The sequence below is a fragment of the Rosa rugosa genome, chromosome 4 (assembly GCF_958449725.1).
Source record: "Rosa rugosa chromosome 4, drRosRugo1.1, whole genome shotgun sequence".
Classification (NCBI taxonomy): Eukaryota; Viridiplantae; Streptophyta; class Magnoliopsida; order Rosales; family Rosaceae; genus Rosa; species Rosa rugosa.
Window position 1 is genome coordinate 9,171,394 of NC_084823.1, and position 137,004 is coordinate 9,308,397.

At 37.7% G+C, this 137,004-nt stretch overlaps 12 protein-coding genes, 4 long non-coding RNA genes and 1 pseudogene across 29 annotated transcripts; 8 read left to right on the forward strand and 9 right to left on the reverse strand.

Moving 5' to 3' along the window:
• Positions 1-19,878: 19,878 nt before the first annotated feature.
• On the forward strand, positions 19,879-22,730 carry LOC133707357 (uncharacterized). 3 transcript variants are annotated; one of them, XM_062132913.1, is made up of 4 exons: positions 19,879-20,018; positions 20,158-20,318; positions 22,233-22,292; positions 22,392-22,730. In XM_062132913.1, exons 2-4 carry the CDS (start codon positions 20,166-20,168, stop codon positions 22,728-22,730), a joined length of 552 nt encoding a protein of 183 aa, XP_061988897.1. In that variant the 5' UTR covers positions 19,879-20,018; positions 20,158-20,165. The 3 variants fall into 3 exon arrangements, with proteins under 3 accessions (XP_061988897.1, XP_061988896.1, XP_061988898.1); XM_062132912.1 differs by having other exon boundaries at positions 19,895-20,061; XM_062132914.1 differs by lacking the exon at positions 19,879-20,018 and having other exon boundaries at positions 20,069-20,318.
• A 717-nt stretch (positions 22,731-23,447) lies between these two features.
• Positions 23,448-28,202, reverse strand: LOC133707356 (sister chromatid cohesion 1 protein 1-like). 2 transcript variants are annotated; one of them, XM_062132911.1, is made up of 19 exons: positions 28,042-28,202; positions 27,740-27,808; positions 27,560-27,618; positions 27,397-27,441; positions 27,262-27,281; positions 27,083-27,162; positions 26,871-26,997; positions 26,180-26,258; positions 25,987-26,068; positions 25,413-25,740; positions 25,157-25,316; positions 24,996-25,069; positions 24,714-24,894; positions 24,532-24,610; positions 24,281-24,411; positions 24,118-24,202; positions 23,848-23,960; positions 23,679-23,766; positions 23,448-23,586 (listed from the first exon to the last, which is right to left on the reverse strand). In XM_062132911.1, exons 1-18 carry the CDS (start codon positions 28,092-28,094, stop codon positions 23,684-23,686), a joined length of 1,848 nt encoding a protein of 615 aa, XP_061988895.1. In that variant the 5' UTR covers positions 28,095-28,202; the 3' UTR covers positions 23,448-23,586; positions 23,679-23,683. The 2 variants fall into 2 exon arrangements, 1 of the variants encoding a protein (XP_061988895.1); XR_009845067.1 differs by lacking the exon at positions 23,448-23,586 and having other exon boundaries at positions 23,739-23,766; positions 24,313-24,411.
• Positions 28,203-37,172: 8,970 nt separating this feature from the next.
• On the forward strand, positions 37,173-37,862 carry LOC133745470 (uncharacterized). Its single transcript, XR_009863637.1, has 2 exons — positions 37,173-37,302; positions 37,382-37,862. It is a non-coding gene; the product is annotated as an uncharacterized LOC133745470 (long non-coding RNA).
• A 481-nt stretch (positions 37,863-38,343) lies between these two features.
• On the reverse strand, positions 38,344-40,055 carry LOC133745468 (uncharacterized). Of its 2 annotated transcripts, none has more exons than XR_009863635.1 (4): positions 39,807-40,055; positions 39,597-39,717; positions 38,853-38,964; positions 38,344-38,710 (listed from the first exon to the last, which is right to left on the reverse strand). It is a non-coding gene; the product is annotated as an uncharacterized LOC133745468 (long non-coding RNA). The 2 variants fall into 2 exon arrangements; XR_009863636.1 differs by having other exon boundaries at positions 39,597-39,727.
• Positions 40,056-42,725: 2,670 nt separating this feature from the next.
• On the forward strand, positions 42,726-46,078 carry LOC133707099 (uncharacterized; annotated as a pseudogene).
• Positions 46,079-53,731: 7,653 nt separating this feature from the next.
• Positions 53,732-57,696, reverse strand: LOC133742011 (uncharacterized). Its single transcript, XR_009862318.1, has 3 exons — positions 57,446-57,696; positions 57,225-57,345; positions 53,732-54,005 (listed from the first exon to the last, which is right to left on the reverse strand). It is a non-coding gene; the product is annotated as an uncharacterized LOC133742011 (long non-coding RNA).
• A 3,081-nt stretch (positions 57,697-60,777) lies between these two features.
• Positions 60,778-69,480, reverse strand: LOC133744280 (uncharacterized). Its single transcript, XM_062172415.1, has 14 exons — positions 69,210-69,480; positions 68,075-68,145; positions 65,777-66,177; positions 65,324-65,373; positions 63,931-64,047; positions 63,784-63,838; positions 63,168-63,276; positions 62,993-63,016; positions 62,712-62,906; positions 62,558-62,632; positions 62,331-62,468; positions 62,059-62,109; positions 61,225-61,976; positions 60,778-60,789 (listed from the first exon to the last, which is right to left on the reverse strand). The coding sequence occupies exons 7-14, from the start codon at positions 63,250-63,252 to the stop codon at positions 60,778-60,780; spliced, it is 1,332 nt and encodes a 443-aa protein (XP_062028399.1). The 5' UTR covers positions 63,253-63,276; positions 63,784-63,838; positions 63,931-64,047; positions 65,324-65,373; positions 65,777-66,177; positions 68,075-68,145; positions 69,210-69,480.
• Positions 69,481-69,833: 353 nt separating this feature from the next.
• On the forward strand, positions 69,834-70,757 carry LOC133744281 (NAC domain-containing protein 83-like). The gene has a single exon (XM_062172416.1). The coding sequence runs from the start codon at positions 69,834-69,836 to the stop codon at positions 70,755-70,757; it is 924 nt and encodes a 307-aa protein (XP_062028400.1).
• A 1,444-nt stretch (positions 70,758-72,201) lies between these two features.
• On the reverse strand, positions 72,202-74,529 carry LOC133746334 (kinesin-like protein KIN-4C). Of its 2 annotated transcripts, XM_062174519.1 has the most exons (4): positions 74,435-74,529; positions 74,183-74,236; positions 73,444-73,989; positions 72,203-73,338 (listed from the first exon to the last, which is right to left on the reverse strand). In XM_062174519.1, the coding sequence occupies exons 3-4, from the start codon at positions 73,957-73,959 to the stop codon at positions 72,961-72,963; spliced, it is 894 nt and encodes a 297-aa protein (XP_062030503.1). In that variant the 5' UTR covers positions 73,960-73,989; positions 74,183-74,236; positions 74,435-74,529; the 3' UTR covers positions 72,203-72,960. The 2 variants fall into 2 exon arrangements, with proteins under 2 accessions (XP_062030502.1, XP_062030503.1); XM_062174518.1 differs by lacking the exon at positions 74,435-74,529 and having other exon boundaries at positions 72,202-73,338; positions 74,183-74,323.
• Positions 74,530-74,553: 24 nt separating this feature from the next.
• Positions 74,554-79,059, reverse strand: LOC133746335 (kinesin-like protein KIN-4C). Its single transcript, XM_062174520.1, has 7 exons — positions 77,314-79,059; positions 77,151-77,231; positions 76,119-76,190; positions 75,932-76,048; positions 75,511-75,596; positions 74,907-74,963; positions 74,554-74,790 (listed from the first exon to the last, which is right to left on the reverse strand). The coding sequence occupies exons 3-7, from the start codon at positions 76,155-76,157 to the stop codon at positions 74,559-74,561; spliced, it is 531 nt and encodes a 176-aa protein (XP_062030504.1). The 5' UTR covers positions 76,158-76,190; positions 77,151-77,231; positions 77,314-79,059; the 3' UTR covers positions 74,554-74,558.
• Positions 77,808-78,317, reverse strand: LOC133744282 (pentatricopeptide repeat-containing protein At4g38150-like). Its single transcript, XM_062172418.1, has one exon. It carries the CDS (start codon positions 78,315-78,317, stop codon positions 77,808-77,810), a length of 510 nt encoding a protein of 169 aa, XP_062028402.1.
• A 901-nt stretch (positions 79,060-79,960) lies between the features above and the next one.
• LOC133741784 (uncharacterized) lies at positions 79,961-81,442 on the reverse strand. The gene is made up of 4 exons (XM_062169504.1): positions 81,047-81,442; positions 80,815-80,900; positions 80,489-80,694; positions 79,961-80,361 (listed from the first exon to the last, which is right to left on the reverse strand). The coding sequence occupies exons 1-4, from the start codon at positions 81,232-81,234 to the stop codon at positions 80,239-80,241; spliced, it is 603 nt and encodes a 200-aa protein (XP_062025488.1). The 5' UTR covers positions 81,235-81,442; the 3' UTR covers positions 79,961-80,238.
• Positions 81,443-84,341: 2,899 nt separating this feature from the next.
• Positions 84,342-84,680, reverse strand: LOC133744283 (pentatricopeptide repeat-containing protein At5g46100-like). The gene has a single exon (XM_062172419.1). It carries the CDS (start codon positions 84,678-84,680, stop codon positions 84,342-84,344), a length of 339 nt encoding a protein of 112 aa, XP_062028403.1.
• Positions 84,681-96,907: 12,227 nt separating this feature from the next.
• On the forward strand, positions 96,908-97,832 carry LOC133744284 (pentatricopeptide repeat-containing protein At4g38150-like). Its single transcript, XM_062172420.1, has 2 exons — positions 96,908-97,726; positions 97,812-97,832. The coding sequence occupies exons 1-2, from the start codon at positions 96,908-96,910 to the stop codon at positions 97,830-97,832; spliced, it is 840 nt and encodes a 279-aa protein (XP_062028404.1).
• Positions 97,833-97,835: 3 nt separating this feature from the next.
• LOC133706414 (uncharacterized) lies at positions 97,836-100,779 on the forward strand. Its single transcript, XR_009844518.1, has 3 exons — positions 97,836-98,737; positions 99,411-99,487; positions 100,514-100,779. It is a non-coding gene; the product is annotated as an uncharacterized LOC133706414 (long non-coding RNA).
• Positions 100,780-105,236: 4,457 nt separating this feature from the next.
• Positions 105,237-106,588, forward strand: LOC133744285 (pentatricopeptide repeat-containing protein At2g32630-like). The gene has a single exon (XM_062172421.1). The coding sequence runs from the start codon at positions 105,237-105,239 to the stop codon at positions 106,305-106,307; it is 1,071 nt and encodes a 356-aa protein (XP_062028405.1). The 3' UTR covers positions 106,308-106,588.
• Positions 106,589-125,625: 19,037 nt separating this feature from the next.
• LOC133707509 (pentatricopeptide repeat-containing protein At1g74850, chloroplastic-like) lies at positions 125,626-135,806 on the forward strand. 9 transcript variants are annotated; one of them, XR_009845143.1, is made up of 5 exons: positions 125,626-125,853; positions 126,098-126,807; positions 128,572-128,665; positions 131,266-131,373; positions 132,699-132,996. XR_009845143.1 is itself a non-coding variant. In XM_062133086.1 (4 exons), exons 2-4 carry the CDS (start codon positions 126,326-126,328, stop codon positions 131,266-131,268), a joined length of 579 nt encoding a protein of 192 aa, XP_061989070.1. In that variant the 5' UTR covers positions 125,626-125,853; positions 126,098-126,325; the 3' UTR covers positions 131,269-132,996. The 9 variants fall into 9 exon arrangements, 6 of the variants coding, with proteins under 6 accessions (XP_061989070.1, XP_061989065.1, XP_061989066.1 ...); XR_009845145.1 differs by lacking the exon at positions 128,572-128,665; XM_062133086.1 differs by having other exon boundaries at positions 131,266-132,996.
• Positions 135,807-137,004: the final 1,198 nt, after the last annotated feature.

Below are 137,004 nucleotides of genomic sequence, written 5' to 3' on the forward strand. Positions count from 1 at the left end.
CGTCCGCCAAATCAAACCGTCGATCACCTAATCAAACATGACCTTAACTTAGCCAATAACTCAAAAACATACTCAAACGACAATCCAACGGTCGGATCGAAATTAAACGATGATGTCAGATTCTCACGGATCGCCTTTAGGATCATCCTCCAACAATCATCACAAAGATCTGACGGTCAGATCTTCCTGTATCGTCCTTACTAACATCTCCGCTAATTTATACGAAAATCCAACGGTCGGATTCTCACGAATCACCTTCCGAATCATCTTTATACAATTATACGAAGATCGAACGGTCGGATCTTCGCCCATGACCACACAAGGTCACTGGGACAGTCATACTATCAACATAACAAAACTACAAGTCCATCGGACGGTCTGATCTTCACAGATCACAAATCGAACGATCGAAATCGATCGAAATTGTAAAATTCATAACTTAATCATACGATATCCAAAAATTGCGTATAATATATCGACAAGATCGTATTGAAATGTAGAATCTAAAAATGTACAGAAACCATATTTTTGACCCCCGGAGGTGGCCGGAAAGGGCCGCCGGAGTTAGGGGCAGAGCCGCCGCCGACCACCGCCAATGATGTCGGGGCCAGGCTGCTCCTCTTTATCTCAACAAGCCTAACCACTTTCCTAACTAGCATGAAGTCTGAAAACGAAAGGAAGTGGTCGGAAATTACCTAGAACAGTTGGGTTTGGTCGGAAAATTTCCAGCAACCGGCGAAGAATTGCAGAAACCGGCGAGGCTTGAATTCGACGTAAAAACTTCAACTATACGCTTCGATACCTTGTGGATAATTGTTCAAAACTTCAAGGCGAACTCACTGGTTCAAGAATCACAGAAAAAGGTTATCTGTAACTCGAGATATATCGATCGAAGGGTTGATTTTCGATCAAAAACCGATCGAGCTCCGACGAACGTGAAATCGATCTATCCAGGTCCGATCCTTCCTGGTGCTTGATCATCAAGTCGAGGCGAGTCCAATGAGACAAGAATAACGAGAATTGATGCCCTGTAGCGTGAGATATCTCTATTGGAACCAAAACGGGGTTTAAACAAACCGGCTCTCCGCCGCCGCTGCCGGCCGTTCCAGGGTGTAAGGCTGCCACTGGCAGCTGCGCAAGGAAGAGACGAAGATGTGGAATGTGGTCTGAGGCCTTGAGGTGACCTGAGGAGAGAAAAAGAGCTTGGAGAGCCTCTGCTCTGTTTTGAGTTCGTCTCGGTCGAGAGAGAGAGAAATAAAAACAAATTTTCTTTCTTTTCTTCTGGAGCTGGTACACCACCATCTATCAACATGTAGAGTATAAAACAACTAGTGTCGCACTACCTCTCTTAATGCTTGAAACACAAAGAGCACGCCTCAATTTTTTTTTTAAACAAAGTAATTGCCACTAAAAATTTGTGATAAAACCAGAAAATTCAATACTTAGTAAGTGGAAGATGAGGTTATTACAAAGTGATTTGGTGTTGATTGTTGACCGGTGGAGAGAGAGAGAGCTCGGACAACTTTGCTCTGTTTTGGTTTCGTTTCGGCCGAGAGAGAGAGAATGATTTCGGATGAGAGAGAAATGGTTTCGGACAAGAGAAAGTTATGTTCTGTTTCTTCAATTATGCTCTGGTGTGGTCAATGACAAAAGCCGGGGAACATCGAATTATGGGTAATCATGAAAGGTAAAGCATTGCAATCATGAAAAGTAAAACACTGCAATTATGTAAAGTAAAGCACCGGTAATCATGGATAATCATGTTTTGCTTTGATTAAAAATCGCGGTTATTACATTGCAATTACAAAGTCTGAGTTAAAAATGTAACATTACACTCAATATGATATAATAGCGTAAAATATGATTTCGCCTCTTAGTTTTGCCTGAAATAATAGTGTAATTACACATAGTGTAAAACTAAATATTGAGTGTAATTACACTGCATAGACCCATTGTTAAATATAGAGATTTATGGTATAATTGCCTTGATATTTTCCTCTCCAAACTGGAGGATATATATAGAGGTACAAATTTCCTAGAGCTAAGTGTGAATACAATAAGTCAAGAACTACGGCTACATTAATTACACAAGGTGTGCTGCTGCAGCCATAATCTTCATGTCAAGATTTGCTGCCGCCGCCTTAATCTGCATGTTCACATCAACAACATGACTTACAAGTTAACACTCCCCCTCAAGTTGGGGCATAAACATCACGAAGACCCAACTTGCCAAGTGAGTCATGGAACAACTTGCTAGATACAACTTTGGTAAGTATATCTGCTAATTGCTCCTCGGTTGGAACAAAAGGAAAGGAGATTAACTTTGCATCCAACTTTTCCTTAATGAAGTGTCGATCAACTTCCACATGTTTTGTTCGGTCATGTTGTATAGGATTATGTGAGATGTCAATAGCTACTTTGTTATCACAGAACAATTGCATTGCTGACTTAGGCTTAACACCCAAATCTCGTAGTAAATTTCGTAGCCACAGAAGTTCACACACTCCATGTGCCATACCTCTATATTCAGCTTCAGCACTTAATCTTGCAACGACCTTTTGCTTCTTACTTCTCCATGTAACAAGGTTTCCTCCCACAAAGGTGAAGTACCCAGATGTAGACTTTCTGTCTGTGATAGAACCAGCCCAATCTGCATCAGTATACCCACTAACATCTAGGTGTTGATATTTAGAAAACATTAAACCTTTTCCTGGTGCTGACTTCAAGTACCTCAAGATTCTTACTACTGCCTCCATATGCCTTTCACTTGGATTGTGCATAAATTGACTCACAACACTAACTGCATAAGCAACATCAGGTCTAGTGTGTGACAAATAAATCAGACGTCCCACTAACCTCTGGTATCTTGGTTTGTCAGTTGGAGGCTGATCAGGATATTCTGCTAGTTTGTGATTTTGCTCGATTGGAGTGTCAATCGGAGAACAATCCAACATGCCTGTCTCTGCCAAGAGATCTAACACATACTTTCTCTGACATAGGAAGATGCCATCTCTCCCCCTAGCTACTTCAATCTCCAAGAAGTACTTCAAGTCTCCCAAATTCTTCATCTCAAACTCAGAAGCCAACTTCTTCTGAAGACTTCCAATTTCTACCAAGTCATCCCCTGTTATTACCATATCATCCACATATATAATAAGCACAGTTACCTTCCCTTTCTGGTGCTTTAAGAATAAGGTGTGGTCTGAATTGCTCTGCTTGTATCTCTCATGGACTGAGTGAATCTGCCAAACCATGCCCGGGGTGACTGTTTAAGTCCATAAAGGGATTTCTTCAATCTGCAAACAACATCACCATGTGTATTTGATGTATACCCAGGAGGAAGACTCATGTACACTTCCTCAGTTAACTCCCCATGAAGAAATGCATTTTTTACATCAAATTGATGAAGTGGCCAATTCAGATTGGCAGCAAGGGACAACAATACCCGAACAATATTCATCTTGGCTACTGGAGCAAAAGTCTCATCATAGTCAATCCCATATGTTTGAGTGAATCCCTTAGCCACCAACCTAGCCTTATACCTACTTACTGTGCCATCTGCATTATGTTTCACAGTAAAAATCCATCTACACCCAACAATCTTTTTACCACGAGGAAGTGGTACAAGTTCCCAGGTGTGATTCTTTTCTAACGCCTCCATTTCTTCCTCCATTGCCTTGGCCCACATTGGATCTCCCAAAGCTTCCTGCACTTTGTTAGGAACAGATACAGAGGATATTTGATTCACAAATGATGCATAAGGTTTAGATCGATAACCTATGGTGTGACACAAAGTTAGATACTGGATATTTGGCTTTAGCAGTTATGGAAGGTTCATACCTTTTTGCTGGTTGACCACGGGTAGTTCTACTAGGTAATACATATGTAGAAGAGACTGACTCTACAGGGTTACTAGATGAAGATACTGGACATACCTGAGATGGAGCTTATTGACCAGAAAGTTCGGCATCAAGGGGTGAAGTATCAGATGAGGGGGAAGCCGGAATAGAGTTTTCTTCAGCTTCAGAAATCGGCTGGTCAAAAATATCCTTTGACTGGTCGAGTACATTTCTGTCTATTTCGCTGGTTTCCTCGTTCAACTGGTCGACTCCCCCTATCGACTGGTCGATTTGGGCAATGTGACTAGTTGATTCCGGGATGTCAATACTCTCTTCTTCTGCGTCTTTATTCTTCTTCAACTCTCCACCAACAAACATCTCTTCAAAAAACTTATTCTCCCCCTGAAGAGAGGTGTTGTTGGGGGAGAAATAACACATATCTTCATAAAATGACACGTCCATGGTAACATAGAACTTTCGTGTAGGTGGGTGATAGCACTTATAGCCTTTCTGATGAGAACCATAACCTACAAAGACGCATTTGAGAGCTCGGGCATCTAACTTTGACCTCTGATTTTTGGGAATGTGGACAAAGGCAACACAACCAAAGACACGAGCAGGAAGATTATGGAAGGAAGGAATAGAGACATGGGTTGACAGGATTGCAAAGGGAATGCGCCCCTGAAGAACACTGGAAGGAAGACGATTAATAAGATGTGAGGCAGTTTGAACTGCTTCACCCCAAAGATACTTGGGCATATGAGCACCAAATAGCAATGCTCTTGCTATGTCTAGGAGATGACGATTTTTACGCTCAGACACACCATTTTGTTCAGGTGTTTGGGGACAAGTGGTTTGATGGATTATACCTTTTTCTTGGAAATATTCCTGAAAATCATGATTAACAAACTCCCCTCCATTGTCAGAACGAAAAACTTTGATATGACCATTGAACTGTGTTTGAATCAATTTTTCAAAGGCTTGAAAAGCAGAAAACACAACATCCTTAGACTTAAGCAATGCTACCCATGATAATCGAGTGCAATCATCAATAAATAAGACAAAATAACGCATTCCAGAAACAGTGGGTTCTCGAGAAGGTCCCCACACATCAGAGTGAATAATCTCAAAAGGCTTAGAACTTTTATTAGAAAGACTTAATGGATAGTTGACTCTATGGCTTTTCGCCAAAACACAAGTTTCACAATGTAAGGTCGACTCATCAATGCCAACAAATAAAGAGGGCATAGTTTTACGCATTACACTGAATGAAGGATGCCCTAAGCGTCTGTGCCATAACCAGATTTCATTGAGCTCTTTAGAAGCCATTGTCAAAGCAACTGGGACATTCTTCCTTGGCCTCTCCCCGGCATAAGCTTGATCCAGATGAAACAGTCTTCACCTCATATACCCTTTGCCAATAACTTCCCTGGTCAGAAGATCCTGAAACACCACATACATGGGATAAAATGTCACAGAGCACAAGGATTGAGTATTCAGTTGGGGAACTGAGATTAGGTGGTGAGACAAGTCTGGCACATACAACACATCATGCAATACTAAGGTAGGTGTGACTCGTATGGACCCAATACCTAGGACTGGAAATGATTCACCATTGGCATTTGTAACATATGACACATTAGGGGTGGATAAGGTAAGGAAATACTTCCTATCATAGGTCATATGATCTGAAGCACCAGAATCAATAATCCAAGTATCTGAACCAACAAAGTTAGAAACTTTTAAAGCCATACCGATCTTACCAGTACGTCTAGCAACCATTGAGACTGAGGGAGGGCCATCACCGCTAGTGGTATGATCTTGCCCAACGACTCCAAAGGACTCTGAACTCTGAACAAGATGGACAACTGCCTTTCCTCTGCCTCGAGGTTCAGTTGGCTTGGGTTTGCTGAAGTATCTAGCAGGGTACCCAACCAACTTATAACAAGTCTCCTTGGTATGTCCAGGTAGTTTGCAATGTTGACATACAGACCTGCCTGGATATGAACCCTGAGTTATGGGTTGTAATCCTGATCGTGGTGTACTGAAGCCAATAGGTGGACCTTGAGCCCGTGGGGGCTTAGCTTGGATTGTCAGGCTGGAGATTTCAGAATGGACTGCCTTTGTGCTGTCTTGCTGAGACTCATCCTTACGGATGTAGGTAAAAGCCTCAGTAAGGGAAGGAGGCTCTTGCCGACGCAACAACTCTCCTTTGGCACTGTCATGTCTAGCATCTAATCCACTCAGAAACTGGTGCACACGCTCCAACTCCTTCTCTTTTTGGTACCAAGTAATATCCTCAGCATTCTTCAATTTGTTTGGTCATCGCTGATCAATCTCAGCCCAAACATTTTTCAGCTGAGTGTAGAACACTGAAACTGCTTGCCTATCTTGCTTCATCCTTGTTGCCTTGCACAACAACTCATAGATTTGAGAAAAATCAGATTCATTCAGATAGAGATCATTGAGTGTCTTCCAAACTTCTGCAGCATTGTCACACCCAATGATTAATTGGATCACCTCATCAGTCATGGCTTTGTACAAAATTGATAGTACAAGTCCATCAGCATCTTCCCACTTGACATATTCTTCACTTTCTTCATTCAGAGGTGCCTTAATGGTACCGACGACATGACCCATCTTATGGATTCCACGAAGGTGAGAGGAAATCATCTTCTTCCATGTCCTGTAATTCCCAGGTCCATTTAGTTTTGCTCTTCCGAATGAACTTGAAGAAGAATCTGGGTGTTGAACGGAAACTTCAATTTTCTGAATTCCAGAATTGCTGGTATTCCTTCCTTCTAAAAGTGGAGCATCAAGGCCAGCCATTGAAATACTGAATATAAAGGTGTGGGGAAGTGGGTCGGCTTTAATAAAAGGAGAAAAATAAAGAGAAGCAACTTTCTCTTCCAAAGATGTAATGTGATGACTCGGTTTTGGAGTAGCAACTGCTACTTTTCTTTTATTTAGTGCTTGGTGAGAGAAAGTGGACTTTGGTGAGAGAAAAAGAAAGGGAAAGAGGGATTAATTTATGATAATAGTGAGAGAATGGGATGATGCCGACAAGGTGAGAGAAAAAGAGAGGGAAAAGGTATTAATTTATGATAATGGTGAGAGAATGGGATGATGCCGACAAAGCATGCAAACAAAGTATGCACAATATTTTAACAGAGAGTGCAACTTGCTTGAAGAAAGAAAGAAAGAAAGAAAGGTACCGGCACCAACAAAGCCAATAGGCTAAAGATTGTGAGAAAGAGAGAGTGAGAGAAAGAGGTGATCGATAGATCAGAAGCTCTTTTCAGTCTGTCCTCTTCCAAGATACCACGGTGGATCGGTCGCCGGGTCTGATTCTGGGCAATAGTCTATCCTTGGCAAGGAAGGTAATCGATCTAAAGGTCCAGAGACATGCACAAAGAATGCCGGCAGACTTGCAGGCCTAGAAGTGCAAGACAAAAAAGGAAGAAATAAGCTTCCTGGGTATGATATTGGTGTGGATATATTTTCTGGGTAAAAAGATGAAGAACAGAGTCCTTCTCTTGGTATTTCTTGCAGCGGAATATGGGTATCGGTCTCAAGAGCTAAACTGCTTTGATACCATGTTAAATATAGAGATTTATGGTATAATTGCGTTGATATTTTCCTCTCCAAACTGGAGGATATATATAGAGGTACAAATTGCCTAGAGCTAAGTGTGAATACAATAAGTCAACAACTACGGCTACATTAATTACACAAGGTGTGCTGCTGCAGCCATAATCTTCATGTCAAGATTTGCTGCCGCCGCCTTAATCTGCATGTTCACATCAACAACATGACTCACAAGTTAACACCCATGACAAAGTCGATTTATGTATGTACAATTTTTTTTTTTTGTGAAATCCATCAAACATAAAAATACATTTTCTTATTGATTCTCTCCTCATATCTAGTGTAATAACCTCAATTTTCAATCAAAGCAAAAACTTGGTGGTCCACTAGAAGTGTTGAACAAGAAGACGAAAGAATATAGTTCGAGTGTTCAATTATGTGTGTGTGCAGCAGCATGCCGTACCAAGCGGAGAGCAAGGATTAATCAATTGCCACTTATTATAATTAAATTGTCGTATTTTTTCTAATTTTGGCACTATAGTAGTGGCGATTACTTTTAATAAAAATTGTGTGGCGTGTTCCGTGTTTTGAGCGATAGTGGGAAGTAGTGCTTCTGCTTTGTTTCTTTTATATTGTATGCGAATTGGTGGAAAGTGGTAGGCAAGCACAGAAAAGTCTCTCTCTCTCTCTCTCCCTTTCGCGCGTCCGAGCCCAGAAGAAAACAAAGGAAAGAAAACAGAGCAAGCTTTGCCGACCGAGCTCTCCCTCCTCCGGCCACCTCACGACCCCAGACGACTTCCCTCGTGCTCTCCTCGACCTTTCGCATCTTCCAGTGGCAGCCTTGAGCCGTGGAACGGCCGGCAGCGGCGGCGGAAAGCCTGTTCCGTTTTGAGGCCGATTTGAAGTCGATCCTAATATCTCGAGCTACCGGCCACCAAAACTCGAGATTCTTGGCTCATTAGACTCCCCTCAACTTTACGAACAAGCACCAAGAAGGACCGGACCTGGGTAGATCGATTTCACGTTCGTCGGAGCTTAACCCGTTTAGATCGAAAAACAACCTTTCGATCCCGATATCTCGAGTTACAGACCACCATTCCTTGTGATTCTTGTCCTGGTGAACTAGCCTTAAGTTTCTGAACAAGTCTACATAAGGGATAGAGGCGAGTGGTGGAGCTTTTTACGTCGAACTGGAGCTCGCCGATTTCTGGAAAAATTCCGGCCACCGTGACTGATTTCGGTAATTTTCGACCTCTTCTTGATGTTTTCTGATATCATGCCTTTAAAGTTTTTGGTTAAGCTTGATGAGATGAAGAAGAGCATCCCGGCCCCGACACCATTGGCGGTGGTCGGTGGCGGCTCTGCCACTAACTCCGGCGGCCCTTTCCGACCACCTCCGGGGGTCACAAGAGCAGTTTCTGTGCATTTTTAGATTCTATATTTCAATACAATCATTTCTATATATTATACGCAATTTTTGGATATCGTATGATTAAGTTATGAATTTTTACGTTTCGATTGATTTCGATCGTTCGATTTGTTGTCTGTGAAGATAGGACCGTCCGATGGACTTGTAGTTCTGATATGATGATCGTATGACTGTCCCAGTGACTTTGTGTGGTCATGGGTGAAGATCCGACTGTTGGATCTTTGTATATGTGTAAAAAGGTGATTCGGAAGGCGATTCGTGAGAATCCGACCGTCGGATTTTCGTATAAATTTGTGGAGATGTTAGTAAGGACGATTCAGGAAGTTCCGACCGTCGGATCTTCGTGATGATTTTTGGAGGATGATCCTAAAGGTGATCCGTGAGGATCCGACCGTTGGATCATCATTTAATTTCGATCCGACCGTTGGATTGTCGTTTGAGTATGTTTTTGAGTTATTGGCTAAGTTAAGGTCATGTTTGATTAGGTGATTGACGGTCTTACTTGGGTGAGCAAGTTCGGTTGTGAATTGTGTTAAATTGAAGACGCAGCGGGAATATCGAGGTGAGTAAATCGCACATGGTTCATTTACGAACCGAAATTTAGTGATTTATATTCAATTGTGAATTTGTGGAAATTGTTTTTAAGAAAATAAATATTTGTTTTAAATATGGACTTGTTCAACTACGGTCCATAGGTAAGTAAAATGTATTTAAACTATAAAATGAATTTCTTGATTTTTGTTGCTGTGAACTATAATTGGTATTAGTGGTCATTCCTGTGAGGGTGACTACGTATATATATATATTTACGTGAAAAATATATTGGATGGTGTCGCATTTGGGAAGTGTGGAATTGATTTGATTGATTTGCCGTTCCAAGCATTACTCTTTCAAAAATATAAATTATCGTATATTGTTGAGTTGATTTTGATGAAGAGTAATTGGGTAAAGTGTGATAATTGAGTCGTGTGGATTGATTAAATGATAGAGTCGAGTACTCTTATCACATTGATGATTGAGGCAGTTATTATCGTAGGATTGAATCTTGGCCGAGGTGACAGGTTACGATTCAGTTAGAGCTCTAGTCTGTCTGCCATTGTATTTATTGGGGGATAACTGCGAGTTATCGCGCCCTTGGGTGCAACGTACTGCTTGGGGGATGACTTTGTGTTATTGCGCCCTTGAGTACAATATACCTCTTGGGGGATACATAGTATTATTGCACCTATGGTATATTTTTAGTGTAAAAGAAAGTGCGGGGTTGTTCTTTCTTAGTCGTTCAGTGGAACATGAATTGATAAGAAAAGTTTTGTTGTTTTATTAGTGATCATTGTGAGATGTGAGTTGATTGATGCTTGAAGTGACGTTGTGCACTTCAATTACTTATGCTAAGAAATACTTTAGTTGAAATTGTTAACTTAATTTGTGCAATTCTTAAATTTACTCATACGGGCTTTCAAAAAGCTTACCGGGTTTTGTGTTGTTGCAATCCCGGTACACTATTCAAACGGTGTAGCGGATAATCCTACAGGTCAGGAGAACCAGGGCGGTGATCGTGCAGTCTAGAGTATTAGTATTTGATTTACAACATTTGTATTTGTGAGGTGAGTTATGCTCTTTTGAGCCTTACAATTTGATTTGGTGAGAGTGTGCTGTAATAAATAACTTGAGAATTTGGTTTATGTAATATTGAGTGGTGTGAGGTGTGTTTGTTTCTGAGAAAAAAATTCAGGACGTTATTTGTAATTGTTATTATTTATGTTTCAGATTTGAATTGGTTATTCAAAATTCGGGGCGTGACATCTAGTCTTGATATTGTCAAAAATAGTATCTTCATTCTTCAGATGCTGATCATTTTGGGTCATTAAGTAGCTTGTATCTTTTCAGAAAAAAAAAAAAAATCCCTAAACCAGAGTGTTCCACAGAATAAAGAGACCTCTTCACCAATTCACCACATGCATACAAGCTTTCACTATTAGGCCGGAGAATAACCATTATATATAAAACTCAAATCGACCCCAGTAGCAAATCCAATAGAAAGACTAAAATCAAGAAAATTTGGACTAGCTTCCACCAGGTTTCAATTGTCCTGTCTTCATGACTGAAATCAAGTAATAGCTTTTTGTTTTTCATCAGTAGGGAGGTGAAAAAAAAAGAAAGGTATAGCGAGAAATAAAAGGGTAAAATAGGAAGAAAAGAGGATAAAAATATAAAGAGGTCCAAATGCTAAATTAGGAGGTATGAATAGGATCACTCATCAAAGATCTCGAAAAATTGTGAATACTTTGTTTTTTTGTTTCTCTAAGTCATAGGTTAAAAGCAAAAGTATTAAATCTTAGGTCATATCACTGTCATGAATCATGACATCTTTCATAAGAACTAATTGTTTGGAATCATGTACCGAAACTCTCCCACAATTGGGACAAAGTTGGAGTACAAGTTAAGACAGTCATTTGGGATTAATTTGACATGCAATTCCATTAGAACAGTAATGAAGAGAGGCTAGCAAGACCTAGCAAGTAGCAACAATAAAATGACTTATTGCCAGTAAAAATAAATATTATTTAAAAAATATATCTATACTATTATTAAGAGAACATGTTTTGTTAGCCAAAATTAAAAATTTTGACAGATTTAACCCTGAAAAAATAAAAAACTTTGAGAATAAATTAAATAAGAAGGATAAATAAGACAATTATAAAATAGATTTTTATTAAGAAAATTAAAAGAAATGATTCCACAACTGTCACGCCCCGGATTTTGAGACTTCGCATTTGCTGTTAGAGGGTACTACTGATGATCACATTGACTATGCATTGGAGGTAGCAGAAGGGGAAACATTAGTCCCTGCCCTCTCAGAACAACACACATGTTCATCATTATTTGGGCAGCCAAGCCCTACCGAAGAAGATACATACACAGTACCCCACTTCGGATCAGAATTTCACCAACCAACAGATCAAAACGCGTTGGTAATTAGTGAGGCACAAAGCAGTATTTGTATTGGTTGTCACGCCCCGGATTTTGAATAACAAATTCAAATCCGAAACATGAATTAATACAACTCACATAAATACAACCTGGATTTTTTTCTCAAAACAACCACACCTCACATCGCTCGATATTACATAAAACAAATCTCAAATTTGTTTATTACAGCACACTCTCACCAAATTATATTGTAAGGCTCAAATGAGCATAACTCACCTCACAATTACAATTGCTGTAAAACTAAAACAAATTCTCTAACCCGCACGATCACCGTCCTGATTCTCCTGACCTGTAGGATTACCCGCTACACAATTTGAATAGTGTATCGGGTGTAATAACCTGTTTTTTTTTTTATTCAAATCAATTTGGTGGCAAACACCTTTAATCAAAGGTAGGGTGTTCCGTGATTAAGCATTAGTGGATCAATTCAGACCAATGCTTTAATTGCTTTTGTGTTTAGGCATAATTGAGAATCATTCAACAAAGGAAGCAGAAGAAAATCTCACTCTCTCTCTCACTGCCGAACCCAGCAAAAAAAGACAGAGCACAAATTCTTCGATCTCTCTCTCCCACCTCAGGCCACCTCAAGACGTCAGACCACCTCCATTACCTTCGCCTCTTCCTTGCGCAGCCGTCAGTGGTAACTTTTCGTCGTCTCGTGAGCCGTACACGGCGGTGGAGCACGAGGCCAGTTTAACTTCCTTTTGTTCCAAGCTTGATATCTCAGGCTACCGGTCACCACTCATCGTCAAACTTCATCCACGAGCTCACCTCAATCTCCAGAAGCGCCCAGAAGTGTCCTTTCACGGCGGCACTACGTGTGGTGGCGGTTGGAAACCAAACCCGATCAAAAAAAATCGAAACCGAGCTATCAACCCGGATATCTCGAGTTACAGACCACCTTTTCCTGTGACTCTTGGCCTGGTGAGTTCGCCTTGAGATTGTTAACAACTCTCTAGAAGGGATCGAGGCCTGAAGTTGAAGTTTTTACGTCGAAATTCAAGCTCGCCGGATTCTGGAAATTTTCCGGCCACCGAGACTTTTGATCGAGTTATCTCGAGCTATAGAGCTTTGTTTTGAGTAATTCTTGAACCAGTGAGTTCTTCTTTAAGTTATGAACAAGTCTCCTGAAGGAATCGAAGCCAAAGGAGGACATTTTTACGATGATCGGAGCTTCGCCGGTTTCTGCAAATTATCGCCGGATTCTGGAAATTTTCCGGCCACCGTGACTATTTTGGTACTTTTCGACCCCTTCCTGTTATTTTCTGATCTTGAGATAGTTATGAAAAATGATCAGCATGTTAAAATGAAGAAGTTTGTAGTTGACAACTTTTGCATCAGAGGTGGTTGACCTTCGTTGACCGCCGCGTTGACCACCGTCTGACCTCCGCTTGTGGCGGCGGGTCGGACCTTATTTTGAGTTTATATTATCTGGACGATGATCTACGCATCCATACGAGCGTTTTGATATATTACAAGGTTATTTTAGAAAATGTGGATAAATAATGGATTTACGTTTTGACGTTACTATTTAACGTTTTTACGTTTTATCTTCGGTTTACGATCTGCGAAGATCTGACCATCGGTTTTACTTCAAATTATAATATGTTGATCTTATGACTGTCCCAGTGGCTTTGTGTGGTCATGGGCGAAGATCCGACCGTTGGATCTTCGTATAATTGCTAAATAGTGATTAGGGAGGCGATTCGTGAGAATCCGTCCGTCGGATTTTCGTATAAATTTGTGAAGATGTTAGTAAGGATGATTCAGGAAGATCCGACCGTTGGATCTTCGTGATGATTTTTGGAGGATGATCCTAAGGCGATCTGTGAGGATCCGACCGTTGGATCATCATTTAATTTCGATCCGACCGTTGGATTGTCGTTTGAGTATGTTTTTGAGTTGTTGGCTAAGTTAAGGTCATGTTTGATTAGGTGATTGACGGTCTTCCTTGGGTGAGCGGTTTCGGTGTGTATTGTGTTGAATTGAAGACGCAGCGGGAATATCGAGGTGAGTAAATCGCACATGGTTCATTCACGAACCGAAATTCGGTGATTTTATTTAATTGGGAAATTGTGGAAATTGTTTTATGAAAATAAATATTTGTTTTAAATTATATGGACTTGATCGACTACGGTCCATAGGTAAGTAAAATGTATTTAAACTATAAAAATGAATTTCTAGATTTTATTGCATGTGAACTATAGTTGGTATTAGTGGTCACTCTTGTATGGGTGACTACGTATATATATATTTACGTGGAATATATATTGGATGGTGTGACATCGGGTGAAGTATTGATGTGATTTACTGAGTTATATTTTGAGCATTACCCTTTGGAATATGTGATTTATCTTAGATGTTGTGTTGTCTATGATAATGGGTAATGGAGTAAAGTGCGATAGTTGAGTCGTTGAGATGAATTAAATGAGGAGTCGAGTGAATTGAGGAAAGCAGTCATTCGTAAGGTGAACCTTGGCCCAGGTGACACTTTACGATACAGTTAGAGCTCTAGTCTGTCTGCTGTCATACTGCTTGGGGGATAAACGAGTTATCATATGCCCTTGGGTATGACATGACATACTGAATGGGGTGATTAATATAATTAATCATAAGCCTGTAAGTATGATATACTGAATGGGGTGATTAATCTAATTAATCATAAGCCTGTAAGTATAATATACTGCATGGGATGATTTATATGAATAAATCATAAGCCTGTGAGTATATATTGAGTGAGAAGTTGTTTATTTTTGAGTAGTCATGTTGAGATGTGAGTTGATTGATGCTTGAAGTGACGTTGTACACTTCAATTCTTATGCAAAACAAAATTAAAATGTGCTTGAGTTGATTGTGTTACTTTAAATCGTGCAATCCTTTCATTTACTCATACGAGCTTTGCAAAAAGCTTACCGGGTTTGTATTGTTGCAATCCCGGTACACTATTCAAACGGTGCAGCGGGTAATCCTGCAGGTCAGAAGAATCAGGGCGGTGATCGAGCGGGTTAGAGTATTTGTTATAGTTTTACAGCATTTGTAATAGTGAGGTGAGTTAAGCTCATTGAGCCTTACAATTTGATTTGGTGAGAGTGTGTTGTAATAAATAACTTGAGGATTTGATTTATTGTAATATTGAGAGGTGTGAAGTGTGGTTGTTTGTGAGAAAAAAATTCAGGACGTTAATTGTAATTGTTATTATTCATGTTTCGGATTTGAATTGATTATTCAAAATTCGGGGCGTGACACCGGGATTGCAACAACACAAACCCGGTAAGCTTTTGACAGCCCGTATGAGTAAACAAGGAATTGCACAATTTTAAAGTAACAATTCAATTTCAGTATCTCTTAGCATAATAATTGAAGTGCACAACGTCACTTCAAGCATCAATCAACACACGTCTCATCATGACTACTCAAAAACAAACAACTGTTTACTCAATATATACTCACAGGCTTATGATTAAATATATTAATCATCCCATACCGTATATTATACTCACGTCTCAACATAACTACGCAAAAACAAACAACTGTTTACTCAATATATACTCACAGGCTTATGATTTATTTATATAAATCATCCCATGCAGTATATTATACTTACAGGCTTATGATTAAATATATTAATCATCCCATACCGTATATTATACTCACGTCTCAACATAACTACGCAAAAACAAACAACTGTTTACTCAATATATACTCACAGACTTATGATTTATTTATATAAATCATCCCATGCAGTATATTATACTTACAGGCTTATGATTAATTATATTAATCACCCCATTCAGTATATCATACTTACAGGCTTATGATTAATTATATTAATCACCCCATTCAGTATGTCATACCCAAGGGCATATGATAACTCGTTTATCCCCCAAGCAGTATGATGTACTCAAGGGCATACGATAACTCAAGGTTATCCCCCTAGCAGTATAGTGTACTCAAGGGCATACGATAACTCAAGGTTATCCCCCAAGCAGTACAAAGGCAGACAGACTAGAGCTCTAACTGAATCGTAGAGTGTCACCTTGGCCAAGGTTCACCCTTACGAAAATATTTGCCTCAAATCACTCGACTCCTCATTTAACTCATCTCAACGACTCAACTATAGCACTTTACTCAATTACTCTTTATCACACTCAACTCAACCTATAAGATAAATTATATCTTCTAGAGAGTAATGCTCGAATTGTAAATCAATCGCATCAATTCCACACTTCACCAAATACCACACATCCAATATATATTCCACGTAAATATATATATACGTAGTCACCCACACAAGAATGACCACTAATACCAACTATAGTTCACATGCATTAAAATCAGGATATTCATTTTTATAGTTTAAATACATTTTACTTACCTATGGACCGTAGTCGATCAAGTCCATATAATTTAAAACAAATATTGATTTTCTTAAAACAGTTTTCACAAAATCACTATAGAATTCAATCACTGAATTTCGGTTCGTAAATGAACCATGTGCGATTTTACTCACCTCGATATTCCCGCTGCGTCTTCAATTCAACACAATACACACCGAAATCGCTCACCCAAGGGAGACCGTCAATCACCTAATCACACATGACCTTAACTTAGCCAATAACTCAAAAACATATTCAAACGACAATCCAACGGTCGGATCGAAATTAAATGATGATCCAACGGTCGGATCCTCACGGATCGCCCTTAGGATCACCCTCCAAAAATCATCACGAAAATCCAACGGTCAGATCTTCCTGAATCGTCCTTACTAACATCTTCACAAATTTATACGAAAATCCGACGGACGGATTCTCACGAATCGCCTCCCTAATCACTGTTTTGCATTTCTACGAAGATCCAACGGTCGGATCTTCGCCCATGACTACACAAAGCCACTGGGACAGTCATAAGATCATCATATCAAAACTACAAGTCCATCTGACGGTCCTAACTTCACAGATCACAAATCTAACGATCGAAATCGATCGAAACTTAAAAATTCATAACTTAATCATACGATATCCAAAAATTGCGTATAATATATCGAAATGATCGTATTGAAATATAGAATCTAAAAATGCACAGAAACTATATTTTTGACCCCCAGAGGTGGCCGGAAAAGGGCCGCCGGAATTAGGGCAGAGCCGCCGCCGACCACCGCCAATGGTGTCGGGGCCGGGCTGCTCCTCTTCCTCTCATCATGCTTAACAACTTTCATAACTATCATGTAAGCTGAAAATGACCGGAAGTGGTTGAAATTACCTAAAACAGTCGAGGTGGCCGGAAATTTTCCAGATCCGGCGAAATTTGCAGAATCCGGCAAGGCTTGATTTCGACGTCAAAACTTCAATTTCAGGCTTCGATCCCTTCTAGAGAGTTGTTAAGAACATCAAGGAGAACTCACTGGTTCAAGAATCAATCAAAACGATGCACTGCAGCTCGAGATATACCTATCAAAAGCTTCGGTGGTGGTGGAAAATTTCCAGAATCCGGCGAGCTCCGACGAACGTGAATCCGATCACTCCAGGTGCGATCCTTCTAGAATGATGATCAGAAGGTTGAGGCGAGTTCAGGGAGCTAAGGATCGTGAGTTTTGGTGGCCGGAGCTAGGAGAAAACCGGCGTTGACTACAATCGAACTCAAATCGGCTCAAGCTCCCCGCCGCCGCTACAGACTGCGCCGTCGTGCAAGGCTTCCACAGACGTGTGCGCAAGGACCATACGAAGCCAATGGAAGAAGTTTGGTGAGGATCGGTGGCCGGAGGAGGAAGATATGGCCAAACGAAAATCGGAGGCGATTTCCGGCGGGGACGAGGGCTGCAGCAGCTTTTTTCTATTTTTGTAAATTCTGAAACTATTTTCGGAAATTTCCGAAAATGGAAGCTTTATACTAAATTGGAAACTTTTTCAAAAAATCATAACTAATTCATACGAACTCCAATTTTTGCGTTCCGCATATGCCCGCGATCGTATCGACGAGCTCTACAATTTTCATGAAGGAAGTTTTCCCAAATTTGAACGTATAAAAAGTCAACTTTCGCGAGCCCCTAAATAACGTTCGTTTTCGAAAATTAATCGTTCGAACTAATTCCACAACTTCTCCAAGCCTCGTACTCGCTCCCACTATCGTGAAATCATTTCTAAAAATCCACGGAATTTAATTTAGATTTTTCGGGGTATTACAATCCACCCTCCTTAATTTAATTTAGATTTCATAGGTTAAAAGCAAAAGTATTAAATCTTAGGTCATATCACTGTCATGAATCATGACATCTTTCATAAGTACTAATTGTTTGGAATCATGTACCGAAACTCTCCCACAATTGGGACAAAGTTGGAGTACAAGTTAAGACAGTCATTTGGGATTAATTTGACATGCAATTCCATTAGAACAGTAATGAAGAGAGGCTAGCAAGACCTAGCAAGTAGCAACAATAAAATGACTTATTGCCAGTAAAAATAAATATTATTTAAAAAATATATCTATACTATTATTAAGAGAACATGTTTTGTTAGCCAAAATTAAAAATTTTGACAGATTTAACCCTGAAAAATTAAAAAACTTTGAGAATAAATTAAATCAAAAGGATAAATAAGACAATTATAAAATAGATTTTTATTAAGAAAATTAAAAGAAATGATTCCACAACCCCCACTTTTCTCTCCCACTATTTTCTCTCTGCAATAACTACTAGTGAATCTACTTCTTGTGCAATAACTACCCACTTTTTAAAAAAAAAAAAAAAATTTCGTACACATGCAGAGCATGTGATTGCAGACTAGTATTCATTAGTAAAAGTAAAAAAGTATCTCAACAAAAAAGTAAAACAAAGAAAGACTAATTTTAATTTTGTCCGTAAAGTCTCTTATAAAAAAAAAAAAAACAAAAAGGTCCTCAATTAAATGTAATGAAAGTATTTGTCAAATTTGGTTAAAGGAAGAAACGAAATTGTAATTAACGAGTCACATATATGTTGCATATTCATCAAATTCTTATTTGGCTAGAGAAACATCAACATTGAATCAATTATTGTGCAACAAAAATTTAAAATTAAAATGCAATTTACGAGTATGTTAGTCTGTTGCATAATGTAATTGATATAGAGTAACTTACGAATAAGTTTGAAAAACAGCTTAATGGGAGTAAGAAGATAACAAAGAAGTGAAAGTAGTTGAGTAGTTGGTTACTATTTAGATTGTTTTAGTTTTTCAGCTTTCATTAAGATTTTAATTTTATTTAGATTAAAGGTTTCCTAGTCTTATTGTTCTTAGTTGTAACCTGAATAGGCTTATTTTAAATTTTTAATGCAAATATAAGATATTGTAAATTTCATCGATAAGAAAAATAAGAATTAAGAAACTTGTGCCCGTGTTTGCTAGTGAGCTTGTTTATTAGCATCCAAAACCTTGTTTCTATGGTGAAATGCTTCCGCAATCATTTGGCATCAACACAAGATTTGCCTGTTTCATGGCGGACAATTGTCTATGGGAGAAGTTCAACATCGCCAACCTCAACGACACTAGTCAAAGAGTTTTTATCAAAAAAAAAAAAAATCATTTAAGAGAGACATTCTAAGAAATTTTCTCGTCTTCTGCCATGAAGTGAATGAATTGTGCTTTGATGCCAAATGATAGCGAAAACATTTCACAATAGAAACAAGGTTTTGTCAAGCATTGAAAATCTTAAAAAAAAAAAGGCTAGAACTAGCAAAAAACAGACACAATTGTAATCATAAAGAGAGTGATTTTTTTTTTTGACATGGGCGAAGGCACAAAACAAGAAAAGAAAAAAAATCTAGACAACTGTATGTCTTGGAATCTGTTACAAGAGACTTATTAAAAATCAATTGGTCTAGCACCATTTGGTTTAGTGGCATACATGCATAAGTCTCCTATTTATAAATGGTAGGTCGCGAGTTTATGAGCTAGTTGATGCATTTAATTAAGTTATTGATTTGATAAAACCCAAAAAAAAAAAGAAAAAAGAAAAAAAAACAAAAGAAGAAAAAGGCTCATCAATTTCTTCCAAAACTACTTGAACCTATCTTTGCCGGGACTCATTTCTAGCTTTCCTTGCACTCATATTACCCTCCTCTTCTTCACCATTGTTATATGTAGCCCTCTCTTCGTCGTCTACGATTTTCATCCGAAACCTAATTCTGTCGTCTGCAGTTGGTATGAATCCCTAATCACAAGCCATTTCTATCTTCTTCGTTAGGTTTTCTCGATAATTGCTCTCTTTTCTCAGAAAAATCCGGGTTTTTGGCGGGAAAATTGATTTCTATCTGGTGACGATGTGCTTGTTTTTGCGCAGAGTGAGTGATGGAACAGCACTTGCGAGGTTCTCAGTCGCCGATTGACGTCTTCAAGTACCGCCGTCGTCAACTATCGCCGCTCGCGCCTCTGCACAATCTGATCACGCCGCAGACGGAGGACGGCGTTTCGGTTGCCGAAAGCTACGGCTCCAAAGGCCAGGTCTCCATCTCTTTCTCTCTCGCTCTCTCTCTATCTGGTTCATCAATTTATATCTACTTAGATTCTATTGTTTGTGTTTGAAAGAAAAATGGTCCAAGTAATTATTGTCAATTTTCATTGCTTCTTTTAACAATTGGTGCAAGGTCATGAGTCTTTGTGTGAATTTTTGTTTTGTTTTGGTTGGGGATCTAGGATATTGCTTAGGTACACTTGGTGGTGTGAGACTTTTAGATCTGCAAGATGCAAACTTGAGTTAGTTTAGGGTTCTTGCACTTGAACTAGTATGGTTCACCACCTTGAGCTTAAAAGTTGCAACTTTCACATTTCCCTGAGATATCAGATGCAGCTATGGTCAGTTTCGACTTCTGAAATGAATGTACGAGAAACAACAACAGTTTAGGAAGAGCATACTTTTCAGTAGATGTTATGCTCAGTAAAAACATAGTCAAGCAGAAAAGGTTGTTACTTGCTGCCTCTAGAGGATCTCTATATACAAGTAAACAACATTGCAGCATGTAAAATTTGGTTCCTTCAGATGTCAGATGCTATGGTTAGTCAAACTGATGGTCCCTTAAGGACTCAAATTGACTTGTTAAATGAATTATTTATGAGATACAACTTTAGTTTTTACCACTCGTTTGTTAACAGTGAAGAACAGGATAGTTAGAAATAGGTTACCAGTGTTTCCATTGGACCTTTTATCTTGTGCATTTTGATTTCTGTAGTGTTCTTAAACTCTTGAAGCTTCTTAAGCTTGCACTTGAGAACTGCCATTTAAACTTTAAAACTAATCGAACAGTAATATTTGCATGATTGTACTGTTGCTCAAAGCTGTTACTTTGCTGCATCAAAGAGCATGACATACAAGCAATAAGATTGTGATACTTGAGACTCTGACAATACTGTGGTTAGTCAGGTTGGTGGGCCATAAGAGCTTGTTTTGACTTGTGATATGATGTATGAGAAAAATTTAGTTTCTTCCGCAGATCATTTACATAGAAGACGAATAGAGGATAGTTACAAATAGGTGGCTAAAGTTTCAGCTTGGTTTGGAAAAAGACTAGGTTCAAGTAAGAGACTTGTACTCATCAGGTTCAGCTAGTTTCTTCTTGCATACTGATTATCAGGGGATGTGTTTGAACTCTAAATACAACTGCTGTATTTTTCTTTGAATTTTTAAAAATGAACAAAGAATTGGTTGGGTCAGTTGCACTGTTATCACAATAGATGAGGCAGTACTGTAATTTATTCGTATGTTTAGTTAGGTTGCTAGCTGTAGAAAATGGTTTGCCACTTTTATCATCATATGATCTTGGGATTGACTGATTCGGCCTTTTAAGATTGAAAGAAAGCTAGTAGAAAATGAAAGCTCTTACTGCTGAAGTAATTTCTACTTGGTCACAACTTGGCATTAAGTTGTTGGCTGGTGCTCAAATTAGGAAATCATTTGTACCTTGACTAGAATTGATAAGGAAGTTAAGGAAAGTTAACCTGCTTTCACTGAAGTAAACAAATATTAGCTTATGTGCCATCATTATAGGAAAGAAACTACTAATGCACTGCCACTTTTATTTACTCATTAGGAGATTTAAGTGTCAGTCAATGAGGTAGTGTCATTGTATTTATTTTAGTAGTCAGTGCAGTTGTTAAACAATTTCTTTAGTTATAAAAGTCGGTTCTGTACACAAACATAATATTGACTCTGAAATTTTGGAGCCTTCTCTAAATGCTGAATATGTCGATGATTTTGTTTTTTGGTACCTTTGATGGTTTTGTGATTATGTTATATTACATGGGTTATGCTGCCTTTATACTTTCCTCTAATCTGATTGGTGTTTTGAGATGATTTGTTCAGTTGTGCAAGCAAATTGTTTGTTTTTTTAATGACTTGACCAAACATTAATTTTCTTGCAGTTTGTATATGGAAAAGAAAATCTGCATCCAACTTCTTTCCCTACCAAGAACAAATCCGAGGTTAGCGCGCAGTCGGATAAGCGCTAATTAGTTGCCAAATTTTGACATATTCAGCTACTTAAATTGCTACTGTGTGTTTGTTCTGTTATTGTTGCCCAGGCACAGATGTGCGAGGCTACAAGTAGCTCAGGATTATGCACCCCCAGCCTGAAGTCCCACTTTGCCTATCAGGTCATGGCATCCAGAGAAGCAGCAGCAGTAGCAGCATTAGCCTCATCGCCAAAGCTAAATAACACCATTGAGACCCCGATTACTGTCATCAGCTGCAAGGACTGGTCACCCCAAGATGATGGCATTGAGGTTATCTTGCCTTCAACTGAAATACCTTCATCGAAGGAAGATGTGGATGCATCTGGCACTGCTTTGCTGAGTCTTGTCTATGGTCCTTCTACTAGAAGAAGGAGATTGCCACTGTTTGCTGAAATTTGCCCAGAGTAGTGAATCTGATGTGTGTAGACTGTAGAGACTAGAGAACCTCCATTTCAGACAAAAGGTATACCGCACCATATATTCATCCTGTTAGATTCGGGTATATGCTTCGATTACGTACTTCAGACAAAAGGTATAACGTAGATTCATCTTGCTGCTCATATTCTAGTTTGTGTTTTTTTGTTTTTTTATTTATTTACTTTATTATTATTATTTTTTTTATCAACATATTCTAGTGTGTCGATTGGGATTAGATTGAGGAAAACTGGTTGCCAACTATACTTGTCGACGCTCTGGTGATGCTCTGTGAGGAAAACTCGTTGCCAACTATATTTGAAGAGGCTCTGGTGATGCTCTGTTATGGCGTATAATATCTGGACGAAAAAGCATACGATGGGACTTGAAAATTGAAAGGAAAATGAATTGTGGTGTATATACTCTTGTTGCAATTTCTATTTGATCATTTCTATCTGTAGCGATGTACTTTGCAAAAGGAAACTAGTATAGAGCTCAGGTGGCACCCAGCCCAAGCTTGTTTTAGACTTTCAGCTGTGCACCACCCATCGATCAATTATACAAAACTATATCAAACAAGACCATTAAAACTACTTCCGAATATCTAACGCATAAAACTGAATCACAATGGAGCTGCCGTAAGAACAGCAATCAGCCCATTGCAAGAAAGTAGCAGTGCTTAAATGCTGACTTCACCATAAATACGATAATTAGATCAGGTGTATCTAATCTTTCAAAATTAGAACTCAAAAAAGGATAATTAGACCAACACTAGCCTCAGCTTCCACATAGGGAGCAATGTCAACTTTCTTCAATAACTAGCATCACATTCCTCATTCCAGCACGAGCTCTGTTATAGAATTGTACATTTAGGTCATCATAGTGTCGTTAACATGTCAATGACTGAAGGCAGTAAGGATATACAAGTCTAGTTAATTTTACCTCTATCACATATTTGGTCCTCGAGTAATGAGAATATCCTCGTAAGGGGCATTTTGTTTAACTTTTACGAAATCACGAGTAGCAAGAACTGCAGATGACAGAACACAAGCAGTTTGTAAGAACAAGCGCATAACATAGGCAGGAAGGGAAAGATAGTATGGATTCCTACCACAAGTTTGATAGAAAAGCATAGCCGCTCCTCTTCGATTCATTCCAGCAGTCAGTTTGTTCAGGGATTCTACTTGAGGGCCCCCCGGTATTTCAAAATGGGATTTCAGTTCCCTGAAAGAATTCCAGTACAAGGAAAAATTGCAGTCAGATCAAAACTAATTAAGGACTGGGCAATCTAACAGATCTTTTAGAGAACAAGGACATAATGCAATCAGATCAAAGCTACTTATTGACCAGACAATCTAACAGAGGTGTGAGACAAACATACATTCGAATGGCATCAGTCACTCTTTCCAGTGGTTGATTGATGATAGGTTGTTGTGTCTGTGTCGGTCCAGTTTCCATCAATAATTCTGCAAAAATAGAGATTATAAAGATTATAAAGATTATAAAACCATAGCTAATATGCTGCATCAACAGGTAAATTTTACCATGCTCAGTTGTTGGGCCATTTCCAGAAAACCTTGTTACGTTGAAGTTTGGATCAGAGTGCTGACATCCATTATCCTCTAATACTGGTTCAAGTCCATCATTGCTATGTATAGATGAATAACGCCTCTTCCTGTTGGATCTATGACAATCAGTACTCCAATCACTAGTACACTGAAGCAACAAAACGAAAAAAAGAAAAGAAAAAGAAAAAAGAAAACTTCTTATAGATTTGGATAAAAAACATGCTAACCGTCCAGAATTGACTTCTGAACTGTTTCTGTTAACTCCCTTTCCAGATGAGGAGCTCAGGATGGATCTTCTCTCATCTCCTGTAAGAAAAAAATTAGTTGGCGATTAATGTACCATATGTGAAACATAAATACTTCAATATCTAGAGAAATGAGAGAGGAGAGACATAGAAATTATGTGTACCAGAATTTCTTGGTGTTGCCGGGTTGGTATCAACTCCTTTCATGCCATTAAGATTGGCTTTCAGTTCATCCATGAGTTCAGCTTGTAGTGTTATGTCATTGTTAACTAAATTTGTCCGTATCTGTTCTGTGGGGGTTACAAATGACTGGGAGCCACCTCCACTAAGAAAATCTTCAACAGGCTTCACATTTAACATATTGTAACTTTTCAGACATAAACTTAGTTATAATTTCCTGAAAAATAAGAAAACTAAAAGTAACTATATTGACTTAAATATCTCACCGGGTCTTGATAAGTTTCTCTTTCAGGTGGTGACCATGATGATGGTTCTGGAGGCAGAGGTGGCGAGGTTAATGCTGCAAACAAAACCATAATTAAGGCCCTCTTTCTGTTACTTGAATTATTCATGTAAAAGTTCTCGAATTATGAACTATGATACTGACCTGAAGGTGAGTCATGGGTATGTTTTTCCTTGAATAGCTCTAAGAGAGGAGCCGGATAATATGTTTCTCCACTTCCGGGTTTAAATAAACGACCCATGAGAACAATAGCTGGCTGCTCCATGAGTTTACCAATCTTCATAGTAGACATTATGTTCTTGGGCTGCAACAAAGAGAACATAATGAGGACAGTGCATGGAATGTACATGAGTATGCTTAACTCCTCCACTGAAGGATATACATGGAATTCAGGACAAACCTTTTGGTTTCTTCTTCTTCTTGAAACTATATCTGAAGTATCTTGAAGCCAAGATTGGTACACATGTCCAGGATGGATTGTTTGGTCATTATCCATTGCAGAGGCTGTTGTTTTTCTCTTTCTCCTCCTTATAGGCCTCTGCCTCTGTTGAGCATTCTCTTGAACATCTTGCATCTGCACCACTTCATCAAACACATTATTAGCCTGCTGTCCTTCCTGATGCTGGTCTTGACGAGGCGGAGAAGGTATTAGATAATTTGGAGAAGGTGGTCGAATATGTGTGGGCTCTCCTGATGTGAGGTCTATGTTATCTCCCTCGATTTCAAATCTGCCATATCATCCAAAGACAATAATAAATAAGAATACGATAATGATTCTTGCAACAGACTGATTAAGCAGTATCTGTTATAACAGGAATGGAAGGGCATAAAATTAGCTGGGCGCAGAGTTTGCAAACTCCAATGAAAATGGCACATGGAAACACAAAAGCATGAACACTTTGTTTTGCTCAACCTTCAGGAATGGGAATCAAAAATCAAAAGTTTATCTATACTGTATTGTGGTAATGATTCACCTCTCAAAGCGAGGGTTGAACAAATCTGCATGTGCATCTGATGGATCATAACATTTAGGCAATGTGATATCCTCAGGATCAGCTGAATGCGAGAGAGAGGGGTGGGTTAATTTAGCAGATGAACAGATTATGGATATGTGTGGCCACAATTAAAAGTAACTGAAGAAGGTAGACTAAATGAATATGAAAGGACCTTGATGTAAGTTCTGATGTTGATCTCCCTCCACTGCATTATCGTCAAGTGTTTCTCCCACATCTACGCTATCCAGTTGCTTCAAGCACAGAAAAAGATAGGGTAGAAAAGCTCCAGGAGATATTGAAAAGATTCCATCAAGTATGAGGTTTCTTTATGCATTTCATACAAGGCACAATAGTGGAAAAAAGTGTCATTTGTTCTTGCTGTGGTAACTAGATCAGCATAAGGGTGAGCCATGGTGCATCAAAACTGTAATAAAAGAACTAACGATGCTTCTATTCAACTACTTTTCTTCACTACAGAGTTTCAAAGTAATCTCTTATTAGGAGTAATCATGGAAAATTATTAAAAAAACAAACTACGAGGCGTTTTAAAGCCTAAATGCGCTCATTCAAGCATTTCATCAAACATCTTCGGTGCACCATTAACAAGTTAAAAAAATATAAACAGCTCCATTAGCAGGCTAATCTCACTGTAGCCGGCCAGAAAACTATCTCAGGCATTCATTACGACAAAACAAAATGGGGGTTAAAGAGGCGTTGGGGGATTGGTGGTGTGTTTCAGTTTAGTACTAAAAGCACACAAACACAATAACACATACTAGCCGTAGCTGCTACTGATTCACAAGAATACCCTTTACAGAACTAGAGGAATCTCCAGGAAAGTAGAGCCCATTAAGGTCATTTACCATGAGAAAATAGCCGGTTTGCTGCTGGAAAAGTGTGGCATGGTGAGAAAAATCAAGAGACTGCTCGATGTCACCAACAAGATCAGTATCTTGATGCTCAGCCTCAGGCAGAGTTATTGCTTCTTTCCTGCAAAAACCCACAGTGAAATTCAGGAATTGACAATTCTACCCCTCTCCTCCCTAAACACAAAGAAACGCAGCGTTGTACTGACTTGGCCTGAGCTCTCCGTTTGGGTAGGATAGTGGAGTCTGTGTTGGATTTCACCTTCTTCCATGCTTCGTTTAATTGATCCTTGGAACACAAAATTGGAATCGGTTAAATCAAGTTAACACAGAATAGTAAGGGAAACCAAAAAAATTGAGAAAAATGGTTAAGAAAAATTGAAATTACCAGAAGACGGTGCACATCATCTGTGTGGAAATTCAAAACAAACGTCAGAAATCGTTGGAACACAAGATTTGTTTTGTATAGATTTCAACCGAAAAAAAAAAAAAAAAAAAAGAAGGAGAAGAAGGGGAAGGGTACCGAATAGGAGCTTCACTTTACGTTCGTAGACGATGACGACTCCACCTGAAAACAGAGGTTGTTAAAGGATGATGGAGGTTCAGGTAATTAGAAGCAGAGAGAGGCAAATTAAGAAATTGAGATTAAAGAGAGTGAGTACTGTAAATAAGTGGAAGTTGTATACCCATGAGAATACTGGAGAGTCGGAGAGCCATAGGAGCTCTTGGATTCAGAATCTCTTCGCTGCAAAATCAAAATTGCATCAACACCAAATATGTACGGTCGAAATTGAAAAATGAAAACGAAAAGTAAAATGTAAAAGAAGAGTTAATGAGAGAGAGAGAGAGAGAGAGAGCTGTTATACCAGATTCTGATGAGGTCGATCTGGTTGAGATTCCTGCGGTTCATCTTGGCGTGCATGGTGGCGGCCATCCTCAATTAGCATACACAAAAACAGAGAGCGAGCGAGCGAGTTAACTCGGAACAGAGAATCTATGAAGAAATAATTGAAACAAAGAGAGAGAGAGAGCATTGCATTTTCCAAGAGTTTCGAGCCAAATTAATTATGCAGAAAGAAACAGAGAGAAGATGCAGAGTCTATATATAAAGAAAGAAAAATGAAGTTGCACGTAAACAGAGAAGAAGGCTAGGAGTAGGAGTTTATACCAGATTTGGCCGAGCGGCTCTTTGCGAGCAAGGAGGCTGTGAGAGTAGAACATTTTCCCAATTCAAGTCGGTGAGAGTGTGTACGGCACCACCACCGCTCACCGGAAAATGGAATCGAGGAGATCGAAGAAGGAAAAGGAAGAACAAGGAGTGAGGGAGAGTGTTGCTATATATAACCAACTTTATGAGCGCCACAGCAGAGGGAGAGAGTGAAAAAGGCGTGTGACCCTGTGGAGTGATACAATGACCGTGGGTGCTTGCAATATCTGCGTGCTACCAGCTCTTGTACGAGGCAGGTGTGCAGGTTGGGAGGTTTTATTTTGGGTGAAAATGGTTGGAGTAAAACTGTAACTACTGGTGATGTATTTAATTGCAATGGGACCCCACGGGAGCATCTGCTTCACTTTATTACCATCCTCCGTTTTGCACTTAATTGCCGGATGAAGCCTGTGAAGAGTGGAGACTTTTCGAGGCCTATAGGGCTAGGCTTAACCAGCACCTACCTAAACTTACTGTCTACATATACAAGTAAAACTTTTTTTTTTTTTTTTTTCTTACAGTGGATGCTAAGAGGTTAGGGTTGGAATTCAGATAAAAATGAGTCCAGCATGAGCTCAATAAAAATAACTGAGCAGAGCTAAACTATAATACATATAGCTCGTAAATTCTAGAAAAGTTTATGCTCGAGCTTGACATAAGCAGTTTTTAGTTTATTTTGTATTTATATGTTTAAAAAGATTACTCACCAAGTCACCAATATTGTTGCTATTAATATTTTTGGTATTTTTGTTCGAACTTTTGTTATTGCTCAACATTTTGTACGAGTTGAGCTGAAGTATATGAGGCAAAAACCAAAATGAGTCAAGCTTGAAGTTGTTAAAAAATTGAGCCAAGCTTGAGTTGAGGAAAAATTATTTGATCCAGGAGTCCGAGCTTTAGTCATTGAAACACATGCACTGAATATTCAGCAGCATCTCATAGTGATTGAAACACCCCATTGCAATCAGCTAGTTGTCTTTAATGAATTGAAGACTTTTGAGCAAGTTAGAATAATCACATAGTTTATCAACATTCTCTTAGTAATAATTATCAGCATTTATTCCTTCCTCACGAAGGACCAAAGTTTTACTCCATAAAAAGAAAATGCAAATCTGTGGAGAAGCAGTCTACACCAGTAGAAAAATAAGAAGAATCCCTACAATACATGAAGAAACCTCAACCAAAAGATAAAAGAAGAAACTAACATGAGATGAACTAACTGACAAAAAGATCAACTAACAACTACCTTCTGGTCTAAAAGGATACAATAAAATGAAAGACCTTTCCGGTGGAATAGGGGCCGGCCACAACCAAATAACATTGCCCACCGAAAAATATTAATTTGTATTTCTGTCACTCTAAATTATGAATCTAAGCTTCATCCCATTCAAGATATTTTTTTCCTCTTATCAACGCCTTTGTTTCTGTTTTGAAGATTATTTTGTTCTTTCTACAGGTGAAATTATTAGAGCATTTATAGACAAAAATAAATAAATAAATTAGTTGTGCATTTATAGACCAAATATATGAGGGATGCATTTCATAATTCTCCCAACTAGAATGCCTGAACTTTGGTAACCCTAAAGCGTCATGCTTCAATAGAAATGTGATACTTAAACACACATAATGGATGTAAAAACCATAGTCTTCAAAGTTAGTCAAAGTATTTTATAGAAAGATTCATTCCTCCGCTTGAACTATATATGAAATGGAATTATACCTACAGTGCAGACACAGAAGAGTAGGCTTAGGGTAATGACCCTCCTAGCCTTCGGAGAAAGACTAGCCGGAAAAGAACACAAGACATATGCAACAAAGCAGACATCTTACCCTTCTATCGAGGCACTTTAGCAGGATGACATATAACTAATAGAGTCCAATGTAGGTTGCCATTAAACAGCACAAAAACCACATATCAGCACATCAATTAATTGAACTCATTACAAGAGTAAGTAGCCTGGACATATGATCATACTGGCCGTATACAATGATGAAGATGTAATCCTGGCATCCACTATCATTATCCATTACAAACACTGTCTAGATGCATCTTTGTCCAGGTCGGCCAGCTTTTGGAGAGAAAAAAAAAAACTACTTAGATAAGTAGAGTCTATGCTTTTCCTCAGGTTGAATCCTATTCTTCAAATAACTATTATTTGGACAAAAAGTAACTAGATTGGAAAGTTATTGACAGAACTTGTGATCATAGTTTCGCCAAAAAGGAAACCGCACAGCCACGACAAAGTTTAACTTTGAAAGGGGTAGATGAACCTAGGTCGAGGTTGTAGAGATCTTCAACCTATCCCAGTTGCCTTTTTAGGGATGGCCTTGCAGCCCTTGCTGGAACTAAAGACACCCAGGTTCATACTTGCCTTTATGTATCAACCCAATTTCCTCTGTTCCAAAAACAAAATGGCCCATCACCACAGTCACTCCTCCTCAAGAAAGGAACCCCATGCCAGCTAGCTTAGCAGTTGCAGAAAGGCATTCACTGTTCCAATTTTATTTATTATTATTGTTGTCATGTTGCAATTCAAAGTGTGAACTCTCAGTCTTGTATACATAACAGAGAAACCTAGCTATAAATTGTAGATGTATGAAAGGTTAAGAGAAACGTCGAGAAAGCTTACCAACTAAACAGATTATGGTGAAACTAATCCTTGTAGCATTTTGACAAGTAAGAACATATATAAATAGCACAAGACTGGTGCATCAAGTGTTTTAAGTCCTAAGGACCCTCATAAACCCCATCCAGGTGGGCCCTAGGGTTAGCCAACCTGATCATTTTCTCTACCTCTTCACGTCTCACATATTCTGGGCCAGGGGGAGGAGGAATTATCATAGTTTGGCGAACCGTCTGCAACGGTACCGCTTGAGTAGCAGTTGTTGTTCCCTCTCCAAGGCGAACAGTACGGGGTATGGCGGACAGTTGAAGAGTAACCGCTGGCATATCTTTTGCTAAGGCTATTATTTTGATTGGGTTGCCAGCTTGAGCGATCCCGTAGTAGCTCCCGGGTAGCTCCTGGTAAACGTTTTCCGCCCCATCACTATCATATTGAATGAATGTGGCAGAGTCAGCTTTTGAAGTCTGATTCTTCTGTCTTACCGGGGAGGCGGACTGTCCGCTCGATGGAGTAGCTTTGTCCTTGCTACCGCCAATGACTAAAGCTTTTTCCTTATTCCTTACTAGTGTAGAAGTAGCGGCTGCTGGAGATGCCGCGGTGCTGCCGCTAGCCTTCTCCCATTGATTCGGTGGCACATATTTGCCAGAACCAGATGGCTGACCAAGCGATCCGAGGATGGCATTAGGGTCACCCAACGCCTTATTCAGAACTTCCTTAGCCTGGTCCAACTCTGCTCTTTGCATGGCAACCTTGGTTGCGAGATTGGACCCTTCTTTTCGCATGGCCGCGATATCGGCCGCAGTCTCCTTGCTCTGGCTGCTAGCTGTGTTAACAGCGCCCGCGTGCACTTTGGCCGCATTGGCGAGATTTTGAGCATGCGCTTTAGCCTCCAGGGCATTCTGAGTCATTCTCTGATCAAATTCACGAAGTTGCTGCTCCGTCTTCGCGATCGAAGCTGCCAGATACTTCCGATAATTCTCATTGTTGACTGTAAGGATGTGACGCCTCTCGTCCAGGCTAGCATTCTGTGGAATGGGGAGAGCCTCGAACTCGTCAGCTTCAGATGTCTCACCAATAGTGGCAGTTACGGTAGTCACAGGATCCTTGACTACCTCATTCGTCGACACAGGCGCTAACTTCTCACCCTCAGTAATGGGTGGCTGATCTCCTCCCTGTCCGGTTGACATCTCAGGTGATGCAGGATTGAGAGAAAACCTTTGAATAACTTGTTCTTCAGAAAGACCACGACAGTCTGCACGAGTATGCGGGCTGTAATTGGAGGTCTTGTGCTTCGAGCAGTTAGCGTAAACCTTTTGGTAAGGGTTTGCGCTTGATTTCCCAATGGTTGCGATTACGAAGAAACGCTATAGAGGTCCCACTAGGCGTGCCAAAATATTTGGCTCCAAAACCAGTCTGGTATAAACTGTCTCTTTTGAGTGCGCGAGCGTGCCAGCACCGTGGGGTGCAGTTGTCGGGGAGTCCCTTGACCTGACTTCTTGACCAAACGATGTGGATGAGGAGAGCACCAACCCCATCACAAGGTTCTTTTCTAGCCTTTCGGAAAAGGACTTCTTGCTTTACTAGTAAGGACTTTGGTTGTGATCTCTTGCATTCACCGAATCGATACTTAGTGTTGTAGACTAAGCAGAGCAATCACTGGGAAGTTGGGAGAAAGCACAGGGTTTGCTAAAGCGTGACTTTAGCTTTGCTGGGTTGCGAGGGTGTTACCCTTGCTTCGCTGGTTTGCAACTGGGTTGCAGGTAGGTTTGCTCCGGAGAGGCTTGATAATCTGTGCGATTAGTTGATTTGAGAGTTGTTGTGTCTTTTTTCCTTGAAACCTGGTATTTATACTTTAGGGTTTCGACTGTTCCTTACCTTAGAAGGATTATTGATTGAAGATTCTTAATCAATCTCTGCTACTTGACTCCAATAAGGGCTCGTTTTCCTTATGGATCGCGGAATGGGCGAAGCTGTAACCCAAACCCAGAGTTTAATCTTCAATTGAATAGCTTTTAAAATTTGGAAACAGTTTACAAATTTAGTCCTACAATGGACATAAAAGTATCGACTAAAAGATATTCAGAACTGGAAATTCAACGGAGTCAACTATAGTGAATTACACTATTAGAAATTTAGAATAAAAGAATTCTGAACAGGCTTCAATTCCAAAGAGAGAAACCTCTACCTTCTCAGAAGAAAGAGAAAAAAAATACATATGTGTGTGTGTGTGTGACCGTATAAATTCCAGTTAGATTAAAGACTGAAGCACAAAAAATCAGATTGCAAATGGAAATTTTATCGGTTTAAGTTCCTTCAATGAATAGTCTAATTGCTGCACAAAGTACATTCATTGAGGATGATGGTGAGTGCATCATTGTATCAATTGGATACTATTGAATCCTTGTTCTTAAGTTGGATAATATTTGATTTTTGCAAGCAATAGATCTTCTTTCTATTTGAAACTGTTCCTGGTAATAGCATCATAATAATGACATTTTTCAGCAGCAAATAAAATTTGAACACACCTCAAGTGCTTGCAAAGATACCTCCACGGTAGAATTTCTTTTGCGCACAGAATAAGGATATGCAGGTAACCGCCATGTTGACGAGATCAAAGGTTGACTAGCATGATTGTCTTTCCCATCCAACAGAATCAAGGATAATCATTCAATCGTAAGTAGCTGGCTTATTCAGTACTTTTGACAAAGTACATACTTTTCTGCAGAAGTTGTTAATAGAATTAAGCAAAGACTAACCTGCATGTCATTGAACTTGATGTCATTAGCAGCTACTACTCCAGCAAGATCATGTTTACTCAAATACAAGGTACAATCTACTGCATGAATGAGATCTTATTATTCCCTCTACTTTCACCATGTTCTGATGCGAGAAACCTAATACTCCATCATTTAAAATTATAAACTTTCCGGTAAGTGTGAAAAACCTCACAGTTTCAACTTCATGTTTTCTGAATAATTATAGTATCTGCCTTAACCAATCATCATGCAATTAAGGTATAAAAACAAGTGTTCTTAAAATCAATTAACGGTATGAAAATTCATATAAATAAATGTTAATCAGCTATATATATACGCCACAAGTGTGTGTGTGTGTGTGTGTGTGTGTGTGAGAGAGAGAGAGAGAGAGGCAGGTAATTTCATATGGCTAAAAAAAAAAAAAAAAAAAAGCACTGATGCAGAACACCAGAATAAAAGAAACAGAAACTAAAGGAACTAACACCACAGACTACTTTCAATGTCAACATTAACAAACAGAAAGAACATCACCAATTTGATATTGAAACCCTATCTTACATGAGTATATACTTCAATTTCAGCATCCAGAGTTTCACTACTCCTATGTCACATTCAAAATGATACAAAACAGCATCAAATCCCTAATTGAAATCCAATCCTACAAGATAAACCGAATCTCACTACCTCCCCCTATATGAAACCACCCAATCCTGAAGACTTCTAGCATAACCTCAACGAAGGAAAGATTCAGCCCTTCAACTTGGAAAGGACAATAATCATGATCCTTCGAATAACAGGTGTCGGGCTGCCCTTTAAAATCATCACTTCCACAAACTGTTTGCCTTCATCCTCAGCTGCCTTGTAAAGGTCTCTATCGATCACAGCAGTGTATGTAGCAGCATTGGGCCACTTCCCCTTGTCCATCGTCTCAAGCAAGTACTTCTTAGCATCTCCAAAAAAGCTGGGTCAGCAGCGAGTCCCTTGATTAAAACTGAGTAAGTATAGGAGCTGGGGACAACCCCATCACAAGCGGTGATAATGCAGTGTAAGTGTAGGAGGTGGGGGTAACAGCAGTACCCTAACATGTGCCGGTAGACCTTGTGAGCATCCTTGGTCTTGCCGTAGGCCATAATGTCACATGGTGAAGACCGCCACTTCCGGCCGCATTGCCTGATTAGAGAGAGGCTTAAGGAGCTCTGTCGCTTTATCAAGGAAGCCGGCATCTACCACAAAACTGAACACTCGAATTGCAATTTGATTGAGGAGTCGTAGTCCCCAACCATGTCAAATTGAATTCTCAACATCTTGTCCTCACCAGTGTTTGGTCACATCTTCAAAAACCTTCATTACATGTTTCTTGAGGTCTTCGGCACAAGAATTGGGGGGACTAGTTCAGTCATTGATTTAAACCGGTAATCAGAGCTTGAAATTGAATTTAGGTTTTTTTTTTTTGTATTAGAAACAAATCCAATTGACTAGTAGCTAGGGTTTGAAATTTAGATCAATAAGCTGTGCTAGGGTTTCCAAAAGAAGACGATGAGGTAACACAAGAAGAAGAGAAGATACTCACCTTTCTCTGCAGAAACTTTGTGGTGCGTGCTTGTGCTTGAGGGGAGAACACAACACCTTTCTCTGATAGTTTTTATCTGAAGATTCCAAGTCTGTTGCAATTTTCGAAGCTCACCGGAAAAATGGAAAGAGAGATCGAGTTTCAGGGCCGAATAAGAAGAAGAAGAGGAGGAGGCCTAATTTATAGAGTGAGAGTTTGATTCTCTCTATTTCTCTGGCGCCACAACACGACATTGCAGAGTTTGAGAAAGAATGGTGCATGGACAATTTTCGTGCTGCGAGCTCCTGTAAGAGACACGTGTGCAGGTTGGGAGGTTTTCGGTGAAATGGAAATGGGAGACTTGGTGTGTACGTACTTTGTGTAAAAGGCTGTTAAACTTGACTTCTACATATAATTTTAAAAAAAAAAAAAAAAAAAAAATTACGGTGGAAGTTAAGAGGTTAAGGCGGGCAATTATGTGATGGTACAACTGATTCCACGGTACAATTTCTCGGACATGCAAGCAACACGGCATCAATATGAAGTGTCGGTGCTTTTGAGAGTCAACGTACCACAATAATAAATTATATACCATGAGGTTCATTAGTTCGTTTGTCATTCTCCTAATTGGTTACAAGAATTCACAAGTTTGTATAACCTACTAGCTGAACTATATTTTACTGGTATTTGTTACATATATATAGAAACAAATTAACCAGAACGAATCTAGTACTAACACGTACAACTGAGCCGACCGGGAGTACTATAGGAAAAATTATTTAATCTGAGCCCACTCTGAGCTTTTGAAGCTTGAGCAAAGTTCAAATCGGATTAAAAGAAACAATCGAATCGAATCGCGCGAACTCATCACCTTATTGTTCATCACCTCAACATTAACATTGACAAGTAGGCATGCCCTATGCTTTTTTAGATGTCATGATGATACATTCATCTCACAGGTTCATAATTTCTGTTGTACCTACTAGTCCATTAATCGTATCTTTTACTTGTTAATGTGTCTAGCCTGATGATTATCAAAACATTGCCTGAAGATCATCATATCAGTTAATTTTTGGGGATGGGCAAATGGGCAGGCAGATCGAACAACGTCGACGAATGCTGCTGAACTCCTGCTTTTCGGTTTACCACCTGCAAATGCTTTTTGACTACAGCGCGTTGTTCGACGCGCTAGGGGACTGGTTGACTGTGGACAGCCCATATGGTGGAGCAGCAGCTGTTCGGGTGTGAGATAAGGAACATCTTGGCCGTGGGTGGGCCCAAGAGGAATGGGGAGGTGAAGGTGGCCGGAGAGGTGGGGGGCGGGGGGAGGAGTGTTGAAGCGGGTCGGGTTTCGGCCCGTTTCGCTTGGCGGTAACCCGGTCGCCCGTTTCGCTTGGGGGGCGGGGGGAGGAGTGTTGAATCAACTTTGTTCCTTCTTGTTTTTCATTTTCTGATCGAGATCGACTTGCAAATCTAACTTCCAATTGCACCTAATATTGAAAATTGAAAACGAATTAGTAGGTTGATAGAAATCAACAGAACCCAAAAATCAAGTACCCCATATCAAAATTGAAAAACATCCGATACCTATTTTGATTTGTATGTCAGCCTACAACGATGGAAAGCCGAAGATTCGTATAAACACTATAGAAAAACATAAGCATAGAGAGGAGAAAGAGTGGGTGATGATAAATGATAAGAAGAAATTGAAGGATTGAATAACCAAAGAAACCATTTTAAAGAGAATTTGCTTGATTTCAAGGTTTGAGAGAGAGTAAGAGACGCTAGAATAATAACGTTGTGCGTGCAGTTGGAAGAAGAAGAAAAGAATTGCGTCTAGAAATCTGCAATATTATTTTAATGTTCTTTACTTATCTTTATATATAACTATATATATATTAAATCTTATTTTAATGTTATTTATATATAACTATATATATATATATAATTATATATATATACAGCCCCCTTCCAATGAGGGATCCCTAATTTTTGCCAACTTGAGGGATAGGCTCGCAGCCCTTGGATCTGTTTTAATGAGGCTCGACGGCTGAGATTATGTCAAATTTTTGGCCAATTTGAGGGACAACACGTACAGCCGTTGGATCTGTTTTAATGAGATGGGACGGATGAGATTAAGTCAAGTGTTTTACCTCTTTCTAGTTTCTATCACTTGCAACCCCAATTCCAGAACTCCCCGATTCTTTCTGCCTCTCTCGAGTATCAACGCTCAGAGAATTCACTCGATTCGTATCTCAAGCACATCTCTTTCTTCAAATTCTCTAGAAATCAGGTGGGTTTTCTATTTGTAGTGAGTATATGATTTCTTGAGGGAAATAGTCCACTCTTTGCTCAATTCAATTCAATTGCAGCAATTTACAGGGAAATAGTCCATCAATTCAATTTCAATTCTTGAGGGAAATAGTCCACTCTCTAGAAATCGGGGCATTTACTTTTTGGATGTTATTTTGGAGATACAGAGAAGATGAATTTGCTTTTTGGTTATCTGCATTGATGTTGAACCTGTGGGCCTCAGCACTGATGGGGACGAGAATGTTGGTGATGATGCAAATACGCCTGCTTTGGAGGACGATGCTGCTGAAGAGATCAAGATGGAGGAGGTCGACTAAGGTTCTGGATTAGTAGAGTAATTTGCGTCTGAGTTTGTGGATATGTCTTGGCAAGTTGTTTAAACAATAACTATTAGTAGTAGTTCTGTCATGTGTGTCTATTGTTAGTGTATTTCTTTTTCTATTTTTCTGTATTGGGGCATTACTCATTTACTCTGAAGTCTGAACTCTCTTCCAATTTCAAAATATGTTTGTGCCTCTTTAATTGGAGCTCTTTCTTTCATTTATGTTTCTGAGAAATTGAGTTTTATGAATCCTAACATCTGTTATATATCCCTGCATATGCTACATATGCTTGCTTGCTTGCATATATTTGTAGATACATTCTCATAAGTTTTCAGAAATGCAGTCCAATTGACAAATAGAGACGATCACATATACATGTCTTTAAAAATACATACACAAGTTCAGAACTTTCCAATCCAATTGATGAGTGCTAGTTGGAACTGTCTCTATTTTTCTGAATTTTACGGTCCTTGCTTTGAGAGAACTGGAGAAAGAAAGGAAAATGATTAGAACCCTTTTTTTCACGAACCTTTTGTTGCCAGATTTTAAGATTTAGATGAAGCACTCTACTTGGTTAGATTTTGTGTTAAACTTATGAAGCTTGAAAGGAAAAAGATATCGATGTTAGGATGCAAATCCTAATAACATTGCCGTCTGCTTCAATTCTATCACCAATTGAAGTAGAGGCGTGTTTGCAATAGTAATAATATCACTAGCAAGCCATTTCTTATCTCATGCACCAACAGCAGATTAAATACATAAGAAACTGTGGATGATTGAAGTACTATTCCACATTCTGCAAACTAACCACAAGGCCTTAAATAATTTGGAGTTGCTACCAAAAATAAAACTAGAAGCAATGGTATCTGTTTCTTTCATGCTGCATTATGAGATCCCGATCCAGTCGTGGCCTTAACATCAACCCAACCTTCCATTCGTAGTACCTTGCATTAGTTCCTTCTCACATCATGTACCCGTCCTCATGTTCAGTGCCTTTCTCAAGTGAGTCAGCTACCTAATTTGCATGCACCAAAAAGCTCCAGACCTGAGCCCCAACAGCATAGCCTGCATCAAGTAATATATAAATGTACCCAACGAGAACCATTAACCATTTTCCAAGAGATAAACTCCCTATCTATTAATTAAAAGAATAAGATATGAAGTCAGAATACTTGGAACAACAAATCCAATTTCGCAAATAACACACCTTTATATCTTTGATTCCTAATCCGATCTTACGATCCCTATGAGGGTGAAATACTAAACCAGTCATCAAAGCTTGCTTCTCCATCTCATTTATGCTTTCATTGATGTCATACCTACATTCACACGAATTACATATATGTGAGTAACATGACTTTCTTATTTCATTATGTAAAAATGTTTTTTCTACCTATTTGTCCCAACTCCTAAGAGAAAAACAATCAACTTGGTCATTCTGGAAACTTACAAACTCATAAGAAATAAATTCTCTGTATAGCTGGAAAAGGACATCATCAATGTTAAAATTTTGGCAAAGAAGTTGTACTACAGAGTGTTTGAAACCATTGCATTTATTTCAGTGTTAATATCAGGTATGCTCCTGACATATGCAAGCCGTCATCAGGCAAGAGAAAATCAGTTCCAAATTTCAAACAATAACAAGTACTTTTCATGTATGATACTACACAAGCTCCAAAAACAAGAACTCAAATGCACTCAAACTGACCTGAAACAACCATCAGATCCCAAAATCATCAAACAGCCAAAATCTCAATCACCGTAAAATTCAATAAAAGCATAAAAACCCAGGTCCTCATCACTCAAATGAAGGTCAATTCAGTACAAAGTTTCGATCTTTCCCCTTAAATCGATTACCCAATACACAGAGATCCATTAAATCACACCCATTTAGTTCAGGGTTAAGTAATTTCATGCATAAGAGAGAGAGAGAGAGAGAGAGAGAGAGGACCTATTGTTTTCCTTTGCTGAGAGGCCTGTCGAGGACGTTAGAGTACCGCTTCATCTTCCCGACTCCGATCATTTTCTTTTTCATCTCAATCCTTGCCTCCGTCTTTCATATCATGAATAACCTGAAAATTGCTGCAATTAGATTACAATATGAGGCAAGAGTGGACTTTCTCGCAAGAAATCATACACTCACAGCTAAGAGAAAACTCACCTGATGTGCAGAGAAATTGAAGAAATAGATGGTGCTTGAGATGCGAATTGGGAGTTCTCTAAGCATTGATACTCGCGAGAGAGAACTGGGGAACTCGAGAATTCTAGGTTAATCGTGGTCAGAAAGGTTTTAAATGGTTTGACATAATCTCAGCCGTCGAGCCTCATTAAAACAGATCCAAGGGCTGCGAGCCTATCCCTCAAGTTGGCAAAAATTAGGGATCCCTCATTGGAAGGGGGCTGTATATATATATATATATATATATATATATATATATATATATATATATATATATATATATATATATATTAAATCTTATTTAAAAAATATGGTGCCCCTTCGCTGTTGTGCCCTGTGCGGCCGCCAATGTTGCCCAGCAGCAAGGCCAACCCTGGTGGAGGAGAGCGGGTGCTTGAAGTTGGGCTAGAAGGTTCTTTCCTTGCTCACGGCCTCGGCCTGGCAGCCGTCCGATTGAATTACTTTGACCCCAGAGTCGATTATTTTTTGAAAGGAGAAAAAGTCAAAAACATGTAGTTAGTTTTGTTCTTTTTTTTAGATGTTAAAAGAAAAGAGAAAAGGTCCATAGTTCATGGGATCTTTCTACAGATGATCGATGAAATTCAAGTGAGAATCAAATGCATTCTGAGTTAGTTGCAATTGTTCAATTCATTGACAAGTTTGGCAATGTTATGATTGGCATGGGTGGGAAGTTGCAATCAAGATGGAAGAATATTATGGAACTCATAGAGAGAAAATGAAAGAATGAAAGAAGATTACTTGTCGATCCTCTTTGTGCTGATAATATAAAGCTTGGAAAGATCTTAATATTAAGCTGTTACGAATACTTTTAGTGCATATCTTTCAGTTCTTTTCAGTTTTTGTCATTGTAGCGTATAAATTGGAGAAATCATAAATGTTACAAGTTATGAAAATTCTACGGTACTCGAGAGTGTATCAACTATATTCTGAATTTTCCACAAGTCTCTATAAGTTAAAGGTGTAGATGAGAGTGATGAGGAATTGAGGATTGAAGCAATTGAGTAACTTGTTAATTGGCTCGGTACGTGTAGCTTAAATAGTTGGATGATTGCAAAGTCAGTCCAACAGTGGAGACAAAAGAGTGCACATGTAGCTGTACTAAAGAAAATGAAAGCTTATCCTCTTATGTCCGGCGTTCAGATATCCTGCTGCTCTCTCTCTCTATCCAAGCAATCCCACTCTCGGAAACAAAGAGTTCCTCGATCATTTGCAATGAAATAGGGCATCGATCTGTAACAGATGATCTGTACGTTGTTCTGTTCATATATACTTATGCAAACCTAAACACCAATGTTAATGACAATGATAAAAGGGCAAAGCTAAAAGTCTAAAACATTCCTTTCACATGCTACACATATCCGCTCAGATAAAAAGAAAGAGACTAGCAACAATTTCCAATCCATAATTTTTCTTTTTTTATTTATATCTCACAAAAAAAAAAAATTTCACTCATACTCAGTATTGTGTCATTCTAATTTGAAATGAACTGGGCAAAGCATTGAGAGAAAGACCATTGATCTAAAATTGGGCAGACAGATTACGATGATCCAACGAGGTGATCACATTGACAATGAAATTTGAATATCGGAAGATGTAGTGAAAGAGGAAATACTTTCATACTTGAAAGTCATATTTTCGATGTCATTAGTAATCATTTTTAGATGCTAGGGTGTTTCACACTTGTGGTTGATACCTGTCAATGTCAAGTTTGGAGTTGCCTTCAACTTGGAATTTAGAAAAAGTTCTTCTCGAGAGCATAGATTAGGTCGTCTCTTAGAGCTCTTCCTCCAACCACTAATATTTCTGAAACTAGCTAAGTGGGGGATTTCATCTGAATCTCTAATTGCCAAACAAATTTCAACTGAAGTTTTTTTTTATTTTTATTTTTTATACAAAATTTAACTGAAGTTACTTATAGAAGAATAACTTTTGTTCAATAACACTTTTGTCAAAGGTATGTGAATTACTTTTCTATTATTTTCCGATGAGTAAGTATTCTTCTATAACTTAGAAAAAAAACTTTTAACCACATCGGGCTTTTTGGTGGTTTTAGAAATGCAAAACGCCCCTATGATAATTCTAGAGGTGATCACCTCTCTCTCTCATAGAGGATGTAGTGAAAAGACATGTCTTCAAACTTGGAAGCTATATCTTTGATGCCGTTGATAATTATTTTTAGATTGCAGGGTGTTACACACTTGGTGATATATTCAATAACAAGTTTGGAGTCGCCTTCAACTTGGATGTTGGAAAAATTATTCTCCAAAGCATAGAATAGGTCATCTCTTACTTAAAGCTCTTCCTTCAACCATAGGAACAATGACATGACTAATATTTTTAGAACCAGTTGAGCAAGGGATTACATTTGAGTTTCTGATTACAAAACCAATTTGAAATGAAAATGCTTATATTTTTGTTTAGCAACACTTCATCACAAGTATATAAAGTTCTTGCATTATACTTTCAATCGTTTTCCGATGAGCGAGTATTCTTCTATAACTTGGAGAAAAAAACTTGGTGGTTTCGGAAAATGCAAAACGCCCTTACAACCTGTGCCATCGGGCCAACCCGGGCCTTACAGAAAATTGGTGCCCATTACACATATCTAACCCCAGATAGCAACCCTTTTTTTTTTTGAAATAGCGGGGTTCGGAACCCAGTCAAGCAACCCTTCTAGAACAGGTTAAAAAAAAAAAAAAAAAAAAAAACCGGGTTTTTTGTTTTGGTCAATGGTCATGAGTTGAGAACCGGGTCGAGCTCTTACGTTACATAGAAATCCGTCAAAACCCACATATAAAAGCACAAACCCCTCACCATTTCTCTGTTTCCCAAACGCACTCAAAGACTGAGGGAGCAATCACCAAAGACAAGTAAGTCATCTTCTCCTTTGAATCCATCTCACAGTTCAGAACCTTTATCATCTTATTTGATGCATGCAGCATTTTCTGATTGATTGATCATTAAGTCTGTTAAAGATGACATCTTTGGAGGGTTTTGACCCCATAGCTATTTCCCCACAGAAACAAGACCCAGGATGGAAACACTGTCAAATCTACATTAAAACTGGGGACCCAAAAGTTGAGTTAAACAAGTGTTTATATTGTGGCAAAGTGTTTCAGGGTGGAGGGATTAATAGGTTTAAATTTCACCTTGCTGGTAGAAAAGGAAATGGTCCCATTTGTGATCAGGTCCCTCCTGATGTTCGAGTTTCCATGTTGCAGTGCTTAGATGAAAAAATTGCATCTTTTAGGCACAGAAAGAGTCAAATGGGTGCGAGCCCGAATCGTAGTTTTAGTGAACTAGACAATGTGTTTGCTGAAAATGAGGTTGGAGGGCCCAATTTGATGAATCAAGAGGAAGATGTGGGAATGAGTGTTGATAATGGGATTAGGGTTAGGGTTGGTGATAATCTGACTGATGTGCCTCTTGAGATTGCTGATTGTTTTAGGAGTGATGTTCTAGAGGGATTGACTACTGTGCCTCTTGCAGTAGTTGACTCGTATAAGGGTAATGCTGTAGGGAGAAAAGTTGGAGTACCGAATTTCAGTTTTTCGGAAAATCGAGAGGAGGGTGTTGATAGACAAGTAGGGTGGAGGGGTGGAACTTCTTTTGTAGCTACTACTGCTGGTTTGGGTTCTGGTTCTGCTAATGCTAATGCTACAAAACTGAGTTATGTCCCAGCTCCTATTCGTAGTGAGGTAGACAATCCATTTTACAAAAAACACGCAAGGAAGATCAGTTGGTCATCGCAATTCAGATTTGTTTGAAAATGAAGCAGAAGTTGGCACAAGTAATTCAAACGGGAAAAACAGGAAGAGGGTAAGAGATGAAAATGGATCAATGGCTGCCAATGCTGGCACTGCTGGCAGTAATGGTGAAGTTGAAAAGGCGAACTGTCAGCAGATTCATATGGCAATAGGACGGTTTCTATATGAAATTCAGGCTCCTCTGGATGCCGTGAAGAACTCTGTTTATTTTCAGCCAATGATTGATGCAATTGCTTCTGGGGGAATGGAGAGTAAACCACCCTCGTATCATGATCTTCGGGGTTGGATATGAAATAATGTGGTTGAAGAAGTAAAGAATGATATTCATCAGCACATGAATACTTGGGAACGGAATGGTTGCTTTTTTCTAGTAAACCAATTGAACTCCGAAAAGGGTAGAATATTGCTAAATTTCTCAGTGTACAGTCCCGAATGAACAACATATTTGAAATCTGTGGATGCTTCCTCATTTATAAATTCTCCAGATGCTTTGTATGAGATTCTTAAGCAAGTGTTGGAAGAAGTTGAAGTTGGGCGTGTTTTGCAAGTAATTACAAATAGTGAAGAGCACTATGTTGTTGCTGGGAAGAGGTTGATGGATACATTCCCTATGCTGTACTGGTCTCCCTGTGCTGCTGCTTGCATAAATTTGATACTTGAGGATTTTGGAAAACTTGAGTGGATAAAATCTATTATAGAACAGGCTAGATCTGTTACAACATTTATCTATAAACACGTCGTCATTCTGAATATGATGCGGAGGTATACTTTTGGAAATGACATTGTGAAGCTGGGAGTAACTCGGTTTGCTACAGATTTCATGACTTTGAAACAAATGGCTGACCTTAAATTTAATTTGCAGACTATGGTTGCTTCAAAAGAATGGGAAGGCTGCCCTTATTCTCAAACAACAGAAGGATCAGCAATGCTGGATGTATTAAGTAATCACACATTTGGTCTTCGTGCATTATGATTACTCGATTAACAAATCCACTATTGCGAGTTTTGAGAATTGTTGGTAGCCAGAAGGAGGCAGCAATGGGATATGTATTACAATCAAGAGAGAACTTGTCAAGAAAGAAGAATATATGGCTTACTGGAATATTATAGATTACAGGTGGCAAAAATTATGGGATCTTCCTCTTCATGCTGCTGGTTTTTACCTTAATCGCAAGTTTTTCTATAGCATCAAGGAAGAAATGCACAAGGTGATTATGTCAAAGATAAGCGACTGCATAGAGAAATTGGTTCCAGATTTAAAAGTTCAAGATGAAATCAGCAAAGAGATAAACTTGTACAAAAATGCTGTTGGAGATCTGGGGAGGAATTTGGCCATTAGAGCCAGAGACACTCTGCTTCCCGGTGAGGATATCTAGTTAGATTGCATCGCTATTTCCAAAACATGGTTTCTGTATTTGCTGGACTGTACAGCAGATATCTAAAGAAGCATATGTATTTTTTCAAGAAAATAGTTTCACGAACCGTGTGCTAATATAATTTTAATCGATAGAATGATAGATACTTAAATGTAGCCAGACCATTGCCTATGTCATTGTAGTTTGACTGTAGGTATTTCATCTTTGGGCTTATTTCTTTAAAACTTCTGTTTGTTTAAACAGCTGAATGGTGGTCTACATATGGCGGTGGTTGCCCAAATATGGTATGTTTTGCAGTTCGTATTCTCTGTCAAACTTGCAGCTTAATTCAGTGCAAGGAGAATCAGATTCCTTTTGATCAGTTGCACAAGACGAGGAACAGCTTAGAGCATGAACGGCTGAGTGATTTTGTCTTTGTTCAGTACTACTTGCAACTAAGGTAGATGTAAGTAGAAACCAATAGGCTCTATATATGTGTTTTGTAAATGTTAATCTTTTGCTAATCGATTTTCTTACAGGGTTCGTAAGAGCATGAGTATGTGGATCCTATATCATTTGACAACACTAGCATTGTTGAAGACTGGGTAACAGAGACCGAAATGTACCTAGAAGACAATGAAAATACTGATTGGAAGGCACTTGATCCGTCCTCTTATAATTCGAGGCTTTTAGAACTTTCAGTTGATGAAGCTGAAGACTTGGGTTCAGGTAACTGAGATTGTATGAATTGTGAATTATATGATTACATTTATTTTCTTTTTTTATTTTAACTACAATGTTGGTCAATGTACAGGGTTTGATGATAACGAGATTTTCTTTAACGGATTGCAGGTGGTTAAAGAAGAAGGCAGAACTTAATGTCCCTACGCCGATGGGGCAGAATTCCTAGATGCAAATCTTTACGATTGGTGACCACTTGGCTTCAGTTCCATCAAAGAAAAATGACCATGTAACAAAGTAGCATATCTAGAGATTCTCTCTGTTTCAAAAGGCGTTCTTTTTTAGTGGTATTACTGCAGAAGTTGCTGTGACCATGATGCTCTTATGGCAATAAACAGAACAAGTCTACTTATTAGAGGTCCAAATTGGATACAAGCAAAGCAACTCACTCTCGTTATGGATCTAGATTTTTTGTGGTCATAAAAAACTCCGGGAATTATTTTCACAATATTTGCACATGCATTTGTTTGAGGACGCAATATACTTCTCACAAAATGACATAGTTTTCGTAAAATTAAATTATAAGAACTGAGTTGTTGCCAAATTATAAGAACTGAGTTGTTGCCTGTGTCTTCATTCTTTGTTTGCTCCAAGAGCCTCACGGCGTTGTTGGTTTAGGACCTCTGGAGCACTGCCAGTTAGTGGCGAAACTAAAGGGCACGCTGGTGATAATTGGTAAAATTATAACCTCTACATACTATCTGCTTCATTGGGCAATTTTGAGTAGGGAGGTCATTGGCATGCATGTGTGTTGAGGGAAAATTGCACACAGTGAGCATAAATGTCACCCAACATAATTTCACTCGTATTCATTTAGTGAATAGAGTTTTTATTATTTCGGGTTCGACCCATTCAAGACAGAATGTGTCTCTTAATTACAATCCCTTGTTACAGGGAAACACCCTTTGATTCCATTTATGAAGAAACCAATTGATGGGATGTGTGTTTGTTTGTTTTTGCGGCTGCACCCGGATATTTGAATGGGTTGCCTACGTACCCTTGGAGGGGGATCAAGCCACTCGTAGTTCAAGAGTTCCAATGAGTGAATGACTCATTGGAGGGCTTTGATTTTGGAATGAGAGTAGTGTTTGGGATGAATTTGGTTGAAGTGGACCAGAGATTCGGTTTTGTGTTTAGGATGCGGTTGCATCTAGATAAGTTTGGTTCTAGATTGCCTACATACCCCTTTGCGGGATCAAACCACATGTAGTTCCGGGTTTTGAGATTTAAATGGGTAGATGACCCATTTATTTTGGATTTGTGTTTGGGAGATTTGAAAGGTTTAGAGCCTTTGAATTTTGTGTGATTTGGGAATGATTTGATTTTCTGGTGCTGGGAGAATTTGACTGGAGTCAGTGATTCATTTGGGACTGGTCGAATTTGACTGGTGGAGTCAGGGATTCTGTTTGGAGTTGCGGTTGCATCTAGTGGGTCGCTAGACTGCCTACATACCCTGTTAAGGGATCAAACCATTGTAGTTCATTAGAATTTGTATTTCTGGTTTTGTACCGAGTAAACAACAGATCTTTTTTGTCTGTCGAACATTTTGGGTGGATACCTCAATTTTGGTGAAGTCTTCCATAATTTGATTCGGGTAGCTGCCTTGTCGAGCTCTGCAATTGGGCCTTGAGACTTAAGAATGGGCCTTGCACTGCTTTATTTTATGCTCTGAAGTTGGCTGCAGGTAATTTGATGAAGCCCGGAACTCCAAAAGGGAATGTGTAGCATCATCGATTCTTTTTGGCTTATATCTCTCCCTTACAAACTCAGTCCCCGATGTCATCTGAATAACATCCTCTAAATATTTTGAAAGAATTGGAAAGCTTCTTTTAGAGAATAGCCTTGTACGTGATGATCATCAGGTTGAGTTCTTGCTGCCATGCATGTCTTGAGATTATTTTGTCAAGACCAATTGATTGGGCTTGGTCATACTTGTCTGCGTCACCACCATTTTAACAAGAGTAGAAAAGTCAAGGAATTTCACTGTTGGTCTCCTTTCTTTCCATTGATATTTGTCTCTTTGCCGCCAAAGATTTTATCAACCATGATTAATTATTTCAGGTGTGTAGACATCAATTCAAACCACATATATATTAAGCATTAAGGTAGTCTGGTAGTGTTGTACCATGCCTTGAATATTGATTTTGCATGATTTCCTTTTGATTGAGAAGGAGCCACGTAGCTAGGCATACTTTGACAATTACACTTTCAATTATGTTTTGCAGTTTCTGTTCTTCTGTGCATGTCTTGAACAACGACATGAAACCAAAGCAAATGCTTTATTTTTTCTTTCTTTGCCTTGATTATAATGTTGCCTTGCATACACCATCCAAACCGTTGCTCCACAACTACTGAAGCTTTGACATATCTTTTGGGATCGATCGAGCTTTTTCCATCCTTCGTGCCAACTGGTCTACTTCATTCGCAAAAGGTTGTGAGCATTGATATTAATTGCCTCCACCGCTCAAGCACTTCTGCAACCATTTGGGTTTAATGATGACCATGGGTGCTTTATTTTGTGCAGGTGCCAAGGAACTCACATCCTTGCTCCATTTTGTTGCTGTCGTGTAATGATCGAAGGTGAGCCGAGTCAAATACTTCTTTGGTGACGACCGAGCTGTGGCTTTAATTAATTACTGTGTTCCTTCAGCTTTCCGTGGCTTCGTCGATCACTGCCTATGCTTGGCTTTCATCGGTGATCAAGTTGCTTGTGGGATTCATGTGTTTTGACGCAGCAATTATTCTCCTGGAGAGCACCATCATTTGTTGACGCAGCAGTCTTTCACCAGGAGAGCACCATCATGGTCACTTTGCTTTCGCCACCTATACGCAGGACGCACCGCTATATAGGCATCGAGAAACAAAGTGAGGCAAGAATGGCGTTGTGGTTGACGCAGCAGTTCTTCTCCAGGAGGGTACTATCATGGTCACTTTGCTTTCGCCACCTATACGCAGGACGCACCGCCATATAGGCATCGAGAAGCAAAGTGAGGCAAGAATGGCATTGTGGTTTTGATTTGTGCCAGAGAGACTATTGTGGGCAGCAGCTCATTTGTTGACGCAGCAGTCTTTCACCAGGAGGAGAGTACCATCATGGTCACTTTGCTTTCGCCACCTATACGCAGGACGCACCGCCATATAAGCATCGAGAAGCAAAGTGAGACAAGAATGGCGTTGTGGTTTTGATTTGTGCCAGAGAGACTATTGTGGGCAGCAGCTCAACTTCTCCGTGATTGCTGATGTGGTAATCGCCTTGGTCACCAGCAAGAGATTATGAAGATGGAAGCAACATAGACACTCCAGAGAGATTTTTTGGCCATGCTTCATGGATCTTAGCACTTGACAATGTCTGCACCATGAAAGGAAAAGTTCAGTAATTTCAGGTGATAATCATTGTATACCTGTGACTTATGGAGCTTCTTCTACTGAAACGTGGTTCTCCGTCTGTGGCTTCTCTTGGAAAGCTTTAAGGATGGAATGCTGTAGAACTCCGGTGTCGTGCGAACTCTCTTTTTCTGCTCTCCTCTCTCTTGAGTGCCTCCTCGTTTGTTGCTTCCGTTCTCTAGCCTTTTTTTTCCTCCCCTTTTGTTGTAGAGAGTGTGCCTTTTTATAGGCGACAATGGATCAGCTTGAGATAGGACATTTATCAATTCAAATTCCAATTGCAGTTATCACATTTGTCAATTTGAATTTGAAATGAATATAACCAATTCACGTTGAAGCTTCTGGTGGCTGTTGTTTGTGAATTTCAAACCTCATTTATCTTGACCTGGTCTTCCATTTGTAGGAGGTGAAGATTATCTTGTTTTGAAATTTGAATGTTCACGTGAAGCAAGAAGTAGAGCTGATCATCTTATGGATAAGTCAACATCTTTTGAAACATTTGAATGACTTGATCAACTTGGAATTACATGGTCAGTAAGAAGGATTTTATCCAAGCTTGGGGTCTTATTTTTTTAACCAACGCAGCAATATCCTCTTTTTTTTTCACAAGTCTTGTACCTCCGTGGATGAAGGTCATGCCTTCTAGATGAAATATCTTGCAAGGGACTAAAAAAAACAGTTTGAATTTTTATGCTTCAACAATGTGAAGCTATTTTATGATTTTTTCGTTAGGCCAAGAAGTATGAGTAAGAAGGTCGTAGCTGCGGTGTGCTCTTGAAAAATTCTTTCATGCCCTGATAATTTTGTTCAGTATGAAAAAGAAAAGCAAAGGCGGGCCTCCCGGGCTCTTTTTGCCTCCGGGAGAGTAAGAAGCTCGAGAACATTGGTAAGGAAAGCAACTCTCCCTCCTATAGAGGCCTTTATATTTTTCCCAGTGCAAAACACGAGCATGCAATAACCCCCAGCCCATAAACAAATAATGAATAACTAGTCTTAGTCTGGTAATTTCACTTGCCCCTTGTGATAGTCATCTGTTTTGCAAGAGAAGGAGAGGGGTCTTTCCTAATGGATCACTGCTTGTCAAGAACTCAGACACTATAGCCACATTTATTTAATAAATGTTGGGAAAACGCTCGTTTACCCAATTTTAGGCTAAAAATTGCCCACTTGCTCCACCAACTGTTTTTTAACCCCATTTACCCAAAACACTCTAAGGGATTATTTCCCCTTTACCCAATTAATTCTTTTTTCTTTTTTTTTGAGACTTTTTTGCCCTCTCCTTCTTTCTCACTTAGAGAGAGAAGTCACCCTCCACCTTGCTGTGCTCCGGTGACCAGTGGCCGGCGCGGTCTCCGGCGACCAGACTCCGGCGACCGGTGACCGGACTCCGGCGAACGGTGACCGGATTCCGGCGACCGGTGACCGGACTCTGGCGAACGGTGACCGGATTCCGACGACCGGTGACCGGATTCCAGAATCCGGCTATTATTGCCCCCCAGTAATCATATGCCCCCCAGTAATCATATTATTGCCTCCCAAAAATCATATTATTGACGTCCAGTGAATTGTATGAACTCCCAAAACCAAAATGAATACACTACAGGAACAATTGATCAATTTATAATCATATTACTGCCCCCCAGTAATCATATTATTGCCCCCCAATACAAAGTCTAATGTTTCTACTGCCTCCCAATAGACCACCAAAAATGCACCTTTTTGTAGGATTCACAGATAATTTGACTTTAATACACAGAAAACAACATATAACTTATCAAAACACCACACTATAGTGATCCCTGTCCCTCATATCGAAGTCTACTGGGGGCCAATAATGTGTCTACTGCCCCCAGTAGACCATCAAACAAACCCCACAGTTACATTGCAATTCCTTCCTCATTCTCAGGGTTCACAATGTACAAAAAAAAAAAAAATGCTTCTGGCACCCAGAAATTGCTCTGGGCACCGGATCTGAAGGACAAGGGACGGAGGCACCGGCGCACTATTTGCTGTCTGATCGGCCGGCCAGAACTGTGAAATTGCAAGTGCAAATGGCCGGACCTTGAAGCTCCAGAATTGATTGGATTTGGGACGAGGTTGATGGTGGAGCTCATCGGCGGTGCACGTCGACTGCTTCTCCAGAAGCTTGACGACCTCTTTCGACTGGTCATTGGAGAAAGCTCTGACGCGGATCGACGTCGTCCACGGCGAGGAGGAGAACGACGATAGCACCCGACGTGCCCGGCGAGGAGGAGCAGTTTGTCCCGACGGTTCGGGTCTCTGACAACCCGATGGACCTGGACATGTACAACCAGTGGAGATGCTCCAGTGGCACTGGAAGTTCGACGATCTGATTCGTCAGAAGCCTAGGTCGCCGGAGGCCTAGGTTGAGCATCAGTGAGAGAGAGAGAGAGAGAAGTCGTTGCGGTCTGGGTCGCCGGATTCGTCGAGCGTGACGGAATTCAGTGAGAGAGAGAGAGAGAGATCGGTGAGGGGGGGAGAGAGAGAGAGAGATTAAAAGGAGGGTAATTATGTCAGTAGAAGTTAGATTGGGTAAATGGGGTCAAAAAACTCTTAGTGGAGCAAGTGGGCAATTTTTTGGTTAAAATTGGGTAAGTGGTCACGACCCCATAAATGTTTTCATGGGGTCACATAGTGATTTATCTAATGTTATTCTTTGAAATGCTCCCAAAAATTTACCATTTATAAAGTATGTTGCAAGAACCAACGGCCTCTCTCTAGTACAGTGGTTACCATTCTAATCCGTCCTATACTACTAAAAAAATGACACAGCGTGAGCACTATAGAACGATAAAAAGCCTTGTATTTTGATCGAGGAAAGAAAAAAACAGAAACCATATATTACTAGCAACAATGCCCGCGCTTTGCCGCGGGATGTGAATCGTAACCATAATGTTTTTTCTTACTCCCTAAATTTAAAAAGGAAAGGATATAAATGATAGAATTGTTTTCATTACTGTTGATAAATGCTAGAATTGTTTTCATTACTGTTGATCATCTAAAACAAAAGATGATCTTATCATAGTAGTGGGTCTAAAAAAGTTAGTCTATTGTAAAATTCAATTCAAAAATAATAGATAGAAATCAATACACGCAATAAAGACCAAACAATGTGGTATCCCTTTTCGATTCCAAGCATCAGAAGTATGTATGAAGTAAGTCATGCATCAGAAGTATTTGTACAATTATCCTATCTACAATTGTACAAAGGCCAGATTGCATAAACCAACAAAGGAAGGTGGGAAAAAAAAAATTACAGGAGAGAAAATTACATGTTTCACTTGGTTGTTGACAACTTGAAGCAGAACAAACCTTTTGAAAGGACTTTGCATCCAACAAAGCAATGTCTTCTTATGAAGTAGTTTCTGTACACAGAACACTGCGGTTCCAAAAAAAAAAAAAAAAACACACACACTCTTATCAACAACTTAAAGTAGTCAATTGTTACAATACTAATTTCTGATCTAACCTGTCATAAGAGTAAATATATAGGCACTGCAGATAAAAAATGGGGGAAGATATAATATATGGTGACCACCTTGTCGCTATACTTAAAACTATTATGCTAATGTTCCTATTGTATAAAAACGCAATAATGTTCCTATTGATTTCAGATTTCAGATTCCAGGTTCAAGATAAGCATTCATTTTCTAGTATGAAAATGGAGCAGGGGTTTAAATTGTTCAATATAAATGCAATAGAGTTAGCTTACTTAAATCGATGAACAGTGTGAGGGGAATTAGTATTTTGTAAATATTTAGTCATAATTAAATAAGAAGAAGAAGCAAATCCATTTCAATATCTCAATTTGCGAAACATAAATCAAAATAATGAAACTCATGTTAGCACAACTACTGATTCCTTACTCCTTTCGCCAATATTTAACTCCTAACATAAATAATTGAGAAGGACAGTATATACAATAGGTTAAGTTGCAAGTAAAATTAAATACTTACCTTTAGTTGCTTCTCTGACTTTGCTGCATCTAATGTTTCAAACTACAATTGGCTCCCTCTCCTTGATTCCAAATGCAAATCTGGAAATTCTAGATTAAAACACTGGACGTATTATATACACTAGAATTGATGCCCGCGCTCTGCAGCGGGTTAGGGTAGGAAATATAGGTAAGGGTTATGAGGCAAAATTAACAAACAATTGTGGAAGATTCGATTTCGTTTGTGGTGAAGAGATTTTGTTTGAGAGAGTTTTAGGTGAGGCATTTTGTTACGAGGAAAAAGGGTAGAATGTTATTTAATGGCAAAGTTGAAAAGGGTAGAAAATATAGGTAAGGGTTATGAGGGAACATTTACAAACAATTGTGGAAGGAAGGAAGAGATTTTGTTTGAGAGTTGAACGTCCAAAAATTGCCTAAGCTGTATAGTTTAAAATCAAAGGTTAGGCATTTTGTTTTATAGTCCTAATTAAGTGGGGAGTTTAATAAAAATGATTTATAACTATCAACAGTTTTTATTTTATTTATTAATTTGTATTTTTTTTGCCGTTGGGCTATTTTCTTCAGCTTTAAAAAGGAGCAGCACCTAAAATGTCAAAATTTGGACAGACTGACTAAGAAAGTTGTTTGTGTAAAAATGACATATCCATTACCAAAAGAATGGAATAAAGCAACAGTGGTATTACTTCATTATATCACTGAAATCCATAATCAATACAATATGAAAAAGAACAGCAAAGTGTCATACATAAAGTTTATGATGATTACTACAAACGGTAGCCACTGTATGCTTTATCCATGTAAATGTTATGTTTGTTTGGATTTAGAAAGTGAGAGAGAACGCGCCCGCACTTTGCTGTGGATGGAGTATCTGATAATGGAAGTTGAAATGGAAGACAATATGCTCTCAAGCTGGTTGACACTCATAGATTCGTAAAACCTGGATAATGAAGCAGAGAATGAGACTTATAGAAAATGTGAATCAGATATGTTATCAGAAGAACTGTAAAGCTATGTTTATTTTGGCAATCGAAATGTAAACTGTTGGCAAGAAATAAAATAAAGTGAGAACACACACACACACATACTTGTAAATATGAATGGATGTTGTTTGAAAAGTCTGTATGCAGAGAAAGAGAGACTCATTAAGAAGGTTGCAAGAGAAAGATAGCATGAAGCATGAAGTCAATGTTCCTTGTCTTGATTACTAATTTCTGAAATAATGGATATATGTTAGATTACATGTGTAGTAAATGTGAAATTAAAGCAAGTCGAAATTGCAGTGTTGGAAAGAAAGTTAAAAGTGATCTGTCAGGAGTGAAGTAAAGATTGAGATAAGTGAAAAAATACTCAAATATCTGATAAATGTTTGCCTTCCATCATAGTGTAAAACTGTTAAGCTGACAAAGACTATTTATTTTGTTTTGAAAATTCTGGTATTAGTTTTGCCTAACAGTAACTAAAGCAACGTAAAGAAATGCCTCTCAGGGGAAAGAGGTAAGATGAGGAACGAAGTAGATGCCTTTGATCAGTCATACCTGCTTTCCAACATGGTTATGGTAATGTGGATTGTGAAAAACTGATCAGGTATTGGTTGAAAGTACAGGATGTTTACCAAGTATATTACAAATCACAGGTGCAGTATGTTTTACTTAATATTCATAGTTATTTACATTGTTTTTCTGGCAAAATTATTTGTTAATATTTTTTTTCTTAACAAAAGAAGAAGAAGAAAAAACAACGTTTTAAAACACCATAACATCAGCAAATTCAGCTTCCAAGATACTAAGCTACTCCATTCCAGTGACCAAAAACTAAAATAGAAACATGATCTCATCAACATCCATTATTCAAACTCAATTACTTTCATATCGTCCTTCTCTTGTTAAAATGTTGCCAAAACAAACTGCAGACACAAAACCCTATCTAATTTTGCCAATTTCCTATTTGAAAAGCAACAATACATCATTTCCTTCTCAGAAATATGTACAACTGTTCTAAACCTCGAATTAAAACTGCAAAACATTGACAACAAAACAATAAAGAATATAAAACGTCAAAATTCCAATTTTTCAAATTTTAATCAAAACTGTTATTTGATTATATCATCTTATATAGAACTTAGTCAGTAACATAAAGTTAGAAGCCACCACAGTGCTATCATATAATTGGATATTTATAGAACATCAACTACGTCCCTAAACCCATTTAACAAAACAGAACAGGAAAACCAAAAGCTTCTTACTATCATTCAAAAAGAGAACAATGAGTTACTGAGGACTGAGGAGTGAAACTGTGAATTTCAAGCTACAGATCTCATTGGATTTTATGTTGCAATTCGGTAGGAGGAACTGTCCCACCAAAATGTATAAATCTTAGGTTTGGATAATAGTTGAAGGTGTGTAAATTGATTACCAGAAAAGTAATTAATTACGTGTATCTGAGTGATGCTGCATTGAAGGAGCAGGATGTTGATGATTGTGTGTTTTATCTGTCAGTGTTCAGGTAGAAATGAAGTATATGTATTGACAAAAGTACAATTTGGTTCACAGAAAACCAAGGATTTTGGACTGCCTGACCTTGTTTTTTCAAATCTATCATATCTCATTGTTTTTTCAAATCTATCATATCTCATTGTTTTTTCAAAAGACCTGAGATTTATATAATGTGTAATTCCGTTGATATATTTTTTGAAATCTGTAATGGTAAAGCTAATGCTGCAATCTTTTCAAAACCTTTGATTGTTCCAAATTTAAATAACAGTTAAAGATGGTAAATTTAACTATATTTCCCAAAAACCATAATCAACTTTGGATCCTTCACTGTGTAGCACCGTTATCGAATTTAACTATACTTTAGAAAGGAAATTATTTGAACCGTGATCAGCTGTCAAATTGCCTTCATCATAATCAACTTTGTTTATCCTACTAAGAACACAGTGCTCACTGACATCGTCATGACCTAATCCACTCTGATGCAACTTAGAGAAAAGAGCTAGAGCTTCTTTGTGAACCTATAGCACTATAGAACGCAGCATTTGAAAATAAAAATTGGAACACACATATTAAGAAAATTATGAGATGACTAAAAATTCACTCACTTTATCAGCAATGGATTGACAAAGAAGTGTGTTTCGCAGATTATATCCTCTGAGACAGAGGAAATACTAAAGAACATAATGAAGAAACAAAAACTATTGAAAACCAACACCACAGTTCTAAGAAGAAGAAAAAATAAACTATTAAAAACCAATACCACAGTGCTAAAAAGAAACAAAAACTATCTACAACTTCCTTTTGCAAAAAAGGCCAATACAAAGTAAAATCATTGCAAGGGAAGACCAAATAAGAAAGGAAAGTATAAAAACTGTGCTAAGAATTCATCCTATACATCAAATGAAGATTATGCGGCAGATCAAATTGCATGCCTAGATGAAATTCAGGCCATCGTTCAAAATTAGAGATGCTAAATCCATGAAATCAAAATATTAGATGGCAACAGTCTGATCCTTAATCTAAAGAAGAGAGAGCAGGCATCGTTTTTTTTTTGAAGGAGGGACCTGGGGAATAAAAGAACTTGTTAGTTTTGTGAAGTAAGAAAACCAAGTGTTCCCATCTATGCTCTTAATAATAACTTGCTTTGGATCTGCCCCTGACTTTACCACCAAACATATAAGCTTCCCCATGTCTCCTAAAATCTCAGCCTCCGACTCAATCTCTTCATGCATCAGAGATTCAAATATCAATTTCAAGTATAAAGTTTCAAAGACTGGTGATATGGGTTTAACTCAGAAGTTAAGACAGAGAGACTGAACTTTAGTTTTGACCCTTGAGTAATATGAAATGGTGAAGTCAACAGATTAGCAACAGATTAATATTGATCAAATTTCTCCTTCTTATGGAATTCAAAATTCAATATATCTATTTTAACTATGACCAATTGCTTATGAACACAAAAAACAGAAAGAAAGGTGCCTTTCTGGAATGCAACTACTTATGCAATTTAAGTACCATGAAAAACTTGAACCATTTACAACACTAAATCATTGCGATCCGAACAATTCTTCACAAATCACTACGAAAACCAACTATCTTAATTAACTCATAACCAAAATGTATTGCAGGGAAATTGAGCTTTGGGGATTCAAAGTTTTGCTTACCTTTGAAAGGAGGGCCTCTTCTCTTGTTCTTTTTTTTTGTTGACTAAGTATCAGATCAGTTACCAGCTGGGATTAAGAACTTTTTAATTGTCATTGATGAACGAAGATGAGCTACTCTGTCCTGCCATCATGAAGAACCACCTGTTATTAAACAAATTTGAAAACTATCCCACCATTTGTTCACAGCACAAATTTGAAAGTTGAATTTAGAGACAGAAAACCATTATAACAGGAGCACAAAAGAAGGGCTCTTTCTCATTGGATAAGACGGGGATGATGGGCACCGGGAAATGGACGATGAAGCAGGTTGCTGACTCGTCCATCGCGGCGCCAACTATTGCGGGCTCGTTGGATTGTAGATACTTGAGTGGATTGAAGGAGGAGAGGGAGAGTGTGAAGGAGGAGACTATCCAGATTCCAGAGTATCTGTAACCGCGTGAGGGATAGTTTTTGATTTTTTTTTTTTTTTCAATTTTCTTTAAAGATTATAGACATAATTTATACATTTTGTAGCACATCTTTATAAACTATATTTTTAGTGTATTTGTTTGGCATATGATTATCATTGTTTATCAAAATTTTTAAACCATTTCTTGATGTGACTCTTGATAGTGCTGCATATAATTGTCCGTGTGTAAAAACAGGTTCTGGTAAATATATACCAACTTGATTTAATGATTGACCTTGGCTTTTGTTAATAGTCATAGCATAACATGGTCTTATCGGAAATTGCCGTCTTTTAAAAATAAATGGCCACTTATTTTCAGATACATTGAGATCAATTCTTGGTATGAAAAAATTTTGACCTATGTTTTTTCCAGTTAATATTTTTGCTTCTATTAATCTGTCATATAATTTTGTTATTATTAATCTTGTACCATTGCATAAACCAGATGTTTGATTTAAATTCCGTAATAGCATGACAGGCATTCCAATTTTTAAAATCAATTGATGTGATGGTAAGCCATTAAATTCAAGTGTATTTAAAAATTCAATTAGGTACAAAGTATTGATACCTTCATTATTTCCAGAATTGACCAATATGCTATCAGCACTTAAATAAATTTTTTTTTCACCTGGTAACGAATTTATAATATAATCATTTATATCTTTGACTGTAGAATTTCGTGGCGTAACAATTGCACGTTCTTGTAAATAGTTAAAATTATTGTAATTAATATTGAAATTAGAATAAGTTGCAAGGAAAATTGCTTCTATTGGATCTTTATATGTATGAATAAGCAAGTCTTCTGGAATTTCAACCCAAGATGCATCTCTATCATTGTCATCATTAATTAAACATATATTACCTTCTCCAATTTGTAATAACCAATTTGCAAAACTTGAAATATTTATTCTTTCCTCATCACTCAAATTTTTTTTTGATAATCTCATATTTTCAGTTAAATGAAATATTTTGAATGATGACCAAAGATATGAACTGTTTAAGGAGACTTCAATTATTTGCTCTTTGCCTCCTCCAGTAATAACAGGTAAAATTTGTCTAAAATCTCCGCCTAACAAAATTGGTTTTCCAGCAAATGGTTTATTAATTGGTGGATTATTTGAATTAGATAAAATATCACGTAAACATTTGTCTAATGCCTCAAAACAATATTTATTAGCCATTGGAGCTTCGTCCCAAATAATTAAATCTGTTCTATCAATTAATTTTGCAAGATGAGTGCCTTTTTTTATTGGACATATTGATAAATTATTAATGGTAAGAGGAATTTTAAATCTTGAATGAGCAGTTCTACCGTTTGGAAGTAATAATGAAGCAATTCCAGATGAAGCAACAGCTAAAACAATTTTGCCTTCACATCTTAATTTATTTGCTATTGTATGCCATAAGAATGTCTTACCAGTTCCTCCATAACCATGAACAAAGAATGTGTTACATGTCTTTTCTTCAATTGCTTTAAGAACGTCATTATAAATAATTTTTTGACCTGTATTTAGCTGACTCACCAAATTATCGTGTTCAAGCTTCAATTGAAGACGGTCATAATTTAGTTCTTCTCTCAGTAATTTGTTATCTAATTCAAATATTTCATTTATATTAGGCATTGGCAATTGATGATCTTTTAATGAACTTGAAGATTTATTAAATATCTGTTCTAACTCAAATAATACTTTATTTTTCAATTCTGCTTCTAGTAAAATTAAAGCTGGATTTGAAAGTTCAAGTCTAGCTTTGTGGATAATATCGTCGTACATATGCATCCAACATGAATTTAACAACATTTCAGGATTTACAACATGACAAAATAATATTATTGTAACAAAAAGTTGCCGAATTTCAAAAGATGTTGCAGTCTGGAAAGATTCTGTTAATGCTTCAATCCATTCCTTGTCATCACCTAATAAGCCTAAAACTTGGCAAGCTTCTTGGTAAGAACTATATGTAATGTCATTAACTGTTTTTATTGAATCATAGTTGCAACATCCTTTTTGAATATTTAACAACATTCTCATGAAATATAATTCGCCTGCAACAGGATATACATAAGCTATTCGACCAATTGTGTGATATTTTTTTCTTGGCGTCCAATATTTGTCACGATCATCCCAAACAAATTTAGTTGGAAATTCTGTATAAGTTAGTCCACATCCAGCTGGGTAAATTGAATTTGCTTTAAACCATCCAGTTAGCATTGTATCTTCTGTGCTTTTTTGCTTTAGTATTGATTCCAGAGATTGATGTTCATTAAATATAACATTTTGTTCTAAAGGCATATGAATAGGTAAATGTTGTACAGCTGGATGTCGAGAATGGATTGAAAATTCAAATAGCCTCCATACAGATTCGTGTGGAGTTAAATAACGGCAATTAAGATAGGCAGCAATTTCGTCGTTTAAGTTTTGATGTAATAAAATTCGAGCTCGATCTGGTCCTTTATTAATATATTTAAATAAATATTTAATCAACATTGATTGAGAACATGATTCAACATTAATATGAGCATTATATCTTAATAATAAATCTCGGTTATAAGGTACAATAAAATTATTCCCAATATGTATATTGTTTTTCACTACAAATTTTGTATTATCATCATGACGTTTATATATTGAAGGTCCATTTCTTTCGCATATAGTATTTATGTTATATGGTTTTGGAAAAAAATTTGAACACTTCCCATTTCGCATGCAAGGAGATTTAGTATTTATTTGTCCACAGGGTCCATGAATCATAAATTGACTTACAATTTCAAAAAGTTCTGGATCAGTATCTTGATTTGGTAATTCAGCGGAAATAATAGAATCTATATCAGTTGCTGTATAACATTTGTAATCTTTTTTTAACCAAAATAACATATGAGCATGAGGAAGTCCTCTTTTTTGAAATTCTATTGTATGAACATCTGCTTCAATTTCTCCAAAAGGTTGTCCGGATTTAATATAAGCAACCATATCTTGCAATTTGATTTTAAACATTCGTAAAATTATATCTGGTCTATCTTCTGCTTTATAGTTGGGTTTATCTTTTAAATATCGTTGTATTTCGACCCATTTAACATTGCAAGTAAAATTTATAAATAAATCAGGATTACCATATTCTCTGCAAATTGCCATAGCATCTTGATAATTGTTAATCATATTTCTTGGACCTCCTGTATGAGAACTTGGTAAAATAATTTTTCAACCTAAGTCGCAGACTTTGTTAATTCCAGCTGAACGTGCGTTATAAATATCTTTATAAGTCTCGGTTCGAAAATTTTTTTGGTTTTGTCTAATCCAATGTAAACGACTTTCTTCAACTGTTGCATAAGCATCTACTAAATACTGTTGAAATAATCGTCAACCTTTTAACAAAGTACTCATTTTATTATTTCTATCTTGAAGTTGATATGTAATAAAAGCTCGCATTGATATATTTCGTTTTTTTTTCTGTGCGACTTTGTGCAATTTGATGCATTGGTATATTTATTCTATAACCGTTTTCACCATAAGGAAAAAGTATTGGATACTGTAATGACATGTATTTTGGATGTACTTTAGAAATGCGCTGTAAATTTCCGCTATTTGATTGAATAATAATATCTCTATTTGAATCAAATTGTCCAATGTCACCAACTATTAAACCACCAATTTCTTCACTTGTTGGCTGTTCATATTGTTTACTATCAGTAGGTTGATGATCAAGTATAATCATATTAAACGAAGATAAAGAATGAGCTTCAAACTTGTTTCTCATTGTTCGAAATTCTTTTACTAAATCATTGTTTTCATCAAACATTTTTATCAGTCCTTGTACAATATCTGGCTTAATTTTCGTATTAACATGAGTAGGATCAATAGCATTAATCCGATTTGAAATCTCATTTTTTGTATCATATATGTATAGCTGAGCAAATTTAGGACATTCTCCATCAGAAGGTAAAACAGAACCCATTAAATGGTGTACTTGCCCACTTATCTTAAAAACATAGGGACCTGAACCAATGTTAATATTTTTATCAATTGCTGCTCCCATTGATGTAAAAGAAAACATTGAATTATAGACTCTAATATTCTCTCTAAATACTCTGCTATTTGAGTCATTATTTGGATCTAATAATTGTTCAAGAAAATATGGAGCTTCTTCTGATGACTGAACTTGGATTTGACCTTTTTGACAGCAATTTGTATAAATGAGAGGTGCATTTGAAGATGATTGTTTAAGAGCCTCTCTAGACCAAAAATTCGCATTGCAATAATTGCATTCATGAATATTATCACCCAAATCTTCATATCTCATAATCAATCCTACAACAGTAATATTATATTTGGTAAGCAAATGTATATGTATATTTGATTGATACACAGACTAAAATTTAACAAAAATAACCTGCTCTACTTTTCTGATATGATGCCTGACCGAATGAGAACGAACAGTGACCTGAATGTAAAATATGACATAAATTAATAACAATGATGACAATTATGATAAAAATTACTCAGACTGTAAATATGAAGTCATGATGAATGCAGAAAAAATTATACCTCTTATTCCATTAGGTTTGTATTAATTTAGATGAAAGGAAAATCAAAATGATCGAACAATGTTGTAAACATATCATGAAATGTTTTTAAAAACTGATACAAATTCATCCACTATACCTGTATGACTAACATGCGAATGTTCACTGTTAACAAAAGTTTGATTCAACAACAGAGTGTTATTTTTTTCAGCAGGTTCAACTCTTCTAATCAAGTGTTCAGAGCTGTCATTTTTTTCTGTTACTGCAGGTTCAGCAACTATAAAAAACATTAAGACAATGTTATACAATTTGAATTATTGAAGAACAAAATACATTCAATTTTAATATATATATATATATATATACCATGTCTTCGCCCTCTTGATCTTCTATTCAACTGTTTAGAAGTGTATTTTTCCTCTGTTATTGCAGGTTCAGTAACTATAAAAAACATTGACACAATGTTACAGAATTTGAATTCATGAAGAACAAAATACATTCAATTTTAATTTATACATACCACGTCTTGGTCTTCTTGATCTTCTTTGATGCATTCCCTCTGTACCAAAATCCCCACTATCAGTTTGGCCTCTCATGGCATAAAAATTCTCACTGTTGTTTCTTGTTTCTATCTCTGCATCACGATTTAGACCTTCAGCATCATTTTGTTCCAACATTCTTTTTCCTCTTTTGTGCGTGATATCACATGCCATAACTACATTGAAAAGAAAGGGAATTAAAATAACAAATGACTCAAAACCACTCTTATAATCAAATCTCAATCCAAAACATTAAAACTACCTGAGTGCACACTGTCCCAAAGCTCTGTAAAATGAACAGAAAGCAAAAACCAATTACAAAATGCAACATAGTTAGTCGGACAAACATAGTTATATCATGTATTTTGTACAAAAACAGCACACAATGAAAACAAACAAAGCCACTAACTGAGTAAACATAAATTCAAAGTTCATACCTGAATACGAATCAAAGATGGACACAACGTTAAACAGTAGACCAAGGAACAGTGGCAGCCAAATGATATGTAGACTATTTTGCATAAATTCTGTAAAAAGCAACCGAAACTGTAACATAATTATGAAATTAATTATATAACTACAGAAAACAACAGCAATACAATATTTGTTAAACTAAAGCACAAACAAAAGAAAAAGAAAATAAGAAAAATAAAGGAGAAGAATCTGTCTTACAACAATAAAATTTTTTTTCAATTTCTTCAAAGTATGTGAACAACCACGCTCATACCAGTTAGGTTTGGTTTACATAATAGATATGAATGATAAGGACATCAAAATTGTCATGCATTACATTCCTGTATTAAAACTAATGCTTCATTTAACTTGCAAATATGTATGACATTGATTAGCGCTCACATGGCAAAAAACTACACTTCATTTGCCATTAGTTAACTTAAAAAGAAAAACACAAAAAAATAAAAGTAAAGACACAGTAATTTATTAAAACTCAAATTTTTTCAATCAATCGTTCAGATTCCAAACCACACAGACCCAAAACATCAAAACCCCTATGAGTCAAAATGCAAAGTTTTGAAATCAATATGAGAGCGTCACCTTCAGCTTTTTCCAATCGATCACTTAAATCCCAAACTGGAGCGCAAACAATACCCTAAAACATCAAAGCTCATATCAATTCAAACACAACCACAAAAAAAAACCCCAATGAAGATAAAAAAAACATAGAAATCAATAAAGCAATACCTTCAATTTGAAACCTTTCAAAATCGACAGAAAGGACGACCCAAAATTGATCCAAACAGAATTCAAACCAAGTTCTTCTCCTCTTCCTTTAATCGGCCTCGCCTGCTCCAATCCTTTCTATTCTAAAACAACAGGTCCTCATTACAAATAAAAATTACTCAAAACCTATCACTATGATTTTTTCTTCATGAATACAAAAATTAATTGAACTATAATATTTACTCAAATTGATAAAACAATTACAATAAAATCCCCCAATATTTTAACAGTTTCAATCAAACAATACTAACACAAAAAAAACACAACAGCAGAGATGCAATCCTTACTTCAAGAATTTGGCAAATTGTTTTGATATACCTGCGGGTCTTTCTCTAATTAAACACTGTTATATAGAAACATAACCCATTAAAAGTGAGCCAATCCTGAATATAAATTAGCCAAATTGGACACTTTGAGAACCAATGACAACCAAAACAAAAAAACAAAACTCATCCCCAGCACATTCTACAAATGAACATAAAGGGCAAATAATTAAAAATTCTACCGTTATTAGTTCTAAATTTAGGGGCAGTTTTGTTGACTCAAAATGAAATAAAATCAAATCCAAAAAAATCAAGCAAAGCCTGACATTAAATTAATTTATAAAAAATTCTACACCAGAAAGTTGAATTATAAATGTCAATAAAGTTAACCTACAACTTAAAAAATAAAATTTTAACAGCCGTGTGAACATATAGCTGCCAAAAAAAATATAAGAATTCATACTGAGATTGTGCTGTAGAAATTGATATGCTAAATAACATTTAACCTTGTTAAACTACAGGCAGAAAAATAAAGTCACATTTCCAAGTAATCACTCCTCAATATAAGAAAGTCAAATTTTCACTCACTCCTAATTACAGATGACTGAATGAAAATGAAAAAATGACAGAAGAAAATGAAAAAAAGACGGGACATTAGAAGAACAGAGACCTCACCTTCTTATATTTCAACCATCATTCATTTAAACATGCACAGGTTAATCTTACAACCAAAATATTTATTTATAACCACAATCTGAGTGAATTATAACCACATTTACATATCACTTCCATTCCTCACATGTCCATAGAATAGGCTGCACATTGTTGTTATTTTGGAAAACAGTTAAGTAAATACATCAAATGTATACAAACTGATCCAAAAATGCTAAAACCAAAATATTTTGAAACACGTAGATATAAAATTTATGAAATGTATCAGTTTTTATAATATTTGAAACAACTATACTCTTTCTTTCAGTACAATTAGAAACAGAAATATAAGTTTATCACAAATTCAGGAATACAAACAATAATAAAAAAAAACTCACAGCTCAGAAAACAAAAACCAAATTGGCTTAGAAACAACTAACCTCCTACTCAGATGATGACGTGAAAATTGCCTTTTCTGAACATCAGCTATCTGTGCAAAGCCAAGCAAACAATCACACCCAATCTCTCTATTTCTTTGTGGATCATTCTTCATAAGCAATGAATTTGAAACAGATAGCCCAACCAATCTTTAATAATTTGACAATTCATTGTCCTCTAAAATTTTTTTAACTCATTGCACATGTAGCGGTCTAATTGTTTTGATTTTAAGAGCAATAAATAAGGAAGTACACAAAACAACCCACTTTCAGAAATAACAATCGATTCCTATCATTGAAAAATTATTTCAAAGCTATTACAAATCTAAGAATCAGAAACAATTATCCCCCCAGTTCATTCAAAATATCCCAAAACTATCATCCCCCTCAAAAACATCAACAAAAGAAGGAAAAATCCAACAACAAAAAACCCAGAACGATTGAAACTACAAATACCTTGCAACCGATCTATTGTCGCCGAGATCTTCTCCTTTCCTCTATTCCGTTCGTCTTTCTTTTCTCTTCTATCCCTCTTTTCTTTCTTCTCTCTTCTTTCGTTTCTGCTTTCGTCTCTTCTATTCCTCTTTTCTCTCTGCTCTCTTCTCTCGGCGAGATCTTCTCCTCTTTTCTATTCTTCTTTTGCTTTTTTTGATCTTGATCTAAGTGGCTGAGTTCCAAACCCGACGGTTATCGGCGAGATCTTCCCCTCTCTTCGATTCTTCTTTTCCTTCTTTTCTCTTCTTTTGCTTTTTTATTTCTTGATCTGAGCGGCTGAATTCCAAACCCAAACAACGATCCATATCCAACGCAGAGAAGAGCAAGGTCAGAAATGACTTTTCCACCTTCTTGATATTATCCTGGAACAGTGAGGACAAATAGGGCTTTTCCGCCCCTTATAAGAAACAGTAAAACAGTATTCTTCATCCTTTATATATAGAAAAATATATACAATCAAATAAGATTAATAGGCAGAATAAGAATAAAATAGAAGACACGATCAAATAAGAGGCAGAATATGAGATTACTATGAAGACGCTGGAAATAGTCCCCGCGCTTTGCTGCGGGATGTAACATTATCAATGAATTAGATGTAATAGAACTAAACTTAAAAGGATGACAAAATTGTTTTCAATTGTCTTGAGACCATTGCTACATTATAAATCAAGGATCTCAGACAAAATTGTACAATATGACAAAATAGTACAATATCATCACTGCAGATCATCTAAAACAAAAGATGAATTAAAGTTTCTACTGGCAACATTTTCCATTATAGTAGTTTTCAAAAAATAGGCTATCTTAGTTTAAAGTCAACTTGGTTACAATTGCTGCTGGAACATTTTCTAAAAAATAGTTGTTCCAGGTGTATATATACAAAAGGTGTTGGCCTATCAAAAGTTGGTCATGAGTCTCTCCAAAAGCATTGTTTGCTGCAGTTCTATCTATACAAAAAGTGGTGCAGCAACAAATAGTAATTCAGCAGGGAATAAAATTTAGAAAAGGAGACTGAAACAGTGACCACTGACCAGGATCACACTGCTTATAAAATTTCTTCAAAATCTGCAAACAAAAATCGAGAGCAAGGAAAATTCATACTCAAAATCCAAAAATTTACTAAGAGGAGGAAACCAATTGGAAACTGGAAATTGATTACCTAAATAGTGAAATGATACATAATAAAGGATACAGTTAAATGATATCAAATCCATTATTATGCATCACTTCACTATTTAGGTAATACAAACCCAACAGAACAGCATTCACTGACTATAAATATCCCATAGATTCGTTTGAAAGTTAAACACTACGTATGAATCTGTAACTCATATCAATATCAGCAAAAGAAGAATGCAATAGAAGGGAACAACAATGAACTACTGAAGTTCATGTATAGAATTAAGCTTTGAAATTAAGAATATTGCGGAAGATTAACAAAAAGGCATCAATGACACTACTAAGGGACATGTATGTTAACTGTATACAAAAGTGCACATGATGAGGCATCAACCAAATGTTAATACAAAGAAAAGAACCAAGCTGAGAAGGTAACTTAATTGCAGCAGTTACAGAATTCTACAAAACATAGCACTTAACAGAGGATTCCAGTAATAAAGTTAGGGCTACTTGCAGCAACTGCCCCTAAAAAGTCATCGATCCTCAGAAATAAGCCAAGAAGTTACAGAATTCTACAAAACATAGCACTTAACAGAGGATTCCAGTAATAAAGTTAGGACTACTTGCAGCAACTGCCCCTAAAAAGTCATCGATCCTCAGAAATAAGCCAAGAAGGTCTAAATCCCTACTTCTTCAATAATTCCCAGAAAGAACACGAATCAAAAAATAAAAAAATTCATAGAAACAAAACGACTTGGTTTAATTTCAACGATCAATATCAAGGAGTGATGATTAAGGAAAAGAAGCACGAAGAGAGAGCCGGGGAAAAAAAAAAAAAAAAAAAGGATGCCGTGGCTCATCAACTGCAATCACAAAATGATTCAAAACCTCATTCCTTATCATCAACTATTCCAATCCTTCACCCATCAAATACAGCACCCAGAAAGAATTTCAAATCACATTCTCAGAAATTCACAAATAACTTCCACTTGTCCTATTTTAAAGCGAGAAATATACTTAAATGAGAAAAGGCACAGAATACTCAATCAACTTAACACAGGACCAGCTACTTGATCATATTTGAAAGCGAGAAATAAACTTAAATGAGAAAAGGCACAGAATAAAAGATTGAAATCTCACCTATGAAATTCGAGATGAAACTGATTTCCCTTCTTCCCTTTTCTATTTGAATGCCTCAGACTTTACAAAGACTGCAAATTATGGAAAATCAAAAGTTATTTAGAGATAAAAAAAATTAGCTTTAACATCAGAAATTCCCAACATTGTCTTTGGTCACAAATTCCCATAAAACAAAAATTGTTCTCTCTGTTGTTTTAAATAAAGCTGACAGCCAATTTTCACTTATACTATTTAAGATTACTCTTAATGCTTTAGCTGTTTGAAGATCACATCTCATTGATCCCCACTTACTCAGAATCCACTATTAAATATGGTTCAGAGCACAACAATTATGAAACCAAACCCAAAACCTCTGTAAGAAAACCAAACTCCAACAGCTCACCATCAAAAAAAGAGGGGAAAAAAATTCACCACCAAAAGACACTAAACAAAGAAAACAGCAAAAGAAAAGTTACCTCGAGCAAAAACTCCAAAATCAACAGACCAATAAAAAAAAAAAAAAAAAAATCAAACAAAAACAGATAGCAGCAGCACACATTCCAATTTCACACCAGCACTTGAAGTATAATCATATCAAATCAAGGAAGACATACAAAAATTCATCCCAATCAAGGAAGCCACTATCTAATGTCTATGTCTGAGAAATAAAATAGAAAAAAATATAATCCAATAAAAATACCCATTGCAATTGAACAGCCTTAATTTAACAAACTTGCATAACGAATACAGAACAAAACAACTCAACTCAACAACGTAATGTCTCTTTTCAATCAACACATAGAAATCCAGAAAGAAAAGGGGTGTAAAACGATGAATTGCAAGCAAGAGGCACTACTCTACCAAGCACCCACGGATCAAACAAACCAAACACAAAACCCAATTTCACAATCGAGGATCAAACAGAAAACCCAATTTCACCAAAAAAAAAAAAAGGAAAAACCCAGAAATCCGAAACCCCCAATTCCCATCCAAAGACCACAACTTTAAACAAAACCCACAACAACTGAGCCCAGAAATTCGAAACCCCCAATTTCCTCCAAAGCCAAAGACCACAACTTTAAACAAAACCCAGAATAACCGAGCCCAGAGGAACTCGAATTCAGAGTCGGATGCAATATTCAGACCTGAGAATTACCGGATTATCGGATTCAATTGGATTGACTGGGCAACGACTCTATGCTTTAGGGATTTGCCTCCGATCTCCAGAAAGCTCGAGCTTCGTCTCTCTTCAATAACCTCGTGCCGAGTGATCAAATGCAGGTTAGAGACGGAAATCAATCCCTTTGCCACAGAAATCAATATTCCTTGCCGCGTATCTAATCAAACCCTCCAGTTGCTCCACTGTCAAGTTGATAAGGAGAAGCGAGAGAGCGAAATTCTCCTGTCGGCGGGCGGGGGTTTATGACTGACTGAACGATAGGCAGGGATGTAACTTAAGGGCAAAATAGTCATTTACGCATCCACGCGCTTTGGAAACCCTACTTTCAAGTCGGTTACTTAAGAGTGGACTCCAAGTCATTAGTTTCTATAAATTGGACCGACCATCGATCTCTAAATTCCAAACCATCTGAAACCTTCTCCCCTCATCCAAAACCCTAGTTTCTATTAATCATCCATCAAAACCAACCGAAGCCCTAGTCATTAGTAATCCATCCATCCATCGATATATCGAAACCGTAGCTACTCGATCATATCTTCTTTCCTCAAACAAGCCTTTCCAAGAAAACCAAGAAATATATATATGCAGCAAGATCTTGCAATGGAGGAGACCAGAGGCAATCAATTTCCTGGAGAGAGGTTCTGCCCCATGGAGGACGAACTAGTTCTCTTCTACCTTAAGCCCATGTTGAGCGGAGAGAAGGTGCCCGGCAGAAACAGCGTGGTGTTCGACTGCGACCTCTACGGTCACCAAGAACCTTGGGAGATATGGGACGCCTACAAGACCAGAAGACCAAACGACTTGAGGCTCAACAAGGACATCTACTTCTTTACCCAACACAAGACGATGAGTTCCACAGACACACGCATACGCCGGACCGTTGGCAATGGCACCTGGAAGGGCGACGACTCCGGCAAGCCAGTAAAATCTCTGGAGACTGGTCGTGTGGTTGGCTTGAAGAAAAGACTTACTTACAAGAACCAAGCATCGGAGCACAACGGTTGTTGGATCTTGTATGAGTTCTACCTTGATCCATCACTCACCGACAATAAACAAAAGGCGGTGAAAGACTATGTTCTCTGTCTGCTAAGAAAAAATGGTGAACCCAAAACCAAGATGATCAAAAAGAAGAGAAAGCAACGTGAAGAGGAAGAGGTTCTTGCCTGTGCCTGTGCCTGTGATGATGGAGAGAACACAAACAAGGAGCAAGAAGAGTTGCTTGAGCCTCAAGCGAAGCGACAACAACCTTCAGAAGAAAATGTACCCCCTGTATCTCACAATATTGGTTCAGAACCTATAGATCAAAATGGGTCGGTTATTAGTGAGGTACAAGTCAGCAGCGAAGATGAAGCATTTAGTTTTGCCTTTGATGATTTCATTATCCCTATGGATCATGCGTACATCAACTCTGATGAATTCAGCAACTACAACTTTGGAGACGAGTTCATGTCGGGAGGGGATGACATCGATACAGCTGATATACTACCACTCTCATCATCATTCCCACAGCTGCTTGGAGATTAGAATCATGAAGTATAGCTGCCTAGTTAGCTCCTTAGCTAAATTAGTTCAATCTCTGAAACAGGATTTTTGGACATTTCACTGTAAATCATCACGTACACTAGTTGTTTGATTATGTAGGTACATTTTATTTTTATCTGCTTTTTATGGCAATTGTAACAGCTGCCAACAGCAGCATATCCCTATACAAAATCAATAAAACTCAGATTTTTTTTTTCCCTTAAGTTTGGTGTTCCCATCTTTTTTTTTCCCTTAAGTTTGGCTTCAACTCCATCTTCTGCCTCCCCCTCTAACGACTACTATTGGGGCCAATTCTTCCATCTCAATTCTCTTTTGAATGAAGCAATTGGTTTAGTTAGGTCTTTTAGCTAGATTCTATGTTATTCCTGTAGATCTATTGATATCAGAACCAAATAATTGGTAGTACACTATAATCCTGTAAATCAGTTTTTGTTAAATGAAATTAACTTTTCACTGTTCGTTCTTTATCTATTTAGTTATTGCACTTGATCCTCTATTAATTGATCATGTCTGGATTGGGCTATCTTCATGGTAGTTATTGAGGTGCTAGGTGCTACATTTCATATGGATGAAATTAAGGTTTCTCTGTTCAGTGGCTAGGCCAAGACCTCTTTGTTGGATTACACTGACTCATAGTGTTTAAGTAGGAAGTCCGATCCATTCATTGATTACCATGGTGAAAGCATCATTATATCTGATTTAGTACCAGAAAATTGGATGCCATTTTATTTTTGCAAGCCATGGATCTTGAATCTTTCTATTATAAAGTGTTCCGAGTAATAGCATCATAACAATGACATTTTACAGCAGCAAATTAAAATTTTGAGCACATATCAAGTGCCTGCAATGATACCTCTATTAATACAAAATAATGCAATCACACGTCTTGGGATGAAAAAAGCATTTCAATGCCATACTACAACAAATGAATTACCATTTCACTCTTTAACTAGAAATAAATAAATACAAGATTGAATTTCATAAAGGAATCAAGCCATCTGTAGCACAAAACAAATGCCAGTAATGTAACACAACTTGAGAAACACGAAGATGTGTTTGGCAGTACAAAACTTAAAGAAGAATAAGAGCCCTTTCCACTGCAACAAAGATAAAATAGAGAAGCTTGGATATAAGTTAGCAAGATGTCCAGAAGGCTGTTTTGGCATCTCTTCTGATTACAGGGATTTGATATACCCTGTCAACAAGAGAGTTCAAAGACCAGTACAAAAAATGTAAACTGAGACCAAGGAACAGTGATTTAAAACACAACATTACAAGTTGCTAGATGTATAAAGCCATCAGAATAGCAAAGCTTCTCTCATGGTGCTACGTGATTTATGACTTTGCTTCCACCCATGCCTTTCGAATATTTTACTATCATCTTTTTTACTAAGAATGTCTAGTCAAGGGGGCTACACCAGAACGAATCTAGTAACACAATTGAGCCAAACGGGAGTATAGGAAAAATTATTTAATCTGAGCCCATTCTGAGCTTTTTAAGCTTTAGCAAAGTTCAAATCGGATTAAAAGAAACAATCAAATCGAACTCATCACCTTATTGTTCACCTCAACATTGACAAGTAAGCATGGGCATGCTTTCTTAGATGTCATGATACATTCATCTCACAAAGTTCATAATTTCTGTTGTAGTCCATTAATCATATCTTTTACTTGTTAATGTTTAGCCTGAAGATCATCATATCAACTAATTTGGGGATGGGCAAATGGGCAGGCAGAAGTGGTGCAGAACAACGTCGACGAGTGCTGCTGGACTGATAGTCTGATACCTTCTTTACGGTTTACCACCTGCAAATGCTTTGTGACTACATGTGCTATAATTCCAAGACCAATTGCATAACAAATTTATGAACAATGTGTCGGATTGAATTAATGTGGGCAATATCTCTCAATGGTGCATAGGTAGTAACTCGAACAACACTCCTGAGGACCATCCAAACACACCAAAGAAACACCTAAGCATCTACATCTCTCTTCAGCAATCAAACAGAAACTCAAAGGCTTTTGGGACTGATCAATCCTTGTAGCCGCAGTGTTTTGGCCATTACTAGCCGCCTTGAACACAATCAACCTACATCATCGGTACTAGACATACATCTCCAGCTTCACAGCTTAGCTCCACTAATGGTATAAATAATGCCACGGTTCTTCTAAGGAGAAATGATATTTAAAGGCCACAGTTCTCCTTCTCATCTGATGTTTTGTTCTGCCGCAGAGGACTTCTTGGAGCAGGAACACCGGCCTCCTTACTGACACCAGATTGATCTGCTTTATCAGAATTCCTTTCTCTAAATAAGTTGCCACCATTTGATGCAGCTGATCGCATTGCCCTAGGAAGCTTCATAGGGATGGGTGCCTCTGGTGCCCCTTTATCTGCCCCTTGAGGAAGCTTCATAGGGATGGGTACCTCTGGTGCCCCTTTATCTGGCCTTTGAGGTGCTTCAGCAGTTGCTGGCTGCGAGGGAGGCGGAGCATTTGCAACCAGTTGGATTGTGGTTCTTCGCCATTTCTTTCTCTGGTTAGGCTTCGGCGCATTGGATTTGGCCTGCAGTTATAGAAATCATTTAGATCATAGAAGTTTTTAAGTGAATGAAACTAGACCAGCAGAATGAATGTCTCTATTAAGTTTTTGGGATAAGAATAAATATACCAACGTATTTCCGATCTCTGAAAGAGCTTTTCTTCTTGGTCCACCATCATCAGTTGTTTCACTAGGCCTCTCAACTAATGCATTCTGAAGTAACCTGGCACCCTGAGAAGCAAGATGCTGATTCTTCTCTGTTTCATCAGTGCCTTCATCATTTCCAATTCCTTGAGCAGTTTCTCCTTCTGGAGACCCATGTACCTCAACTAGGCTGGATTCTCTATTTGAACACTTAGCAGGCACACAACCACATGATGGCCCACAGGCTCCTCCAGTAGTTCGACATTGACATTTAGTTGTTTTGCAGGAGGAAGTCTTGCTACAAGAGCAGCATACACCCGACTCGCTTTTCTTCACAACACTGACTATCCCCTCACCAGCACTATCTAACTTGAAGCCTCCAGAGTCATTACTACTTTGCGCATTGAATCCCTCACTTGAACTTCCATATTTGGACTTTCTCTTTTTAGTCTTTGGCTTTCCTGAGGCTATCCACTCATCATCTGAGTCAGATATATCCATGTCCTCCAAGATGAATGATGTCCGTGAATCCTTGAGCACATAAAGCACCAGTAATTGAGTAAATTATAGGAATAAAGACTAGTAGTTATTTTTCAATCAACTGAAATCAGTTCATAATGAAAATAGGTAGTTTATAACATGTAAGAGAGGTTACAGACATGGTCTTATGAAGGTAAAATAAATAAATAAAAAAGCTTTCAAAAGGGAATGCCACTGCACTTACTAGCTTGCGCAAATCATACTTGTGTCCATTTTCAGATTTCTTCAACGCTGAGTTCTGTTGCAATAAAAGATTAACCAAACTAGAATTAGCATTCATGAATAGAAAAAAGAAAAAAGTTAAAGGGTTTCTCTAATGCTAGAAACCAAAAGGGAAAAAAAATTTCAAAAACCAAATGTGTCCACAAAGAAAGGACCAAGATGAGTATTTTAGTGGGTCTCTCTGTATGCAACTTCTTTATCTCGTAACAGGCACCTTGAAAAGCAGGAGAAGTCTTGTTTTCAGTCATATACCAAAGTATGAGGGAGTGTATGACAATTACACATCATTTAGAAGAATTGTTTCTATTTGGGGAACTTCCAATGTCATATATAATCCATTAACTGGAGGAAGAAGCTAAGTTGAACAGATGATTCATCAAAATTTTGGCATCTGTAAGAGACCGAACTTGATTCCAACGCCCCCTGCCATTGAAACCCCGCTCGCGCTCTTCTGCTTCTGACAATTGTGATGCCATAGATAACATGGTGCTAGAAGAAGTAGCAAGCATGTTTTCAAGTGCAAAAATCCTTGAATTTCTTGCACCAGGAGACATTATTTCCGAGGAATCACTGCATTCATACCATTGAAACAAAGATATATACATCATGTACACACAAGATAATGGACGAATTTATTGCAACATGACAACATGATATTGAAAATATTCGACTTCAAAAATACTCACCTTAAATTACGTTGTTCTTCTATTAGCTTGGTTCTTTCCTTGGCCATCATAGCACGCCTGTGGTAGCATAGTTAAAATGAAATTGATTAGAGAACTGCCACAAAAGAAACACTGTCCCAGTCAAAAACAAAGTTGATATACAGACAGTTATTGGTCAGAGAGCATGGCTCTTTTCAAATCAAATACAAAAAATATGGATAACTGCAAGTACTGTTACTATGAATATATTCAACGTATCAGAGAAGTTGAGATAGATGCTTGACTAGGTTCTTAATACATGATGCTATTTTGCCAAGTGAACTGTACTAACAAAGAGAGATACTGCAAACACTGCAATTACAGGAATTTTGCCGAAGTTATATCCAATATACACTACTATCAAAAGTACAACTCCTCTCTAGGTTCACAAGACTCATGGACCTGACACCTTAAATTTTTCAACTTGTCTTGAATAATATTTATCATGCTTATCATACCCATTTCTTCATAAATGATGAAAACAACTGAACATGTCTAGAAAGCTCCAACAGCACCTTCAAGCAAGTCAATTCTAAAAGCCTTAAAGATTCATTCATAAACTAGTCCAACAGAATTAGAGGCTTACTCTTCAATTTGCCGCTCATACTCAGATCTTACTTCATTAATCTTAACTGTGACTTCAAGCTCAAGTTCGATTGCCTGCATCAGAGCCTATATGGAGAAAACAGTTACATGGAGGATTACCACATCCCAATGCATAACCAAACAAAACAAGGTTACGTCCAGTCAGACAAATAGAGTGAAGAGCCAATTAGATCCTCATTACATAGATGGAAATCACAGTATTATAATAACAGCACAAAAGATAATCAAACTACTTTACTATCAAGCTACATTAAAAGCAAAGGTCCAGTCCAATGTGACATAGATAATGTGATGCCATCTTTTTTTATATTTGTCATTAGTCCAACTCATAGCATACAGACAAGCACTTCATTTTGATAAATGATTTTTCTTTTTTATTAGAAGCTTCGAGTAACAAATACCTGAATACCATGAGCATTATGACCAGAAGTTTCAAGTGAAGAAGTCTTTCTGGATTCTAAAAGCTCCTTTAACTTTTTTGTGGCCGTATTAGCTTCTTCTGTCTTTCGTTGCAAAACCTGGCATAGCGTAGAGAAGTGAGTATATCTTTCTATAAATGAAGGGCATCCCACACAAACGTTTGCTTACCATTTTTTGCCTCTGGTTTAAAGCTAACAGCTTATGCATCTCATACTCGTTCCTCCTTCCCTCTTTCTTACGCTGATCATTCACAAAATAGAAGATTTGTAGCTGTTTAGTTTCCAACATGGATAGAAAATAAAAGATATAATCAAGCTACATTATGTACAGCTTCTTAAAACTATTGCATATAAGAAAATATGGTATACATCTAGCAAAAGTTGCTCTCCCGCTAACCCAAAAAAAAAAAAAAAAAAAAAAAAGAGCTGATAACATTCTGAAAGTTAAAACTTCAACATCAGAAAATTTACTCCCCATAATTTAATAAAAATGTCGGTTTCGTCAATCAGGATGATGTTTTCTACTAATTAAAATCTGAAAAGTACCACTTGAACAGTTGAATGGTATGCAGAATTACTATAAATATAGACTACAATCATTTGAGAATTATAGTAGAGTTTAAAGCCAGCAAGAATAGCCAATAACAATACTAAGAGCCAAATTTCTTATACCATTCAGATTCAGATTCAGATTCTGCTTCTGTTTTTTTTTTTTTTTTACATCATAATAAGATTAATCTGCCAGCAGACCATACATTGAAGGAAAATTCAACAAATATCATTTTGACATCTTCACTTCAAAAAGAGTAATAACATGAAAACTAACTAACTAAACTAATTTCAGTAGTTGCGTAGTAAAAAGTTAAACTATTTTAGGTCTCTGCCTGTAGTTTGGAGTGCATTCCACTTTGGGCTCCCTGTAGTTTTAGTCTTAGCAGTTATTTTTCTTTAGGGATTGCAGTGATTCTAAAGTTACCTTACTGTCAAAAATATCTACAAAATTGTCCCATAAAAGGTTATCAAAATCAACAGAACGAAGAACCATCATCATACTTCAATTAAAAATGAATAAAAATTTTATCCATCATTTATTTGCAGATTACTTTATTATGTTCAGTCAAGTCATATCACAAGTAGTGTGGCTCTGGTTCAAAAGAAAACCACAAAGTAAACATCTATGATATTCCTCCATTCTATTTACCTGAAGAACTTCTTGTTCTCGTGATGCTTTCCATAATCTAAACTGCTCAGACTCCTGTTTGATCTTGTGTTGCAATTGAACCTATGAAATAACCTTGTATTAATAATAAACAAACACAATCATCATTCTCCATGACCATATGCATTTCAACAACAAATAGCACCTTTTGAGTCTTTATTCTCTGAATTTCATCCTGTAGTCTCCTTGCAGCCTCATCGCTTTTTTGTTTTTGTCTCAACACTGCTGTATGTACCTTGCCCAATCGTCATGCACAAATTGAAGCAGTTAATAACGATTATTGTCCAAATCAATCAAGTGTAAGAATTTTATAAATTAATCAACAGAAGACAAGTTCGTTAAATTTCAGGAGAAGAGAAGAATGCACCAAGAATTAAATATACCAACTGCAAGGATTTCAGAATCCACAAAAGCAGGACACCAAAAAACTATGGTTTTGCTAGCAAGTAAAGAAACTGGTATTTGAATTCATTTTCTTCATATACAACAAGTCAAAAGCAGATAATATAGTGGCTACAAAGAAAAATATGAATGCAGAACACCAGGATAAAAGAAACACAGACCTACATGAATTAGCACAACAGACTACTTGAAGGTCAACAATCACAATTATAAATCCCAGATTGAAACCCTATCCTACTATGATTTTCTATCCTCACTAGCTCTCGCATATATCAAACCTCCTAATCCTGAAGCTGCTGGCGTAACACTGATTAAGCACAACATCAGCCTTTCAACTTGGAAAGTACAATATTCATGACCCTTCTTATTACATTTGTTGGCCGTACATTCTTTTAGAACCTCCCTCATTGCTTTTGCATTAGGCACAAACCCCTTACTCATCATCACCCACACCAAGTCTTTGCCCTCCTCCTCAGCTGCCTTGTCCTCCTGCCTTGCAAAGGCCTCTATCACCGCAGTATAAGTAGCAACATTGGGCCGCTTCCCCTTGTCCATCATCTCAAGCAAGCACTTCTTGGCATCTTCAAAAAAGTTGGGGTCAGTAGTGAGTCCCTTGATTAAAACAGTGTAAGTGTAAGAGTTGGGGGCAACCCCAGCAGCTAACATGCCACGGTAGGCCTCGAGAGCTCCCTTGGTCTTCCCAGCATTGAGGTGGGCCTTAATAATGGAGGTGTATATTGCAACCATGGATTCTACGCCTGTCTCAATTAAGGGTGGGCCTAACAATCTCCTTGACCTCGTCTACATCTCCATCATCTACCAAAGCATGGAACATCCTCAATGCCTCTTTCTTGAGGCCACGGATGCGCCACTTGCAGAAGACCTTTCGCAAATCCTTGTCGATGAGATCACTGTACAACCTGATTGCCTTAACTGCTTATGTGAGGTGGCGTTCTTCAAAGCGATAAAGATAGTTGACAGGAGTAAACCCCTGAAAACCTTTGGTGGCCTCCTCGAAAACCTTCATTACATGGTTCTTGAGGTCATCGGCACAAGAATTGTCCTCCATTGTTTTGATTATTCACTCTCCAAGTTTGGTTGTAACAGAAATGAAATTTGAGAGAAACAACAATCAAGATCACAACTTGCTGAGAACAGAGAGCTTACCACAGAGAAGGGTTCTGAGGGTAGAAATCAGAAGTTGAACGAGACCCAGTGTAACAAGACAATAGAGGTTGTCTATCTAATACAAAGTTAACTAGTGGCTACTGTGTTAAATTTCGAATTCGATCAAGAAAGCTATATGTTGTGCTTTCCAAACAAGACAGTGAGATAACAGGGCGAGACAAGCTAACTCACATTTCCACGATGATCAGCGACGGTAGCTTTTCCGGCATTCGATCCTAGCGTCGCTCATGGGGATTTCTTTTCTTTTCTTTTCTTTATGGGTTTCCGAGCGTCCACAGAAATTCCAAGTCCACCAAATGTGTTTGGCCAAATTTGTGTTTTGATCATTCTACACACATGCGCAAGTATTTTTTATTTTATTTTTTCAGAAATAAAAAAGAAAATTGTCATTACATAGAAGTATATTTTGTAAATGTCATAATTGTCCTTGTGATTTAATTAATTCTCAAAGTTTTTTAATCTTCTAAGGTCATTTCTATCAAAATTTTTAATTTTGGCTAACAAACCCTCCTCTCTTAATAATAGTATAGATATAACAAATATTACCTATATGAGCTGGTTTAGTTGGTGTTGACCTACTTGTGAATGAGTCCTAATTTAAGTTCGATTCCAACTAATCACTGCAATGGGGCGTGCTCTCCAACTTAGGTTCGAACTCCGAAACTGTCAAAGTGACCAAACACTGTACTGCAATGCACAATTGGAGCATTTCACATGCCCTAAAGGGGTTTATCTTGGACCTAATAAGTCTTTTGGTTCCCCTTGACAATGTCAAAAAAAAAAAAAAAAAAAAAATCGATTCCAGCTGCCAATAATTAATGGTATGTGGGTTTATCTTGAATCTAGAAAGCCTTTTGGTTCACAAGGTCAAAAAAAAAAAAAAAAGTTCAATTCTAGTTGCCAATAATTAATGGTACGTTGGAGTTGGACCAATCCATGTGCATGCTTTTATTGGTTTTTATTTTATAAACATTTTAGTTCTCATTATCTTATAACATCTAATCAACTTTCAAAATGAAATTGTAATGCGAGAAACAGAATGTAAGGATTAAAATAGCAATATTCAGACACCGAGTCAAAGTATAATCTTTTATATATATATATATATATATATATATATATATATATATATATATATATATATATATATATATAAGAAAAGGATTATTACAAAACACTAAATACAAAAGCTTTTTGGGCATCCGTAACTATATAAATCAAAATTAAACGCTAGTAAAGCTGTTAGTCTGTTACCATACTCCCTCCCTTAATCAATCGTCTTGCAAGGATTGACCCCTTTTTGCAACTACATCTATCAAGAACTTAGCTTCTCTCAATATATGATTAAAAGAGATATTTGAAAAGGTTTTATTCATGGTGATGATTGTAAAAAGTTGTAAAGACACGTGTAATAAGATTGCCATGCAAGTCGACATAGTACAACTACAATAGATGCATGCATATATATACGACGTTTCCTTTAATTTTGTTCTTTTGTAGAAACTGGAGAGTAGTTTCCATGAAATTCATAGTTTTCTATCTTATCAACAACTGGCTCCACCAGTGTCTTTAAGTCTCCCAGGTCTTGCTTCAGTGAATCCACCTATATGATTAATAAAAAGGACAAGATGAAATTCACTAGCTAGCCAGAGACGAGTTAAAATAAACAAGTGTATATATATAGAATTATAGATATCTGCATATATTATATGACCAAGAAAAATAAAGACCTTGTGAATAAAATCTTGTGTTAGTTGAGCATCTTGAGCAGCCAGTTCGGATACTCGTTCAATCAGCAAAGCAATTTCTTTTAGTCTTGTATGATTAGTTGGAAGTTTATCAGCCACATCGGCTGACACCTTCTCAGCCACAGTTGCCACTCTTTCTACGACTTTTGCTACATTGTCAACCTCTTCCATCACCACCTCTGCCTCCCCTACACCCATCCATCCATAGTTTCCCACTTCAGATTCGATCCATCCATCCATTATAGCCATTTCTATTCAGTCAAGTAATCTGCGAATCAATTAAAAAGTGTGGACATATATATACATACCTTCAATCATTTGCAGATTTTCCCAGTACTTGTGCGTCCAAACAGGAATCAAAATTGACAAAAGGGAGCCCAAAATCCATCTTACCCTGAAATTGAAATAACATGTGCCTGCTGAAGTATATATTCAAAGTACGCACAGTTCATGCGTACAGTACTGAATAATCTATCAGGAAATTAGAAGAACAATGCATGGCAGGTACCAAAGACACAATGTACAAAATTTTATTTGTACCAATTAGAGATGGTGCGCCTAGAAGAAGTTGTAGTAGGCAGTGGTTGCTCAAGTTTTGTCCATGGTTTGTTGTTGGTGCTGCTAAATAACCGCAAGCCTAAGGGATTATTCGCCGAATAACCACGATGCATGCCCAAACATATTTGATACTGCTGTCGGAGCAGAAACCTCATGTCCTTGACGACCATTAGACAAGTAGGTAGTGCAGGATGCTCTATTGCAATGAAGAGTTGTTCCAAGAATGCTACGGAATTTGTAAATGCCCCAAAAATACTCTCTTTTTGCCATTTATGTAGAGTGATTGATGTGCTGAGTTTTCATGGAGGAGATGAATTCCAATATATAACGTATACTTAGTAAGGAGATGGAAGGCTAAGAATTAAGGTAGGTAGGTTGCGCCTAATTTCAATTCAATTTGTTATGGCTTTAACGTGTGGGAATGATGCTCATGCAGTCATGCATATGTGCTTGATGAAGCCACAATATGCAAGCACGTGCTTAAAAGCAACAATGATTAAGAAGGTGCATCCATGCACGCCAAAGCGATTTACTTGCTTCAAGCAAAGGTACCTTGTTAAGATGATCATGACGTCAGGTATACATGGCATTCAGGTGGCATTCTTTTAAATAAAAAGTATCCAGATTTTTTATTATTATTACTAGCCTTTCTGCACGCGCACAAAACATGCGGTGTGCAGAAAGACTAGTAATAATAAGAATCCAAATAGGCTAATAATAATAATAATAAATGCGGTGCGCACACTTTTTTAAAATAAAAAGTATCCAGATTTTTATTATTATTATTATTAGGCTCTTACCAACTCGACCACCTGGAGGGTCCTAGTTTTGTGTCTTATGCTGGAAATTTTTGTTTTAATTTATGGGATCTGAAATTTATTAATAAGCAAGAGGATGTACAGAAGTACAGAACAGAGGATAAAAATTCCACTAAATCCTTTGAACAGCAGAGAATTCACTAACAAAGCCAACAACAATCAAACAAAACTAATTTCACTAATAGATATACTTTTTTGTATTTTCAGTGATGTACTAAGTTTTCATGTATTTGTTACAAAACAATGAAAAGTATTTTCTCTAACAACATAGCTTTACTCTCATTGATCGATATATATTCTTCAGACTTTCATACCTCTGCACTATGTTTCCAATTTGCTCACTAATCAAAAAATGAATATGTAACTGCATCATGATGTTGAGCAAGCAATTGATAAAGCATCAGCTAGAGAATGTGGGTTAGGCCCTGAATTTACTTAGTCCCTTAAAAAAATTCCAATTGCCTTGCTGCCAGTTCATACATTGAAGCAAAAATTACCATAAAAGTCTTGCAAATGTTTCTCTAAAAGCATTAAACATGATTATTACCAACACAAACTAAAATATTCAAAACAGTATACCATATAGTAGATGCTCATCATTCTAACATAGTGTCTGAGGGCTGGTCTGCTTGTAAAATATCCAGTCCAATAAGCATTCAATTTGCTAGCATATTTGATAAATGCACATAAACTATAGGTCAGCAAATTCAAGAAACAGAATGGAGAGTACTGTAAGTGACTGGATTTCAAATAGTTGAACTCATAGAAAGAAATCATCACTCTTAATTGGCCAGTACTCATTTTTTTGCATATTACGCATCGGTGTATGTTAAGCATCTATACATTCCAAGTTCTTGTTTTTCTGTTCCATAAACACAGAGTTCTCACCAAAGAGAATAGTTGTGAGATTCACTACTGCAAATTAATAAAGGGGGTAAGGATCTCTTAATGCAAGAAAATGCAGATAACTAAGGGACAGAGAAGCCAAATTCATCCTATGATGCTTGCAATATGAGTTTGATTTCAAGTGAGAGAACACAAACAAAACAAAAGATAAAATGGAAAAGGGCTCGAACTAACAAAGATCCCATCTGCTACCATTTTCCCTCCAAGTTCACTGAGGCAATAATCCAGGAGATCACCCACAAAACCAAATTCAAATGCCAAACCAAAGCCAGAATCATACGCACCACCCAAACTTGCATGCACCGAAATTCAAAACCCAATCAATCACACCCAAAATTCAACTATAAGAAAAATTGATATAGATAAATATGCTGAGAGAGAGAGAGAGCTAGCATCTAATTGAATTACTCAAGAACAAAATCTTCTTGCAACATTTTGAATAGCACATTCTGCAAATAAACAATGGGTACTTTGAATTCAATCAGATAGCAATAGGTTATTACTGATAAACTGTGCTCTAGTACCATGGATGAAGGAAATGTTTATGCCAATAATCAAATTTGAGAGGCATAGCTCGAAAATAGACGAAGCTACATTTCCTATTGACTGATAATCTAATAACAAGGGAATACGATGTCACTAAACAAAAATTGCAAAAAATCTACATATATTCCCAAATGGTCAGATAAGAGTAAAAAGAAAAAAAAACAAAGGATTGTTCCTCATATGCACCAGAAGCAGGGCATTTTTTTTTTTCTAAATTCAAGGAATAGAAAAACATGATTTGTAGAACAATTCACTTCAAAGACCACTTATAAGACTTGACTAAACACCTTTACTTCAACCATATGGATTGCTATTCCATTCTACTCAAACAGAGGTTACAACAACTAAATGAAGTCTTGCAATTAACCCTAAATTAATTGCACAGATTGTGATCAAGAGGTCCTTCGTTCAACGTAAGAGAAGAATTCACAAAGAATTAAAAATACAAACCGTAAACAATTCAAAATGACAGAAGTTCTTGAACTAAATCCAAAGTTTAGAGTTGAATTTTGTTCCCTCAATCTATCCATTTCCTTAATTATTATCTCTGAACTGTAAATCTAGCAATACAACAATTTCAGGTCTGTCCTTTTGGATATACCAAAGGAGCAGCTTCTCCTTCATGCACAACCCTTCAAAAGAAGATAATTTCAGGTGGCTAAAAGTTTTACCAAAAAAGAAAAAGAAAAAAGGAATGAATGCACAAGACCACGAAAAAGGAAACAGAAACTAAAGGATAATCACCACAGACTACAGACTACTTCAATATCAACATTAACAAACAGAGAGGACATATCCGATATTGAAACTCTATCCTACATAATTATCTAATTCAATTTCAGTATTATGCTACTCTGATGTCCCATTCAAAATGATAGAGAAAAGCACCAAGTCCCCTATTGAAACCCAATTCTACATGATTTCCTAATGCTGAAGCTATTACCTCCCCCATAATGAAACCAACCACCTAATCCTGAAGCAGCTAGCATAACCACAATAAAGCAGCATCAGCTCTTCAACTTGGAAAGTACAATGCTCATGACCCTTCTAATTACCGGTGTTGGTTTGCCCTTTAAAACCTTCATCATAGCCTTCGCATTAGGCACAAAACCTTTACCCATCATCATCTCCACAAACTCTTTGCCCTTCTCCTCAGCTGTCTTGTCCTCCCAAAGCACAAAGCCTTCTATCACCGCAGTATAGGCAGCAACATTAGGCTGCTTCCGCTTGTCCATCATCTCAAGCAAGTACTTCTTGGCATCTCCAAAGAAGTTGGGGTCAGCACAGAGTCCCTTGATTAAAACAGTGTATGTGTAGGAGTTGGGGGCAACCCCATCAGCTAACATGGCCAGATACGCCTCCAGAGCACCCTTGGTCTTGCCAAACTTGAGGTAGGCTTTAATAACAGAGGTGTGGATTTGGACCAATGGCTATACGCCTGTCTGTTGAATGGTATGATAGAGCTCGATGGCCTCGTCCACATTTCCATCCTCTACCAAAGCCTTGTGCACCTCCATTGACCGTTCTATCCAAGGGCAGAGGCGTGACTCGCGGAACAATTTTTGAACAGCCTTGTCAGTGTTGTTGTTGACGACGAGATCAGCATACGTTTTCATTGCCTGCAATGCTTCTGTGAGGTGGTTTTCTTTGTATTGAAAATTATCGATGACAGGGATGAACCCCTTAGCTTTTATCTGCTCAAGGAACTTCTTGGCCGCCTCCTCCACTGGCTCTCGGTAGGCAATGGCATCCATAACATACATGTAGGGTTGATATTGGGGCTTCATCCCCCTATCCAACATTTCAAGGAAATACTTCTTGGCATACCCGATGAAATTAGAATCCGAAAAGTCTTTTGCCATTCCGCTGATGATTAAAGTGTAAGTGTAGGCGGTGGGGGTGGGGGTGACACCAGAGGCTATCATCTGCTGGTAGACCTTGTGAGCATCCTTGGTCTTGCCATTGGCGGCGTAGGCCATAATCACCATGGTGAAGACAGCCACTTCCGGCAGTGTGGTCTGCTCAGAGTGAGGCTTAAAGAGCTCTCTCGCTTCATCACGGAAGCCGCAATCTGCCAGAGAACTGAACATATGAATCACATTTGCATTAAGGGCATCGTGGTCCACAATCCAATCAAATATTTTTCTCAATTCCTTATCCTCAGAGTCTTTGGTCACATCCTCCTAAACCTTCATCAAATGTTTCTTGAGGTCTTCATCACTAGAATTAGGTGTGTCAGCCATTGATTTAATTCTCCTCTCTAGTTCAGTCGAAGCAGAAATTAAATTTGAGATAACAAAAAATCAGAGCTTGGCTGAAGAAAAGGAAAGCAACCCAAGTCAGTGAAACTTGGGTTTTGTATTTTAGAACCAACAAGAGACCATAAAAATCATAACTTGACTACAATGGAGTAAAATGAAGTTGGGTTTTCTATTTAACACAAATTTAAGCAGTAGCTACTGTTTAAGGGTTGTGATCAGTAACATATGTTAGGGATAAAGAAGACAACATATGTTAGGGATAAAGAAGAAGAAGAAGAAGAAGAGAAGCTCACTCACCGATGATGATTATGATTTTCAACGACTGACTGCTCTGCAGGAGATGAACAGTGCACCAAGCAAGAGAAGTGGGGGAGTTCAAATTAAGCTTGTAATTATTGGTCCTTGTGTTTGTGTTAAATGGCTATTCTAGTCCTTGGAATTTTGCCACTTTGTCCCCTCTTGTTTCTGTAATTGTTGATGTCTATAGAATTTTTGGTCTAGGGATTTGCTCCTAGAAAGCATCCCCCAACCCTCCCGGGGGTAGCCCAAATGAAACACCCGACACATTTTAGAAATAAATAATCTTACTAGCATATTATATGATTGTTTAGTAATAAGTAATTATTGATAAGAGGTCAGGAGTTCGAGCCCCATCAAGGGTGGGAATGGGGTGGGGTTTTTTTTTTTTAAAAAAAAAAAAAAAAAAAAAATTATTGATAAAATATATCTTTCTCAAATAAGAAAGATCATGAGACCATGAGAAAATGGAATAATATTTTCTTATTGTCTCAATAGAGTTGAGAAGTGAATAAAGAATATGAATTAGTTATTTCTAGTAAATGAAGAAATTGACTGCTATTGATTCAAGGAAATTTAAATGAATAGTATCTTCATATAATAAATATATGTAGGTCTCTAAACCTATACGTGCTATTATTTTTCTTGTTTTTTTTTTTTTTTTGAACACGGGTGTCAGTCCATTGAAGTAAAGTAGGAAACATTACAAGAGATGACTCACCCGGACTCCGGGAAACGACAGAAAGAGTCATGAATGAAAAACCTAAGACAAACCTAGACTAATCAAACATAATGAATCCATGAGATGAAGCAAGAGAGAGAAGAGAGAGAAAATAAGAGAAAAAAATAGAAATTAGATTAAATACGAAATGTCCATTATGCCCTTCCTGTGGGACCTCCTTGTCTGCTCCAGCTCAGCAGATGACGTCACATTTGGGGCCGGATTCAAATTTTGGACAAGGTTGATGCAATTTGAGAGATCAGGGATGAGTTTGATTAAAAAAAAAGATGAGGGACCAAACTGATGTTTGGCCTAAAGTTTGAAGGACTAAACTGAATTTAATCCTAATAAATATATGTAGGTCTCTAAACCTATACGTGCTATTATTTTTCTTGTTGATACATAGCAGATATAGAGAGAAAGGGAAAGGTCGAGAGTCTTCAAGGAGGCAAAAAGAAAAAGAAAGAACAAAAAGACAAGAGGGGAGGAGCTAGTTTTTTTTAAGTTCATAGGACGAGAAAGAAAGGGCGCCGAGATCTAGACGATAGTGAAGTTAATGTTTTTTGTTCAATTAGTGTTTATAAACGATAGATCGTGGTAAGCATAATTCCAATTCACCTCAAATTCTGATTTTTTTTTCTATTAATTCAGGTTGGGATGTTACATTAGAAGACTAATGGCCAGAGAAATTTTACCAAGATGTGTTTCAAACTTGGGTGGGTAGTTCTTACCATGCATTCCTCCCAACTCTTGAATAGTTGAGTTTGCCAACTCAACCACCTCATGTGGTTATTGTTGATGCCTAGAATTGATACCAACGAAAAACAACAAAGATGAATCAGGGGTCGAGGTAATGGTCCATAAATCCTGCAAATTATGTCAGTGTGACCTCTCGGATGACCAAAGCTTGCAAACAGAATAGGCATGGGAGTTTGATCGGAATGAGATTGGTGGGTTGAGGAAGTAGAAAGTAGGCAAAACGAAAAAGAAAAAAAGAAGAAATAGCAAAAAAGAAATTAAAAAAGAAAAATAAGAAAGGAAAAAAAAGAAATTAAAAATAAAAAGAAAAAAGGAAAAAAAGAAATTAAAAAGGAAAAAGAAAAAAGAAATTAAAATGGAAAAAGGAAAAAAATAAAAATAAAAAAAGGAAAAATGAAATTGAAAAGGAAAAAGAAAAAAGAAATTAAAAAGGAAAAAAAAATTAAAAAGGAAAAAAAAGAAAAAAGAAATAACTGAGGGGTATATTGGACATTTCACCCAAGGCCAATTGCTAATTTCCCGCGGAAAGGACCTATTAGACGGAAATTGAGAGACCTCAGGGACTTTTCAGATTAAATTGGAATGTCAAGGACTGAAACGATGAGAGAGACATAGTATAGGGACTAAACAGACTTTAGCCCTACTTTTAAAGATGGCATCCTGATTGGAAATTTTTATGCTAACAATTTTCTTACTACCGATTTGAATGTCAATTGTAGAATATGGAGTTAGGGTCTCCCGTAGTAGACTTAACTTTATGCTATTAAAGACTAAAAAAAAAAAAAAGGTGCTGGAAGAAAGAGAAGTTTATGACGTCACAGCGCAACGGTCATAATGTAGTGAATTAAAATTTTCCTTACTCATCAAGACAGACATGTTGAGTATTTATTATTTACAAAGAGAAAACGCGTGAGAGGCGTCTTCCTAATGCCGCCGTGTATAAGTAGTAACCCAACAGCCCAACTTCCCACTTCACTCTCTCTCTATGCCCAAATTCTGATTATTTTTTATTAATTCAGGTTGGGATGTTACACTAGAAGACTAATGGCCAAAGAAATTTTACCAAGATGTGTTTCAAACTTGGGTGGGTAGTTCTTACCATGCATTCGTCCCAACTCTTGAATAGTTGAGTTTGCCAACTCAACCACCCCATGTGGTTATTGTTGATGCCTAGAATTGGTACCAACGAAAAACAACAGAGATGAATCAGGGGTCGAGGTAATGGTCCATAAATCCTGCAAATTATGTCAGTGTGACCTCTCGGATGACCAAAGCTTGCAAGCAAACAAAATAGGCATCGGTTTATTACCAGCCAAAAACTTTCTTAGGCCTAAATCAATTTAATAATTGGTAAAACTAAATGATAGCTTTGGTGTTTAAAGTTTGCGTTTTTCAATAGGGTCTAAAGTTCTTTATACGAAAATAGAAATAGTATTTAAGTATTATACCACTCGGCTTAATGGTCTTTCAGGCTTGATCTTATAGAACTCCTAATACATCAGGCTCGATCTTCTTGTTCCTTTAGAATAGTAGTTCAATTAGAAGAAATTTGACCAACCGACTGAGCTGGTATCAAAATCACCCAAGTTAAATTGAAAAGGGTTGCCGACCTAAAAGTTGGGATTTTGAGTTTAATCTTAGGTTTGCTCATATTATCCATTTTTAAAGATGGGCTGACCTCACTTCAAGTAAACTTAAAAGTTTGTTTTATTAGCCTTTTTCAAAGCACTAACCTTCTTACTTTTTTTTTTTTTTTAATTCCACTCATATTGAATTACTTGTGCAGTTCACAATGAAAATACTTATTGCTACCTGCCTTTAAGGTTAACGAATAACGTTTGGTAAACATTGCCCAAAAGAAATGTAATTTTTCTTGTCATTAATGTATCCACACGTGTAAAAAGTTACTTTTATCTGACTTTGAGAGGTTAGTGATTTTTTATTTTTTTTTGTAAAAAAATATAGATAAAAACCTCGATAAAATTTTCCAACTTCAATCTCGACTAGATCATCAATTATTAGACGTCTGCACAATAATAATCACAATTTTGTCTTTAGTTTGAAATTATTAGAACTTAAATGGTATTCGATAAAAAAAACAACTTAAATAATCAAATTTCTGGATTCTTTCTATTTTTATATCTTATCTACTTCGATAACTGACTAATGATCTAGTACATTGAGTGGTGATTGCAGTGTTTGTAGGGAGAGGCGGCGGTGATAGTCCATTGATCTCATATCCAGCCGGCAAAGACGTCCTTAGGCTGCGGTTCACATCTCTTTATTTACTTTTCCATCATTTCCCTCTTTTATTTATGAATTTACTACTATGCACTTTTACAGATGGCATCCTGATCGGATATTCTTATGCTAACAATTTTCTTACTACCGATTTCAATGTCAATTGTAGAATATGGAATTAGGGTCTCCTATAGTAGACTTAACTTTATGCTATTAAAGACTAAAAAAAAAAAAAAAAGGGTGCTGGAAGAAAGAGAAGTTTATGACGTCACAGCCCAACGGTCATAATTTAGGAATTAAAATTTTCCTTGCTCATCAAGACAGACATGTTGAGTATTTATTATTATTATTTTTTTTTTTCTGAAACGGAGTATTTATTATTTATAGAGAGAACGCATGAGAGAGGCGGTTTACGGCTCAAACAACTTCCCACTTCACTCTCTCTCTCTCTCCTTCAATTTCCCCCAACCCAGAAAACCCTAATTCCCAACCCAACTTTTCAATTTAGGGATCGATCTGCGTTGGATTTTGTGATGGAAACAATGGGCGATTTTGGGTTTGATGTTTCAGGGTTGAATCTCCTCTCGGAGGTTGCAAATCTTGCTGGCTTTGATTCCAACACAAGGGCTTGGGATGTTGCGATTCAGATGTTGATGGAGTTCAAGATTATGAAGAAGAAAGGCTTGCTGGCAGCACATCTGGACAAGACCTTCTTCATTCCCAAGAAGAAAAGGTCTAATCTTTCTATTTCTCTTTCTATTTCTAAGAGGACTAACTTGTTGGCTTTCTGTATACCCAAAAAGAAAAGATCTAATCTTGTTTCTAATATGATGAGAAGGAAGAGATCTGGGGAGCAAGACGGTCAAATTCCAAGACTGAAGAGGCAGAGAACTATTACTGGAGATGACTTGAACATCCAAAAGCTGAATTTGCATTGACGTTCTTGTCGAATCGAACTAATAAAAACTACATAGGGAATCCAAGGTTTCTCCCCTAGCCTTAGCTAGGAGATTAGTTCTTCATAAGAAAAATGAAAGCCACAAAATGATCCATGAGTTTGGAGGAGTACAACGTAGCAGATGAACTGAGGTAGGAGGAAAAGGAGAGAGAGGAAACCAATCTGCCCGAACGTTTTCTTATATGTTGTTGATTGCCCAGCCCTTTGTCGACATCTAATGCCTGAAGACATCCTCTTTTGAATGAACTTCCTCATTTCACGTAGGCCAAAATCCCCCAATTCATGAAGAGATTAATGGCACGTTTACTTACTTGGAATGGAAAATAATCATGAATTGGAGACAAGTGGAATGAGAGAAGAAAGGAATCGGTATTGATTCCGGAGGATTGATTCATAAACCCATCTCCTCCCTTCGTAATCAAATTCCTGAGTATTCAGGAATCGATTCCTGATAAGGAGGTGGGACCTACACCTATTCTGATTCCTTCATGTGTTAGTAAACGTAGGAATTCTTTTACCCGGAATCATTCTGATTTCTTTATGTGTTAGTAAACGCATGAATGTTTTTACCCCGTAAAGATTCCTTCCCATTCCAAGTAAGTAAACGTGCCCTAAATTGTAATTGAACTCTTCTTTCTACTAACTTCAAGGAGCTTGTAGGAGTTGGGCTCTTCATAATTGCGAGGTACCCCTTCAATCCCCCTTAATTAGAAGGCAATTGAATCTGAGTATTTGGAGAGCTTGGGTTGCGGCAAGGCAAAGGGAAGGTGTCTTCAAATGATTAGAAGAAAGGATGGAGAACAGGTCACGTGGAACACTTATCCCCTCTTTAAAGATAATTATACAAGGCAATTAACCAATAAAGTCAACATGTCCACCTCCAAGTACAGCAACTCTTTTGGGCCTTTAATTGTCGAATTCCATCATCCAAGTCCCAAACCTAATAAATCAAGAATATGATATAATTAAATTAATTTAGGCCAACAAAATACTCAATAGCTAAGCAATTATGAAGATATAACTGCGTTTTTGACCACTTATCAAGTGTATATCTAAGTATGGTTTGAATTATCGGGGTCGACTAATGCTATGGCAAGATGAGAATTACATTCATGTATAATGAATGTGTGTTGAATATGTGTTATGATTTGTTATATTTATAATTCACAGAGACCGGAGAGGCTGTGACCCCTGTTATATTTCAGTGGGTGGGCGGTTGTGGTTATGAAGACCATGTAGCTAGGCTCCAGGGGTTGAAACTCGATTTGTATGATTAGAAATGTTCAGTTGTTTTCTGCAAGGTTGGGTAGTCCATTTTTAGGGGGAAGTGCTGTTGAATTTTCAGTAAGATTTCTCCTAAGGTGGGCCCCGCAGGACTATTTCGGATTTCAGGGTGAATTCCGGGGCGGGTCCTATCAGATGAGCTAGGGCACAAGTGTATGTTGTAGAAAGAGAGAGAGAAGATCACACAGAGCCGTCGAGGGTTAGGTTGAAGAGCCGTCGAGGGTACGGCGACGGACTGCTTGTTAAGAGAGATTAGCCACTAAGCACGGCTGAAACACTCGGGTCGAATCAATCAAACGAGCCGCATACTATTACTCTTCTAAGCCAAAACCCCTTCTTGGCAAAGGTATATATGAACCCTTCTTGGCAAAGTTCAATGGCACAAAGACGTTCTTTTTATATGCTTTACTTCCATGAATTCTTCTTGAATTCCAAGTCTCCTTTAAGTATTCTGATTGATGCATAAGTAAGACCAATGGAAGCACACCACCTTATCTAATTGCATCATAAAAGCCTGAAACATAAGCCTAATAGGACTTGTAGGATTATTGAAGCAAACTTCTAGGTTCCTCCATTATTCACGAAATCAGTCCCTAGTTGCATCAGGAATTGCTTCTTGAGTTTTCCTTCTTCAATGTCTCTAGGTTTCCAATTTTTTTTTTTTTTGTTCCAAAAAAGTTTTGGTAAGAGGGAGGCTTCCCTACACTACCTACACTACCAGGGCCAGGGCAAACCTACGACCTCAGCCCAACAGAACTTATGAAACTGGTCAGTGTCCCAACCCAGTCCATTGGTATGGAATTATGCTGGATGTTTTCTAGATTGCCCACCAAATGAGAGTTTGTTAGTAGCGGGGATCGAACTTGTGTGGGTGTCATAATGTCAAACAATTTTTTTGGGACTATATTTTCTAGAGTAGGATTCTATCAAAACTCTCATTTTTAAAGAATTATTGTTCGTGATAAAAAAATTTGTGGTCACGTACATTAAATTTAATATTAGGGTTTTTGTCCATTTACCCCATTTCTAGGGATTTTTTTCCCACTAAGCCCATTGAGTTTTTTTAATTCCCTCTTACCCAATACACTCTAAGGGAGTCTTCCCTAATACCCCACTAAGATTTTTTTTTTGTTTTTAATTTTTTTTAATACCATTTTACCCCTCACCCCTTATTTACTTAGAGAGAGAAAATAGAAGAGAGAGAAACCATAGGAGACTTCACCGGAGCCCGTCACCGGTCGCCGGAATCCGGTCACCGGTCGCCGGAATCCGGTGGCCGGCCGCCGGATTCCGGCCAACTTTCGCCGGAATCCGGTCACCGGCCGCCGGATTCCGGCCAACTTTCGCCGGATTCCGGTCACCGGAATTTGTTGAAAATCTCACCGGAAATGTTTTTTTTGCCCCCAATAGACATCTATTGCCCCCCAATAGACCTCTATTGCCTCCTATTGCCCCCCAATAGACGTCTATTGCCCCGATAGTCTATTGCCCCCTAATAGACGTCTATTGCCCCCCAATAGAACTTTCGGTAGCCGAAATAGGAACTAATCTTCCTAAAATTTGACAGATAAAACTTTGATTAAAGAAAAAAACGAAGAAATTATATCAATTTTAAAACGTCTATTGCCTCCCAATAGACGTCTATTGCCCCCCAATAGACGTTTCGATTACCGAAATGAGAACTAATTTTTCTAAAATTACACAAATATAACTTTGATTAAAGAAAAAAAAGAAGAGATTACATTAATTCAAAACGTCTATTGCCCCCCAATAGACGTCTATTGCCCCCTAATAGACCCTTAACACACTCCTAAGAGCACAGAAAATAACCTGTGAAAAGAGGTCATTCCAAAGTGAACGCCATATGGAAACTTCAAGAGTTTTCTCTCAAAAAAAAAAAAAGGAAACTTCAACAGTCCTCACTGTTGGGGGCAATAGACAAAAAAAAAAAAAAAACACTAACCATGTATATCCAAAAAAAAAGAAAAACACTAACCATCGGCACAAAATCTCCATCAATACAGAAAAACTAATGAACAGAAAGCTCTAGTTAAGGACCACATGGAAAACAACGCTTGGGAGCAGTTGAGCACACTCAATATTCTCAATTTCTCATCACTCCTCTGCCGTCCTCAGTCCTCACTCGTAGTCGCTCCAAAGACCAAAACCCAAAAGCGTCATGGATCAAATCCAAACCAGCCTAAATATGACGCCGCCACAGTTAAATTCCAGTAGCCCAAAAAAAAAAAAATCTCAAACCGAGACAATCGAGAAACTCAGATGAAGTGCCGGCGTACAATTCTCCGGCAAATCGATCCAGGTGAAATCCGGAATAACTCCTCCACGGTGAAATCGAGGCGCCGCTGGAGCGAATCAAGAGCCAGGTGCAGCTGTGGTGTAGAGGACTAACTCCTCCTCCGTCTTCGATTCGTTTGCAGCGTCGCTGTTCAGAATCTGGTTGAATTGAGAGGCATTCAGATCGACCGGCTCGGAATTGAAGAAAGCTCCGAAACTCCGGCTCTCGTCCTCCGGGTCCGGAGCCTCCATGGCGCGGCAGTTGGAGAACTCGCGTGCCGGCGTCTTGCTGGGGAGGGACGGAGAGAGAGAGAGAGAGATCTGCTGGAGTGATGAGAGAGATCGATATGCCGGAGGAAATGAGAGAGATAGAGTGGCATGATTTAATTTCATAATTAGATTAAGGGCAAATTGGTCATTTGATTATTAAATGGGTAGATGGGAATAAAAAACTGTTGCTGGGGTAAGTGGGATAATTTTAGTTTATTTTGGTGCTTTTGGTCAAGGACCCTTAATATTAAGAGTTGAAATAAAAAAAAAAAATTTAATATCAATTCTTGAAATTACTTACAAGAGTAGGTAACTACCAAATTATTGGTCGCATGATGGGGATTGAGACCACCTGATATTTTACTAAGAACTCTCATGGTCTTGTCGTTAGTGAGGACTGAGGATATGACCCTATAATCCTCCATTTCACGTGACACCCACGAACGTTTTTGAATTTTGAAAACAAATCACTAAGTCGGTTTATAATACTCAATTCACATTTTTGAATACTTAAAAAGCTAAATACATCTCCTTAATTTTACCAAAACACTCAATCTGTATCTTTAACAATTTGTTGTTCTTTTTTTTTTTTTTTTTTTTTTTTTTATCTCTATCAATTCAATCACAAAGAATTCTGATTAGAGCAATAACTTTTCATCTTCTTCGTGAATTTCAAAGGAGGTACCATAGTTAAGAGAACATAGTTAATCTATTTTGTTGTGTACAAGTTGATCAATCAACAATTGCTATAGGGGAACAATTTGGTAAGTTTAATTGTGGAAGTTATGGAGCCAGGATGTCATTCCCTTCCTTGGTTTCTTGGGCATCAGGTTGTTGGTCATCTCTCTCACCGTTTGCAGCAATTGGCTGTCCGGTGTGAGGCCAAGACAAAAGGATAATATCTTTGTCAAGTTAGATGTATTTGTGAATTTCATAAAAAGGACTTTAATCGGAAACAATAACATATTCAAAATTTCTACAAATGTATGATCTCGTATCCAAGCATGAGAGATTGAAGGGAGAATATATTTTGAAAGTAAAAAAGAAAAATTGATGAAGTTTGTCGTGGAGGTAAGAAGAATTTATGTTTCTTTTTTATTTTTCTCTCTGTTGTTATCTGTTTTTTCATATGAATTGACAAAATCCACTAACAATTGAAAAAAAAAATAGAGGTCTAAATATTATATTTGAAAGTCCAACTAAAACCACTCTATCAAATGACAAATATCACTGTTAGTGGAAAAAAATGACAAATTTCACGTGCAACGTCTCTCTTCCTCCCCTTGATTTGGTGATCTCTCTCTCTCTCTCTCTCTCTCTCTCTCTCTCTCTCTCTCTCTCTCTCTCTCTCTCTCTCTCTCTCTCTCTCTCTCTCTCTCTCTCTCTCTCTCTCTCTCTCTCTCTCTCTCTCTCTCTCTCTCTCTCTCTCTTATCTAGCTCGTCGGTAAGACAACATGCCCAATAGCAACCCCACAACATAGTCTTGCACCCACCCTTCTTCAAAATCTTACCACAACACTTGCACCTCCGATCACCGTACAAGGGCAGCGGGACAGTTGTGGCCTGTGAGGAGCATTTTTGGATTTTCTTCCTAAGAGCATCTCTAACAGTAGGAATTATTTTTTAGTTAAATTTAGCTAAAATTGTGAAATATAGCTATTGATTTAACAATGTTGCTCCAATATTAGTAGCTATCTGTAAATAATATACTATATTTTATCGAATCATAAACTCACATGTGGACAAAAAAGGAGAGAGATATATAACTTTTGCTTTAGCTATGCATGATTCTCTAGCTAAAGCTAAATTTAACTTAGCTATAACTAGTTTGTTGGAGTTGAATTTTGCTTTAAAAATAGTTATATATAGCTAAAATTTAAATTTAACTAGTCTCTTGGAGAAACCCTAATATGGAGTTGTTTCACATATCACAACCTCCCCAATTAAGATTTTTACCAATAACCTTTGTTTTTTTTGGTCTTAGACTTTTACCAATAACCTAAAAAAGAAAAAAAAAGAAAAATAGAGGGGGGTATATTTAGGATTTTAAGATAATGACACAAATACGCGCCCGTCTTCCATATAATTGAAATTGGACAAAAAGAAAAAAAGCTCCCCCCATTTCTGTTCCTTGGTTGTCTCCTCTCAAGTTTCTGCAGAAGCTGCTATATCGCCGGGAATCACCAGAGAAAGGTGAGTGTTCTTCTGTTATCATCATCATCATCATCTCCTTTGCTAACACATTTTATTGCTTTAAATTCTGACTCAGTAGCTACTTAATTTGTTCTAAGTGGAAAGCATGATTGCCTGCCCTGACTTTTCCTTTCCTGTTCTGCACTCGGTTTTCAGTAAATTTCTGATTTTAGAGTAGCAGCAAAACCCTAAATTCACTTGGGCCTTTTTTTATTTTCTACTCGATCATTAGTCCAGTTCTAGGTTTTGGTTAAACTAAAGTGAAAGTGAAGGAACTAACAATCAAATTAAGCAATGGCGGAGACTGAAGTCAAGTGTGCGGATGACCTCGAGAAACATGTAATGAAGGTTTTCGAGGAGGCCACCAAAGACTGTGAGGACAAGGAATTAAATGAGATATTTGACATGATTAGGAACTATGACGACCTTAACGAGTATGCAATATCGGTGTTCAATTCCATGGCAAATGACAAGTTTATTGAGGTAGCTAGAGAGCTCTTTAAGCCTCGCTCTGAGTCGACTGCCGTACTGCCTGATGTGGCCATCTACACCGTTGTCATTTGGGCCTGCATCTCTGCCGGCAAGATCATGGCTGCTCACAGGGTCTACCACCACATGATAGCCAACGGTGTCGCCCCCACCTCCTGCACTTACATTATTCTCATCAACACACTTGCAACAAACTCATCTTCTGATGTCAGTTTTGTTGGGTATGCCAAGAAGTATTTTTTGGAAATGTTGGATAAGGGGATGACGCCTATTTCGTCCTCCTACATGGCCGTCTTCAAAGCCATTGCTCGCCAGGAGCCGGTGGAGAAGGCCAGGGAGTTCCTTGAGCAGATACAAACAAAGGGGTTCAGCCCTAAGTTGGATGTTCCTCACTTTGATGTGGCCTACATGGAAGAAGCAATGAATGCGTTGAAGATGTCTGATGTTCTTATCAACGCCACCACTGACAACAAGTTGCAAAAACTCTACCGTGAGTGGAGCACCACCCGCAAACCCCTCAGGGATGAGTTTCCGAAGATGTACAAAGCCTTGAAAGCCGATGGCAATGATGACCAGGCCATGGAGCTCTATAGGCGCGCTTGGGATACAAACATAATTCCAGAGGTCGTACTTCACACCGGTGTTATTGAAGACTGTCTCAAGGCTGGCAACACCGAGTGTGCTCTGAAGGCTTACAGGACCATGTTAGCTACTGGGGTTGCCCCTGTAATAACCGGATTTTTTATAATTAATCAAAAGCAAGGAACATGATCATTTCATTCTTTACCTTTCATGATGATTGTCGATTAGAGCACTATGAATTGTTGCCGACACTCGATCGACCGACAGCAGAAACTTAATTCCTTTCCTCTCTATTTCTCTCTCGTTCTCTCTCTCGTTTCCTCTCGTCACAGTCGAAGAAACAAAACAGAGCTTTGTTCATCGTGCTGCACCGTCCACCACAGACCACCAAACAACCTCAGACCACCTTCCACGGCTTCGCCTCGACCTTGCGCAGCTACCGGAGGTAACCTTGCGCGGCGGCACGGCCGGCAGCGACGGCGGCGACCCCGAGTCCGGTTTAGCTCGTTTTCGTTCCAAACTCGATATCTCGAGCTACAGAGCACCATTTCACTTGATTCTTGGCTCATTGAGCTCGCCTCATCTTCCTATACAAGCACCAAGAAGGATCGGAACTGGATTGAACGTTTTCACGTTCGTCGGAGCTCGACCCGTGCGGATCGAACAACCAACCTTCGGATCAAGATATCTCGAGCTATACACGATCGTTTCTTGTGATTCTTGGCTTGTTGAGTTCATAAGGAAGTTCTGAACAATTCTCTAGAAGGAATCGAAGCCTGAAATTGAAGTTTTGACGTCGAAATCAAGCCTTGCCGGATTCTGCAAAATTCTGGAATTTTTCCGACCACCGAAGCTTTCGATCGGTATATCTCGAGCTACAGACCATATTTTTCTGTGATTCTTGAACCAGTGAGTTCTTCTTGAGTTTCTTAACAACTCTTCAGAAGGAATCGAAGCCTTAAATTGACGTTTTTACGTCGAATTGGAGCTCGCCGTTTTCTGCAGTTTCTCGCCGGTTTCTGGAAAATTCCGGCCACCTTCATACTGTTCAAGGTAATTTTCGACCCCTTCCGGTCATTTTCAGACTTCGTGCTAGTTATGAAAGTTGTTAAGCATGATGAGAGGAAGAAGAGCAGCCCGGCCCCGACACCATTGGTGGTGGTCGGCGGCGGCTCTGCCACTAACTCCGGCGGCCCTTTCCGGCCACCTCCGGGGATCAAAAATATGGTTTCTGTACATTTTCAGATTCTATATTTCAATACGATCATTTTGATATATTATACGCAATTTTTGGATATCATATGATTAAGTTATGAATTTTTACATTTCGATCGATTTCGATCGTTTGATTCGTAATATGTGAAGTTAGGACCGTCAGATGGACTTGTAGTTTTGTTATGATGATCTTATGACTGTCCCAGTGGCTTTGTGTGGTCATGGGCGAAGATCCGACCGTTGGATCTTCGTATAATTGAGAAATAGTGATTCGGAAGGCGATTCGTGAGAATCCGACCGTCAGATTTTCATATAATTTTGTGGAGATGTTTGTAAGGATGATTCGAGAAGATCTGACCGTTGGATCTTCGTGATAATATTGGAGGATGATCCTAAGGGCGATCCGTGAGGATCCGACCGTTGGATCATCATATAATTTCGATCCGACCGTTGGATTTCTGTATATGTGTGGTTTATGAATGATTGCTAAGTTAAGATCGTGTTTGACTAGGTGGTTGATGGATTGATTGGTGAACGATTTCGGATCGTTGTTTTGAGCTGTTAAGAAGACGCAGCGGGAATTTAGAGGTGAGTAAACCTCACGTGGTTCATATTACGAACCGAGTACCTTTAATTACTTTATTTTCTGTAGTAATTGTGTGAAAATATTTATGGAATAAATATTTGTTTTAAATCATATGGACTTGATCAACTACGGTCCATAGGTAAGTAAAATGATTTAATTATACAAAATGAATTTCATGATTTTCTTGTGTGAACTATAGTTGGTATTAGTGGTCATTCCTGAGTGGGTGATTACGTATATATATATATATTTACGTGATTATATGTGGAATGGTGTGACATTGAAGAGTGTGGAATTGTGATGATTTATTTATTATGGTTTGAAATTTGACTTATCATATTTATATGTGATGATCATGATTGATGAGTTCTTGTTAATATTCATGATTTACATTGGAGTATGTATAGAGTTGGAGAATGTAGGATTCTGAGGACGAGGTGTCCGAAGTTTGACGGTTATGGATAACCGGAGTGTTTGTGTACTGAGGACGGGGATGTCCAAAGTGCGACGGTTTATTATTAACCGAAGTTGTGTACTGAGGACGGGGATGTCCAAAGTGCGACGGTTTATTATTAACCGAAGTTGTGTACCGAGGACGGGGATGTCCAAAGTGCGACGGTTTATTATTAACCGAAGTATATGGTGCTGAGGATGGGGATGTCCAAAGCGCGACGGTTATAGTGTTAACCGAAGTATTTTTGCCGTTGCTTGACCCTAGGCCAAGGTGTCAGAGGTAACGAGGCAGTTAGAGCTCTAACGTGTTATTGGGATGGACCAGAGTGGTGTTATGTGGGTTGGGTGTTTGCAGGACCAGTGTGGTGTATTGTGATTTGAGGATTGTGAAAATGTATTCCTTGTGGTTTTCCATGAGTGGTTTGATGTCTCTTTGCAGACGTAATACTGTTGAATTTTACTTGAATTGTAATTTAATAAATCAACAGTTCTTTCTTGTTTACTCATACTGGCTGTAAAAAGCTTACCGGGTTTTGTGTTGTTGCAACTCCCGGTACACTATTCAAATTGTGTAGCGGGTAATCCTACAGGACAGGAGAACCAGGACGGTGATCGTGCGGTTAGAGCAATGGTTATAGTTTTACAGCAATTGTAATAGTGAGGCGAGTTAAGCTCATTTGAGCATTACAATTTGATTTGGTGGGAGTGTGCTGTAATAAATAACTTGAGGATTTGGGTTATTGTAAATTTGAGAGTTGTGAAGTGTGGTTGTTTGTGAGAAAAAAATTCAGGATGTTAGTTGTAATTTGTTATTATTCATGTTTCGGATTTGAATTGATTATTCAAAATTCGGGGCGTGACAGCCCCAAACTCCTATACATACACTGTTTTAATCAAGGGACTCACTGCTGACCCCCACTTCGTTGAAGATGCCAAGAAGTGCTTGCTTGAGATGATGGACAAGGGAATGAGGCCCAATGCTGCTACCTACACTGCAGTCATAGAAGGTTTTGCAAGGCAAGAGGACAAGGAAGCTGAGGAGGAGGGTAAACAGTTCGTGGAGGTCATGATGGATAAGGGGCTTGAGCCAAACGTAAAGGCTATGATGGAGGTTTTAAAGGGAAGACCAAAAGGTGTTATAAGAAGGGTCATCAGCATTGTTCTTTCCAAGTTGAAGGGCTGATGCTTTGGTTCATCGATGTATGAGCTGCTTTAGGATTAGGATGTTTCAGATATGGGGTAGCTAGTAAGAGTAGGAAACTAGGAATCATGTAGAATTGAGTTTCAACAGGGGATTTAGTGCTGTTCTCTATCATTGTGAATGCTGACCATGAAGAACAAAATCATATAGGTTTCATGTGGTATTTGGTGCTTTCTCTCTGATGGTAAATGTTGACATCAAAGTATATTGTGGTGCTAATTCCTTTCCTTTAATTTATATTTCTTCTATTCTGCAATATTTACTTTCAGCCACATGAAAATATCTGCTGTTGGTAGGTTGGGCAAACAATCTGAAACTGGAATTACGCTAGATTTACAGTTTAGAACATAAAAATATATTTCTGATTGAGGAAACAAAAAGAAACTTGAAACTTGGATTTCAGTACAAGAGTTCCTGTGGTTGTGGCTTCTCTGCAGTTTGTAGTTTTAATTCCTTGTGCGTCCTTCTCTTCCTGTAACTTAACGACCTCTTCCCAGTAATGTGTTCGATTATTTTATTGGTTACATGACTTCATTTAGTTGTTGTCATCTTCATTTCAGTCAAAGGAATAATAATCCCAGTGGTTTAAGTAAAGTTGTCTGTTTAAGTCTGGTAAATGGGATTTGAAGTGAACTTTTTTACTTATTGTGTTTGTGCTTTACTTTGATACGAGAGAGTCTGTTTCTGTCTCCTTTTGTACCCAGTCCATTTAAGGTAAGATTTATTGATTTCCTTCTTCTCTTATTTGATCATTTGTAATTGAATTCAAAACCAATCGTTTGTTTGTTAACTGTGCAAGTGTTCAATATCTTGCAAGAAGGTTTGTGTAATTTGATTCTAGGCTTTTTACTATTTAATTTTCATAATTTTTTTTTTTATCTGTGTGGTATACCCATGGCTGATTCATTACCACACTTGTTAGTATTTTTAATATTCATTATTGTTGATTGTTTGACAACAATTGTTTTTAATACCTTTAAGTTTTGCATGTAGATTGGGCTAGGTAGGTATATTCAGAAGTCAAAACATATGCACGAAGTTGAAACTGGGGGTATTTTTGCATATAAGAGGATGTCTAACAATTTTCAATAATAAGTATTAAGTTGTACGTGGCTTGAGAAATTATGATTCTTTGTTGCTTGATCATCTGAAGATCGTGAGTTGGAGGGAATAATTCATCATGTTCATGGAGTAGCATAAACTCATAATTGACTAAACACTATCTTGCTGGGCTAGTAGCTGCTAATGACATCAAACTTAGTGACGTGCATGTTAGATGTGAGGATTTACAGAATACTATTAAGTTTGTGAAAGCTTTTCCTTTTCTCTGCCATACAAGTCAATAAGTCTGGTTGAATCTTTTATATTCTGTTTAGATTAAATTTCATATGATGTAGCTATTGTGTTGTCGAGCACTGTCACTCAAGAGGTATATGGATCAGAATTATGCATCAAGACATCATGGGATCAGATGGTTTGGATTAATGAGGCATTCTAGAGTTGAGAGATTTTGGATTGGCGAATGTCGTTAACTCAAACAACAAGCAACCATTAACCAGTCACGTGGTGACCTTGTAGCATCCCCCCCTCCTGATTTTCTGATGGGAACAACACCTTATGGAGGATTTCTGAAGGGTTGGCTGTGTATATGCAGAACTTTTCTTGGGAAGCCTGTTTGTAAAGGAAAATGAGGTGATAATATTGTGAACTTTTTTAGTACTTACACCTGCTTGAACAATTCATGAAATGTGGTAGATATGATGCTTTCAACTTATAAATATTTGACAGCTGAACTTTTACATTACATATATACTCATCTTAGTGGTTGAACAGTTACAAAATTTTCAAGCTTTGTGGTTCTCCACCTGACGAACACTGGAAAACTTCAAAGCTTTCTCGTGCAATTAGTATTCTTATGAAAGTTCTTTAGGGAGAGGTGTATTCCCAGCGACTTCAGTGGACCTATTAGAAACTCTTCTTTCAGTAGCCCTAGCAAATGGGTTAGTAAGTGGTGATGAAATATGATCTTTGCCAAACTAGTGGCTCCATAGTCATCTTTTTCCAACTTAGTTTTGCATATATAGCAATCTGTTCCAACATTATGCTGATTTAATGTTCTATCATGGCTTACTGGAAGAAAGTTCGATCAGAATAAGGCCGTATGCTTGTGATCCATCAAAGTTGTAGAAGTCTCTGCCTAACAAAGAAATGGATGCTAACAGTTGTGAGGATGCACAAAGGTAAAGCTTGTTATTCGTGATTATTCAAATTGAGGCTGTGATTGAGAGATCTACAGGACTGCTACTAGATCATTTTGAGTGACCTGCGTACAAATATAGTTCCATGTCTGTCCGTGTGTGTGTGTTCTCTCTGTGTGTCTGTGTGCGCGCGCGACTGTGTGCTTGTGTTTCTGTTATAGAGGGAAGCAGCAAGAAGCTACCCAGGAAGATAAGAGATTCTCAAGCAGCTTTACATGTGCACAGTGGATTGATGCTTTGCTTCATCGTTTTTACGCCAGCAGCTCTAAGATTAGTTGGTTTCATATAGGGGAGTAGTGTGACTGCTGACATTAAAGTAGAAAATCATGTAGGATTGGGTTTCAATCCTGCAGTGCACCAGCAAGAAAAAAGTTATGAATGATCTCTGATCTTGGTTGTAAGATTATTAAGTTCTAAGGTAATATTTCCTCTTTTCAAGCTTTGCTATCTAGAAAACTACAACTTCCTTCTTACAGAACTTTTGTAGTTTTATTTCCTTCTTGATTTTTAGTTCCCTGTTAATGAACATTGGTTTAGCACATGAGTTGTGGACAGCAATTGTTTTTGGGTACTTCTCTCTGTAGTCTGTACCACTACCATTTTTTCTGTTACTTTCTTTACTACCACTTTCATTTTGTTGCTGCATTCGTTGCAAGAATTGTTGCTCATTGTTTAGTATCATGAAGGCGCCCCAAACCTCTTGAGACTTGGCTCAAATGCAATTTTCTTCCTCAGGCACATTCAAAGTAAATTTCGATGGCGTTGTTCATCAAAGTGGTGTTGCTGCTACTGGTTTCATTTTTGGATAATAGCTGCTATAGGTTTCATAATCAAAGATGATAATGGAAATTCTATTATCGCTGGTTTAAAATATGGTCGCACAAATGTTCCTCTGGTCGAGTCGTAGAGAGCACTGCCCTAAGAGAAGGTCTTTCTTATAAGCTAAAGGTCTTTCTTAAAGTACGATTGGGTGGTTGGATCAATCTAATAGTTTGACGGCCCTACTTAAAAATTTTCGGTGTAATGTTGATTGGTTCTTCAATATAATTCTTGTTAGGTTATCATCTTTTATAACGGTGAGGTTCTAATGAGGATTTCGTGAGGACTTTTAAATCAATAGTTTGATAACATATATATTATAAAATAAATATTTAAACTAAAATCAAAATCACTCATCGAATCGAATCGTTGATTTGAAAATCTTCATTAAAAAACCTCTTCTCTTATTATATTACTCCGTAATAATTACTCATTACGTTTTACAGTACGGCGCGGGTCTTTTGGTTTTTCTCATTTTAAAATTTGAAATTGTCCAAATTAAAGGAAAGGAACACTCCTCCATTTCTCCTCCTCTGTTTACTCTTCTCTCCTCAAGCGACCCCAAAATTCCTCAAGAGCAAACTGCCGGAAATCATCACCAGCAATCGCCGGAAACCGTCACAGAGAGGTGAGTGAGCTTCTCTTCTTCTGTTATCATCTTCGTCTCATTATAGAAACCCCAACACAAGTTATTGACCAAATTCTCTTGTAGAAGTAGCTACTGGTTAATCAGTCTGTATTCAATAGAAAACCCAATTTCATTAGCTACTGGTTTTGATCTTTACACTCCGGCGGTGGTAGATTAATGTTTGTTTCAAAGTAGAAAACCCTAATTGTACTCAGCTGATTTGGGTCTATTTCCTTTTCTCGAGCCAACAACCAAATCAATGGGGGACACCAAGGCTTGCCCCAATTCTTGTGCTGATGACCTCAAGAAACATGTAATGGAGGTTTTTGAGGAGGCCACCAAAGACTCTGAGGACTTTGTTCTGCCACTAAAATTTTCCAGGATTCGCAACTATGATGACCTTAACGAATATGCTATTCAATTATTCAGTTCTATGGCAAACGAGGACCTCCTCCGACCAGGGCATACTGCCAGACGTGGCTGTCCTCACCATTGTCATCGGGGAATATGCCATTGCTGGCGAGATCAAGGCTGCTCTCAAGGTCTACCAGCACATGTTAGCCATCGGTGTCTCCCCCACCTCCCACACTTACACTCTACTCATCATGGCCCTTGTAACAGACTCTTCCGATGTCAATTATGTTTGCCTCGCCAAGAAGTATTTTATGGAAATGTTGGATAAGGGATTGAAGCCCCATGATGTTTCCTATATCTCTGTCTTTGATGCCATTGCCCGCCGGGAGTCGGTGGAGAAGGCCAGGGAGTTCCTTGAGCAGATAAAAGCAAAGGGGTTCAGCCTTGAGTCCAATGTTTTCTACTTTGATGAAGCCCACCTCACAGAGGCGATGAAGATAACAAAGTTGCTCCGTGATCTCGCCAACAACACGACTGACAAGGATATACAAAAGCTGTTCCGCAAGTGGTGCACCAGTGGACATGGCTTCCAGAAAGAGTCAATGAAGATGTACAAGGCTCTGGTGAAGGATGGTAATGCAGACGAAGCCATGGACCTTCTTATGTTGTTCATTAAGGGCATAAAACCGGCCGTCCTAATCCATACCTGCGTTATTGAGACCTACGTCAATGCTGGCAAGATCAAGGGTGCTCTTGAGGCTTACAAGGACATGTTAGCTGCTGGGGTTGCCCCAAACTCCTACACTTACACATTTTTAATCAAGGGACTCACTGCTGACCCCAACTTCTTTGGAGATGCCAATAAGTTTTTGCTTGAGATGATGGATAAAGGGAAGCGGCCCAATGCTTCTACCTACACTGCAGTGATAGAGGGCTTTGCAAAGCAGCAGGACAAGGCAGCTGAGGAGGAGGGAAAAGAGTTGGTGGAGGTGATGATGGGTAAGGGGTTTGTGCCAAACGCAAAGGCTATGATGGAGGTTTTAAAGGGAAGACCAACAGCTGTGATAAGAAGGGTCATGAACATTGTCCTTTCTAAGTTGAAGGGCTGATGCATTGCTTCATTGATGTATTCCAGCAGTTTTGGATTGGGATGTTTCAAAAATGGGGTAGCTAATGAGCTTAGGTGATCATGTAGGATTGAGTTTCAATAGGGGATTTTGTGCTGTTCTATATCATTATGGCATGTTGACCTTGAAGTCTTTGGTGCTAATTCCTGCAGTTTAATCTGGTTCTGCATACATATTTTTCCTTTTTAGCCACACTATATTATCTGCTTTTGACTGGGTGGGGATCACAAAATGTATATCAATTTGCACAGGTTGCTTTTCTTGCTATGCAAAACCATGACTGATTAAGGGAACCAAAAGAAACGTGAAACTGGAACTCAGTGGTTCAAGTAAAGATGTATAGTTAATTCAGAAAAGTGGGCTTTGAAGTGAACTGTTCTACTAATGGTGTCTCCACTTCACTTTGACATGAGAAAGAAAATATTTCTGTTTCTGGCTTTCTGCCTCCTTTGTATGCACTCTATATGAGGTAACATTCATTCATTCATTCTGTTTTTCTCTCATTTGACCCTTTGGGAATATCTGTAAGTCTTACACATATCTTCTATTGTATTAGATGTTCAATGAATAGTAGTTTCAGTAATGATTATAAAATTAGATTACAGGAAAATACACATTTCCTTAATTCTCTTATGAACCCAAAATTATATCCATCGGCTTTACTTCATATTAATATCCTAGTTTAAATTACTATGAACTTTCTAGGATTTTGATGCCTTCTGGATTTGGGAATGTGCTGATAAAGTGAAGTTTACTAACAATTACATATGGTTGTCTGGTTTTAATGTTAACCATCTATTGTTTGTTAAGTGTACAAGTGTTCAAACTCTTGGAAGAAGAGTTTTGTTTTTGATGTACTTCAGTGTGATGTTAGTTTTTGATCTTTGTTGTATGTATGTAGCTGATTACTGCCCACTTGTTGTGATTAATTTTGAATTTGTTTACAGTTAACTGTTATGGGAAAACAGCCACTAATGACATTAGATTCAATGCCATCAAGGTTAGATAGAGGTTAGGCTAGTTTTGCTTAATGCCATTAATAGGCAGAAGTTATTGAACTTTGTCATAGCGTTCTCTTTCCTCTACCAATACAAGTCAATTAGGTTGAATCTTTTTGTCTGTGTGTCGAATAAATGTGATATGTGGCCCACTGCTATTATCTGTAGTCGAGATAGTCACTAAGAGAGTAAGAGGTATATGCATTGGGCTTTATTTAGTCACTAAGAGCTATATGTATTAGGCTTCATACGTCGACACATCGAGCTGTCAAATTTTTGGCATATTTAACAGCTTTCCTTGTAAGTGTCAATATTAATGGAGCTTTCAAACTGCCAATACTTGACCAAGACCCCGGACTTCAGTCGGGTCCCCAAATCTTGAGAGACTTCCCAATTCCATTAGAATAAAATCATGTGTTTAGGGATATTGGATAGGATTGGCTCAGTAGTAAAATTTTATCTGTAGCGATTGAAGGTCTCAAATACCTGGTTTTATTGACTCTGATAGGTTATAGAGTCTAGAGATACTTTGCCATTGCATCAGCATCATATTATCTGTGTAAGGAAATTGGATACAATTGGTTATTCTTTATGTTCTAGGTTTTTACTCCCAGTTGCAACTCTTCAGATCTGGTCTTTGGCCTCAAAATGTTTCCTACTTTCTTTCCTCAAACTAATTAACCAGCTTTCTACCAATCTACTATGTGGACTTATGTATTTATTTCCTGTTGGCTTTGTTTGAATGTAGATGGCAGTAGTGTCTTGGCCCTGGGTTGTCGGGTATTGGTTTAATTAGCACTAAAGGGGGTGTGATCAGTGATCATATCTTCTATTATTCCTTGTCAGGTTTTGGTGTGGGCTTTGGGATGTGTGCCATGGCCTCAGACTGGTCTCTGATCTTGGTTACAGAGCTGTGAGGTGGAATCTTCGTTTCTGTTCCTCCAACTCACTCGGAAGACTTGCATCCTCTCTAAAGTCTCATATACAGTTGCAAAGAGTTGTTGGGAAGGAGTTGAACTGCCCCCAGAAATTTGAGCCTCTCTTAAATCTTTGTTGCCAACTCTCTTGCGTTCCGTTTTATTTGACCCTTTTGGGACGCACTGTTGCATTGCACCAGCAAGAAAACATGTGTTGCCTTTTTGATAGTTAGGTATGCCAAAGATGTCACTGGCACACATGTACCTTAGTTATGGCTATACTTAGCTTCCACTAGAAATTAGAAATCTAACACAGGACTGATTTGTCCAACTAAACCCGAGTACTTACAAAATGGAGTCCATTCAGTCCCTTGTAGAAGAATTTTGATCGTAATTTTTCAGTGCAGATTTGTTTAACTTCATGGCTTTACTGCACTGTCATTTAATTGGAAGCAAACCTTGCATCCAGTGTTGTTAAATATAATCTTGTAAAGGTCAGGAAGTTATATAAATCTGCACTGAAAATTTATGACCAAGATTCTGTTGCGACATTACCATCTTATATGAATCGGCACTGGGTTAGCTTTCTTCTGGATAATCATAACTGTTTTCTAATTCATTTAAATTTTTGTAATCATCTGTGCTTTAGACATGGTTGTGTCAAGGCCTGTGCTACTTTTTTACTCGATCTCATACCATTGTCATTGTGCTACTTTTCTCTATACTGCTACTGTTTAATGCTACTTTATGTAATACCACTTTTATTCTTTTGCCACTATAATAACAAGACTTTGATGCATATGAAAGTTATTATCCTCTCTTTTCCCAATAAGTCGACGGCACTTCCTATTCTTTCTTAAAGCTTTATAAGCTTTTTTTATTATGACATGCTTTATCCTGTAATTTACTAAGAAATTTAGTCACACTCTTTAATTTTGCAGATGGGAACATCAGAAGCAGCCTCTGGTACTGCACTTGTTAGTCCAAATTTTTTTATAGCTAAATGTAAAATGGCATTCAACTTTGACATCACATATATAAGATCATTACCAAAGTAGTTACAAGCATATAGTTCTAGTTGCATATGATGGCAAATGAAGCTTTATTTCCATTCAACTTCTAAGTGCTGGAAATGGAAAGTAGCTTTAAATAGTCTGGCCTTTGCCCATTATATGGATATACATAAATGGCTTTAAGTTAAGTTGAATAAAGATTTAACGGATACATGGGATAGGCGCGGGAAAAAACCATTAAATATCTTGGTATCTTTTCACATATCAAAATTTGAACTCCCATTTCCCGTCCTTAGTGTACTGTTCTCTCTTCCACAGCAAAATACAGAGTTCAGTCCTACAGAGCTACCGTCGCAGATCATGATAGAAAGGTGAGGGAGCTTTCTTCCATTATCTTCATCATCTTCTTTTTGGAAACCCTAGCACTGGTTATTGATTTAATTCTTACACTAGTTCCTAGTTAAGTTAATTTATCAAAAGGAAAAGAAAACCCAACTTTATTTCACTGATATTTCCTTTCCTTATTTTCGACACTGCTGTTAGTAAAGTTCTGATTTTTACACTACGGTGGTGGTATATTTTTTGTTTAAAATTGAAACTCCTAACTTCATTTCACTAATTTTGGTGATTCGGTCTCATTCCTTATAATTCTACAACACCGGATCCTCAGTGAAGCTTTGGTTTTTGTTGTTTCTCTTGCCTTTAATATTAATTGTTGCTATAACTAAACTACAGCTAACAATCGAATCAATGGCGAACACTACTTCCTCCAATTCAAGTTAATTTGTTTCCAATAGAAGACCTAACTATGTTTCACTGATTTTTCCTTTCCTTTTATATGGTTCAAGTATAGTTCTGATTTTTACACTCCCGCTGTGGTAAAAGTTAGGGACTTCGACAATCATGATTCAATTAAGTAACAACCTTGATGCAGAACTGGAATTGGCATTAGTGATCTAGGAATTCATGATTGTGGTTACTTAATCAACAAGGAAAACCAATTTTCTTGTCAACACTGAAGAGAAGCTAGGTGAACATGATTTAGGAAGTAAGCCAGGCCTTTAGGACTGAGTTTCCTTTTTGTATGCTTATAAATACACTAGGACCAATCAATACATTATGAGATTGCCTACATAATCTACAGTGATTGATCAGAGAAGAAGGCTTAGAGGCTTAATGCAATACCAAAGAACTAAGAGGACATCACTAGGGTAGTACTTTATATTGAATGTTGTTTGCTTAATGCAATACCAAAGAACCAAGAGGACGTCACTAGGCTAGGGTAGTACTTTATATTGAATGCTGTTTGTTGAGTGATGCTGTTCTTGATGCATGATTATACAGGTATATATACATGTTTTAATATAGAAAACCCTATCTCCAGTCCATTGATTTAATGTTTGTTGTTTCAAATTTAGTTTCTTCTACAACTAAACTACAGGGAATAATCAATTAATGGCAGACACTAGTTCTCACAATTCTTATGCTGATGACCCCAAGAAACATGTGATGAAGGTCTTCCAGGATGAGGACAAGGACTCGAAAGAACAATTTGACATGATTCGGGACTACGATTCCATTAACAAATATGGGATTAAGATATTCAAATCTTTAGCCGATTCCTACCTTGATGATGCCTAACAGCTCCTTAAGGCTCTCGCTGAGGTAGCCAAACTCCCTGACATGGCCGTCTACACCATTGTCAATGGGGACTACTTCGCTGCCACAAGACCAAGGCTGCTCTTAAGGCCTTTCAGCACATGATAGCCACTGGAGTCGCCCCCACTTCCTGCACCTACACTATAATCTTCACAGCTCTTGCGTTACACCTCTCTGATGTCCATTTTGTTGGGTATGCCAAGATGCACTTTTATGGAAATCTTGGTTGCTCTATCTCACAGAAGCAATGGACTCGATGTAGATGTATGATGATTTTGAGAAAAGCATAACTGAATAATTTGCAAAACGTCTTCTGCAAGTGGAGCATCCACCCCAACTTCCTCTCCAAAGAGTCAAGGGAGATGTACACGTTTTTGCTGGAGGATGGCAATGTAGAGCTAGCCAAGGAGCATACTTCCCATGGTCCTATGATGGAAGGTTTAAAAGGCAGCACAGCTGTAGAAAGAAGGGTCCTGAACATTGTATTTCCAAGTTGAAGGGCTGAAGCTTTGCTTCGTCGAGGTTATGCCAGCAGCTTTAGGAATATATGGGGTAGCTGTGAGATAGGAAATTATGTAGGATTGGTTTTTCAATTGTTGGATTTGGTGCTGTACTAATCTTTTGTGAAATTGACATTGGAGAAGTGTGAATGCTAAAATTGAGGTAGAAAATCATGTAGGATTGAGTTTCAATGTTGATTTGGTACTGTTCTATCTGTTTGTTAATTTTGACATTGAAGGGTTGGGCATGAAGAGATGCTTCTCCTTTGGTATCTCCAAAAGGACAAACAACCTGTAATTGTTGTCATGCTAGATTTACATTTCCGAAATTGAAAAAAAAAAAATTGAGGGAACAAAAGCAAACTTGAAACTCCGGAGTTTTTTTTTTTTTGGGCTAAAAATGAAACTCCGGAGTCTAGTACAAGGAATTCCTGAGGTTTTGAAGTGTCTGCAGTTTGTATTTTTAATTATTTGTGAATTTCAGCTGCCAAAAAAAATTTATTTGTGCATTCAGCATCATCATTAGTGAATGTAATTCAAAATTCTACTAAATTTATACTTACTGGAGCAACAACTTCAGTATATAAGGAACTCTTCTTGAACAGCAAAAGTGCCATCAAATTGATACCAATTCACATAACAATTTGAAAAGATTTAACATCTACAACAATCCTAGACTTGCACATGCACAGAGCAAACTAGTGACAGGAACAAATTAGCAGCTATCATGATTCGATCTAATATGCTTCATCAATTGAGCATATGGTTCCTTCATTACCAACCAAATAATATATATACCATCATTGGCTCCAAGGTCAGCTAGTAGCTGAGACAAAGATGACCACTCATATACTGTCAAGTACTGATCTTCAAAGTAGAATTTTAAGTTGTTAAACCCATCAGACTGGAAGTAGGCACAATCCATATGAATGACATAATTATCACCTGCAAGGTTAAATTTTTGATCTACATCATCCTGGGAGGGGGAGCTGCTGTTCCATACCAATACAGCCTTGCACCTCACTAATACCATCCCCTTTCAAGTTGATGCGATTCTGATCCAGTGTATATGTATCATATCTCCGGTTGGATTGGGCGGCAGCGCTGGCAATGATGATGATACAGAGGCAAGTGTATCCCCTCCACTATGTAATAATTAAGAAAAAGAAGCTGCTTAACACCATCAGCAGCTATATTGACAACATTCACCATCAGTTATATACTCCAACACAATCAATATATCAATGATATAGATCTTCTGAAAATCACTAATAAAATAGTAGAGAAGTTTATAGCACCAGCACCCCTGATAATCCACGAGAGAATCTTCATTGAAACTAGTTAAAATGGGAAGGGCCGCTAAGGTATAAAACCAGCTTGGAGAGAAAATTGTTTCTACCCTTCATTATATCATCACTAGCATAAGCAGCAGCTGCACTGGCTTCATCATTAGGAACAAATGGACTCAGAATCACAAGAAATTACCTTAACAGGATCTGCATTCTCCATTAGACCATTAGCATCACTGGAGGACTGGATATTGGGAGAGCAGTGGCCACTATTAAGGCGATCAGTAGGAATAGAAAAAGTAGAAATATAAATCACTATAGTGCTCAAAGTATTTCAAGTAGCTAAACTACCTATGGCAGCTCTAGGATGATTACTAGAACCAGCATCAACAGCAGGGAGAGAAGTGAAATCAACACTGATTTCAGAGGTTTGGTTCCTATTTGACAAACTTTTAGAATTTTTGCTTTAAGGTACCTCTGACCCCTAATAGCTACTTTGTGCTTGCTGGGGTTCATTATCCTTTTTTTTCCTTGCACTAACTGAAAGTTGTCTAATCCTCTCATGTTACTGCTTCTGAGGTTATTAAGAATAACTTTAGCCTAGTAAAATATGGAAATGGTGCATATGTAAAGCTTCCTACATTGATCAGGTTGTTGTAAATGGTGCATGAACATTTGATATGCTTTTCTGATCTCATTTTGACAAGCTGACATACAAGCTAGCTTGGTTTTCCGGTGACATTCATTTATTTTCTTTGTTTTTAATCCTTGATCAGATTAATTCTATTGCTTGCGTTTTTTGTTCTTGGGTGGGTGAATGGTGATAGTTAAGTGTGGTGCTCAATTGCTAATTATACTTCCAGAAAAAGAAAAAAAAATAAAGAACAAAATAAGAGCTATCTAGAATTGATTGGGTTTAAGAGTAGGTTAATTCTGTTACAATGTTAGGGTTAGGGAGTTGATGGTGACAATGTAAACAATCACAGATATTCTGCTAGTGTATAAACGATGAATCAAAAACCAAAACATATGCGCAAGTACCGAAATTAAAAGAACGGAAATGTTATTAAAAGCCAATGTCTAAATTACAACAAAAGTTTTACACTTGCATAATCTACTAGAAAGGAAAAAAAAAAAAATGAGAAAGATCAAGCACAGCAGCTTTTGATCTGGAGCAGCTAGAGTCCCTCTACAAGAAAATTCTGAAAACTGGTGTTTCACAAAGGCTTGTCCTGCGTACTGGAATAGTGATAAGACTCGGTGAAACCAAAAGGGACTGTGGTCTGACTTCAGTCTAAGGAACTGTTGAACAACACATCAGGAAACTCCTGCCACCATCAAATATATTGCATGCATGATTTGTCAAACCTCGCTTTCTTAAGGCTCCCATTAACCATACGTCTTCTTAAACCAGGCAGTCTGAGACGATGCAATAAACCCTAGGTGAATTAAGCAGTTTGAATCCATCCAGCAAGCAAGTCCAAATGCAACACCTCCATATTTTACAGACACCTCCATATTTTACAGACGCATAATTGTTGACGTTTCCTACCAGCATTGAAGGAAGACTATGAAGAGAAAGAATATCATCCAAATGTACCCAAAGACCATTCCTGACCATAAACAGAAATATCCAATCCAAACCCTGATCATTAGAAACTACACCAGTGATAGCCTGATAAAAGGAGCAGGTGGTAGCAGTTTGACTCCACGAGAATCCCAAAGGATCCAAATACGTTCAGAGAATCCCAAAAGCATCAAAAATTCTATATATTGCCACCAATTCTCTGCTCAAATAGACCTAACATATCAATTAAATAGAACTTCTGAAAATCACTAATAATACTAGAGGAAGTTTTAGCAACAGCATTCCAACATTCAGACTGGGAACGTCCAAGAGAAGACATGATTTCTACTTGAGTAAGAAAACTCCTTCAAAGCATCATCATTAGCATAAGCAGCTACACTGGCCTGATTATGAGGCACAAATGACTCTCACAATCACAAGAAATCACCTTAACATATCTTCATCCTCATTTTTACCATCAGATTGGGAGGGCAGTGGCCCACTAGTAAGGGAATAAGATGAAGGAAAAATATCAATCACCATACTGCTACTTTTAGGCGAATAGCCTATCTACCTATGGCACTTGTAGGGTTGCAGAGGTTGCAATAGTTTTTTTCAAGGCCTTCCCACCTTCTTCTTACCACCAGTGGTCTTGAGCATTAGACACAGGAGCAACAGTAGCTGAAGTAACGAAGTTGCCTTTAGACCCAACTGGATCAGGAAGAGAACTCTTATGGTTCCTTTTAAGCAGAACATTCCATGATCCGACTACCTCAGAATCCTTACAAGATTGAAGCACGTGAAATCTGGATCCAATAGCAATATTCGCTGCAGATGAAAGAGGCTTTTTCTTTTCTTTTCTTTTTTCGCATAAAGGAGATGGTAGGTTGAATTGAAGTAGGATGAACTCTGTAGCTTCCCAGGCATGGGAACAATAGAAGCAACATTCTTCTTAATGCTTTTCCTTTTTAATCAGAACATTCCATGATCCCAAAGCCCCAAACCAACCATATTAGCATCCTTCAGAATCTTCCCAACAGTAGTATAAGGTAAAGAGCTAGAGCTAGTAGGCGTAGGAACATCAACAACATTATCCATAGGAGTCACAGGCATCTCGGAATCATCATTCTCAACACACCATCTCTAACATGCCCAATTGACCAACATTTATAGCAAACTGGTGGAAGATTCTCATACTCAAGTTGGGTGTAATAATCCTCAACACACAAAATTCAGATTGTTCAGATCACTTTCAACACAGAAACTTGCATATTTACCTGGAACCTGTGAAGCCATATGACTGTCCAACCTCGCATGTAGGTCACACTTCAGAGAATGAGCCCCTACGGAACGTATCCACATTGGCTTTGCACTAACTGTCAATATCTTCACAATACTAAACAAAGATATTTTTTGTTTTGTTTTTTTTTCTCTTTTGATTTTTCTAACAGTGCTAATAGAGAAGGAAAAGATAAAGTGAAATGACAGCAATGTATAACTTTCTAACTATTTGTTTGTAAGGTTCAAATCGAAAGCTAGTGTGATGAAAAAGAGAACAACTAATGATGTAGTAAATACAAATCTAGATTCTTACTCAATCTCTTCTGGTTGTCTCAAGAATGTACCCCAGCTTTGAAAACCATGATCTCTTGTTTGCTGGAAGTCTCTGCTGAATGACAAGAGAGGGTACAGAGCTCGAGAAAAAGGAAACAAAAAGAGGAAGATTTTGTCATCAATTTGGTATAAGAAACCACACATGAATGTTTAATTTGGTTGGTTAGACTAAAGGGACTACAATAACCCAATTCAATCAATGAGTATCTAAAATTAAATTTGCCTAAAAATGTGCACTAACTAGAGATTGGTTTCATAGCAAGAAACCCAATCAGAGAATAGACTACCTCAGAATGTGCGCACTAACTAACCGCAGTTGTCCTGGCGGCAGATAGATGAAGCTTGATGAGGGAAAATCGAAGCGGGGATTTCGTTTGGAATGACCAGAGTGGGACGTGGCTGCTAATCTTGTTGTTCATTTGTTGAGAACGAGAGGGAGAACCCAAGTCATCTCCAGTAATAGTTCTCCGCCTCTTTAGTCTTGGAATTTGACCAGATCTCTTCCTTTTCATCATCACATCAGAAACAAGATTAGATCTTTTCTTTTTGGGTATACAGAAAGCCAACAAGTCAGTCCTCCTCTTAGAAATAGAAAGATTGGACCTTTTCTTCTTGGGAATGAAGAAGGCCTTCTCCAGATGAGCGGCCAGCAAGCCTTTCTTCTTCAAAACCCTAAACTCCATCAACATCTGAATCGCAACAACTTCGCAAGATTTCACAGAAGAAGAAGAAGAAGAAGCCCTTGTGTAGGAATCAGAGGCAGCAAGATCTGCAACCTCCGAGAGGAGATTCAACCCAGAATCGCCCATTGTTTCCGTCACAAATTCCAACACAGATCAATCCCTAAATTCCTTGTGGGTTGGGAATTAGGGTTTTCTGGGTTGGGGGAAATTGAAGCAGAGAGAGAGAAATGGGAATTAGGGTTTTCTGGGTTGGGGGGAATTAGGGATTTCTGGGTTGGGGGAAATTGAAGCAGAGAGAGAGAAATGGGAATTAGGGATTTCTGGGTTGGAGCAGAGAGAGAGAAAGAGAGAGAGTGAAGTGGGGAGTTAATATACAGGGAGAGAAATATGACCGTTATTTTGCCGCGTAAGGCAATTGACACGTTTTCTCGGCCAACTATCCCAGAAGTCAAACGGTCAACAATGAGTAAGGTAGTAAGGTTTTTTTAACACTACCCAAGTGATCACTCTTTGAACTTGATCATCTTGCTATCCAGATTTATAATAAATTAAAGCCTCTTCCTTTCATGTTATTTTCCTTGTTCCGATGAGAAGCAAGCATAGACATTTTCTTCTTAGGTATAATGAAGCCCAACAAGTTCGCCCTTTGATAGGAGCATAAAATGCGACAATTTATATTGTTTATTTTCACATATTTTGTTATGCTAATTTTCTTATTATATAGTTTTAACTTTGTTTTATTATTTTAGATGTCTTATGGAGCAAAGAACAAAATAAAGGAGATAAGCATGTGAGAAGCATATGCAATGTAACAAGAAGAGAAAACGCATATCCTAGGCATGTGCAAGGCACATGTGGTGCTGAAGATGGAAAACTAAAACCATGATTCAATATGAAAACTTGATTGAAGAAGGAAAACTCAAGAAGCAATTCCTGATGCAACTAGGGAATGATTTCGTGAATAATGGAGGAACCTAGAAGTTTGCTTCAATAATCCTACAAGTCCTATTAGGCTTATGTTTCAGGCTTTTATGATGCAATTAGATAAGGTGGTGTGCTTCCATTGGTCTTACTTATGCATCAATCAGAATACTTGAAGGAGACTTGGAATTCAAGAAGAATTCATGGAAGTAAAGCATATAAAAAGAACGTCTTTGTGCCATTGAACTTTGCCAAGAAGGGTTCAAATATACCTTTGCCAAGAAGGGGTTTTGGCTTAGAAGAGTAATAGTATGCGGCTCGTTTGATTGATTCGACCCGAGTGTTTCAGCCGTGCTTAGTGGCTAATCTCTCTTAACAAGCAGTCCGTCGCCGTACCCTCGACGGCTCTGTGTGATCTTCTCTCTCTCTTTCTACAACATACACTTGTGCCCTAGCTCATCTGATAGGACCCGCCCCGGAATTCACCCTGAAATCCGAAATAGTCCTGCGGGGCCCACCTTTGGAGAAATCTTACTGAAAATTCAGCAGCACTTCCCCCTAAAAATGGACTACCCAACCTTGCAGAAAACAACTGAACATTTCTAATCATACAAATCGAGTTTCAACCCCTGTAGCCTAGCTACATGGTCTTCATAACCACAACCGCCCACCCACTGAAATATAACAGGGGTCACAGCCTCTCCGGTCTCTGTGAATTATAAATATAACAAATCATAACACATATTCAACACACATTCATTATACATGAATGTAATTCTCATCTTGCCATAGCATTAGTCGACCCCGATAATTCAAACCATAGTTAGATATACACTTGATAAGTGGTCAAAAACGCAGTTATATCTTCATAATTGCTTAGCTATTGAGTATTTTGTTGGCCTAAATTAATTTAATTATATCATATTCTTGATTTATTAGGTTTGGGACTTGGATGATGGAATTTGACAATTAAAGGCCCAAAAGAGTTGATGTACTTGGAGGTGGACATGTTGACTTTATTGGTTAATTGCCTTGTATAATTATCTTTAAAGAGGGGATAAGTGTTCCACGTGACCTGTTCTCCATCCTTTCTTCTAATCATTTGAAGACACCTTCCCTTTGCCTTGCCGCAACCCAAGCTCTCCAAATACTCAGATTCAATTGCCTTCTAATTAAGGGGGATTGAAGGGGAACCTCGCAATTATGAAGAGCCCAACTCCTACAAGCTCCTTGAAGTTAGTAGAAAAAAGAGTTCAATTACAATTTAGGGCACGTTTACTTACTTGGAATGGGAAGGAATCTTTACGGGGTAAAAACATTCATGCGTTTACTAACACATAAAGAAATCAGAATGATTCCGGGTAAAAGAATTCATACGTTTACTAACACATGAAGGAATCAGAATAGGTGTAGGTCCCACCTCCTTATCAGGAATCGATTCCTGAATACTCAGGAATTTGATTACGAAGGGAGGAGATGGGTTTAGGAATCAATCCTCCGGAATCAATACCGATTCCTTTCTTCTCCCATTCCACTTGTCTCCAATTCATGATTATTTTCCATTCCAAGTAAGTAAACGTGCCATTAATCTCTTCATGAATTGGGGGATTTTGGCCTACGTGAAATGAGGAAGTTCATTCAAAAGAGGATGTCTTCAGGCATTAGATGTCGACAAAGGGCTGGGCAATCAACAACATATAAGAAAACGTTCGGGCAGATTGGTTTCCTCTCTCTCCTTTTCCTCCTACCTCAGTTCATCTGCTACGTTGTACTCCTCCAAACTCATGGATCATTTTGTGGCTTTCATTTTTCTTATGAAGAACTAATCTCCTAGCTAAGGCTAGGGGAGAAACCTTGGATTCCCTATGTAGTTTTTATTAGTTCGATTCGACAAGAACGTCAATGCAAATTCAGCTTTTGGATGTTCAAGTCATCTCCAGTAATAGTTCTCTGCCTCTTCAGTCTTGGAATTTGACCGTCTTGCTCCCCAGATCTCTTCCTTCTCATCATATTAGAAACAAGATTAGATCTTTTCTTTTTGGGTATACAGAAAGCCAACAAGTTAGTCCTCTTAGAAATAGAAAGAGAAATAGAAAGATTAGACCTTTTCTTCTTGGGAATGAAGAAGGTCTTGTCCAGATGTGCTGCCAGCAAGCCTTTCTTCTTCATAATCTTGAACTCCATCAACATCTGAATCGCAACATCCCAAGCCCTTGTGTTGGAATCAAAGCCAGCAAGATTTGCAACCTCCGAGAGGAGATTCAACCCTGAAACATCAAACCCAAAATCACCCATTGTTTCCATCACAAAATCCAATGCAGATCGATCCCTAAATTGAGAAGTTGGGTTGGGAATTAGGGTTTTCTGGGTTGGGGGAAATTGAAGGAGAGAGAGAGAGAGTGAAGTGGGAAGTTGTTTGAGGCGTAAACCGCCTCTCTCACGCATTCTCTCTATAAATAATAAATACTCCGTTTCAGAAAAAAATAATAATAATAATAAATACTCAACATGTCTGTCTTGATGAGCAAGGAAAATTTTAATTCCTAAATTATGACCGTTGGGCTGTGACGTCATAAACTTCTCTTTCTTCCAGCACCAATTTTTTTTTTTTTTTTAGTCTTTAATAGCGTAAAGTTAAGTCTACTACAGGAGACCCTAATTCCATATTCTACAATTGACATTCAAATCGGTAGTAAGAAAATTGTTAGCATAAGAATATCCGATCAGGATGCCATCTGTAAAAGTGCATAGTAGTAAATTCATAAATCAAAGAGGGAAATGATGGAAAAGTAAATAAAGAGATGTGAACCGCAGCCTAAGGACGTCTTTGCCAGCTGGATATGAGATCAATGGACTATCACCGCCGCCTCTCCCTACAAACACTGCAATCACCACTCAATGTACTAGATCATTAGTCAGTTTTTTTTTTTTTTTTTGTAAGTGATCATTAGTCAGTTATCGAAGTAGGTTATCGTAGTAGATAAGATATAAAAATAGAAAGAATCCAGAAATTTGATTATTTAAGTTGTTTTTTTTATCGAAAACCATTTAAGTTCTAATAATTTCAAACTAAAGACAAAATTGTGATTATTATTGTGCTGACGTCTAATAATTGATGATCTAGTCGAGATTGAAGTTGGAAAATTTTATCGAGGTTTTTATCTATATTTTTTTACAAAAAAAAATAAAAAATCACTAACCTCTCAAAGTCAGATAAAAGTAACTTTTTACACGTGTGGATACATTAATGACAAGAAAAATTACATTTCTTTTGGGCAATGTTTACCAAACATTATTCGTTAACCTTAAAGGCAGGTAGCAATAAGTATTTTCATTGTGAACTGCACAAGTAATTCAATATGACTGGAATTAAAAAAAAAAAAAAAAAGTAAGAAGGTTAGTGCTTTGAAAAAGGCTAATAAAACAAACTTTTAAGTTTACTTGAAGTGAGGTCAGCTCATCTTTAAAAACGGATAATACGAGCAAACCTAAGATTAAACTCAAAATCCCAACTTTTAGGTCGGCAACCCTTTTCAATTTAACTTGGGCGATTTTGATACCAGCTCAGTCGGTTGGTAAAATTTCTTCTAATTGAACTACTATTCTAAAGGAACAAGAAGATCGAGCCTGATGTATTAGGAGTTCTATAAGATCGAGCCTGAAAGACCATTAAGCCGAGTGATATAATACTTGAATACTATTTTTATTTTCGTATAAAGAACTTTAGACCCTATTGAAAAACGCAAACTTTAAACACCAAAGCTATCATTTAGTTTTACCAATTATTAAATTGATTTAGGCCTAAGAAAGTTTTTGGCTGGTAATAAACCGATGCCTATTTTGTTTGCTTGCAAGCTTTGGTCATCCGAGAGGTCACACTGACATAATTTGCAGGATTTATGGACCATTACCTTGACCCCTGATTCATCTCTGTTGTTTTTCGTTGGTACCAATTCTAGGCATCAACAATAACCACATGGGGTGGTTGAGTTGGCAAACTCAACTATTCAAGAGTTGAGACGAATGCATGGTAAGAACTACCCACCCAAGTTTGAAACACATCTTGGTAAAATTTCTCTGGCCATTAGTCTTCTAGTGTAACATCCCAACCTGAATTAATAAAAAATAATCAGAATTTGGGCATAGAGAGAGAGAGAGAGAGAGTGAAGTGGGAAGTTGGGCTGTTGGGTTACTACTTATACACGGCGGCATTAGGAAGACGCCTCTCACGCGTTTTCTCTTTGTAAATAATAAATACTCAACGTGTCTATCTTGATGAGTAAGGAAAATTTTAATTCACTACATTATGACCGTTGCGCTGTGACGTCATAAACTTCTCTTTCTTCCAGCACCTTTTTTTTTTTAGTCTTTAATAGCATAAAGTTAAGTCTACTACGGGAGACCCTAACTCTATATTCTACAATTGACATTCAAATCGGTAGTAAGAAAATTGTTAGCATAAAAATTTCCAATCAGGATGCCATCTTTAAAAGTACATAGTAGTAAATTCATAAATAAAATAGGGAAATGATGAAAAAGTAAAGAAAGAGATGAGAACGGCCGCCCAAGGACGTCTTTGCCGGCTGGATATGAGATCAATGGAATATCACCGCTACCTCTCCCTACAAACACTGCAATCACCTCTCGATGTATCATATTGTACTAGATCACTAATCATTTAATCGAAGTAGATAAGATATAGAAATAGAAAGAAGCCAGAAAATTGATTATTTAATTTTTTTTATTATTTTTTTTTATTTTTAACCGAAGATCATTTAAGTTCTAATAATTTCAAATTAAAGATAGAATTGTGATTATTAGTGTGCCGACGTCTAATAATTGATGATCTAGTCGAGATTCAAGTTGGAAAATTTTATCGAGGTTGTTATCTATATTTTTTTACAACCTCTCAAAGTCAGATAAAAGTAACTTTTTACACGTGCATATATCCTGACACGTGTGGATACATTAATGACAAGAAAAATTACATTTTTTTGGGCAATGTTTACCAAACATTATTCGTTAACCTTAAACGCAAGTAGCAATAAGTATTTTCATTGTGAAATGTACAAGTAATTCAATATGTGTGGAATTAAAAAACAAAGTAAGAAGGCTAGTGCATTGAAAAAGGCTAATAAAACAAATTAACCTTTAAGTTTACTTGAAGTGAGGTCAGCTCATCTTTAAAAACGGATAATATAAGCAAACCTAAGATTAAACTCAAAATCTCAACTTTCAGGTCGGCAACCCTTTTCAATTTAGCTTGGGCGATGTAAATCTTCTTCTAATCGAACTACTATTCTAAAGGAATAAGATGATCGAGCCTGATGTATTAGGAGTTCTATAAGATCGAGCCTGAAGGACCATTAAGTCGAGTGGTATAATACTTAAATACTATTTCTATTTTCGTATAAAGAACTTTAGACCCTATTGACAAACGCAAACTTTAAACACCAAAGCTATCAGTTAGTTTTACCAATTACTAAATTGATTTAGGCCTAAGAAAGTTTTTGGCTGGTAATAAACCAATGCCTATTCTGTTTGCAAGCTTTGGTCATCCGAGAGGTCACACTGACATAATTTGCAGGATTTATGGACCATTACCTCGACCCCTGATTCATCTTAATTTGTTGTTTTTCGTTGGTATCAATTCTAGGCATCAACAATAACCACATGAGGTGGTTGAGTTGGCAAACTCAACTATTCAAGAGTTGGGAGGAATGCATGGTAAGAACTACCCACCCAAGTTTGAAACACATCTTGGTAAAATTTCTCTGGCCATTAGTCTTCTAATGTAACATCCCAACCTGAATTAATAGAAAAAAAAATCAGAATTTGAGGTGAATTGGAATTATGCTTACCACAATCTATCGTTTATAAACACTAATTGAACAAAAAACATTAACTTCACTATCATCTAGATCTCGGCGCCCTTTCTTTCTCGTCCTATGAACTTAAAAAAAACTAGCTCCTCCCCTCTTGTCTTTTTGTTCTTTCTTTTTCTTTTTGCCTCCTTGAAGACTCTCGACCTTTCCCTTTCTCTCTATATCTGCTATGTATCAACAAGAAAAATAATCACCAAACACCATGTTGATCAATCAAATCACCTTAATCTAAAGGAGAGTTTTACGGTGCTAGGGTTTGCTCTGCTAGGGTTTCTGGTTAGGGCTTCTTCGCATCTTCTTCTCTTGGCATCCTCCTCTCTTCCACCATGGTTGATCACGTTACTGCTCGTCTGGCAGCCGCTTTGGCGATCTCTGAAGATGGCCGGACATCCTTTGGTCCGGCTGGTGCTGCTGCTGTGTCTTCTCATCACTTCGCGGTGGGGAGACTGCTCTCCGTTACGGCCAAGCGTCGGGCTGATCCCAAGGCTTTCTTGGGGACTATGACCTCCTTATGGGGGCTTGGCAATCGTCTCTCTGTACGAGCAGTCAAGGACCGATTTGTCTTTCAGTTTTCAAACCCAGAGGATCGTCAAAGGACGGTTGAGGGAGGGCCGTGGTTTTTTGGAAAGTGGGCGCTGACTATGGCTGAGTTCGATGGTTAATTTGAAAGATCCGGCGCAAGTGCCGATCTCTTCTTTTCCAGTATGGGTGGAGATTATGGGTCTACCGCCGGCCCTAGTTACTGAGGGCGCTGTGGCGCTCATTGGCGCTACCTTAGGGGAGATCGTGCATCTGGATAAAGCTGGGATTCGTAAGGGCACGGCGGCTAGGGTTCGTATCCGTCATGTTTTGTCGTCTCCTGTGAAACAGGTTTTCCCTCCATCCACCTTTGATTTCACCTCTGAGGCATCTGCGACGGTAAGGTTCCGCTATGAGAGGCTCGTTGGATTCTGCCGGGTCTGTGGTATGATGGAACATCAGCGGTCGGGTTGCGGTGGCCCTCCGGCAGCGCTGCAGGTCTCCGTTGGCGCCAACCCTAACCCTAGCTTGGTGGGGTCTGCTGCTCCTAGTCTTGCGGAGGTTTTGGCTCAGTCCACAGCGCCTAATCTGTTTACTTCCGTGGCAAAGTCGACTTCACTCCAGGGTTTCTCGGTCTCCGCTCTGGCGGCCCAACTGGCCAAAATCCCATCTCCGGTTCAGGGGGCCAGTGCGCCCATGCAAGCTGCTGTAGTGGTCCCATCTCTCAGTGGGAAGAAGAGAACGGCCTCTACGGCCCTCATGCAATATTCTAAGCGTAAGAAGACAGTTGAGCAGGCTCCTCAGGTGGAGGCCGTTGATCTTGGTTTTGAACCTGAATTGGCCCTGAAGAGTAAGCACGAGGTTATCTTAGTTTCTCCGGCAAAGAAGGTTAAATTGGGACATCCTCCTGGGCGTAAGAATAACCCAAAACCTGTGGCTTTGAAACCTAAGAAGCTGATTTCTGAGGATCCAAAACCTCGCAGGAATAGGAGTTTTAAGGCAGTGGACAATCCTTCCTCAGGTGAAGGCAGCTCGGTTTTGGCTGCAGGAACACCCACCCTTACTGATAGGGAGGTTCACATGTCTTCTGGCAAAGGTTCTGAGTCTGAGGAATGCACTCCCATGGGTGCCCTCGAATAGGGGAAGTCGATGGGAACATGAATAAATTGGAATGGTCTCTTGTCTTTGGTCGGGGACCATTCTAGTAGTGTCGAACTATGTTTCTACAGCACTTGAGCTTCATCTCATGGATTCATTATGTTTGATTAGTCTAGGTTTGTCTTAGGTTTTTCATTCATGACTCTTTCTGTCGTTTCCCGGAGTCCGGGTGAGTCATCTCTTGTAATGTTTCCTACTTTACTTCAATGGACTGACACCCGCGTTCAAAAAAAAAAAAAAAACAAGAAAAATAATAGCACGTATAGGTTTAGAGACCTACATATATTTATTATATGAAGATACTATTCATTTAAATTTCCTTGAATCAATAGCAGTCAATTTCTTCATTTACTAGAAATAACTAATTCATATTCTTTATTCACTTCTCAACTCTATTGAGACAATAAGAAAATATTATTCCATTTTCTCATGGTCTCATGATCTTTCTTATTTGAGAAAGATATATTTTATCAATAATTACTTATTACTAAACAATCATATAATATGCTAGTAAGATTATTTATTTCTAAAATGTGTCGGGTGTTTCATTTGGGCTACCCCCGGGAGGGTTGGGGGATGCTTTCTAGGAGCAAATCCCTAGACCAAAAATTCTATAGACATCAACAATTACAGAAACAAGAGGGGACAAAGTGGCAAAATTCCAAGGACTAGAATAGCCATTTAACACAAACACAAGGACCAATAATTACAACGGTAGAACCGAAGCAATTTGAACTCCCCCACTTCTCTTGCTTGGTGCACTGTTCGTCTCCTGCAGAGCAGTCGTTGAAAATCATCATCATCGGTGAGTGAGCTTCTCTTCTTCTTCTTCTTCTTCTTTATCCCTATCATATGTTGTCTTCTTTATCCCTAACATATGTTACTGATCACAACCCTTAAACAGTAGCTACTGCTTAAATTTGTGTTAAATAGAAAACCCAACTTCATTTTACTCCATTGTAGTCAAGTTATGATTTTTATGGTCTCTTGTTGGTTCTAAAATACAAAACCCAAGTTTCACTGACTTGGGTTGCTTTCCTTTTCTTCAGCCAAGCTCTGATTTTTTGTTGTCTCGAATTTAATTTCTGCTTCGACTGAACTAGAGAGGAGAATTAAATCAATGGCTGACACACCTAATTCTAGTGATGAAGACCTCAAGAAACATTTGATGAAGCTAGGTTTAGGAGGATGTGACCAAAGACTCTGAGGATAAGGAATTGAGAAAAATATTTGATTGGATTGTGGACCACGATGCCCTTAATGCAAATGCGATTCATATGTTCAGTTCTCTGGCAGATTGCGGCTTCCGTGATGAAGCGAGAGAGCTCTTTAAGCCTCACTCTGAGCAGACCACACTGCCGGAAGTGGCTGTCTTCACCATGGTGATTATGGCCTACGCCGCCAATGGCAAGACCAAGGATGCTCACAAGGTCTACCAGCAGATGATAGCCTCTGGTGTCACCCCCACCCCCACCGCCTACACTTACACTTTAATCATCAGCGGAATGGCAAAAGACTTTTCGGATTCTAATTTCGTCGGGTATGCCAAGAAGTATTTCCTTGAAATGTTGGATAGGGGGATGAAGCCCCAATATCAACCCTACATGTATGTTATGGATGCCATTGCCTACCGAGAGCCAGTGGAGGAGGCGGCCAAGAAGTTCCTTGAGCAGATAAAAGCTAAGGGGTTCATCCCTGTCATCGATGATTTTCAATACAAAGAAAACCACCTCACAGAAGCATTGCAGGCAATGAAAACGTATGCTGATATTGGGTGATGTCCTCTCTGTTTGTTAATGTTGATATTGAAGTAGTCTATAGTCTGTGGTGATTATCCTTTAGTTTCTGTTTCCTTTTTCATGGTCTTGTGCATTCATTCCTTTTTTCTTTTCTTTTTTGGTAAAATTTTTAGCCACCTGAAATTATCTTCTTTTGAATGGTTGTGCATGAAGGAGAAGCTGCTCCTTTGGTATATCCAAAAGGACAGACCTGAAATTGTTGCTATGCTAGATTTACAGTTCAGAGATAATAATTAAGGAAATGGATAGATTGAGGGAACAAAATTCAACTGTAAACTTTGGATTTAGTTCAAGAACTTCTGTCATTTTGAATTGTCTGCGGTTTGTATTTTTAATTCTTAGTGAATTCTTCTCTTACGTTGAACGAAGGACCTCTTGATCACAATCTCTGCAATTAATTTAGGGTTAATTGCAAGACTTCATTTAGTTGTTGTAACCTCTGTTTGAGTAGAATGGAATAGCAATCAATCCATATGGTTGAAGTAAAGGTGTTTATTCAAGTCTTATAAGTGGTCTTACGTTGAACGAAGGACCTCTTGATCACAATCTCTGCAATTAATTTAGGGTTAATTGCAAGACTTCATTTAGTTGTTGTAACCTCTGTTTGAGTAGAATGGAATAGCAATCGATCCATATGGTTGAAGTAAAGGTGTTTATTCAAGTCTTATAAGTGGTCTTTGAAGTGAATTGTTCTACAAATCGTGTTTTTCTATTCCTTGAATTTAGAAAAAAAAAAAATGCCATGCTTCTGGTGCATATGAGGAAAAATCATTTGTTTTTTTTTTGCTTTTTACTCTTATCTGGACCATTTGGGAATATATGTAGATTTTGCAATTTCTGTTTAGTGACATCGTATTCTCTTGTTATTAGATTATCAGTCAATAGGAAATGTAGCTTCATCTAGTTTCGAGTTATGCCTGTCAAATGTGATTATTAGCATAAACATTTCCTTCATCCATGGTACTAGAGCACAGTTTATCTGTAATAACCTATTGCTATCTGATTGAATTCAAAGTACCCATTGTTTATTTGCAGAATGTGCTATTCAAAATGTTGCAAGAAGATTTTGTTCTTGAGTTATTCAATTAGATGCTCTCTCTCTCTCTCTCTCTCTCTCTCTCTCTCTCTCTTATCTATATCAATTTTTCTTATAGTTGAATTTTGGGTGTGATTGATTGGGTTTTGAATTTCGGTGCATACAATTTTGGGTGGTGCGTATGATTCTGGCTTTGGTTTGGCATTTGAATTTGGTTTTGTGGGTGATCTCCTGGATTATTGCCTCTGTGAACTGGGAGGGAAAATGGTAGCAGATGGGATCTTTGTTAGTTCGAGCCCTTTTCCATTTTATCTTTTGTTTTGTTTGTGTTCTCTCACTCGAAATCAAACTCATATTGCAAGTGTCATAGGATGAATTTGGCTTCTCTGTCCCTTAGTTATCTGCATTTTCTTGCATTAAGAGATCCTCACCCCCTTTATTAATTTGCAGTAGTGAATCACAACTATTCTCTTTGGTTTGAACTCTGTGTTTATGGAACAGAAAAACAAGAACTAGGAATGTATAGATGCTTAACATACACCAATGCGTAATATGCAAAAAAATGAGTACTGGCCAATTAAGAGTGATGACTTCTTTCTATGAGTTCAACTATTTGAAATCCAGTCACTTACAGTACTCCATTCTGTTTCTTGAATTTGCTGACCTATAGTTTATATGCATTTATCAGATATGCTAGCAAATTGAATGCTTACTGGACTGGATATTTTACAAGCAGACCAGCCCTCAAACACTATGTTAGAATGATGAGCATCTACTATATGGTATACTGTTTTGAATATTTTAGTTTGTGTTGGTAATAATCATGTTTAATGCTTTTAGAGAAACATTTGCAAGACTTTTATGGTAATTTTTGCTTCAATGTATGAACTGGCAGCAAGGCAATTGGAATTTTTTTAAGGGAATAAGTAAATTCAGGGCCTAACCCAGATTCTCTAGCTGATGCTTTATCAATTGCATGCTCCACATCATGATGCAGTTACATATTCCTTTTTTGATTAGTGAGCATATTGGAAACATAGTGCAGAGGTATGAAAGTCTGAAGAATATATATTGATCAATGAGAGTAAAGCTATGTTGTTAGAGAAAATACTTTTCATTGTTTTGTAACAAATACATGAAAACTTAGTACATCACTGAAAATACAAAAAGGTATATCTATTAGTGAATTTAATTTTGTTTGATTGTTGTTGGCTTTGTTAGTGAATTCTCTGCTGTTCGAAGGATTTGGTGGAATTTTTATCCTCTGTTCTGTACTTTTGTACATCCTCTTGCTTATTAATAAATTTCAGTTCCCATAAATTAAAAAAAAAATTTCCAGCATAGGACACAAAACTAGGAGCCTCCAGGTGGTCGAGTTGGGAAGAGCTTAGTAATAATAATAATAATAATAATAACAAATCTGGATACTTCTTATTTAAAAAAAATGTGCACACCGCATCTCTTATTATTATTACTAGCCTTTCTGGATACTTATTATTAGTAGCCTTTCTGCACGCCGCATTTCTTGTGCGCGTGCAGAAAGGCTAGTAATAATAATAAAAAATCTGGATACTTTTTATTAAAAAAAAGGGTCGAGTCTTGCTCTCCTGGCTCACCTGAAGTCCGGCCAGAGCCTGTACTAGAATAGGGTGAGCGTTTACTTGCAAGCAACACTTGAATGCCATGTATATACCTGACGTCATGATCATCTTAACAAGGTACCTTTGCTTGAAGATGCCAAATCAGTAGGGGACTTGGTTCGTTTCTCTATCATTTTGAATGGGACATTGGGGTAGCATAATGCTGAGACTGAATTAGATAATTATGTAGGACCGGTTTTCAATACCAGATGATGTCCTCTCTGTTTGTTAATGTTGATATTGAAGTAGTCTGTGGTGATTATCCTTTAGTTTATGTTTCCTTTTTCGTGGTCTTGTGCGTTCACTTTTAGCCACCTGAAATTTGCAGCTTTTGAAGGGTTGTGCATGGAGGAGAAGCTGCTTTTTTGCTATATCCAAAAGACACACCTTAAATTGTTGTTATGCTAAATTTACGGTTCAGAGATAATTATTAAGGAAATGGATAGTTTGAGGGAACAAAATTGAACTCGAAACCTTGGATTTAGTTCAAGAACTTCTGTCATTTTGAATTGTCTGCGGTTTTGTATTTTTAATTCTTAATGCATTCTTCTCTTATGTTGAATGAAGGACCTCTTGATCACAATCTATGCAACTAATTTTGGGTTAATCGCAAGACTTCATTTAGTTGTTGTAACCTCTGTTTGAGTAGAATGGAATGGCAATCCATGTGGTTGAAGTAAAGGCGTTTATTCAAGTTATAAGTGGTCTTTGAAGTGAATTGTTCTACAAATTGTGTTTTTCTATTCCTTGAATTTAGGAAAAAAAAAAATACCCTGCTTCTGGTGCATATGAGGAACAATCATTTGTTGTTGTTGTTGTTGGTTTTTTTTTTTTTTTTTTTTTTTTTTTTTTTTAACTCTTATCTGACCATTTGGGAATATATGTAGATTTTGCACTTTCGCTTTAGTGACATGGTATTCTCTTGTTATTAGATTATCAGTCAATAGGAAATGTACCTTCGTCTAGTTTCGAGTTATGCCTATCAAATTTGATTATTGGCATAAACATTTCCTTCATCCGTGGTACTAGGGCAATGTTTATCAGTATTAACCTATCGCTATCTGATTGAATTCAAAGTACCCATGGTTTATCTGCAGAATGTGCAAGTGTTCAAAATGTTGCAAGAAGATTTTGTTCTTGAGTAATTCAATTAGATGCTAGCTCTCTCTCTGTCTCTGCTGTATAGTGTATACATCTAGCTGATGCATACTTATTTATATGAATTTTTCTTATAGTTGATTGATTTTGAGAATGGTTGTTTTTTTCCCCTCTACTTAGTGCAGGTAGATTGGGAAAAGTATATACAACAATATATTCAGAACACATGAAGTCAAATGGGAGATTTTTGACTTAAAGAAAGTGTATAGTTGTAAATGATAGAGTACTAGGTTTATGAAATGAGAATCATAATTCTTTGTAGCTTCATCATGTGAACATCATGAAGTAGTACCATCTCGTTGATCTTGCTGGAGTAGTAACTGCTAATGTCTCCTTAAAACTTTTGCAAGTCTGCTCTTTTCCATTAACACCCCTTCACTTACCTACCCTTTCTCCTAATCTCTCACTCTTTTTCCTTTTTGTGCAGAACAGAGTTTGTTTCTTGGCTAATTAGTTTGGAATATTATGTATTTCGGGAATCAATGATCCAGATAATTAGTTGTGTTTGTTTTCACATAAGGAATGCATTTGGGATTCAGTTCAGATTTCACATATTATAACAAATTTCACTTTACTTGTACCAGTGAACTGTTCTACTAATGGTGTCTCCATGTCTCCACTTCACTTTGACATGAGAAAGAAAATTTTTCTGTTTCTGGCTTTCTGCCTCCTTTGTATGCACTCTGTATAAGGTAACATTCATTTATTCTGTTTTTCTCTCATTTGACCCTTTGGGAATATCTGTAAGTCTTGCACATATCTTCTATTGACTAATAATCTCTTAATATTAGATGTTCAATAAATAATAGTTTCAGTAATGATTATAAAATTAGATTACAAGAAAATACACATTTCCTTAATCCTCTTATGAACTCAAAATTATTTCCGTCGGCTTTACTTCATATTAATATCCTAGTTTAAATCACTATGCACTTTCTAGGATTTTGATGCCTTCTGGATTTGGGAATGTGCTGATAAAGCGAAGTTTACAAACAATTACATATGATTGTCTGGTTTTAATGTTATCCATCTATTGTTTGTTAAGTGTAGTGATGTTAGTTTTTTATCTTTGTTGTATATATGTAGCTGATTACTGCAGTCTAGTTGTCATTAATTTTGAATTTGTTTACAGTTAACTGTTCTGGGAAACAGCCACTAATGACATTAGATTCAATGCCATCAAGGTTAGATAGAGTTTAGGCTAGTTTTTCTTAATGCCATTAATAGGCAGAAGTTATTGAACTTTGTCATAGCGTTCTCTTTCCTCTACCAATACAAGTCAATTAGGGAATACTTTTGTCTGTGTGTAGAATAAATGTGATATGTGGCCCACTGCTATTATCTGTAGTCAAGCATAGTCACTAAGAGAGTAAGAGGTATATGCATTAGGCTCTATACAGTCACTAAGAGGTATATGTATTAGGCTTCATACCTCGAGACATCAAACTGTCAAATTTTTGGCATATTTATCAGCTTTCTTTGTAATTGTCAATATTAATGGAGCTTTCAAACTGCCAATACTTGACCAAGACCCCGGACTTCAGTCGGGTCCCCAAATCTTGAGAGACTTCCCAATTCCATTAGAATAAAATCATCTGTTCAGGGATATTGGATAGGATTGGCTCTGTAATAAAATTTTATCTGTAGCAATTGGAGGTCTCAAATACCTGGTTTTATTGACTCTGATAGGTTATGGAAAGTAGTCTAGAGATACTTCGCCATTGCATCAGCATCATATTATCTGTGTAAGGAAATTGGATACAATTGGTTATTCTTATGTTCTAGGTTTTTACTCCCAGTTGCAACTCTTCAGATCTGGTCTTTGGCCTCAAAATGTTTCCAATTTTCCTCACACTAATTAACCATCTTTCCACCAATCTACTATGTGGCCTTATGTATTTATTTCCTGTTGGCTTTGTTTGAATGTAGATGGCAGGGCAAAGACTTGTCGGGTATTGGTTTAATTAGTAGTAAAGGGGTGTGATCAGTTATCACATCTTCTATTGTTCCTTGTCAGGTTTTGGTGTGGGCTTTGGGATGTGTGCCATGGCCTCAGACTGGTCTCTGATCTTGGTTACAGAGCTGTGAGGTGGAATCTTCGTTTCTGTTCCTCCAACTCACTCGGAAGACTTGCATCCTCTCTAAAGTCTCATATACAGTTGCAAAGAGTTGTTGGGAAGGAGTTGAACTGCCCCCAGAAATTTGAGCCTCTCTTAAATCTTTGTTGCCAACTCTCTTGCATTCCTTTTTATTTGACCCTTTTGGGATGCACTACTGCACTGCACCAGCAAGAAAACACTATGCCAAAGATGTCATGGGCACACACGTACCTTAGTAATGGCTATACAAAGCTTCCACTAGCAATTAGAAATCTAACAAAGGACTGATTTGTCCGACTAAACCTGAGTACTTACAAAATGGAGTCCCTTGTAGAAGAATTTTGATCGTAATTTTTCAGTGCAGATTTGTTTAACTTACTGGCTTTAGTGCACCCTTCATTTAGTTGGAAGCAAACCTTGCATCCAGTGGTGTTAAAGATAATCTTGTAAAGGTCAGGAAGTTATATAAATCTGCACTGAAAATTTACGACCAAGATTCTGTTGCAACATTACCATCTTATATGAATCGGCACTGGGTTAGCTTTCTTCTGAATAATATATCGTAACTGTTTTCTATTCATTTAAAATTTGTTTAAACATGAGTTTTTTGTAATCGTCTGTGCTTTAGACATGGTTGTGTCAAGGCGTGTGCCACTTTTTTCCTCGATCTCATACCACTGTCATTGTGCTACTTTTCTCTATACTGCTACTGTTTTAATGCTACTTTAAGTAATACCACTTTCATTCTTTTGCCACTATAATAACAAGACTTTGATGCGTATGAAAGTTATTTTCCTCTCTTTTCCCAATAAGTCGACGGCACTCCCTATTCTTTCTTAAAGCTTTATAAGCTTTTTTTATTTATTATGACATGTTTTATCCTGTAATTTACTAAGGAATTAATCACACTCCAAATTTTTTTATAGCTACATGTAAAATGGCATTCAACTTTCACATCACATATGTAAGATCATTACCTAAAGTAGTTACAAGCATATAGTTCTAGTTGCATATGATGGCAAATGAGTTTTTTGTTTTGCTTATTTCCATTCAACTTCTAAGTGCTGGGAATGGAAAGTAGCTTTAAATAGTCCAGCCTTGCCCATTATATACATACATATAACACATAAATGGCTTTAGACCAAAAATGAAAGAAGATTTTGTAACCAAAAAAATAAGTTGAATAAAGATAAAATAGAAAAAAGTCTTGTTTTGGAAATAAAAATTGAATACTGCAAAGGAATTCGTAAATGACACCTATTTTGGTGGAAATTGAAGTGAAGAATTTAAATAACGAATTCCTTCGTTTTTTTTCCACATAGAAATTTAAAATTTCCAATCTGATAATGCCAAACGAGGGAATTGGCTTTTAGGAATTATGAAATCCTCACTTTCAATTAAATTCCATCATTTTTTCCCTCATCAAAATGGGAGTATTTCCCGTCCTTAGTGTACTGTTCTCTCTTCCACAGAAGAATACAGAGTATAGTCCTACAGATCTACCGCCGCAGATCATGATAGAAGGTGAGTGAGCTTTCTTCCATTATCTTCATCATCTTCTTTTTGGAAACCCAAGCACTGGTTCTTACACTAGTTCCTAGTTAAGTTAATTTATCAAAAGGAAAAGAACCTTAATGCAGAACTGGAATTGGCACCACTTACTGATCTAGGAATTCATGATGTGGTTACTTAATTGACTAGGAAAACCAATTTTCTTGTCAACACTGAAGAGAAGCTAGGTGAACATGATTTAGGAAGTAAGCCAGGCCTTTAGGACATAGTTTAGGACTGAGTTTCCTTTTTGCATGCTTATAAATACACTAGGTCCTTGCTCTATCGAGACCAAACAGTACATTATGAGATTGCCTACATAATCTACAGTGATTGATCAGAGAAGAAGGCTTAGAGGCTTAATGAAGAACTAAGAGGACATCACTAGGGTAGTACTTTATATTGAATGCTGTTTGTTGAGTGATGCTAGCTGTTCTTGATTATGAGCATGATTATACAGGTATATATACATGTTTTAATATAGAAAACCCGATCTCCAGTCCATTGATTTAAGCTCCTATGTTTGTTGTTTCAAATTTAATTTCTTCTACAACTAAACTACAAGGAATAATCAATTAATGGCAGACAATAGTTCTCACAATTCTTATGCTGATGACCTCAAGAAACATGTGATGAAGGACTTCCAGGATGCGACCAAAAGCTGAGGACAAGGACTTGAAAGAACAATTTGACATGATTCGGACTACGATTCCATTAACAAATATTTGATTAAGATATTCAAATCTTTAGCAGATTCCTACCTTGATGATGCCTAACAGCTCCTTAAGGCTCTCTCTCTGAGGTAGCCAAACTCCCTGACATGGCCGTCTACACCATTGTCAATGGGGACTACTTTGCTGCCCACAAGACCAAGGCTGCTCTTAATGCCTTTCAGCACATGATAGCCACTGGAGTCGCCCCCACCTCCTGCACCTACACTATAATCTTCACAGCTCTTGCATTACACCTCTCTGATGTCCATTTTGTTGGGTATGCCAACAAGTCATTTATGGAAATCTTGGTTGCTCTATCTCACAGAAACAATGGACTCGATGTAGATGTATGATGATTTCGAGAAGCATAACTGACAATAATTTGCAAAACGTCTTCTGCAAGTGGAGCTCCCACCCCAACACCCCAACCTCCTCTCCAAAGAGTCAAGGAAGATGTACATGTTTTTGCTGGAGGATGGCAATGTAGAGCTAGCCAAGGAGCATACTTCCCATGGTCCTTTGATGGAAGGTTTAAAGGGCACAGCTGTAAAAAGAAGGGTCCTGAACATTGTATTTCCAAGTTGAAAGGCTGATGCTTTGCTTCGTCGAGGTTATGCCAGCAGCTTTAGGAATATATGGGGTAGCTGTGAGATAGGAAATTATGTAGGATAGGTTTTTCAATTGTTGGATTTGGTGCTGTACTAATCTTTTGTGAAATTGACATTGGAGAAGTGTGAATGCTAAAATTGAGGTAGAAAATCATGTAGGATTGAGTTTCAATGTTGATTTTGCACTGTTCTATCTGTTTGTTAATTTTGAAATTGAAGTAGTCTGTGGTGCTAATTTCTTCAGTTTCTGTTTCTTTTATTCTGGTGTTCTGCATTCATTTTCTTAAAACTTTTTAGCCATATGATATTATCAGCTTTTGAAGGGTTGGGCATGAAGAGATGCTTCTCCCTTGGTATCTCCAAAAGGACAAACAACCTGTAATTGTTGTCATGCTAGATTTACATTTCCGAAATTGAAAAAAAAAAAACAAAAAAAACATTGAGGGAACAAAAGCAAACTTGAAAGTCCGGAGTTTTTTTTTTTTGGGCCAAAAAGAAAGTCCGGAGTCTAGTACAAGGAATTCCTGAGGTTTTGAAGTGTCTGCAGTTTGTATTTTTAATTATTTATGAATTTCAGCTGCCAAAAAAAATTTATTTGTGCATTCAGCATCATCATCAGTGAATGTAATTCAAAATTCTACTAAATTTGTACTTACTAGAGCAACAACTTCAGTATATAAGGAACTCTTCTTGAACAGCAAAAGTGCCATCAAATCGATACCAATTCACATAACAATAAAAGAATATTATTTACTTAAGTAATAGTGGTAATAACAATTTGAAAAGATTTAACATCTACAACAATCCTAGACTTGCATATGCACAGAGCAAATTCAACTAGTGACAGGAACAAATTAGCAGCTATCATGATTTGATCTAATATGCTTCATCAATTGAGCATGGTTCCTTCATCACCAACCAAATAATAGACCATCATTGGCTCCGAGGTCAGCTAGTATCTGAGACAAAGATGGCCACTGGTATACTGTCAAGTACTGATCTTCAGAGTAGAATTTTAAGTTGTTAAACCCATCAGACTGGAAGTAGGCACAATCCATATGAATGACATAATTATCACCTGCAAGGTTAAATTTTTGATCTACTGATCCTGGGAGGGGGAGCTGCTGTTCCATACCAATACAGCCTTGCACCTCACTAATACCATCTCCTTCCAAGTTGATGCGATTCTGATCCAGTGTATATGTATCATATCTCCGGTTGGATTGGGCTGCAGCGCTGGCCATGATGATGATTTCCATCATGAAAAGACAGAGGCAAGTGTGTCCCTCCACTATGTAATAATTAAGAAAAACAAGCTGCTTAACAGTTAACACCATCAGCAGCTCTATTGA

What these genes read in the sequence shown, in the direction of transcription:
- LOC133707357 (XM_062132913.1), top strand. Translation starts at nt 20,166, where the DNA reads ATGGAACAGCACTTGCGAGGTTCTCAGTCGCCGATTGACGTCTTCAAG. An exon ending in GCTACGGCTCCAAAGGCCAG is followed by an intron (nt 20,319 to 22,232) that starts GTCTCCATCTCT and finishes ATTTTCTTGCAG; the next exon opens with TTTGTATATGGAAAAGAAAA. An exon ending in CTACCAAGAACAAATCCGAG is followed by an intron (nt 22,293 to 22,391) that starts GTTAGCGCGCAG and finishes ATTGTTGCCCAG; the next exon opens with GCACAGATGTGCGAGGCTAC.
- LOC133707356 (XM_062132911.1), bottom strand. Translation starts at nt 28,094, where the DNA reads ATGTTCTACTCTCACAGCCTCCTTGCTCGCAAAGAGCCGCTCGGCCAA. An exon ending in AAACGGAGAGCTCAGGCCAA is followed by an intron (nt 26,998 to 27,082) that starts GTCAGTACAACG and finishes GGGTTTTTGCAG; the next exon opens with GAAAGAAGCAATAACTCTGC. An exon ending in TTCAACCCTCGCTTTGAGAG is followed by an intron (nt 25,741 to 25,986) that starts GTGAATCATTAC and finishes ATGATATGGCAG; the next exon opens with ATTTGAAATCGAGGGAGATA.
- LOC133744280 (XM_062172415.1), bottom strand. Translation starts at nt 63,252, where the DNA reads ATGCAAAATAGTCTACATATCATTTGGCTGCCACTGTTCCTTGGTCTA. An exon ending in ATCAAGAGGGCGAAGACATG is followed by an intron (nt 62,469 to 62,557) that starts GTATATATATAT and finishes TGTTTTTTATAG; the next exon opens with TTGCTGAACCTGCAGTAACA. An exon ending in TTCGCATGTTAGTCATACAG is followed by an intron (nt 62,110 to 62,330) that starts GTATAGTGGATG and finishes TTTTACATTCAG; the next exon opens with GTCACTGTTCGTTCTCATTC.
- LOC133744281 (XM_062172416.1), top strand. Translation starts at nt 69,834, where the DNA reads ATGGAGGAGACCAGAGGCAATCAATTTCCTGGAGAGAGGTTCTGCCCC.
- LOC133746334 (XM_062174518.1), bottom strand. Translation starts at nt 74,278, where the DNA reads ATGAATGCTAATTCTAGTTTGGTTAATCTTTTATTGCAACAGAACTCA. An exon ending in AGTATGATTTGCGCAAGCTA is followed by an intron (nt 73,990 to 74,182) that starts GTAAGTGCAGTG and finishes TATGTGCTCAAG; the next exon opens with GATTCACGGACATCATTCAT. An exon ending in CAGAGATCGGAAATACGTTG is followed by an intron (nt 73,339 to 73,443) that starts GTATATTTATTC and finishes CTATAACTGCAG; the next exon opens with GCCAAATCCAATGCGCCGAA.
- LOC133746335 (XM_062174520.1), bottom strand. Translation starts at nt 76,157, where the DNA reads ATGCATAAGCTGTTAGCTTTAAACCAGAGGCAAAAAATG. An exon ending in ATAATGCTCATGGTATTCAG is followed by an intron (nt 75,597 to 75,931) that starts GTATTTGTTACT and finishes TTCTCCATATAG; the next exon opens with GCTCTGATGCAGGCAATCGA. An exon ending in TATGAGCGGCAAATTGAAGA is followed by an intron (nt 74,964 to 75,510) that starts GTAAGCCTCTAA and finishes ATGCTACCACAG; the next exon opens with GCGTGCTATGATGGCCAAGG.
- LOC133744282 (XM_062172418.1), bottom strand. Translation starts at nt 78,317, where the DNA reads ATGGTTGCAATATACACCTCCATTATTAAGGCCCACCTCAATGCTGGG.
- LOC133741784 (XM_062169504.1), bottom strand. Translation starts at nt 81,234, where the DNA reads ATGGTCGTCAAGGACATGAGGTTTCTGCTCCGACAGCAGTATCAAATA. An exon ending in AGGCGCACCATCTCTAATTG is followed by an intron (nt 80,901 to 81,046) that starts GTACAAATAAAA and finishes TTTCAATTTCAG; the next exon opens with GGTAAGATGGATTTTGGGCT. An exon ending in CACAAGATTTTATTCACAAG is followed by an intron (nt 80,362 to 80,488) that starts GTCTTTATTTTT and finishes TTAATCATATAG; the next exon opens with GTGGATTCACTGAAGCAAGA.
- LOC133744283 (XM_062172419.1), bottom strand. Translation starts at nt 84,680, where the DNA reads ATGTTAGCTGATGGGGTTGCCCCCAACTCCTACACATACACTGTTTTA.
- LOC133744284 (XM_062172420.1), top strand. Translation starts at nt 96,908, where the DNA reads ATGGCGGAGACTGAAGTCAAGTGTGCGGATGACCTCGAGAAACATGTA. An exon ending in ATACAAACATAATTCCAGAG is followed by an intron (nt 97,727 to 97,811) that starts GTCGTACTTCAC and finishes GGACCATGTTAG; the next exon opens with CTACTGGGGTTGCCCCTGTA.
- LOC133744285 (XM_062172421.1), top strand. Translation starts at nt 105,237, where the DNA reads ATGATGACCTTAACGAATATGCTATTCAATTATTCAGTTCTATGGCAA.
- LOC133707509 (XM_062133081.1), top strand. Translation starts at nt 126,326, where the DNA reads ATGTTCAGTTCTCTGGCAGATTGCGGCTTCCGTGATGAAGCGAGAGAG. An exon ending in GCATTGCAGGCAATGAAAAC is followed by an intron (nt 126,808 to 132,698) that starts GTATGCTGATAT and finishes GTTCCTTGTCAG; the next exon opens with GTTTTGGTGTGGGCTTTGGG.